The following is a 134792-nucleotide window of genomic DNA, read 5'->3' as shown; positions in this document are numbered from 1 at the left end:
GGGGTTCCACCACCCACAGAGACAAACCAACAGGTTTTTCCTGATATGGTTCTGGTTATAACCATCGACCTGGGATGCCCTACTCATTTTTTTAAGGCAATACAAGGGAATCAATGTCAGTATTTGATAAAGGCGGCTTAAAAATAACAGGCATCACTTTGGCGCTACAAAATTTGTTATTCTAATACTAAATTTGAGGAACTGAAAACCCTTCAGTGGTCAGATGGACCACAGGTATTATATACGAAGCAAGAGAAACATTGTACTTCTGTAACCTCTGGTCATACAGGGTTTTCCTGTCATTTGCAGAAAAACAGACCGGGGCAGTTGCTAGAAGGAACGAAACACGCACGTTGTTAAAGACTGGCTTCTCGGGATCTACCGGAACAAGTCGCTCCGTTTGGGGCTCAAGCATTGTCATCCGTAAAATCAGGGAAAGGTATGGAGGAGGGCCCGGCATTCCTCCAGGTGTCTCCCCTTTCTCCCTGCTACTTCTCCGGGAGAAATGGCTGGGCGTTCCCACGGTATGAAAATAAACAAAAAAAGTTAACCTTGCCCACAAGATAAAGCTTAGGGAGCAGGGGCTCTGAAGGGCTCAGGAACTCAAACGCTAAGCACCTGCACGGCCAGCCCCACGCCCCCAACCCCTCCCTGCTCCGCCGCGGAGTCACAGCACAGAGGCCAAGATGGCGGCAGCACGCCGGGTCTCGCCCGCGGCCCGCAGTGGAGCGCTGCGGCCGCCCAGGCGAGGCTGCACGTCATTGGTCGACTGCGATGAGATCATCGTGGGGGCGGGCCCCGGCGGCGCCGCGGGGGCGGGCCCCTGGTGACGCACGCACGTCGAGGCGCTTCTGCCCGGAGCCGCTGAGGCTGCGGGTTTGGCTGCGGCGGCTTCTGTGGCGGCGTCAGGGCCGGCTGCTGGAGGTGAGTGGGGGATGTAGATACGGCTCGGCAGGGAGCGGGCTTCGAGGGACTCAGGAAATCCTGGTAGCCCCGTTGCTTGTTAAAGGAATTAGCAGGGGTCTTATAATCTTCGGGAAAAAATAGGGGTTCGCCTCCTCTTGGGCACCCGGACTATGGGCAGAAGAACCAGAGACTCACTGCTCTGTGGAGGCCCTAGGTCGTTTCCCCGTTTAAGGGGAAAGCGGAAGGTTATTGGGTGGGCAGAAGAATTCTGGGGGCTTTTGAGAGGGCCTCCGATTTGGGGCTATCCCTTCCCTTTTTTTCCGCCCCCTCTCCCCGTCCCCGGTCCAAAGAGGGAGGGGTGCCTGGGTCCCGAGAATTCCTGCTGGCTCACTGGGTGGACAGGAAGTAAGCAGGTGAATAATTCCCAGGTGGGAGGCCAGGGCTGGATGGCGGATTCCTGGAGGCTGGGCGCCGAGGTGGGGGCGCTGCGTTCCGCCCCATCTTTTGTGGACGTGCTGTTTCTTCAGGTTTCGCGTTGTGACCCCTCCAGCACCGCTGTGGCTTGGTTGTCTGTCTGGCTCCAGTGGGCTAGAGATGTTCTGGGGAGACCTGGTTATTAAAGCCTGGGGGCGGGGAGCGCGCTTGTAGCAGGCTGTCATCGTCCGCCCTGGTGGTGCTGCCACGGCTTGCTGTCGGGTGTGTTTTGAGGTGTGGAGTCTACACTTGGTGAAGGTGGTGGTGAGGCTGCTAACAGCTGGTTCGGATGAATCAGGTGCACACAGGCTTAGAGACCAAGCCACCAATCTCTGGAGAAATTCTTGCTTCCCTCTGAGCTTGTTGTTTTGCAGCCTTGAACATCATTTGCACAAAGGTTTTGTCGTAGGGATGTCTCAAGATGTCTCCCAACCTTCCAGAGTAGCAAATCTCCCTTCGATGTCAGTCTGCCCTGCGAATATTGAATGCAGGCAGCCTTGTGATGCTCGAAGTGGTGTGCGTTTCGCTGAGTCTAGATCCTGTGCAGGCTGCGCCTTGCAGCAGGTGATTGAGAATAAATAATTGCGTTTCAGGACCACTGATAGCGCCAGTCGCCTTTCCTACGGCAACAGTAAGACGCAGATGAAATGTGTGTGGGCTCGCGCTTGAGAAGACTGGACAGATGGAAGAATGCAGTTGATCCAGAAGATGGGGTTGACAAACAAAGCAGAAAGCTGCGCGGGTGGAAGGCTCATTCTCTCTGCCTTCATAAAACTGCTTTGTCATTATCAATGTGTTCCTGGCAGGCTTGCCTTGAAATTGAGTCTCATTCAGGGCTGGTTCCTTTTTTAAGATAATGGTTATTTATTGGATTCCACAGCTGTGGGTGAGGGTGGTGGTGTTTTCTGAGCAGTCAGGAGACTGAAGCCCTTTAATGTGGTGATAGCTGTAGGGAGTGCTGGGACTTTGATGGAAGGAGAAAACCGGTTCCTGGCCAGATTTTATGGGAGAGTGATCAAGGTCTCTTCTGTTTGTTTCCTGTACAAGCAAATAAGACTGGGCAGTGATATTCACACTGTGTCCAGGGGTGTTGAAGGAGCTGTTTGGGTTCCCGGTCCCTGTCTTTAATCTCTGTACATTGTTATTGAGTTGTCCAAAAACATTGTCAGTTGATCTTGATGTTGACTGCAAAGGAAATGACTTTTATCTGCACTCAGCAGGACAAGATTCAGTAACTGCCTTTGCCAAAACAGAAGCACACGATTTCTCTTCTCCGTTTTCCTGAGCAGGTTGTCAAAACAGTTGCTAAAGATCTGTCAGCGTGGGGTGGAAGAGCTGAAATGCCGAAGGAGAGCCCCTTGCTGGAGTGCTGTTTGCTCAGCCCTCTCGGTCATTTCCAAACCGTGTCGTTTTCTCGTTTGCTTCAGGTTGGAGAGACACCCTGAGCCTCCGGAGCGGTGCCGTCTGCCACCATGGGGGAGCTCTTCCGGAGCGAGGAGATGACGCTGGCCCAGCTCTTTCTGCAGTCGGAAGCTGCCTACTGCTGCGTCAGTGAGCTGGGGGAGCTCGGCAAGGTCCAGTTCCGTGACGTAAGTGCTTGTGGCTGCTTCGCGATTCCCGCTGCGCTCTGACTTTGCTCGTCCTGGGTGACGGCCTTGTGACGAGTGTCACGGTCTTTATTTGCAGAGATAATAACAGCAGTGGCTGCTGCACTCCAGGGTGAGCGTGTCTGTGCCGGTCCTGCGTGCGTTTTCCCGCTCTGCCCCTGAGAACCTTCCTGGCACTCGGGCCCAAGGAGGCTGCCGGGCTGACCTGCTCCGGGCTTTCTCTTCCTCCTTGACACCCAGCACTGCCCGTTGGGTATTTGCAAAGGTTGTTGTACTTTAGGACTTTTTTTTTTCATAATCTGAAGCATCCAGCTACAGATATCTATTATATAAGCAGATACCAAATAGCCATTATTTTGGAGCATTTTGCTGGATGGTGGAAGAAGATATTGAAAGAAAACAGACAGTCTACGAGTAAAACAGTGTGCCCCATGGAGCTTACGGTCTGATAAGTAAGTCCCAGTATGTGGTGCTGAAAGGAGGAGGCAGCTCACAGCCCTGCAGCGTCCCTGACTGGCAGCCCCCTGTTGTGCAGGCTCAAAGCTCCGTGCACTTCTCCTGCATAGCATTTCTCATGGTTGCAACTTCACGTTAATTGAAGTCCCTCTTCCCCTGTGATCTAAGCACCCGGAAGACGGGACAGTCTCTGATTTTGCTGGCTATTGTATCTTTGGTGCTCACGTACAGGGCCGTCAGTCAGGATTTGTTGGGATGAATGGATGGATGGAAGGGCAGTGATGCTGAGGGAGGGGGTCATCAGCCTAGGCGTCTAGGAATTGCAGGCTTTCAGGAACTCCGTGGTCAGAGCCACAATTGCATAAATGCAGTCCCATGACTGGTCTTGCTCCTCATTCTCATCAGCCATTTTGTAACTTCCCTCTTCAGATGTTCTTCCCCCAGAATACTTTGCTTATCTTTGGGAAAATTCACTGTGTTGGGGCTGGCGTTGTGGCGAAGCTAGTAAAACCGCTGTCTGCAGTGCCAGCATCCCATACGGATGCCAGTTCAAGTCCCGGCTGCTCCACTTCCAATCCAGCTCTCTGCTATGGCCTGGGAAAGCAGTAGAAGATGGCCCAAGTCCTTGGGTCCCAGGACCCGCATGGGAGACCTGGAAGAAGCTTCTGGCTCCTGGCTTCGGATCTACACAGCTCCAGCTGTTTCGGCCAACTGGGGAGTGAACCAGCAGATGGAAGACCTCTCTCTCTTTCTGCCTCTGGCTCTCTGTAATTCTGCCTTTCAAATAAATAAGTAAATCCTTTCTTTAAAAAAAGCAAATCGATTACAAGAAAGCATAATAACAGCTACATAAGCTGACAGCAAAAGACAAGCAGAAGAAATTATTTAAATCAAACAATGAGGAAACAATTAGACAATCCAAACTGAAGAACCTTCTGCAAAATAAGCAGTCCAGATTCTTCAACAGCACCAATGACAGAAGAGAGAACCAGCAAGCTGTCCTCCTGCAGGTGTGAGAAGGGGACGGACTTCTTCCTGGCCTCCTGTGTTTCGCTCACTTGCTCGCTCGCTCTCTTCTTTAAGGATGTATTTATTTACTTGGAGGAGTTACAGAGAGAGAAGGAGAGGCAGAGAGAAGCTTTCCCAGGCCATAGCAGAGAGCTGGATTGGAAGTAGAGCAGCCGGGACTTGAACCAGCGCCCATGTGGGATGCCAGCACTGAGACAGCAGCTTTACCTGCCATGCCACAGCACTGGCCCCCAATTTGATTTAGCTTAAACACTTTTGGCAAGGACACATGATGTTGTATCCTCAGTGTATCACATTAGAAGTCCTATGACACCATTTGTCCTATTTTTGCTAAAGTTAATTATTTTTACTGAAAGATTTATTTATTTATTTATTTATTTGAAAGGCAGAGTTACAGAGAGAGAGGGAGAGACAGAGAGAAAGATCTTCCATCCACTGGTTCACTCCCCAGATGGCTGCAATGGCTAGGACAGGGCCAGGCCAAACCTAGGAGTCAGGAGCTTCATCCAGGTTTCCCACATGGGTGGCAGGGGCCCAAGTACTTGGGTCATCTTCCACTGCTTTCCTACTCACATTAGCAAGGAGCTGGATTGGAAGTGGAGCAGCTGGGGCTTGAACCTGTGCCCATGTGGGATGCCAGTGACATAGGCAATAGCATCACCCACTACACAACAATGCTGGCCCCAAAGTTAAATTTGGTCACTTGATTTAGGTACAGTTTGCTAAGTGTTGCTGTTGTAAAGGTATCTTTCCTTTTTTAATTTTTTTTTTTTTTTTTTTTGACAGGCAGAGTGGACAGTGAGAGAGAGAGACAGAGAGAAAGGTCTTCCTTTGCCGTTGGTTCACCCTCCAATGGCCGCCGCGGCCGGCGCGCTGCGGCCGGCGCACCGCGCTGATCCGATGGCAGGAGCCAGGAGCCAGGTGCTTATCCTGGTCTCCCATGGGGTGCAGGGCCCAAGCACCTGGGCCATCCTCCACTGCACTCCCTGGCCACAGCAGAGGGCTGGCCTGGAAGAGGGGCAACCGGGACAGAATCCGGCGCCCCGACCGGGACTAGAACCCGGTGTGCCGGCGCCGCTAGGCGGAGGATTAGCCTAGTGAGCCGCGGCGCCGGCCTAATTTTTTTTTTTTTTTTTTGACAGGCAGAGTGGACAGTGAGAGAGAGAGAGAGAGAGAGAGAAAGGTCTTCCTTTTGCCGTTGGTTCACCCTCCAATGGCCGCCGCGGCTGGCGCGCTGCGGCCGGCGCACCGCGCTGATCCGATGGCAGGAGCCAGGTGCTTTTCCTGGTCTCCCATGGGGTGCAGGGCCCAAGCACCTGGGCCATCCTCCACTGCACTCCCTGGCCACAGCAGAGGGATAGCCTGGAAGAGGGGCAACCGGGACAGAATCCGGCACCCCGACCGGGACTAGAACCTGGTGTGCCGGCGCCGCTAGGCGGAGGATTAGCCTAGTGAGCTGCGGCGCCGGCCTCCTTTTTTAATTTTTTTAAAAAAGATTTATTTATTTATTTATTTGAAAGGCAGAGGTACAGAGAAGGAAAGAGAGAGATCTTCCATCTACTGGTTCACTCTCCAAATGGCCACAAGGAGCAGGACTGGGCCAGGCCGAAGCCAGGAGTTTCTTCTCTGTCTCCCATGTAGGTGCAGGGGCCCAAGCACTTGGACCATCATCCACTGCTTTCCTAGGCCATCAACAGGGGACTGGGTCAGGGATGGAGCAGCTAGGACTCCAACTGGCCTGTCTCGGGCAGTGGCTTAACCCACTTCACCACAACTCTGCCCCCCGCTAGTTTCCTTTAATAAAGAGTTTTTCCTGAAGCTAGCTTTGTCACATGTGGGCTAAGCTGCTGGTTGCGACACAGGTATCCCATATTGGAATGCTGGGTCCAGTCCTGGCTGCTCAGCTTCTGATTCAGCTTCCTGCAGTTGCACCTGGGAATGCAGGGGATGATGGCTCAAGTGCCTGGGCCATGCCACCCTCAGGGGAGACCAAGATAGAGGTTCTGTTTCCCGACTTTGACGTGACCCAGACCTGGCTCTTAGCGCCATTTGGGGTGTGGATGGAAGATTTTTGTGTCTCTTTCTCCCTCTCTGTTGCTGTGTCTTTCAAACAAATACATAAATGAATCTTTATCTCCTCCTCCTAACCTTTTTTTCTTTTCCACCAGGAGCTCATCAATTTCATTGTTATTGTTTATTAAAAGCATTGTAACCCATTACTATCATTTTTTCTATTTGATGCTCAGATTGTTCCAAACTTGGCCAGTGTTAAGTTTTAGTGTAGTGAAATGTATCCGTTTTCTCCTTTATGTCTTATGTTTTTGGTTCCTAATTAGATTGTTACCTAGTCCAAGCTTATAAATACATTTTTCTATATGTTCTTGTAAAATAAACATTTAAATAAGCATTACTTGCATTTAGGTTCTGATCTACCTGGCCTGTATTTTGGTATAGAGTGAGGTAGGGTTCTACTTTATTCCCATTGAACAACCAGTTGTCTCAGAACAACTTAAATTTTTTTTAACATTTATTTTCATTTTATTTGAAGGAGAGAGAGACAGAAAGGCAGAACTCCTCTGCTGGTTGACTCCCCAGATGTCTGCAATAGCCAGGACTGGGTCAGTTCAAAGCCAGGTGCTGGAAACTCAATCCAGGAATCCCATGAGTGGCTAAGGCCCAACTACTTGAGCCGTCACCTGCTGCCTCCCAGGGTGCACAGTAGCAGGAAGCTGGAATTGAGTGGGGCCAGGACTTGAACCCAGGCCCACTGACAGGGGATATGGGTGTTCCAAGCAATGTCTTAATTGCCCAAACAAAGCAACTTTTTGAATGAAGTGTTCTTTTTTCCTTAAAGCTTATTTATGTTTGAAAGAGAGAGAGGGAATTACCTCGCATCTGTTGTTCATTCCCAGTGCCCATGATAACTGGAGCTGGGCCAGGCTGAAGCCAGGGAGCAGGAACTCAGTCTGGGCCTCCATTGGGCGGCAAGGACTGCAGTACTGAAGCCGACGCCTGCTGCCTGCCAGGGCACACGGTAGCAGGAAGCCGATCCGCAGCGGAGGCAGGACTTGATCCCAGTGCTCCAGTATGGGATGTGGGCATCCCAAGCAGAGGTTTAATCTGCTCCGTCGGGGCCGGCACTTTGGCAAAGAGGGTAAAGCCGCTGCCTACAGTGCCGGCATCCAATATGGGCAGGTGCCACTTTGAGTCCTGGCTGCTCTGCTTCGGATCCAGCTCTCTGCTGGTGGCCTGGGAAAGTAGTGGCAGATGGCCCAAGTCCTTGGGCCCCTGCACCTGCATGGGAGACTTGAAGAAAGCTCCTGGCTTTGGATTGCTCAGCTCTGGCCGTTGCAGCCATTTCGGGAAGTGGACCGCAGGTGGAAGAGCTTTCTGTCTTCTCTCTGCCTCTGCCTCTCTGTAACTTTGCCTTTCAAACAAACAAATAAATAAATCTTTTTAAAAAAATGCTCTGCCACATTGCTTACCCTATGGGTAATATGTTCTTATTTCATGATTTACAATCTCATATCTGTAAAATGCCAAGTGTTCATATTTATTTGAATCTGTTTCTGGGTTCCCTTCTGGTCCATTGGCCTATTTGTTTATCCTGTGCTTGTAGAACAATAATTTAATTACCACAAATTAATACTAAGGTTTGATGTCTTACAGAATATGAATTTCCCCACCTTTTTTATTATAATCATCTTGGCTATTCTTGCCTACTGTAGCATATTAGTTTTAGAATTTAGAATCAGCTTACTAAAGTCCATAAAATTCCCTGTTGATAGTTTTATGTCCTCCTTAAGGTCTTTATACAGTTTTTAAAATAGATTTATTTATTTATTTAAAAGTCAGAATTATAGAGATAGAGGGAGATCTTCCATCCCTTGGTTCACTCCCCAAATGGCCACAATGGCCAGGGCTGGGCCAGGCTGAAACTAGGAGCCAGGAGCTTCATCCAGTCTCCCATGTGGGTGTAGAGGCCCAAGCACTTGGGCCATCTTCTGTTGTATTCCCAGGCACAATAGCAGGAAGCTGAGTGGAAGTGGAGCAGCTGCCCATATGGGGCACTGGCACTGTAGATGACAGCTTAACTTGCTACACTGCAGCACCAACCCCAGTCCTTGTACGTCTTTATTCAGACTTATTCTGAGTTACTTTTTTTTATTGTTGTTATTGGCATCATTTTGTAATTTAAATTTTCTGTTTGTGACTGTGGTAAGAGAGTTGTCTTCTTTGTATTATATCTAACAACCTTGATGACATATCTTTTAAAGCTCTAATGCAGAGCTGGTGCTGTGGTGTAGTAGGCTAAATCTCTGCCCATAGTGCTGGTATCCCACATGGGTGCCAGTTCGTGTCCCAGCTACTCCTCTTCTGATCCAGCTCTCTGCTTATGACCTGGGAAAGCAGTAGAAGATGGCCCCAGTGCTTAGGCTGCTGCACCCACGTGGGAGACCCTGAAGAAGTTCCTGGCTCCTGGGTCAGCTCTGGCCACTGCGGGCATTTGGGGTGTGAGCCAGCAGATGGAAGACCTTTCTTTCTGTTTCTCCCTCTCTCTCTAACTCTGCATCTCAAATAAATAAGATTTTTTTTTTTTTTTTTGGACAGGCAGAGTGGACAGAGAGAGAGACAGAGAGAAAGGTCTTCCTTTTGCCGTTGGTTCACCCTCCAATGGCCGCCGCGGCCGGCGCACTGCGCTGATCTGATGGCAGGAGCCAGGAGCCAGGTGCTTTTCCTGGTCTCCCATGGGGTGCAGGGCCCAAGCACCTGGGCCATCCTCCACTACACTCCCGGGCCACAGCAGAGGGCTGGCCTGGAAGAGGGGCAACTGGGACAGAATCCGGCGCCCTGACCGGGACTAGAACCCGGTGTGCCGGCGCCGCTAGGCGGAGGATTAGCCTAGTGAGCCGCGGCACCGGCTAAATAAGATTTTTTAAAAAGCTCTAATAACTTATAGAGATCTTGGATTTTCTGAAAAATCAACCTACTGTCTGCAGTCTTGTTTCATCCTTTCAAATCCTTATCTTTTTCTTTCTTCTGCTTGTTTCATCATATGCTTTAAAACTTCCAGTGATGTGGGGCCAGCATTGTAGCATGGCAGGTTAAGCTGCTGCCTGCAATGCTATCCCATATAGGTGCCAATTGGAGTCCTGGCTGCTGTACTTACTTTTTTTTTTTTTTTTTTTTTTTTTGGTTGTTGTTGACAGGCAGAGTGGACAGTGAGGGAGAGAGACAGAGACAGAAAGGTCTTCCTTTTGCCGTTGGTTCACCCCCCAATGGCCGCTGCGGCTGACGCGCTGCGGCCGGCGCACCGCACTGATCCGAAGCCAGGAGCCAGGTACCTCTCCTGGTCTCCCGTGCAGGTGCAGGGCCCAAGGACTTGGGCCATCCTCTACTGCACTCACGGGTCACATCAGGGAGCTGGACTGGAAGAGGAGCAGCTGGGACAGAATCCAGCGCCCTGACCAGGACTAGAACCTGGAGTGCCGGCACCACAGGCAGAGGATTAGCCTAGTGAGCTGCGGCGCCAGCCATGGCTGCTGTACTTACTACCCAGCTCCTTGCTGATGCACCTGGGAAGACGATGGAAGATGGCCCAAGTACTTGAGCCCTTGCCACCCACATGGGAGACTCAGGTGGAGTTCCTTGCTCCCAGCTGCAGCCTGGCCTAGCCCTGTCTGTTGCAGCCATCTGGGGAGTGAACCAGTGGATGGAAGATCCTTCTCTCTCTCCTCCCCCTCCCCAATCCCTCCCTTACTCTCCCTATCAAATAAATCTTAAACAAACAAAAAAAGACTTTCAATGACATGTTGAAGAGAGTGACATCAAGTGAGTATCACCTAGGGTTGTATTTAGCTGTGTATAAATGAAAACCCCAATGGCCGGCGCCGTGGCTCACTAGGCTAATCCTCCGCCTAGCGGCGCCGGCACACCGGGTTCTAGTCCCGGTCGGGGCGCCGGATTCTGTCCCAGTTGCCCCTCTTCCAGGCCAGCCCTCTGCTGTGGCCAGGGAGTGCAGTGGAGGATGGCCCAGGTGCTCGGGCCCTGCACCCCATGGGAGACCAGGAAAAGCACCTGGCTCCTGGCTCCTGCCATCGGATCAGCGCGGTGCGCCGGCCGCAGCGCGCCGGCCGCGGCGGCCATTGGAGGGTGAACCAACGGCAAAAAGGAAGACCTTTCTCTCTGTCTCTCTCTCTCTCTCACTATCCACTCTGCCTGTCAAAAAATAAAAATAAAAATAAAAAAAAAAAAAATAAATGAAAACCCCAATGGCAGGGGTTTGCTTTTTGCATGTAGCATGAAGCTCAGCTTCGCACAGCCTTTATCCTAAGGCATCTTGTGTTTCTGCTTGAGCATCCTTGAACTTTTGTGCTTAAAGAAAACCACCATAGCTCTCGCCGTTTCACCACGTTTTAGGCGAGAAGAACGGAGTACAAGGAAGAAAAGGAAGTATCTATATTGGGAAAGAAAAAATTTCCCAGAAATCCCCACAAACTTTTGTTAGTCTGTTGTTGGCAAGAGTTGTGACATACTCTAGCTACGAGAGAGTAAGAAGTGTAGTTTCTCAGCTGAGCAGCTGTTGCTCGGAAGAAATTGGGATTTTTGGTATAAGGAAGTAGGGCAGAATGCTGTGTATCTGCCACATGCTGTTCTTGTGTTTTCCTGACTCTACGATAGTGTTTTTCATACTTTATAACTTAAGTAAGATGTATACTCTTTAAGTTGGAAAATTCTTCTTACTAGATTTTGCAGGTTCTTTTCAGTTTCTTTTTCTAAACATTTATTTTTATTCTTTTTTTTTAAAGATTTATTTATCTTTTTTGAAAGAGTTAGAGACAGGTAGAGACAGAGAGAGCTTTCATCCACTGGTTCACTCCCCATTGGCTGGCTGCAATTGCCAGCACTGGGCCAGGCTGAAGCCAGGAGCTTCATCCAGGTCTCCCACCTGGGTAGCACGGGCCCAAGTTTGGGCCATCTTCTGCTGCTTTCCCAGGCCGTTAGCAAGCAGCTGGATAGGAAGTGGAGCAGCCAAGGCTCAAACCAGTGCCCACAAGGGATGCCTGTGTCAAAGGCGGAGACTTCACCTCTACGCCACATCATGGGCCCCACTTCAGTATATTTTAGCTACTCACAGATGCAGCCATCACCACAACCAATTTCAGAACTTTTTGAAACTTTGTGCCCATTACCAGTCATTTCCTCCCACGGCCTCATTCCCTGTGTACCCCCACCTCCTAGGAAGCACTGTGCTGTGTGTCTGGCGTTACCTCTTCTGGACAGTTCCTGTGCATGGAATCATGGTCTCTGTAGTCTTTGCTGACTGCCTTCTTTCAGGCAGCCTGGCGCCTTCAAGCTTCATTCATGTTGTAACATGTATCAGTGTCTTTTTAAAGCAGGAAAACTTGTAACAAATTAACTTCCTTGATTTTAGTTTAGTGTAGTTAGCCCTCCTCTCTGCAAGAAGCACCACCCTGAGTTCTGGAGTGACAATTAGGAGAGTTGTGTTTCTGCCTTCAGCTTGGGTGGCTGACGTGCCCCGTATCCATTCTTGTCTTTCATGTACTCTCTTCCCTTGTCACCCAGCACTGAAAATTATGACAGCCTGCGTTTCTTCCCTAGAGGCTGTGCTGGGTATTTCCCATTGTAATTGTTACAGGCTTTCCTCACATCCACCCTGACGAGGAGAACCTGCTTTTCAGTAGTGGAAGCTGCCGTGTCCATCATATGGATCAGGAAGCTGGGATATGCATGACAACAACTGTCCCAAGGACACACAGCTTTCTATTTGGGGCTGTTTGATTCCACTGCTGTGCCCCACCCCATTGAGATATAATTCATATACCAAAAGTCCACATTCAGCAATTTTTAGTATATTCACAAGGTTGTACAACTGTTTCTGCTCTCTGATTCTAGAACGTTTCATCACCCCAATGTGAGGCCTTGCACCCATTAGCAGTCACTCCCTTCTCCCTTTCCTGTAGGCTCTGGCAATCACTAGTCTCCCGTCGCCTCTACAGATCTGCCTGTTCTGGACACCCCATGTAAATAGGATACAGTATGTGGCCTTTGTATCTGCCTTCTTTCATTCAGCAGATTATTTTCAAGGTTCTTCCATGTTGTAACCTGTGTTGGTGCTTCAGCCCTCTGTGGGGGGAGACTGTTCTGTTGTGTGGACAGTCTTCTGTTGACTGACATTCGGGTGGTTTCTGCCATTTGGGTGACTGTGTTCAGTTCTTTGGGGAACATCCCCAGGGGTGGAATTGCTGAGTCACATGACTTTCTGAGGGACCACCGGACCATGTTGCATTCCTGCCAGCATGTAGTGGAGTTCTGATTTCTTTACATCTTTCCCAATACTTGTGATTTTTCTTGTTTGTTAGAAAGTATTATTTTAATTGACAAATCATAATTGTATAGGTTTATGGAGTCTAGTGTGATATTTTGAAACATAAACATAATATATAATGATTGAACCAATTAACAGATCCACCTCCTTGTATCATTTTGTGTGATAAGACATTTGAAATGTATTCTTGTAGTTGTTGGGAAATAATAGGATATATTATTGACTGCAGTCACTCTGCTAGGCAGTAAAACTCAACACTTATTCCTGTCTGCAACTTTGTACCCTTTGGCCAGCAACTTCAAATCCCTCAGCATCTCCCCGCTGCCCTAGCCTGGTCTCTGGTAACCATCATTCTGATCTCTACTTGTGTGAGTTCAACTTCTTAAATTATTTATTTACTGTTTTATTTGAATAGAGAGAGAGATCTCTTATCTGCTGGCTCATTGCCCAAAGGCCACTCTGTTCGTCTTTCTTCTCTGTCACAGTGCAAGCTTCTTAAGAAGTAGAAACTTGCTCTATTTTTGTTTGTATATCCCAGGTTGTCTGTCACAGTGCTCTGAAAGGCACCTGTGGGATATGAGTGAAAACCCAGCCTGGCACTGACAGAGTAAAGCCCCTGCTGGGGCAGAAGGACGAGGGAAGTTTGCCTTCTGTCTGTCTGCCCAGGAAGAACAAGAGGTTCTTGTGAACACACAGAGCTGCTGTGACGCCCATTTCCCACGTTCTGGGTGTTCCGCCTGGCGGGGCTCTGTGCCGGGCCCCGCAGCCTTCTTTCCAGTCCTGTGTTGTAGTGTTGAGGGAGGAGGCGCGCGTCCTTGCTGGCGTGACTGGCCACAAGGCACTTGATCTGGCTCAGGAGATGGTTTTCACTAGTGTTGCACCTTCCATTGACTCAAAATTAAATTTCACTCTGCAGGACGTGCGTAGCAAATAGAGGAATCAGAGTCAGCATTTGGATGTTTGGTATTGTGTTTTTTGTTTTTCAGTTAAACCCAGATGTGAATGTTTTCCAGCGGAAATTTGTGAATGAAGTGAGAAGATGTGAAGAAATGGACCGGAAGCTTCGTACGTGCATTTTATTATCGTGTGGTGTTCCCGTAGTGAATGACTTGTCTTAGAGAGATCAGACCTCTTAGTAAAGGAAGAGAAGACGAAAAAGAAGATGAAAAGAGGGACCATCTTGTGATTGTGATATTAAGAAGAAATTCTTGTAAGCAGATATGCGCTGTGGTGTTTGGGCCGGGCAGTGCACTTGATAGAAACTTTGTTTGAAACAACAGGCTGAAGACACTGTGATGTGTTTCCATGGGATTTAACTGTACTGCAGAATTCTAAGAGGTCGGACCAGAGCACTGTCAGCTGTAGTTGTCAGCAGTGATTCTATTTGAAAGGCAGAGTTACAGAGAGGGGGAGAAGTAGGTGGAGAAGGAGAGGAAGGGGGACGGGGGGGCTAGGTAGGTATCTTCTATCCACTGGTTCATTCCTCACATGGCTGCAATGGCCAGGGCTGGGCCAGGCTGAAGCCAGGAGCCAGGAGCTTCTTCCATGTCTCCCACATGAGTGCAGGGGCTCAAGGACTTGGGCCATCCTCTGCTGCTTTCCTAGGTGCATTAGCAGGGAGCTGGATCAAAAGTGGAGCAGCTGGGACTGGAACCAGCACCAGTTTGGGATGCTGGCACTGCAGGTGGTGGCCCAACCTATTATGCCACAGTGCTGGCCCAATTGTTTCTTTCTTCTCTTTTTTTTTTTTTTTTTAATTTTTTTTTAAGATTTATTTTATTTATTTTGAAAGCTGCAGAGAGAGGGGTGGATACAGAGAGAGCTTCCATCCACTGGTTCACTCCCCAAATGGCTGCAGTGGCCAGCATTGGGTCAGGCAGAAGCCAGGAGCTTCATCCAGGTCTTGCACATGGGTGGCAGAGCCCCAAACACCTGAGCTATCTTCTGCTGCTTTTCCAAGGCCATTAGCAGGGAACTGGATCAGAAGTGGAGCAGCCAGGACATGAATTGCTGCCCATATAGGATGCTGGCATTGCAGGGAGCAACTTTACCTGCTACCCTGCAGTGCTGGCCCTGAGAGCTATCTGGTTTGTTTTTTATTTTTATTTTTTTTGTTAACATCATGTATTTATTTTGGAAGTCAAAGTTGCAGAGGGAGGGAGAAACAAAGAGGTCTTCCATCTTCTAGTTTATCCCCCAGATGGCTGCAACAGCCAAGGCTGGGCCAGGCTGAAGCCAGGAGCCAGGAGCTTCTTCCAGGTCTCCCATGTGGGTAGCAGGGACCCAACACTTGGGCCATCCTCTACTGTTTTTCCCAAGCTACCAACAGGGAGTTGAATCAGAAATTGAACAGGGCTGGTGCTGTGACGTAGTGGGTAAGGCCGCCTCCTGCGATGCTGGCATTCCATGTGGGTGCCGGCTCGAGTCCTGGCTGCTTTTTCCACATCTGATCCAGCTCTATGCTTTGGCCTGGGAAAGCAGTAGAAGATGACCCAAATCCTTGGGCCCCTTCACTTGTGTTGGAGACCCAGAAGAGGCTCCTGGTTCCTGGCTCCTGGCTTCGGATCAGCGCAGCTCTGACCACTGCGGCCATCTGGGGAGTGAACCAGCAGATGAAAGACCTCTCTTTCTCTCTGCCTCTGCCTCTCTGTAGCTCTGCCTTTCAAGCAAGTGAATAAATCTTTTAAAAAAAGAAGAAGAAGAAGAAGTGGAGTGGCCAGGACTTGAACTGGCACCCTAATGCGATGCTGGCATCATAGGTGGCAACCTAATTTAGTGCACCAGGACACTGGCTCCCCCAGAGCTATCTTTTACTTGAGCTTTTATGAGGGAGGAAACTGCCGTTCATTAAGGCCGGGTCAGTTGCTTGTAGACCTGAGCATTCCCTGAAGAATGCGGGTGCTATCATTTATTAATTGTGGAAACTGAATATCCCAGAGGTTCAGTGATGCCCAGGAGGTTGAACAGTCGTGATGGAATCAGAGTTTGAAGCTGGCTATTTTGTCTGGCTCCCACACTCCTGACCTTGCCACTCTGCTAAGCCAGCTTCCAGTTAGCTCATAGTGAATTTGGCCCCCACCTGAAACACATTTCTCTTTGGCATTCTCAGTGTGAGTGTGTTCAAGATTTGTTTGTTTTTACTTGAAAGAGTTATAGAGACACAGGGAGAGATAGAGATCTTTCCATCCACTGGCTCACTCTCCAAATGGTCACAATAGTCAGGACTGGGCCACATTGAAGCCAGGAGGCTGGAACTCCATCCAGGTCTCTCACTTGGGTGGCAGGGGCCCAGGCCCTTGTACCCTTTTTTGCTGCCTTCCCAAGCACATTAGCAGGGAGCTAGATTGGAAGCAGAGCAGCCAGCAGCCAAGACTCAAGCTGGCGCTCATATGGAATCCAGGTATCACAGGTGGTGGCTTAACCTGCTGTGCCACAACCCTGCTCCCTGCTCCCTGATGTTTTGTTATATTTTTAAAATAGAACGAGCTACCTCCCATCTGTTGGTCCCTCTTCAAATGCCTGCAATGGCCAAAACGGGAAGCCAGGAACTTAATGTGGCTCTCGCACATGGGCAGCAGGGACCCAGCCACCTGAGCCAGCAGCCTCTGAGAATGCACAGTAACAGGAATGTGGAATCGGGAGTACAGCTGAGACTCAAACCCAGGCACCATGATACGGACGCTGGTGTTCCAACTAGAGTCTTAACTGCTAGGCCACGTGCTTTTCCCTTTTCTGGTATTTGGAATCCTTGTTCCATGAGTCTCTCTTTCATTTTAAATATCCTGTTGAACTGCACTCTTTGGTAGCTCTGCTTCGCCGACGGTATCCGGAACTAGCGCCGTCGTGGTTTGGGGTGGCAGCTGCAGAGGGTGGAGAGCTGGAGCAGAAGAGGGAAGGAAGGCAGCTGAGGTGGCCACTGTGGCTTTAGAAAGTGTGAGGCAGGAGAAGGGGCAGTGTGGGGGAGGGGCGGCGTGGGGGAGGGGCAAGGTGCTGCTTTTATCTGAAAGTTCTGTCCTAGACTCGCACTGTGAGGCACAGAGAACTGCCATGAATGCTCTGCTTCTGTCCTTTCAGGATTTGTTGAGAAAGAAATAAGGAAAGCTAACATCCCGATCCTGGACACTGGAGAGAACCCTGAGGTGCCCTTCCCCAGGGACATGATTGACCTGGAGGTAATGGGGCTTCTGGGAAGGCAGACGTTCCTTAGCTGAGTGGGTGGAAGGTAGAGGGATTCTCGCTGCACTGCCAGCTTTGTCAGTTAATTCCAGGTTTTCATAGGGGGATTGAAGTGAGTTCTCTTTTTTATGTCAAACAGTATCTCAGAGAGTATCATATTGATTTATTGAAACTTACTGGATAAATGTCTATCTAGTAGTGACTAATCTCACAGACAAATGAATAGCCAGTGGGTTTTTTGGTCATTATTTTACCCATTTGAAATCTCCTTAGAAGTTTACCACATTCACAGAAGAATCTACAGATGAAGCAATACTGTTTTTTTTTTTTTTCAAAGATTTTATTTATTTATTTGAGAGGTAGAGCTGTAGACAGAGGGAGAGACAGAGGGGTCTTGTCTCTGCTGGTTCACTCCCCAAATGGCTCCAACAGCTGGAACTGGGCCAATCCGAAGCCAGGAGCCAAGAGCTTCCTCTAGGTCTCCCATGCGGGTACAGGGGCAAAAGGACTTGATCCGTCTTCCACTGCTTTCCCAGGCCATGGGCAAAGACCTGGATCAGAGAAGGAGCAGCTGGGACTTGAACTGGTGCCCTTATGGGATGCAGCACTGCTGGCAGAGGCTTAGCCTACTATGCCACAGCTCCAGCCCCGAAGCAAGACTCTTTTAGTAAGAAGTTTTCATGCAAAAAATTACTGTCAGAAGCACAGCCTTTGCTGGGTAGTGTAGCATCTTTGAACTGTCAGTAAGGTAACAGTGCAGTGGGAGGGGTTCAGTTTACATCTCTTGGAGCAGGCATATTGTGCTTAGTTTGAACTCATCGATTTCCTTTCTTCCTCTAGGCCAATTTTGAGAAGATTGAAAATGAACTGAAAGAAATCAACACAAACCAGGAAGCTCTGAAGAGAAACTTCCTGGAATTGACTGAATTAAAATTTATACTTCGAAAAACCCAGCAGTTTTTTGATGAGGTCAGACTATTGTTTCTTTTGGTATTTGAGTAGTTGATAGATATTGCTCCCGCACAAGTGGGCCATATTTTTATTCCAGTAATTAATTTTAATTTGCTACTTTGGAAGCAGTACCATTTTTGCACCCTGTTTTAGTTGAAGAATTTTCAGATTATGTTCCATTTTTCATGCAGTACATAGCCAGCCCATGGTTTTGTACATTTTCATGTTTTCTGCAAGTTTTCATCTCAAGATGGGGAAAGAAACCCTAAAGTTCTTGTATAAATATAGCGAAAATATTTCCATTATACTCACCCTTCTGTGTTATAAGGTAAGTATATGCTTATGGTTAAAGCTGAAGTAACAAACGTTTGGTTATTCACAAAATCCTAACAAAAGTTTAATCTCCAGACCTTTTGTCATCAAATTTTTATTTTTATGTTATTCTCTGTGTTTATCAACCCTTGGGCACATTTTCCAGAACTTTGGATAGCACATGTCACACAGAGTTTTCCAGAAGTTCTCATTGTCATATGGAACTATTGATAGGATTTTTGGATTTTTTTTTTTTATTTGAAAGAGTTACAGAGAGAGGTAGAGGCAGAGAGAGAGGTCTTCCATCTGCTGGTTCACTCCCCAGATGGCCGCAACAGCCGGAGCTGCGCCGAAGCCAGGAGCCAGGAGGTTCTTCCAGGTCTCCCACGCAGGTGCAATGGCCCAAGGACTTGCGCTGTCTTCTACTGCTATTCCAGGCCACAGCAGAGAGCTGGATCAAAAGAGGAGCAGCTAGGACTAGAACCAGCCCCCATATGGGATGCTGGTGCTTCAGACCAGGGCTTTAACCTGCTGTACCACAGCGCCGGCCCTGGACTTTTGGATTTTCACATAAAAACAACTGCACTACCTTTTAAGGATAAATGTTACTAAGCTCCTGAGTCAAAAATGCAGGTGGCTTAAATTGCCCAGTGACAGCTTGCTGGGGTGACCCCTTGGAAAGGGTTTGACAGCAAGCTTGCAGAAGGCTTCCTTCTAGTTAAACCCCAGAAGGAGTCTTAGCTTGTACCCTGGGTATTGCTTTTCCATTGGCCTAAAAGCAATATTTTTAGGCCACTCTGTTTTTGTCAGATGTCTGCCCACAGATTAGTGATTTTTACATGTGAGAGATTGTTCTAGTCACTGTCTAGTCTTCTCAGAAAGTTCTTTATTTCCTTTACTCAGCAACAAACTTGGCAGAACTTTTAAATACAGAAGGCCCATTTACTTAGCATCTGATGTGTTCTCAGTTTTAATTTCTGTCTTGAGAAGAGCCCAGTTCTCCATGGTTCTCTAGGCTGGAGGAAGGCTTCTCCACCCAGCAGCTGAAGCCTCACTCAGGCCCTTGCTAGAAATGCACCTGCCGAATCAGACACCCTTGGTGTCTCACCCAGCAGTCTGAACAAGGGGATTCTGAGGAGTGCTAGTGAGAAAAGCAGTAGGTGAGGGAGAGTCTGCTGGCGCTGTGACACATTCCGCAGGAGGTAGGGATTTGGCTTGGAAATGCCATGCTAATTAAACCGATCAGCTGGTGCTCCTGTGAACTTAATCACCGGGTCAACCCAAGGATCAGAATTTTGTCATACGTCAGAGATTTGCTGTGCACACTCAGCTTGCTCATTGCGGGGGGAACTTTGAGACTGGTGCTAACTTCCTTCACCAGTCCCGGAGGCTCCCCGCACTGGGGTCGTGGGACAGTGTGATCGACTCTTCAAGTGTTTCAGGTCTTTTGCCACAGGCATGGCTGTGTATGCCGTGTGTTTTAATGAACAGATAACTTGCAGTTCCAGTGTGCTCACTGCCTGAATGTCACTGTATTTTTGCTCATTGAGTCCCTCGTAGAATGACACTTGCTCTCTGTGAGGCACAGGCTGGCTGAGATGTGATCTGTGCATCCAGGACTGTGTCGTTCAGTCACATGGCACACGTCCCTGAGCACGGTGCCTCTGCACGCTCACAGATGTGCATTTGTGCATTTTCTTTCTTTCTTTCTTCTTGTTCTTTTTTTTTTTTTTTGAAAGATTTATTTATTTATTTGAAAAGCAGAGTTACAGGAAGAGAGAGAGGCGAGATCTTTCATCCACTGGTTCACTCCATGGATGGCTGCAATGGTCAGGGCTGGGCCAGGCCGGAGCCAGGAGCCCAGAGTTTCATTTTAGTCTCCCACATGGGTGTCAGGGGCTGAAACACTTGGGCCATCTTCTGCCGCTTTCCCAGGCCGAAAGAGGAGAGCTGGATTGGAAGTGGAGCAGCCAAGACACAAACCAGCGCCCATATGGGATGCCAGGGCCACAGGTGGCAGTTTTACCCACAGTCCCGTACCACTGGCCCCAGATGTTGGTTTTCTAAATGTGCCCAAGCTGCTGCCTGCAGATCTAATGTAAACCCAGCCTCTTGCTCAAAGTTCAGCTACTTTTGGCATCATTTGAAGCTTCTTTCAACATATATATATATATATACACACACACACATATATATGCATACATACATATATATTTTATGTGTATATATATATATTACAGAGATGCAGAGGCAGAGAAAGAGAGAGAGAGGGAGAGAGAGGGGTCCTCCATCCACCGGCCCATTCTGCAGATGGCCACAACGGCCAAAGCTATGCTGATCCAAAGCCAGGAGCCAGGAGTTTCTTCTGGGTCTCCCTCGTGGGTTCAGAGGCCCAACGACGTGGACCATCCTCTGCTGCTTTCCCAGGCCACAGCAGAGAGCTGGATCAGAAGTGGAGCAGCAGGGAGTTGAACTGGTACCCATATGTGGTGCACTGCAAGTGCCAACTCTATCCACTATGCCATAGTGCCAGTTCCCCATATCTGTATTTTAAAAGCCCTTTAGGGGCCGGCGCTGTGCTATAGTGGGTAAAGCTGCCACCTGCAGTGCCGGCATCCCATATGGGCACTGGTTCAAGTCCCTGCTGCTCCACTTTCAGTCCAGCTCTGCTATGGCCTGGGAAAGCAGTACAAGATGGCCCAGGTCCTTGGACCCCTGCATCCGTGTGGGAGACCCAGAAGAAGCTCCTGGCTCCTGGCTTCAGATTGGCTCAGCTTTGACCATTGTGACCATCTGGGGAGTGAACCAGCAGATGGAATCTCTCTATACCTCTGCCTCTGCCTCTGCCTCTCTGTAGCTCCTCCTTTCAACTAAATAAATATATCTTAAAAAAGAAAAAACCCTTTGGTTCCCTGTGGAGATCTTACTGTGAAAATATGAATGAATCTTTTGTGACCTCCCAGTTGGAGGATTTGGGTGAGCCTCGTACTCTTGTTCATTTTTGGAGAAATTCTAAATGAAGACTGACAAGTGGACTCTCTTCAGTGAAAGAGCTCTTTAAACTATGATTTTTAAATTAAATAAAGTAAAAATAAAATAAGAGGAACCACTTGGAAAGATGATACACAATTTTAAAGTTGTAGGTTATGGGTGTAGGCATTTTATTTTGAGATGAATGGGTCTTCAGAGGCAGAGTCTGAGTCTCTGAGTTTTATGCCCCATCCGTGGTGGACTGTTTTTCTCCTCATTTTTTTGTGAAGCAATTTTTTTTTTTCTGATCTCTGGAAGTGTGGGTGCTCTGAGCACAGACCCTGGGCTGTGAGAGCTGCCTTTGTCTTCCTGGCACGGTCAGAGCCCTGCGGGAAGCGCGCTGGTGAGAGCCACTCCGCTTTTTCTCTCCACGTGCCCTGGCAGCCCCTTGCCCGCCCTTGTACTGACCCGGGACTCAGCCAGGGAGCCATGCATGCACCTGGCCCTGCTGCTGCAGAACAGCTGTCTCTGGTGTCGCTGCCATGACTGGAGGTGATTGCACCTGCCTGTGTGTGTGCACGGAATATGGGGAAACCGGAGATGCTCAAATATCTGAAACTCGGGGGTTTTCATGTAATTTTTTTTCCATGTCTGAAGTTGTAATGTTTGCAAATGGCCTAAAACACTACCAATTTTAAACTTATCTTCTTTCTTCTAGTTTGGTGAATATAATCAATAATTCAGAATAACGAATCAGCAGGAAATGGCTAATTCTGAAAATGATTCTTTCCATGTGTAGGCATAGGGGTTGTGATTGGCAGGGTGTATGGAAGGGGAAAAGTAAACAGATATTGAATACTCTTGTGATGTCAGATGATTGCAGAGTCCTGCGTAGCCAATTATGCAGAGCATTTAAATTGACATGTTAATGATTATCCTTTTCTCAGTCTTCTTGCTTATGAAGAGCTGTAAGAGCTGGAGAGATTTCTCTGCATCTTTTACCATAAGCACCATAACATATGAGAGCGTAAAGAAGACTGGAAAAGTAATGGTTAATGGCATGCAGCTCCCCGCCTTCCTTTCCTTCTGAGTTTTCCATCCATCTGCTTTCTTTGTTTTTCTTTCCCATCTGCCATCTTCGTTGGGGCTTGGGTGAGCAATTTCTTTCTCGCAGTAGATGGAAGGTGAAAGCGTTTGCTCTTGGTAAGGGGTCCAGCTTGACTGGGTGTGCTGCCTGGACTCAGAGGCGGTGAGGCAGGACTCGGTGAGGCTGCTTCCTTTCCGCAGGGCCTGGGGGCAGTGTCTGAACAAGGCAGGGGCCGGAGGCGCAGCAGGTGATTCGGAGGAGTGCGGCCAGTGCTGGGTTGCCGTTAGAGAATTCAGTCTCTGAGAGGAGATACCGAGACTCAGCAACCGGGCAGCAGGCGCTGCCTTCAACCCCTCCATTAGTGGCTCTGCCATCCTAGCTTCCTGTTGGACACAAGTCCTTAAAAACTCGTAACTTCTCTAAGACTCGAGATTCTCAAGTCTGAAGTAGGGAAATTGGCAGTTAGAATGTTATGGAAGCTTCTGTTCCATTTCATTTCTGTTTTTTCTTCTCAGAGAGCCCTCGATCCATTTTTGGAGTGGTGTGCTTGCTGAGCGCTGTTTGCTGTTCCCCCAGTTGTCCCCATTAGAGCACCTGTGTTTGCACTGAGTCAGATGTTTAGGGTGTGAAGTAGGTGTTGTGCCCGAGGCAGGCGGTGGGGTGGGGGTGGGGGGGCAGCCCGTTTAGCTGGTTTTTGTCGAAGTGCAAACATGTTGAAATGCTGTAGCCATCTGGATCCTCAGAAAAACTGCTCGGTCAGCTGATGGGATTTCCAGTAGGAACAGAAAGAAGCCCCTAAACTTTTGTGTGGCGCAGGCAGGAACCAGCCTCCCCACTATGCCACCCCTAAGTTTTTCACATCTCGTACAGTATTTCTCTGCCCTTGGGGTGTCCATCGCTGCCACCCCTGCCCCCTTTTCCTTTTGTCAGTGTTCATCCTCACTTCCCAAGACGATCGCTTTCACTTCTTTAGCACTTCGGACTGAGTGATTTGCACTCTTACATGTGGGTCCTGCAGCTTTATCCAGTGAGTTCCCAAGTGACTTTTATGATAGTGTGATTGATAGGAATAGAATTAAATTGAAATTTGGCATGAAAATGGTAGAGAACAATTCTGTCGACTTTTTTTTTGCTTTTGAAAGAGAAGGTTGTTGTGGCTTCTAGCTCTCGGTCAGACAGGCAGCCCGTGGATGTCCAAGGCGGGAGCTCAGGTGGTGGAGTTGACTGGACTCCGTCCTCAGAGCAGCATCTGCTTTCTCGTGGGAGGAGAGGAGCGAGGCAGAGAGTGGTCAGGGTGGAGGCCTCTCCTCCGCAATGGCCCTGTATAAACTGTCACGGTGGAAGTCATTCTAAGCCCAGCCAATCAGACCAGCCGCCGGGCTCCAGCTTGGCTTCCGCTCCATTGCCTTTTCTTCACTGGACTCCAGGCATGTCCTAGGGAACCCGCCAGCTGCAAAGCCCGTGCGCCCTTCCTCTCCCTGGACCCAGTCAGGCGCTCTTCTCTGCCTCCAGGATGCGGCGCAGGCCCAGGCCCGCCCAGCTGTCGTTGCTTCCTGTGCTTTAAGTCCCGCTGTTGGGGGCATTTTGTGTGTGGCCGTGCTGCGGATTCTCATATTCTGAACCTTTAAAGGCCTGGCAGACCTAGGCCCTGGAGGTGCCCCTGTGTGTTTCTCAGATCATGCTGAGTCCTGGGGATTGTGCCTTGCTTTTTGCCCAGAAAGGGGCTTTGTCTCTACTTCTCACACAGGAAAAAGTCTAATTTGCAGCTGCCTGGGAATTAAACTCTAGAGCATTTGCAGAGCTGCTTCCGTTGTGCTGAGAAGGGAGCTTCCCATCCCAGGCGAAGGTGTGTCCTGGTTCCCGTGGGTGGTTCAGGAGAGAGGATGGCTTCCACAGGCGACAGGTTTATACATGTCACCGTCACTTACTGTTTTTGCTTTTGTTCCTTATTTCTAAAACCATTTCCCCAGATGCTTTCCTGGGGCAGTTATGCTTTCTTTACCTCATATGTATCTCTTGGTTTTCTTCCACTTCTTGTCTTCTTTTTGTGGGTGTGTCTTATCTTTTGGTGGTTTGGTTTTCCTTTCCATCTTTATTTTCTGAACCTGTCTCCTGGTTCCTCGTTCCCTGCATGCCACTAACTATTTTCATTAGATATTAATTGATTTGTGAATTCAGGCTGAATTGCATCATCAGCAGATGGCGGATCCAGACCTGTTGGAAGAATCCTCATCCCTCTTGGAGCCAAGCGAGATGGGACGAGGCACACCTCTGAGACTCGGGTAAGGATGGCATCCCTCTGCCCACTTTTGGGGGTCATGTCCACCTTTGCTATTTCAAAGAGCAGTGGGGCTGGGGGCTCACTCTCTCCTGAACCTGTTGAGAGCTGTTGCTCAGGCTGTGTACTCTGCTCCTAAACTGTCTGTCAGTCTTCTGATGGGTCCAGGAGAGAGGTCAGGAATAAGGCTTTGGCAGCTCTTTTGACATAACAACCCATCACCTCATCTGTGTAGTCTTCGCCCCTTTCTGCTCGCCTTCTGTTTGTCTTAAAATCAACCCTCCATCAACATGGGGCAGAGTTCCCAACCTGGCTCTCCTCCCCGCAGCTTCGTGGCTGGTGTGATTAACCGGGAGCGCATCCCGACTTTCGAGCGCATGCTGTGGCGGGTGTGCCGGGGCAACGTGTTCCTGCGCCAGGCCGAGATCGAGAGCCCCCTGGAGGACCCTGTGACTGTAAGACGAGGAGGTTGCCCCCTGTGGAGTGGGCCTCGCAGAGGGAGCCCTGAGCAGGAGCACGGCCGAGTGCCTCCCGAGTCAGACCCTTCCGCAGAGGGGCCCTTGCCTTTATCCCCGCTTTGAGCTTGGGACTTGGCCTTGCCTTTCCTCTAACTCAGTGCCCATCATGTTTACCGACACCGGATACGTGTTTACCCACATCATATATGTGGCAAACACTCCCCAGGCTCATCCCATGTGGTTATTCTTTTCCTTGGAAATGTGTTTCTCCCACTTATTTTATACTATTACTTTGTGCATTTTCTACTACTGATCTGGGACTAAAAGAAGATATGCCTTTTATGAAAATTAAAATAAGATACGTGGTTTCAAAGTTGGTAATATCCAGTTCTCAAAACTGATTTTTTTATAAGCTAGTAAAATCCTGATACTTGTTAAGGGTTTGTTTCTGGTCTTCATTGGGAGAATCAAAACTGAGTTTAAGAATAGATATTGTGTGAGATAGGACAATCCTCCCAACCAGTGCTTTGGCAAGTGGGAGCAGCTTAGCATGCTGTTTTTGCATGCATTTGAGTTTATAACCTGAATGCTTCTACACGAGTGTGGTGAGTCCTGATTTCAGGGGTTACAAAGCAAAGATTGTGTACTGCAAACACTTTACTTGTCTTTGTTTTTTCCATCTTTAGAAACCTGGAGTTGGTTTTTCTGTTCTAGTTCATGTTGTAGATTTCTTACATTTGTAGTCTTTGCTCTACCTAAGAAGAGAGATTGAGCTGTGAGACATCTCAGGGTGGGTCCTGCAGCTCTGGCTTTTACCTTCTGCAGGCCAAGGGGTGCGTGGCTGTCAGGGAGGTGAGCTCCCTTCCTAGGGGCGTGGTTACACAGTCTGACCGAGGCTATCAGGTTATGGAAAACACTGTCATCTGCTGTCACACCTGATGTCAAGTTGTTCTTGGGAACGTGCAGGCAGACTTCCTCTTGGCAACAGAAAGATTCTTATCAACAAATGCAGGAAAGGGGCCTTGATGCCTGTCGCAGAGCAGCTGCACAGAGAATGGGCCCTCGCTTAGCCCCGGCAGTGGAGGGATGTCAGATTCCGCTAGCTTAACTTCCTTCCCTCCCCGTCTTTTATCCTTCTGAAGTTTTGTTTGTATTCTTATTATAAAAATCAGCCAGTGCCCTGTACAGATAGGAGAAAATACAGGCACCAGAGACAGCCCTGGTTAACATCCCACGGGCCTTATTTTTCCTGACCCCACCTTCTAGTGCTTGCATCATGCCTCTGAGTCCTGGGTCCCCAGTAGGAATGGCTTCCTTCTTTTCCCTCTCTGCTATGGTTTTGTCGTTTGGGAATGTAAGGTTTAAAGCTGAATTCATACCTAAGACTCAGTAATGGTAAGAAGAACATCATCTTAGCTTATCTGCCAAGCCCCCGCACAGGTCTAAAACAAATACAGAAAGATTTGTGTAAATTAGAGATTATCAGGTAGAGATTCTTCCAGTGATGCTTAAGGAGTGGCGAAGGGCAGTTGTTGAAGTACAGGATTGCTGAATCCTTGAAGGAGTCCCCTTGTTCCTGTATCACCCAGAAAGTAACTTGAGTTTTCTTCTGGATTTAAAAGCCTGAACTCTTCTTGGTTTTTGATTCTGGGGCCTAGGGCGACTACGTGCACAAGTCTGTGTTTATCATTTTCTTCCAAGGCGATCAGCTGAAAAACAGAGTCAAGAAAATCTGCGAAGGGTAAGAGACACATGTGCCTCCACTCGAGAGCAGCCTGGCTGCCTGCTGCTGAGCCTTAGGATTCAGGCCAGCGAAACAGAATTCTGTCCGTTTGTCTCACTGTAGAGAGTATACCCTGTAATCACGTTAGGGTTTGTAAAAACAACTAGAAGTAGCCTAAGTTCATTTTGTAAAAGTACTGTTGAAACCATAGTTCTCTTTCCCTGGGAAAAGTAACCAGGACTCTTGGCTTCCACCCACTGTGTTATTCTGGGACAGCGGTGTGCACACCCAGTCTCCGGTACCATCGGCACCAAGGCCTTCCAGTTTTTGAATTTTTGCCTTATGGAAGGACTTTTCCCATACCATTTTTCTGTGATAATTTACAGTGTATTTTGACTTTCATTTTTTCTAATCTCAAGGGAATTTCATAGCCACAGAGAATGTCAAGATAGTTTAAATGTTACTGATCCGTCCGCAGACTGCTGCATATAAATAGTGTTGGTTAATACCCAAGCCTGATCTGATCCCATCTTGGTCCTTCTAGGGTACTGGGATTACTGTCAGACTGTTTGAAGTAGGTTTGCCGTTCCTAAGGCCGGGTCTGTGCATTCCAGGTTTCGAGCCTCGCTCTATCCCTGTCCGGAGACCCCGCAGGAGAGGAAGGAAATGGCTTCCGGAGTGAACACCAGGATCGATGATCTCCAAATGGTACACAGAGGGCTGGGGGGAAGTTGCTTTTGTGACATACTGCAGTGTAAGCCGGTTCTCCTTTCTTCACACCCAGACAGCTTATCAGGCACCTGGAGCAGCCCAGGATACCAAAAAAAGAAACGCCTGTGGGTAGCGTGTCCCTCTGGGAGCTGTAGAACCTCTCAGGGAGCGGCTGCTAAAAATAGCATTGTTCATCCTCCAGCAAGCAGGAAGCTGTGCATCTGGAATCAGTGTCATTTGGAGCAGCCAGTCCCCGCATTCCCGTGTGCCTCCAAAGTCCTGAGTGTTGTGGTGGTGTTCTTCTCTTTTCTTAAGATTTACTTACTTTGGGGCTGGTGCTGTGGCATAGCAAGTTAAGCTACCACCTGCAATGCCAACATGCCATATGGGCACTCCACTTCCGATCCATCTCCCTGCTAATGGCCTGGGAAAGCAGTGGAGGATGGCCCAAGGGCTTGGGTCTCTGCACCCATGTGGGAGACCTGGAAGAAGCTTGTGGCTCCTGGCTTTAGCCTGGCACAGCCCTGATCACTGTGGCCAGTTAGGGAGTAAACGAGCAGATGGACGCTTCCCCTTTTTGTCTCTCCCTCTCTCTATAACTCTGCCTTTCAAATAAAATAAATCTTTGGGGCCGGCGCTGTGGCCCAGTGGGTTTAAATCCCTGGCGTGAAGCAGTGGCATCTCATATGGGTGCTGGTTCTGGTCCTGGCTCTTCCGATCCAGCTCTCTGCTATGGCCTGGGATAGCAGTGGAAGATGGCCCAAGTTCTTGGGCCCCTGCACCCACGTGGGAGACCTGGAGGAAGCTCCTGGCTCCTGGCTTCGGATTGGTGCAGCTCCGACCATTGCGGCCATCTGGGGAGTGAACCAACAGATGGAAGACCTCTTTATCTCTCTCTCTCTCTCCCTCTCTCTCTGCCTCTCTTCTCTCAATGTAATTCTGACTTTCAAATAAAAAAAATAAATCTTTAAAAAAAATCTTTAAAACAAGATTTATTATTTATTTGAAAAGCTGTTACACACACACAACACACACACACACATACACGTATGTATGAACACTATGTGGCGAGAAAGAAAGATCTTCCACCCACTGGTTCAGTCCCCCATGGCCGCAACTAACTGGGCTGGCCCAAGCCAAAGCAGGGAGCCAGAACTCCATCCGGATCTCCCACGTGGGTGCAGGGGCCCAAGCACTTGGGCCATATGGCACATTAGCAGAGAACTGGATCAGAAGTGCAGCAGTCAGGACTTGAAATGGAGCTCATACGGGATGCCAGCATTGCCAGTGTCAGTTTAACCTGCTGTACCAAAATGCCAGCCCCTGAAATGTTTTTTATAATTAAATAATACAAATGATTAGATAAGGGGAAAAAATCAAATAATAAAGGAGTACATGTAAAGTTTCTTAGTATAGTTATGACATGTATACTATATATGTAAACCATAGTATATATATTGTGCATATAAACTTTATTTAAAAATATATAACTACACACCCTGGTTGTCATACAGTTCCAAGGGAGGAGTCATGATTGATGTATAGAGGGTGGCCAGCAGACTTTGTTCCTACTTATTTACTTATTAAAATATTTATTTATTTATTTGAAAGGCACAGCTAGAGACAGAGAGTTCTCTGGCTAGGACTGGGCTAGGTCAAAACCAGGAACTTGTAACTCCATCTGGGCCTTCCACATGGGTGACCTACATGGGGCTCAAGCTCTTGGGCCATAATCTGCTGCTTTCCCAGGTGTATTAGCAGGGAGCTGGATCAGAAGTAGAGTAGCTGGAACTCAAACTGTTGCTCATTTGGGATGTGGTGTCACAGGCAGCAGCTTAGCCAACTATGCTACTATCCAGCCCCCTGTTCCCTTTTTGAGAATGAATGTAGGGGGTCGGGGAGGGGGTGGCGCCAACACTGTGGCGCAGTGGGTTAAGCCACCGTATAGCAGTGCCAGCATCCCATCTGCCTCTGATACAGCTGGAAAGGCAGCAGAGGATGTCCCAAATGTTTGGGCCCCTGCACCCACATGTGAGACTTGGAAGAAGCTCCTGGCTTCGGCATGGCTCAGCTCCAGCCATTTGGCCATTTTGGAAGTGAACCAGTGGATAGAAAAATCTGTCTCTCCTCTCTCTTGTCTCTCTGACTCGGCTTTCAAATAAATTAAAAAAAAATTTTTTTTTAAAAAAGAATGAAAGTGGAGATCAGCACTGTGGCACAGTGGGTTAAACTGCTACCTGCAGTACCAGCTTCCCATATGGCTACTGGTTCGAGTCTCAGCTAAACTGCTTACAGTCTAGCTTCGTGCTAATACATCTGGGAAAGCAGTGGAAGATGGCCCAAGTCTTTGGGCCCCTGCACCCATGTGAAAGACCTGAATAAGGCTCCTGGCTTTAGGCTGACCCATCTGGGGAGTGAACCAGTAGATGGAAGATGTCTCTATATCTCTGCCTCCCTGTCTCTGTCTGTCTGTCTGTCTCTCTCTGTTTCTGTAACTCTGCCTTTCAAGTAACTGAATAAATCTTTAAAAAAAAAAAAAAAAAGAATGTGATGACTGTCCCTGGAAACATTTGTAAATAGATTTCATCCCAAAGAGTTCCTTCCAGCAGTGGCTGGAGGTTGTCTAGAGATTTCGTCTCCCTTTCTCATCTTTCCCTTCTACCCCCCACTCAGCTCAGCTCGTTTCAGGTACGCTTACCTGCTCAGAGGGGAGAGAGGGTTCTGGAGCTGCTGGTGGCTGGCAGACAGGCTGTTAGCACGTTGTGCATTCCAGGGCTGTCTTACCTCTGTCCAGGCTTTCGGGCAGATGTTTTTAAGTGTGTGCAGAAGTCAACATAAATGACTAAATTGTGACTTTTCACAAATCTGGCTGGGGTGGGCATTTGGCCTAGTAGTTAAGATGCCAGTTTGGATGCCTGCATCCTACGTGGGCGTATGTGAGCTCAGCTCTTGGCACTGGCTGCTGACTCCAGCTGCCTGCTGATGCAGACCCTGGGAGGCAGCAGTGAGGGCTCAAGTAGTTGGGTTCCTGCTGCCCTTGCAGAAGGGCTGGGTCGGGTTCCTGGCTCCCAGCGCGGCCCCTCTGGCTGCTGCGGGCATTTGGTGTGGGCCAGCGGCCAGCAGTGCACGCACTCGCTCTTGCCCTTGCGGTGCTTGCTCATTTCTCTCTCTCTCCTCTCGCTCTCTCCACTTCTCAAATAATAAAAAATAAATTAAAAAATCCAGCTGTAGGAACTGAAACTTTAAGAAGAGATAGAGTACCAAGGAGTAGGGTAGGGAAGTAGAAAAGCAAAGAGAATATTTTTTTAAAAGATTTTATTTGTTTACTTGAAAATCAGAGTTACAGAGAGGCAGAGGCAAAGAGAGAGAGAGGTCTTCCACCTGCTGGTTCACTCCCCAGATGCCCTTAATGGCCAGAGCTGTGCCGATCCTAAGCCAGGAGCTTCTTCCTGGTTTCCCACATGAGAACAGGGGCCCAAGGATTTGGGCCATCTTCTACTGCTTTCCCAGGCCATAGCAGAGAGCTGGGTCGGAAGTGGAGCAGCTGGGACTCAAACCAGCGCCCATATGGGATGCCAGCACTGCAGGCCGCGGCTTTACCCGCTAGACCACAGCGCAGGCCCCCAGAATATTATTGTGAGCTTATTTAGCATCCCTTCCAGAAGTTGTAGTGGTGATTGTGGAATGGTCGACAGCCAGGATGGGAAGGAGCCGGCCTCGAGTGACGTAAGAGCTTCCCAGCAGGTCACGAGTGGGTTTTCTTGAAACCTTATTCCACCCAACAGTTTCTCAGAGGAAGGTGCTGCTTTGTTCTGAACTAACTTGAAGAACCTCTCATGATGGGACTTGGGCTAATTAACATGGTTGGTGTGTAGCTTACCCCTCTTCAGAGAAATAGATTTTCTGTAGGAATGTGAGTGGTGAGTTATTTGCCTGATCCTTTCCCACTGGGAGCAGTGATCTAGCCTCTCTAGCTGTTAAACTAAACACCTGGTTCTGAGCAAGGCAGTACAAATGTGAAATACGCCTGCTTCTTCCTCTCATCCTGGTCCTGGCAGTGGCTCCTCAGGGCAGCCTGCACCAGTTTCCCGAGATCCACACTGGAGCTTTCTCCTGCAAGAAGCCAGGCAGGAGGGGGGAGGCTCACCTGCCTCTGACAGGGCCGCGCCAGGTGGAGTGCAGAGTCCTGCTGGATCCTGAGCGCCCTGCTCCCGCAGCGTCTCGTCTTGCGGCTCGTGGTCCCGGCACAGCACCCCCGCGCCCTGAGGCTGGCCTCGCGCAGCTTCTCTGACGTGTGCATTTGCTCACTCCTCAGCTCCTGGGCCTGAGCGCTTAGTGACTCAAGTTACAGCCAGGGACCTACATGTGATTGCCTTGGGTTGGTGTTAAGGTTGAATATAAGGAAAAAAGTTAAAACCATTTTCTCATACTTCTGCTCAATGTGAAGCTAAATGGAAATGAATGTTAATAACTAGAACTCATATTTTTTATAATTTTGTAACTTAAAAATATAGATGTATAATCTCCAGAGTAGGAAAAGCCAGTTCCATAGCAACCCTTTCTGGAAAGAACGGCCCTTCCCCCGTTCGCATCTGTAAGAGTGGTGTTGGAAGGACCCTTCCCTTGTTCCTTCCCTCTGAAAGGTGCTGAATCAGACGGAGGATCACCGCCAGAGGGTCCTGCAGGCCGCGGCTAAGAACATCCGGGTCTGGTTCATCAAGGTGCGGAAGATGAAGGCCATCTACCACACCCTGAACCTGTGCAACATAGACGTGACCCAGAAGTGCCTGATTGCAGAGGTGTGGTGCCCCGTCACCGACCTCGACTCCATCCAGTTCGCACTCAGAAGGGGCACGGTGAGTCCCCAAAGCCAGCAGCGCGGCTGTGGCCAGGAAGAGAGGTTCTCATGTCGGTGTCACTTGGATGGCGGTGTTTTTGCTTGCAGAGCTCTTTAGTGTGTTCACCTCGGAGCCCGGCTTGTACGTAGCCTGGGGTCTGAGCTTTATTCTGCACATGTGAAAGCTGCCCTTCAGACAGAGCAAATGATTTGGTCACAGGCCGTGAGCCTTCTGGGTAGCTCATGACCTGAGCGTCAGTTTCCTGGCTCACCCTTTATTTGCTTGTATGTAGTAGTTGGTTAGAGCCACTGCTCTGGCCAAGACCCTGCTCTATGGGCCTGGAGGGGCACAGAGTGTCAGAAAACACGCCACGAGCCTCCTATGGATTCCGGGAAAGGACGACGTGCAGACGCCCACGAGGGGCTTTGCTCAGAGTGACACCTACGTGGAGAGTGGAGGTAGAGCTTTCCAACTGGGGTGACTGGGCAAAGCTTCAAGAGACGGGGGCATTTGATGAGGACTTTGAAGAATGGGTAAGATGTTGCTTCTCAATGATGAGAAGAAAACAGCGTGGACAAAGGCAGGAAGTACAGTGCAACAGCGTATGATTGAGCAAGAACAGGAACTAGAGCAGGTTAGCTAAAAGAACAAGCGATGGACCCGCATCAGATAAATTGGAACCTGATTGTGAAGGTCACCAAGCAGGTTAGAGGGTTTGGATTTTATCCCGGAGGGAACAGAGAAAGGACATGATTAAAGTGGTTTTAAAAGAATAATCTGCCACTAGCATCTAGGAGAGATGGGTAGGTGGGGGCCCATCAGAAGGTTATCAGAGACAGAACCGTGAGTGATATGGACCTCAGGATAGGACTTGACTCTGGGGAAAGAAAATAATTAATGTGTGTATGGGACATTCTTCAGGGAAGATCAGTAGGTAGACTTTGTTCCTAGCCAGATACAGGAAAAGCACGAAGAAAACAGATTAGGAAAGTTAATGAGCAGCAGCGTGACCAGGAGAGAGAGGGTTCAGCAAGAGAGCCTGACTTCTAGGGAAGGGCCGGAGGTCAGCTGCAGTCATAATGAGGTGCTGGGCAGAAACCGCCACGGGACAGAACTGAAGGAATGAGAACTGGGAGAGGAGAAGGGAGTGAGACGGCCAAGAGCAAGGGCGTAGAAAATAAGGAAGTTTCTTGGGGGCCCGTGGTACTGCAGGAGGGCAGGGGAGACGGCAGGAGTGGTTGCTGGGCAGAGGGGTGCCTGAGGAGTGCAGATACTGTCACTGCAGAAAGAACTGCAGTGCCGCGACTCGCTCTTGGGAGAGCAGACCTCACAGGGTGGTGAGCCGGCTCTCAGCCACACTACGCGGATCTGGGGGTGATGAGCGGGGCCTGCTTCCTCTGGGAGGGGGAGAGAAGGATAGTATTCACCAAGCAGATGTGGAGGAGGGTTCATGGCTCTGGCTACACATTTTGGAGTTAGATTTTTTTCTTGGTAAGCATTTAATTGAAGTCTTCCATTGTAAATTTTATATCTCACCCCAGTTTCTCCAAAGAATGGAGAAAATAACCTATAATTCTGGTTTTTTCCCACTAGCTTAAGATATAAATATGTGTATTTTGTGTATACAGTTTGATGAATTTTGATAAGTAGACTCACCTGGGTGGCCAGCACCAGAAGTGGGACAGCCTGATTCTGATATCTGTGCTGATGTCCCCAGGAACACAGTGGCTCCACCGTGCCCTCCATTCTGAACCGGATGCAGACAAACCAGACTCCCCCAACCTATAACAAAACCAACAAGTTCACTTACGGCTTTCAGAACTTGGTCGATGCTTATGGAATTGGAACTTACCGAGAGATAAATCCAGGTAAAACAGCTCGAATCCTTTCCCCCTAGAGATTCTTATTTGTATCTTTGTTGTAATTCCTCAGTTTAAATACTTTTGAACAACTGGCCTAAAACTGAAGGTCTTGTCCGGCCTCAGCTCTGTAGAATCCCTGGGAAGTGTGCTTGCACAGGAAGCAGGTGTATCAGCAGGTGTAGCGTGCTCTCGAGGAGGTCGCTGGGAGGCAGCCTTGCACGAGCAGCCACAAACCTTGGCCTTCTCTAGAAGCAGTTTGTAGCAGCTGCTTGTGTTAGCGGAGATGGGTGGTAGGTTCTTGTCTTCACATAAGAAAGAATTCAGGCCGGCGCCGCGGCTCACTAGGCTAATTCTCCACCTTGCGGCTCCAGCAAACTGGGTTCTAGTCCCGGTCAGGGTGCTGGATTCTGTCCCGGTTGCCCCTCTTCCAGGCCAGCTCTCTGCTATGGCCCGGGAGTGCAGTGGAGGATGGCCCAGGTGCTTGGGCCCTGCACCCATGGGAGACCAGGAGAAGCACCTGGCTCCTGGCTTCGGATCAGCGCAGTGCGCTGGCTGTAGCGCGCCGGCCGTGGCAGCCATTGGAGGGTGAACCAACGGCAAAGGAAGACCTTTCTCTCTGTCTCTCTCTCACTGTCCACTCTGCCTGTCAAAAAAAAAAAAAAAAGAAAGAAAGAAAGAAAGAAAGAAAGAAAGAAAGAAAGAAAGAAAGAAAGAAAGAAAGAAAGAAAGAAAGAAAGAATTCAGATGTGACAGAGAACAGTGGTAAGCAAGGTTTATTGGAGTAGGACATCCATCAGAACGATGAGACAGAATCCAAGAGAGAGAGTCCCAGTGAGACTGGGGAAGGCAAGGCTGCTGGCTAAACGGAGTGAAAACACCTGTCAGGCCAGGCAGGCGCCTCAGCAGAGAGCTGAGTGCTGAGCGTGCAATCTGTATTCAGACTGGGGCTTATAAGTGAAAGGGATCCAGTTCTTCCCACCATTTCTCCTTCCCCTCCACCTCTTCCTCCTGGACAAAGGGTTTGCTGAGTGTGAATTAGGTGAAACTCCTCCCAAGAGTTCACTACTCAGTGCTATAGACTGGGGAGCCCACCTGCGCAGGGCAGAGGAGCCTCCCCTGGGGCGCCTGCTTGGGAAGGATGTGATGGCTGCATTGCTCAGTGTTACCAGGCCAGGTAACCCACGTGGTGCTAAGGAGGGAGGATTCTCCTAGGGAGCCTTGCTTAGGGGAGGCTGAGACCACCTGTAAAGTTCCTGGGGTGTGGGCATGACTTTGGAGCGTAAAATCCTGGGCTGCTTCCGAGGTGAGCTTCTGCACGTGCTGTGTTTTCCTCAGGCCCCTCTCTCACACACAGGCCAGTTTCTAACTTCCTACCTAACATTTTAAGAAAAATGTTTTTTTTTTCCAAGGGACCTGGTATTTAAAAATGACTTCTTTTGGCTTCCCTGTTCCAAGGTGAAAAGACGGAGAAAAGACAATTATTGACTGTTTTAGGACCAAGGCATATCCGTCCTCTGTTTGGAGAGTTGATTATTAAATCACAAGTCAGGCTTCGATTCCAGCTGGCAGCTTGTGCACAGCCTGCCTTAGTCCAGTTGTAGGCTTCCCCTTCTACTTGCTGATCAGCCCAGAAGTGGTTACTGTGGCTGGTGTTGTAGCACAGTGAGTGAAACTGCCACCTTCAATGCCTGCATCCCATATCAGAGCTCCGGTTCCAGTCCAGGCTGCTCTGCTTCCAATCTGCTCCCTGCTAATGCACCTGGGAAAGCAGTGAATGATGGCCCAAGTACTTGGGCCCCTGCCACCCATGTGGGAGACCTGGATGGAATTCCAAGCTCCTGGCTTCAGCCTGGACCAGTCCTGGCCATTACAGCCACTTGGGGAGTGAACCACTGAATGGAAGATCTCTCTGTCTCCCTCTCCCCTTCTCTTTTCTCTCTCTCCCTCTCCCCTTCTCTTTTCTCTCTCCCTCTCCCCCTCTTCTCTCCCTGTCACTTTACCTTTCAAATAAATAAGTAAATCTTAAATAAACAAATAAGTAATTGCTGCACAAAGGGAGGACATCTGGCCTGCCCCAGGAGCAGCCTCCCAGGGGTTGGAAGAAGGGAACTGAAGGATAAAACAGGGCTTCACCGGGACCGCACCTTCATTTCCTGTGCTTTTCTGTGTTTAAAATGTTAGCGGGAGCTCAAAACCCACAGCCGCTGGGTGAGGGGCGCAGATCCTGCCATGGAAGAGCTGCCCTGGAAGTCCTCTGTGTGGTGGCTGCGGACTGCGTGACCTCAGGAGTGCGGCCCGGGGAGTTGTGGTTTCACGCACTTTGTGATGTTCTTCCTCTGGTGTGCTTACAGCTCCATATACCATCATCACTTTCCCCTTTCTGTTTGCGGTGATGTTCGGAGACTTCGGCCATGGCATTTTGATGACCCTTTTTGCAGTGTGGATGGTGTTGAGGGAGAGCCGGCTCCTCTCCCAGAAGAATGAGAATGAGGTGATGTTTTATGTGTTAAGTTTCTCCTGCTTTCAGTCTTAACATCGTGACCTGGAAGTCCTTGATGCATATACTTTTATCAAAGGAGAATAGAGACGTTAAGTTCAATGCCGTGTGCTGTGTGAGTGAATTTCTCATTGGCATTGCATTCTGGCGTCTGCCTCAAGCTCTTTGAACCAGGGTGGGGCGTGGTAGTGTGGGAGGCAGAGGCCAGTGTGCTCTAAGTAATGTTCTTTCGCATGAGCTACAAGGGTCCATTCTCACTCCTTTTTTCTTCTGGTTCCCAGATGTTTAGCACTGTGTTCAGTGGTCGCTACATTATCTTGTTGATGGGCGTGTTCTCCATCTACACTGGCCTCATCTACAATGATTGCTTTTCCAAGTCTCTCAACATCTTTGGGTCATCCTGGAGTGTGCGACCGATGTTCACTTTATCTAACTGGACGTAAGTTGTGGACCAGGTTAATAGTGGTGAGCTCGTTGCTTTCGTGTTTCCCTCTGGTGGTGAGCTAACACCCCTTTCTTCCGGAGTCTTCACACATTTCAGGAGAATGCAGGGTCTCCTCTGATTTGTGCTCCAGCTTGTGCAATGCCTTGGGGATTTGTCCAGCAAGTATCAAGGAACCAAGAATTTAAATTAGATGCATTTGTTCTTTTTGCAAATAGAAGGTGTGTTGTCTGAATTACCCACTTGGTTGTATGTGTTTAATTTTTCCTTCCGTCATCTCTGTTCCCTTGTGATTCTCAGCTACTGTAGCCCCGTCTGTTGTTGAAGAGACACGATAACTGTAGTCATTTCTTTTGGGGCCAGTTTCCAAACCCCAGTGGTTTCCCTCCTTTGACTAAAACTAAACGAGACTTTCCTCTTTGCGTGAAGGGAGGACACCCTTCGGGGGAACCCCGTGCTGCAGCTGAACCCGTCTGTCCCTGGAGTTTTCGGTGGACCGTACCCTTTTGGCATCGATCCGGTAAGAGAAAGAACTCCTTTTCTGTATGTTAACCCCAAATATGTCCACTGTAACCCTGAAGTGAGACAACTTAAGTGAAATTAAAGATTTCTTTGGACTTTAGTTGGCAGAAAAGCTTGATGTATCTGCTCAGAGTGCTTCAAAGCCCTGGGAGACCTAAGAGCCTGGTGGGGGCGGGGGCAGCGAGGGTCACGTGTCTTCCTGAACTGCTTGTTTCTGAGGTGGCTGACAGTGTCAGCTCAGGGAAGGCTGATGTTCCAGACTGCTCCAAGTTCTTAAGTTATTTGTGCTTGATTTTTTTTTTTTAAAGATTTATTTATTTGGAAGGCAGCATGACAGAGAGGAGGAGAGATAGTGAAAGAGATTTTGTACCTGCCGGTTCACTCTCCAAATTCCCACAATAGCCAGGGTTGATCCAGGCTGAAGCCAGGAGCCAGGAACTCGATCCAGGTCTCACATGTGGGTGGCAGGAATCCAAATCCAAATCACAGGCAAACACTGGAATGTGAGTCCTGATTTAGGAACCGTGAGCTGACGGCTAAGTGGAGGCAGAGCAGAGCAAACCACGAGGAAGGTGTCCCGGGCCTCGGGTGAGGGCAGCTAAGACACTGCACTCAAATAGATGACACAGCGGCACCACAGGGACGTGACCAGCAAAGCACCGACAGTGAGGCACCTGCGAGATAAACGCGCCAGTTCTTCGACAGATATCTCGTAAGGAGGCTGTAGATTAGAGGCTGAGAACTGTGTCAGCACAGTGCCTGGACCTCATCTGCTTTGCTACATCAGTGTCTTTACAAACCTGGGGGATGGGCATCGTGGCACAGCAGGTTACGCCGCCTCTTAGGACACCTGCATTTCATATGGTAGTTCCTGGGGTCAAGTCCCACCTCCACTTCCAATCCAGCTCTCTACTAATGCTCTGGGGACAGAGCAGGTGATGGCCAACTACCCGGGCCCTGTCGCCTGGGTCAGAGACTAGGATAGAGTTCCAGGCTCCTGGCTTGGCTTTGCCCAGCTGTGGCTGTTGTGGCCATTTGGTGAGTGAACCAGTGAATGGTAGATCGATCAGTCAATTGATTGATTGATTGATCTAGCTATCTAACTCTCAGGTTCTGCTTTCTTTGTTGCTCTTTCAAATAAATAAATCTTTAATAAAAGAATAATTGTTAATGCTTTTGAATATGATGTTAGTAATAATGGTCATTTTTTTTTAAATCAGTGCTTACCTTTTATAGATCCATGCTGAAATATTTGCAGGTAAAATGACATGGTATCTGAATTTTGGTTCAAAATAATATGGAGGTAGGGGTGGGTATGATGAAACGCGATGGCAGGAGTCGGTAAGTTGAGAATGATTGTTGAAGCTGGGTGATTGATACATGGGAGTTTGTTAAACGGTTCTGTCTATTGAAGTACAGGTTTAGAATTTTCCATAACATAAAACAACTTTTAAACCAATGTATCTTTCCCTTTGAGAATTCTTTGTAATGCCTCTGTATTCTTGGGTTGTGACAGATTTGGAACATTGCTACCAACAAACTGACCTTCCTCAACTCCTTTAAGATGAAGATGTCTGTTATCCTTGGTATCATCCATATGCTGTTTGGAGTCAGCCTGAGCCTTTTCAACCACATGTGAGTTGCTGTTTCCACCCTGAGCACATGCAGAGCTTAGTGAGTGCTTTTGCCTGAAGAAAAGTAACAGCATCTCCGGGGAGGGGTTGCCGGCTCAGGACGCATTCTGTGTCGTGGAAGTGCAGCCTTGGGCCAGCAGTTGGCCAGGTAGCAAGGTGCCGAGGAGGATACCCATGTCCCATTTTGGAATGTGTGAGTGTTTGATACCCAGCTCCACTCCTGACTCGACTGGGGCATGTTCCCATGTGGTCTGGCCCAGCCCCAGGCCATTGAAGACATTCAGGGAGTGAGCCAGTGAATGCAGTGAATGGGGGAGTTCTCTCGCTCTCCGCTCTCGCTCTCTTGCTCTCTCCTTCTCTTCCTCCCTTTCTCCCTCACTCAATTTTTTTTTTTTTTTTTTTTTTGACAGGCAGAGTGGACAGTGAGAGAGAGAGAGAGACAGAGAGAAAGGTCTTCCTTTTGCCGTTGGTTCACCCTCCAATGGCTGCCACAGTCAGCGCGCTGCGGCCTGCGCACCGCGCTGATCCGAAGGCAGGAGCCAGGTGCTTCTCCTGGTCTCCCATGCAGGTGCAGGGCCCAAGCACCTGGGCCATACTCCACTGCACTCCCTGGCCACAGCAGAGAGCTGGCCTGGAAGGGGGGCAACCGGGACAGAATCCGGCACCCAGACTGGGACTAGAACCCGGTGTGCTGGCGCCGTTATGTGGAGGATTAGCCTATTGAGCTGCGGTGCCGGCCACTCAATTTTTTTTTTTTTTTTTTTAATTAATAACACCTTTTCTGTGTTTGATTTCCAAATACAAACTTGCGTCAACATTCTGAAATTTTACAGAAAAGTTAACTCTTAAAAAAAGCAAAACTCTTGGGGCCAGTGCTGTGATATAGCAGTTAAAACTGCTGCCTGCAGTGCTGGCATCCCATATGGACACTGGTTCAAGTCCCAGCTGCTCTACTTCTCATCCAGCTCTTGGCTATGGCCTAGGAAAGCAGCAGAAGATGACCCAAGTCCTTGGGTCCTGCACCCATGTGAGAGACCCAGAAGAAGCTCCTGGCTCCTGGCATCAGATTGGCCCAGCTCTGGCCGTTGCGGCCATTTGGGGAGTGAACCAGCAGATGGAAGACCTCTCTCTCTCTCCCTCTCTCTGTCTATAACTCTGCCTCTCAAATAAATAAATAAATCTTAAAAAAAAAAAAAAAAGGGCAGAAACTCAGGGTTTGAATGAACTTGAATATTAGTTCCTTAACAGTTTATAGATGCAGTAAAGATTTTTGAAACAAAAATGGAATAATTTTCATCAAAATGAGTGAGTTACTTTTTTCCTTCCTTGAAGTGTAGCTGACAGAATTGTGGTCTCAGAGTGACCTGGATTTTCTAGTCTGTCTCATGGAGAGAATGGTGGGGGTGGTACCAGGCCATTCAAGGTCCAAAGGTTTGGAAACGGCCATAATCCTGCGCTGTCTGTGTTGCTTCCAGTGCTTCTGGCTGCTGTTTCCGAGAGTGGTGAAGGCCGACTGAGCATTAGGCAGAAAAGTCTAGGGCGTCCTCAGCCGTGTGCAAGAGCAGGCACGGGTCTGTTCACCCCTAATGTTTTCTTTTATCCCTCTTCCTTGTTAGCTATTTCAAGAAGCCCCTGAACATCTACTTCGGATTTATCCCTGAGATAATCTTCATGACCTCTCTGTTTGGCTACTTGGTCATCCTTATCTTCTACAAGTGGACAGCCTACGATGCACACACTTCGGAGCATGCGCCAAGCCTTCTGATCCATTTCATAAATATGTTCCTCTTTTCCTACCCGGACTCTGGCAGCTCGATGCTGTATTCTGGACAGGTGCGTCGACAGAGAGGCACACTGGGTCAAGAAACCAGCAGTTTCTCTGACCCTAAAAAAAAGCCTAAAAATACCGTTGTGTAGCATTTGGTTCCCAGCCCATACATCCGGATCTAAATTCCAACCATCCTCCTTAGCTTGGAAGGCTCCACTATCCCTGCTGTATCCAGAGAGGGTAGAATTCTCTGAGATGATCCCTGGACCCCGCCACGGCAGCTGCTAATAATTTTGAGAAACTAGATAGTGGTATTCATAGACCCGTGAGACACTACTGTTTGGGGGACATTTGTGCTGCAGTTGGAAACTGCATATTTAAGCCATGAACTTTAAAAAATATTAACATCTATTTTGATCCACTTGAAATACAGAGACTCAGAGGAGAGAGAGAGATCTTTCATCCACTGGTTTACTCCCCAAATGCCCCCAGCAGCCAGGGCTGAGACAGGCCGAAGCCAGGAGCTTGGAACGCCATCTGGATTCCTCACCCGGGCAACAGGGACCCAACTGCTTGTGCCATCATCTGCTGCCTTCCCAGGCACATTAGCTGGGGGCTGGGTCCCAGAGCAGCCAGGCCTCTTGAACTGGCACTACAGTGTGGGATGTGGGTGTCCCGTGCGGTGGCTTAACCCACTGGGCCGCGTTTCTGCGCTGCAGTGTGCATTTCTGTGATGTGCATTTTCCTCCTTCTTACTCTGCAGAAAGGAATCCAGTGCTTCCTGGTGGTGGTTGCGCTGCTGTGCGTGCCATGGATGCTGCTGTTTAAGCCCCTGGTCCTTCGCCGTCAGTACTTGAGGAGGAAGCACTTGGTGGGTGCATTTCTACTGCGGAAAGCTACCAGACTTTTTTTTTTTTTTAAGATCAAAGCAATTCCCAGGTAGATCTGATTAATTGTGCACAAACCTGTAGCCTCTTAGAGTACGTTGGTACAACCCAGCAGGAACACTGGGCCCGCTCAGGGAGAGAAACGTCTGTTTGCTGCTCACACATCCGGATTCAGTTTTGAGTGGCTGGGATAAAGAAACGAGTCATAAGGTTTTGCTTTGCTTTGCTCCTGCTGTGCTCAGCAGAATCCAGAACCCAGGCCTGGGCCTGTCGGCCAAAGCCAGGCAGCAAGAGCTGCGGACAGGGGAACTCACTCGTGTGGTTGCCTGGCGACAGCAAGGCTGATGCTGAGACATTTTCTTTGAAAATGAGACCGTGATACTTTTCCCAACCAAAACATCTAGGGGAAAAGTTTGGTGTAAAACACTTTTTTTTTTTTTTTTTTTTTTAGGCAGTATATGTCCATGTGCCTACTTAGTGTGTGTAGGCACACACACACACACACACAGTGTTAAGCATGCCTTATGTTCAGTATTGTGCATAATTTCTGGCAATCCAATAATGCTTACTTGTTACACTGCCTGGGAAAGCCCGAAGGCCGCGTTGCATGCAGACTCTGGTACGCCTGTTAGGTGCTCCCTGCTGTTGGAGAGCAGCTGAGTTACGAGCCCCTCCTTCTCCTTTCTCTGCCCATCTTCATCCTTCCATGTGCCCTCCATTCGTCGCCCCGTCACCCCTCCCCCTTTTGTTTTCTTCTCCCTTCCTCTTTTCTTCCCTTCACTATCAGGAAGGGCAACCTGTGGAGGCCCCAGTCAGTCCAACCCCGAGCCAGCAGGGACTAGAGGCAGCAGCGGCTGCAACAGTGAGTGAATTAAATCCAACGAAGCATCACGTTTGGTTCACAGAGGGGCACACAGTGCAGCAGCATTCTTTCTGACCACACTGAGGTCAGGGGGCGCGTGCTCACGGGACTTACATCCTTGTTACTCACTGAAACGATGACAGAAGACATGGCCACCTCTTAAGAGTAAATGCTTCTCTCTCTTTTTTTTTTTTTAAGATTTATTTATTTTTTTTATTTAAAAGGCAGAGTTAGAGGGAGAGGGGGAGAGAGAGAGACAGACCTTCCATCCGCTGGTTCACTCCCCGAATGGCCACAATGGCCAGGGCTGGGCCAGGCCAAAGCCAGGAGCCTGGAACTTCATCCAGGTCTCCCACATGGGTGCAAGGGCCTAACTACTTTCACTTCATTCCCAGGCGTGTTAGCAGGGAGCTGGGTGAGAAGTAGAACAGCTTGGACTTGAACTGGTGCTCATAAGAGATGCCAGTATTGCAGGCAGAAGCTTAACCCACTGTTCCACAATGCTGACCCCAAGAGTGGATTCTGGTTTCATGTTTGCTGTTGTCTCCTAAGATCCTATCCAGATATGTGAGTCCAGTCACATCCATGGGAGCGAAGCGGCTATCGCCTCATCCTCTAATTCAGCATGGTGGCTCTTGAACCCATTTCCTCCACGTCTGTAGCTTGTGTCCAGGCATTGGATGATTTCTTCTCCTGTGGTGCTTAGATGGGGTTCGCAGACATTAGAGTTCTTCCTCACAGTGATGTTGGTCCCTGGGCCCTTGGCAGCAGTGACTTACCCTCTTCAACATAAAAAGCATTCTCTCTCCCTCTTCTCGAAGACTTGGAAGCCCTCATGTCCTCCGCTGTCTGGGTGAGGCCTCCACTCTGCTGTGGGCCTCATGTGGTCTGAGAATCCCTGTGTAACCACAGTCACCTGTCCCGATCTTTTCTCTTCCGAGCTAACTCGTGATTCAGTAACAGCACTTGAGTGTTGAGTGTTCAAATAGTTCTCCTTAAAAACATCTTTCAGCCATGACCTTAGAATGCGTTAATCCCAGACCAGCCCACCATTTTCTAGGTTACGAATGTGTGAGCTCTTTAAACCTCCCCAGTCCCGATTGCTCGTGCACTTGCATCTGTAAGCAGCTACCCTCGTTTAATGAAAGTGGACGCTTTAGATGGCAACCACTTGCTTCACTAATTGTCCTGATGGTTTTAAACTTAGAAAATGGCTTTGTTGTCTTTCCAGAACCCTGATATTTTGGGTCAGAAGAAATTACAGTCTTGCTGCTTGAAGTGATTTCCAAGCAGGGACTTAGTCTGTCGTTCCTCACGAGAAGGAAAGAATCCTCAAAGCGCATACCACCATGATCAGCATTTTTCCTGCATACTCTGCTACTCTTAACCTCTGTAAGGTGTGCTTCTGAGCAGTCCTTGATACTGTGAACCCCAGCCACCTCTTCTCTGGTCAGCTGCAAGTTCAAAGCTAGCCCCCAGCCCCACCTCCCCACCCCAGCCTGGAAAGCTGCACCTTGATAGGGTCTTATCCCACATGGTGTTCAGCCCAATGGGTTGCCAGAGAGCAGCCTGAAGGCATGGGGCTGGTGGTTCCGTCTGAAGAGCCCTGCATTCCAGACCCCGTGGGGCTGAGGGTGTGCACACTGCTCGGGTTCTGTTCCTCGTCCCCTGGGTGTCTGTGAATGGCATTTCGCTGTCTTGTTTTTCTCTTTTCTGCTGACGTGTGTCTCATCCCCCTTCCTGTTACTCTCATTCCCTGTGTTCTGACGAGATCCACGTAAGCGTCTGGTGTGGAGACCTAACCTGGCTCCCCTCACTCTATCTGCTGTGTATGTGACGTGTGAGAGCCACACTAGGAAGTGTGTTTTAAACCGCAGCATTCTTCTGCCCCTGGCTGTACTAGGCCTTTAGAAATTGAGTGTGTCTTGGTGGTTGTCTAGTAGCAATAACCACTTTTTCGTGGTGGCCTAGCAATCTATGGAATATTGTGTTGGATATGCCAAAATTATGTAATCATTCTGTTGCTGTTGTTGACGTGTTGTTTGTTCCCGAGTCTGTGATTACAAACAGTATGGCAGGGAACGTCCTCGTCGTGTATCTTGGTCAAGTTTCACATAGATGTCCCAGCACCCAGCAGTGGGATGGCCAGCTCTCAGAAGGCGCACACATTATAAACCCTTACTGACTGTTCACACTGATTAGTGTTGATACTTGGGGAGATCTTTTTGGAATACGGATTTCCTGGGCCCCACGCTGGCCTCACAGTTTCTGGGGGCAGGATTAGAGGCTGTTCATTTAAATACAGCTTTCGAAGTGCAGTGGTTCTCTGGCCAGCGCATGAGGACCTCTGCTAGAAGAGGCAGCATTTGGGCAAACCCTGAGGTCTGAGCTGGTCCGTGGCCCGGGGTGGAAGCCATGGTAGGAGGTGTACCCCAAAATGTGAAGCTGAGGCTGGGGATGCCATACAGGCAACCAAGCCTGCCTGCATGACGTGCTGCTGTCCCAAAGGCCGTCGTGCAGGGGAGCGATCCGCCAGCTCCTGGTCTGCTCTCTGGAGAGAAAGGGGTGCTGGGGCAGCTGCTCTTGTCCCTTTGCTCTGTGGTAGGTCGGCAGCTGTCAGGACCTGTCAGGCCTTGTCCAGTTCTGCCTAGTTTTTGTCCCCAAAGAGTCCTTTTGCCTCCATAAACTTATGATTTTTGCATCAAATTGACTTTAAAATCCTGCTTATGAAGACTGCACCTGTGAGGCTGGAGAGCCACCCAGCAGTCAGCACCACGCCCCTTTTGAGGGGCTCCTTCACCCCAATCTGCCTCAGGGAGGGAAAGGGCCTCCTTTTGTTTGCTTTTTCACTCAGTGTCCTCAAGCCACAAACACGTATCTACTAAGCTTTTTCTTTTCCTTGACCTAGAAGGTCCCTTGTTCCTGGACTGAGACGCTGTGCATTTCCTCGGCTCCTGCTGCAAGTTTATCAGACCAAGGTCCCTCTTAGACAGTCTGATCTTTTGTTCCCAAAAGCTTAGGCTTCACAGGTAGAGCTGCACTTGTTACCGGAGTCTGTTCATATTAAGCTTTTCATTCAAGCAGGATTTCCAGTTAGCAGTGACCAAGGCCACATTGGTGCCACTCTTGGTGCACACGATGAAGTGGTAAATGTAGGTTTGGGGTGTGGGGGGCTGGGCCTGGGACTGGGGAGGTGGTGGCTGGGGCAGGAGCAGTTGTGGGTTCTGTGTGGTTGTTGGAATCTATGCCTCTCTGAGGTTTGTATGTACTAACCATCGCCCTTCTCCACCTCACAGAATAGCACACTAAAGCCCAGGCAAATTCTACTCTTTCTGTTCATCTGTGTAGGGAACTCTCAACTTTGGTGGGATCAGGGTGGGCAATGGACCCACAGAGGAGGATGCTGAGATTATTCAGCATGACCAGCTCTCCACCCACTCAGAGGACGCGGAAGAGGTAAGATCCTGTGCTGTGGGCTTCCTCTCCCTCCACCTCGGGTTGGCCCTCGTCTCGTGCAGCTGAGGGACTTGCTTCAGCCCTGCCTTCTGGGCCTCTTAGGGCACCACAGTGTTTTCCAGGCTCAGAGCCCACGGTGCTGCAGCACCCAGCAGGCCTGCCTCTTCGGTCCCATGCAGAGCAGGCCCCCACATTCCAGCTCTTGCTCCAGAAACCCGGCCACTCCGCATGGCTTCTCTCTTCACCCCTGGATCCTTCCGGGGGTCGCTCCAGTGGCACTGCTTCCCAGCCACAGCCACTGGCACTTCTCAGGCCCCACCCTGTGTGTGGGCCTTTACCTACTCTTTACAGGAGCAATAAAAAGGAATCAGGCCAGGCTAGGCACCTCCAAGCCCAGCTTTTTAAAATCCACTCTTCCTGGCCTGACCACTGGTAGCACACAACCTCAGAGCAGAACTAATGCACCATGGAGTCTCACCTGTTCATTAGAGCCTTTTTTTGGACAGGTCGAGGGGGAGGAGTTGAGGACACAGGTTAGACTTTTAAGTCGGTCTGCCGTTTTCACTATGTGTGATTTTTTACAAAAGAAATGGCAAGGATTGGGTGCGTTTTGAAAACATGCGTCTTACCGCTCTAAGTGCCGGCTGCTCTCCCTGTGCGTGTGACCTGCGGAGATGGCCCTCCTACCCAGGAGCCCTGGTCAGCACCGACAGGCCTCCCCCAGAAACAGTCGGTCACCTTGTGCGCCTAGCTTGTGACCTCTGTGTGCCGTGGCTCCCCACTAAGTGTGCATTTGTGTTTTCAAGCCTGCCGAGGACGAGGTGGTAAGACAACAGCCAGCTTTGCCTTCCTGTGTATCTGGGGCTTCTCTCTTCCTGTCCTTGTGATCACTCTGCTGACCCTGCTGCACCCCGGGGCCACACGTGACACCGCGCATCCTTCATCCCAGTGGCCATTTCTAACCAGTCCATGAGCCTGTGTTCCGAGAAAGCTCACCTCCATTAACTGCGTCTTGTGTCGGTCACCTCTGTCTCTGTGTCATTGACTTTGCTGATCTGATACCTCTGAGAATGGCTTTGACAGAGGTGCAAGTAATGTCCGCAGTGGCATTCTTGACGTGCTCCCTGGGGCTTACATTCCGTTGGCCTGTGCCTTCCTCTCCATGGTGTTGTGGTTGCTCGGCCACGGGGGTACCTGTTTCCTCCCCGCTCCTGAGTGCTTCTGAGCGGAGCTTGCCCTTCCTCCCTGAGATGCGGCTGCCTCTTCCCGCTGCCCTCAGCAGCTTGACCATGCTTCCAGTGAGGAGCCCTGGCCCTGGCCTGGGGTCAGCCCTGCCACCCTGTGGCCTAGCTGAGAACTGGGAGGCCTTCACAAGGCACCTTTGCCTCTGGGGTGTCCCAGAAGAACCAAGCCATCTGCAAAAGGAGCTCATTGTGTCAGCCACGCGTGGGAGTGACAGAGGATGGAAAGGAGGTTGCCTCAGCACTCAGCCACACCCAGAGCAGAAGGCCTCTCCCAGCAGTGACTCCTTGAGCAACACACACATTTTGAATTAGTTTCTTTTTTTTTTTTTTTGTCTTTTTTTGTTGTTGTTGTTAAGACCTTGCTGCACTGTTTGCATCTTCCCCCAAAATGTCTCTCTAAGATACCTGCACCTGTGAGCAATAATGCCCCTCCCTTTCCTGCCTCCCATGGTCCTCTCTGAGGGGGTGTGGGGATGGGACCGGGAAAAGCTTTGCTGTTGGGGTAACAGCAGGCAGTGCCTGGTCTTCCTGTGGTTTGGAGAGGCTCCGTGGCTGGCATACATGTTCCCGGCCTGCTCACGGGTGCAGTCGCTGGCTGAGCTGCCTGGCACGCTTCGGGGAGCTCTGGCATCTCCCAGCATCACCACCTCCAGCAATGCTGCTTTCTAAATGCCTTCCAGACCATGCACCCAAAGCCCTAGTCACTGTTGAGCGATCCAGCCACCTGACCTGTCCAGTGTCCTCTTTGGCACCCAGGCCCGGGGGGTTGCACATCCAAGGAAGATGGCCTCTAATTTGGCCTCCCCGGTCTCCAGCCACCCACCTCACTCAGGGACGCAGTCTCCCTTGGCTTCCTCAGTAATCAACATTTTTATCAGACGAGTTCTCTACAGCCAAACTGAAATAACCAAAGCAGTTATCTGGTGTTTTCAAACAAAACACATTCTTTTTAAAAGTCCAGCCTACTTCTAAAATTTACCCGCCTGACTTGGCTATGAAAATTGTCCCACGCAGGCCATCGTTTGAGCCTGGTGGAGGTGTTTGTCCCTCTTCCAGGGTGGGGACATTCAGTCCAGCTGCAAACCAGGGCCAGGCCAGTTGTTACCTGGGAAATCCTCAAAGGTTCTAACCATGCGGCAAGGGTCAGCGGCACCTGTGTCTCCCACTGTGTCTTCCCACCAGGCCTTCACCCCTGTCCCTGCATCCTTCACCCTGTGTGTGTCAAGCACTGTGTTTAGAAACTGAAAGATGAAAAATATAGCTCTTGCCTTCGAGGACCTCCCAGACGGTGGGGAGAGAGTCTTGGGTGACAGGTACCATGGTAGATGTGTGCCCAGGGTACTGTGGGAGCACAGAGGGGGACCTGCAAACACTGGGTGGGGCTGGGGCAGGGGAGATAGGGAAAGGATTCCCACTCCCTGGGGGAGTTACCCTAAGCTCGGTGTGTAGAGGGCGGGGTGACCTCGCCAGCCAGTGTGGGAAGCTTCTGCAGCCAAGGACCTGTGGGGTGGGCAGAGGTAAACAGGAGTTCAGCTTAGCCGGAGCACAGAGCCAGGGCTCTGGAGACTGGGGAGGGGTGAGGCTGGAGTCTGGCCGAGACAGCCGTCATAGGTGTGGCCTCATCTGGGTGACGTCCAAGGCCTTGCCAGAGTCTTAAACTGGTGAGCAGGAGGCCGTGGTGTGAGGGCCTGGCCGACTGCGGATTCTGAGCAGGGCTCTGGATGAGCCCTAGGACAGAGTTCACCCCCTGGTCTTTAGTGGGCTGTTGAGAGCAAGAGGCCAGGAAAAGCATCTGAGGCTTCTAGAACGTTCCCCATGCACCCCAGCTATGCTTGGACAGCTCGTTCCCTTGCTCCACTTTAGTCTGGAAATCGTTGTTGGTATGAGAGGAAAACAGCAAAAGGCAGAGGAGACACCATCTGGCCGCCTCCGCTGTGACATGGGAGCGTGGACTCTGTCTGGATTTCCCTGTGCCATCTCAGAGGTCGCAGAAGGGAGAGGAGGCCCCCTGGCTCCGGAGGCTGTAATGCAGGAAGTGAAGGGCTCTGGAGGGCGGCTTCTGGCTGAGGCTGGGGGACTTGTTCCCAGCAGGGCTGCTCTCCTCCCCAGCCCCAAACCAGGTCCACGGCGGTCCTTGCTGTCCCGGGGGCTGACTCGCCCTCCCAGCTGTGTGCTCTTGACTCAAGCCCGAGCCCAGCAGGGAGGAACTCCGAATGCGTTGAGAAGAATCTCCTTCAGGTGGGGGGTGTCGGGATCTCCAGGGAGGCAGCGCTGGCATTGGCCCAGGCATGGAGAGGCAGCGGTGAGAGGGCAGGCCCTGCCTGGGCCAGGCTCTCCGTGAAGCGGCCACAGCTCTGCACTCCTGCACCCTCCCCTCCATCTGATGTCTTCCGTCTGGTTTCTTCCGCGACAGTTTGACTTTGGGGACACCATGGTCCACCAGGCTATCCACACCATCGAGTACTGCCTGGGCTGCATCTCCAACACCGCCTCCTACCTGCGGCTCTGGGCCCTCAGCCTTGCTCATGCACGTGAGTGTCCTCCTCTCCACGCGTGCCCGCGGTCTCCCGCGGCGGGGATGACCCGGAGGTTCTGGTTCTGGACTCCAGAGAGAAGGAGTGCAGGCGGGAAGGTCCGCACTGTGTGCGGTGGTCCCACCAGGGCGACAGGGAGCGCCCCGGGGGAGGCATGGCGGGGCAGCCCCAAGTGACCAGGGTGCTGTGTCTTCCTGTCCCAGAGCTGTCTGAGGTGCTTTGGACCATGGTGATCCACATGGGCCTGAGGGTGAAGAGCCTGGCAGGAGGTTTAGCGCTCTTCTTCATCTTCACCGCCTTTGCCACCCTGACCGTGGCCATCCTGCTGATCATGGAGGGCCTCTCGGCCTTCCTCCACGCCCTGCGGCTGCACTGGTGAGAGACAGCGGGGCCCAGGGTGGCGGCGGGGGGGGACCCCTAGTGCTGCGCGGCAGCCCGAGTGCCTCCCGGGGAGTGTGAGCTGCTTCCTCAGCGCTCACGGCAGCGCCTGGCACCTGCCGTGCGGCCAGAGGATCTCCGCTTTTGGCTCGAAGCTTCCCGGGAGAGGCCCCTGGTGAGTGTCCTCAGGTCCCCTCCTGTCTGCAGCATTCTTCGGTGCCCTGTACTGTGGCTTGCAAGAGCTGCCGAGGTTTTGTGGTTTTTGTTTGAGGCTTCTTGTTTTTGTTCTGTTCTGGCGTGTCAGTGCCCTGTCTGGAGAGTAGTGAAAGTGGTCTCGCACAGACTCCGAAGCCCAGGAAGGCGCCCGCTCTGTTCCGCCCCATTCTCTTTGGTCAGGCCCCTGGCTGTGCCCTGGCAGGGAGGCAATTCCTGGTCCCTCAGCACACAGCTGGGCGCACTGACACAGCTCCTCCGGCAGGGCAGGCTGGGGGCTGTCCTGTTTGCTCCCTAATGCTGTGTGTGCCTCTCGAACGCTCTGCTTGGAGAGAGCCGGGTGGGAGAGCTGCATCTCACCGCGCTGTGACCGTGATCTTAAACTTGGGTTGTCAGATTTAGCAAATAAAAGTACAGGGCACTCAGTGAAGTTTGAGTTTCAGACCCACAGTGAACATTCTTGTAGTACGCGCCCTGAGCCCGGGCTGCCTGCTGGGTGCCGCTTCCCCCTTTATGTTGGGACTCTCCCTCTTGCGGGGGTCTCAAACCCCAGTGTCCAGACGCTCTGGGCCCTGTACCCGGAGGAGGAGGACTCCCTCACCCCTAGTGTTGCACGAGTCTGTGGGACCCCGCGTGGGTGGCCTGTGGTCTTGGTGACCTCTGAGAGTCTCACTGAGCTCACCAGGGCTGAGGAAAACCCAGCGGCCCTTCCCCCGCCCTGGATTGTCGTCCTGGCTGGGTCGCAGCTGAGCCTCCTCAGAGATTCCACTGTTGGTGGTAAATTCCCGGGGGAGAAGCGAGGCGCATGCGGGCCAAGACACAGCTCCCATCCAAGCAGCTTCCTCGGGCCGGCTCTCCTGCTCGCAGCCTCCACCTGCCTGCCCCCTGCCCCCTGCCCCCGGCCCGGCTCTGTTGACAGTGGAACCAGGAGGTCGGGGGGTCAGGAGAGCTGTGTGCTCAGAGCGCTGCCCAGACCCTGTTCCCAGCTCATCAGCCCGCTGACCCCAGCACACTCCCTTCGTGCTTGGGCGAGGGGCTGCTGGGGAGCCAGTGCTGGTGACTTCCTTGCCCAGTTGGCCCCCTGACACGCCGTCCACTTTGCCTGCTGAGCCCTGGATGGAGGGGGCAGTGAGCACCCCACCTTCGCTGCAGCCCGTGGGAGGTGTGGGGAGCTGTCGGACGTGAGGCGGGCACGGCCTCCCCTCCATGGTGAGTGCAGGCAGCGTGGGAGCAGTGTGTATTGAGAACTCCCCTCAGCTCACCCGTGCCCTCTGGTGGTGGTGTCCCACAGCCTGCTGGAGGGGCGCGGGAGGTGCTGAGTGACGGCAGGGTAAGCCTCCAGACCGGCTCGCCTGGGCTGGAGCTCCCAGCTCCACCAAACTGGGCAAGTAGTTCTGAGCAGGAGAGGGTGGCGTCACGGACAAGGGGTCTGATAGTAAATAGGAAATTGTCACACACCTGGTGTCCGGGCCAGCGCCCTGGCCGCTGTCAGCAGGTGTACAAGGATGGCTCGTACCTGCAGAGGGGTGACCCCAAGGGAGGCCTGTAGGGCATCAGAATGCCCCTTGGGTTTGGTTGTGGAAACAGGCTCACCCCACGGGAATTGCTTAAATTGTATTTGGTCGTAGGGAACTGGGTGGAAGAGGAGAATCTGTGGCCCTTTTGTGTGCCATTCGAGATCCCATGGGGAGGGGCGGTCACCTGTGGCATGTTGGGGGCATCTTGCCCACCATCCAAAAAGGAGCGGATAAAATCGGCCTCTGTACTGCTCTGTCTCCCGCCTCGTCCGGCTGCAGAACAGCCGCAGGGAAGCCACTGCCAGCTTTCCTGGCGTCCCCTGACCCGAGGCTGCCCCGCTGACACCTGTCCTGGGTCTCTGGTCGGGTAAGAAGAGCTTTGGGTTTGAGAACAGGCCACACCAGTCTGGCGTCCGTGGGAGATCCTACAAGGTGGGTGGCGTTCAACAGCGTCTGCCTCCTCCTGAGCTTCATCTCCTCTCCCGCGTGCCTCGTAGGATGTGCTTGGGCTTCTTGCCTTTCCCAGTCAGCCGTCCTCTCTTCCTCAGAAGGCGGGGGTGGGTGTGATCGTGGTTACGACTGCCAGCCCCAGAGCCACGCAGATGCAGGACCTGCCCCGAGGCTTCCCTTCCAAGGCGCATGGCCCCTTCTTAGCTGGCAGATTCTGCACAATTGTACGCTCACTGACTGGTCGGTGGTTCAGGGGGCTGGGTGATGGGAAGGACCACAGAGCTGCCACACGTGGCAGCATGTAGCAAGAGGGATGAGAAGCACTCTGAGTGGAGGTCAGGGCCAGCGGCGGTGCCTGCCGTTCGCACCTTCAGGCAGGTGTGTGTCCTGGGCCCTGAACTGCCCAGAGTGGGGGTCGGGGAGCCAGAGAAGCACCTCCATGCAGAGCTGCAGCCACATCCCAGCAGGAGCTGGAAGAGGCCCCAGGGTGCCCCCCCACACCCACCCGGAGAAGTGGGGGCTGTGCTGTGTAACTCAAGTGCTCTCTGCGGTCTCCCTGTCAGTCCCTCCAGGTCCCAGTGCTGGGGCTGCCATGGGTGACACAGGAGCCCACCCTCCCTGCTGGGGCTCTCACAGCAGGTGTCTCAGTGACTTGGTGCACGCAGGGGCCTGGAGGGGTCGGAGCAGAGGAGCCTGCTGGGTGGTGGAGCTCCCTGTTTGTCCTCTCTCAGGAAGCAGTGTTTCCCCGGTTCAGAGGAAGAGGGCGGGGCATCTGCCAGGGCAGTCGCTTTCCAGCATTGTGCTGGGGACGGCCATGGGGGGAAGGTGGAGTTAGGCTGACCCCAGGATGGACCCGTGATGTCTCTGGCTGTGGCCACCCTAGGCCACAATTTCAGCAGCAGCTGGGGGGGAGGTGGCATCGGCGGCCCACAGGGCAGAGCCTCTGGCCTGTCGGTGCGGGAGGCCCACACGGGGGTGCCAGGAGGACAGCGGTGTCCCCAGGGCCTCTGAGAAGCACGGCTTCTGCCCCACTCACCCGGCCTAGAAATGAGAGCTGTCTGTGATCAGCCGGCCAGGGGCTCGGTGCTCAGGCCCTATTGGCGTAAGCCCCGGTCACGGCTGGGGCCTGCACTGACCTGTCCACTTCTGGCTGTCTGCCGTGTAGTGGAAAGGAGGTGTCGGAATCTCTTTTAAGTTGTTCAAATGTGACCACAGCCTCCCCAGCGTGAAGAACCCACCTAACGGGGCGGGGGGTGGGGGGGCAGAGAGCCGGAGCCTAGCTCAGCTCCTGCACCCCGCAGCGCTGGGAGAGAGCAGCCGGCTCCTACTCCCACCCCCAGCAGCTCGGGGGACCCCTGCCACCGGCTGCCCCCCCCACCAGGTGCTGCCTTTTTGGCTGGGAGGGTGGCGAGGGAATAAGGTGGGTCTCGATGCCTTGGGACTCTCGTGTGCCTCTCCTGCCACAGCCCCTCTGCCCCCGCCCATTCTTGCGGGGGTTGTGGGGCCCGGGGGTCACCGAGTGGAAACTATTCCTCAGAACAGCTCCCGGGCTCTCGTGTCCTCTGACCAGGCACTTTTCAGCCCATATTTGGTGGTGATCTGGCTGTGGGCAGCCGTCCAGGGTGAGCCGGCGGGAGGAAGCACAGCCCTCTCTGCTGTGGGAGGGGCCGCCTTCCTGCCCCCACCCAGTCTGAAAGGCCCTGAGGAGCGTGGCGGGGGTGGCTGCCCGATGCCTGGGAAGGGACTTTGGGCCCGGTTTTTCCTTTTCATCCCAAGACAGCATTTCTCAGATGGTTGTGTGGACAGGGGAGGCTTCTACTGTTGTTTTGGGAAGACTCCCCGCCGAGGGGCCCTTGGAGGGGGGCACCTGGGACTCAGCTAAGGGCTCAGTGCTGCAAAGAAGCCGCCTAAACACAGGCTCTGCCCTCAGCGAGGATGGGCGAGGGCAGACCAGTCCCTGGAGGCCGCACTCTTGCCCAGGTGGCCCTGGGCTTGGAGACCAGAACTGTGTTCTGTGCACAGCAGCCTGAGAGCTGGGCGCCCGAGGGCTCATCCAGGAAAGGGCGTTTTCGGGGAGGGTGGGCCCGGGTAGGCCCCGGACATCTTCCTGGCCCAACTGTAGCGTCCTCCTGTCCTCAGAAGGCTTCTGTCCATTGACACCCTTCCTCTCTCCTCTCTCCAGGGTCGAGTTCCAGAATAAGTTCTACAGTGGGACTGGGTTCAAGTTCCTACCCTTCTCCTTCGAGCACATTCGGGAGGGGAAGTTTGAAGAATGAGCTGCTGGTGGGGCCCTGGGCCCCCCACCATGGTGATTGGTTGTGTTCCTTTTGCCTGTTGGTAGTGATCCCAAGCACCAGGTGTTTATGTCACCCCTGCCCCCAGCCCCCCAGCTGTCGTGAGCCATTTAGATAGAGCCAGATCCCCTGGCGCCCTGCCTTGCTTTGTCTGTGGTGTGACCTCCTGCAGAGAAGCTGGGCCCAGGACTTGCCCTCCCAGCCTCCCACAAGCCTTCAGGGCCGGCCTCCTCCTCCCTTCTCGCCCTAGATAAGAGGAGCGCCCATGCCCTCCTCATGGGGACCTTGAACCCTTGCTGCTGACACTGCAGGGTTGGAGGGGAGCATGGCACGTTCTCTACCAGAAGGGGGCGCTCTTTGTTTAGCATGCCCTACTCCAGTTAGCGGTGGTAGATCCGAGAAGCGGGTATTGTCCTTTGCCAGCCCTCTGCAGTACTTGTTAATCAGAACTTCAACTGGAGCCACCTGGGCCGTTGCCAGTGGCTTCTCCCCACCTTCCTACCCGCCCCCAGGAATGCACAGACAGCCCCTGGCGGGCTCAGCAGATGTCCTGGACGCTGCCCACAAGCACGCCCCTGGCAGAGGGTTCTTCAGGTGGAGACTTCTTCCTGGGGGAGACCCTGAGCCCTTCCCCACCCCTGATCATGTAGTCGAGGCTGGTTCTGCCTGCCGGCCTGCCTTGCCCAGTCCGCCAAGGCCCCCTCCGCTCTTCCCCGTGGACCTCAAGTCTTAGGGGTGGTGCCGGGGGTGGGGAATGTCAACCCCATTTCCTGTTTGCTGGTGGGAGCCCTGGCAGGCCCAGCAAGGCGCCACCCCGTGAGTCCCGTCCTGGGCTGCAGACCCCCAGGCCTTCTAATCATATGCTGGCCTGGCAGCCCTGGCCGCACCCGCTGAATTCCTCCCCACCACCCTCAGTGGTCAAGGCAAGCGTTTCTGTGGGGCCACTTGGAGCTGCTCCCTCAACTCATGGCCGCTCTGCCCCAGCTTCGCGACTTGACCGAGACCTTGTGCGCAGCCGCCCCTCCCCTGCCCCCATTCCCATGACCTTTGCTCTGTTTACAGTGGGGTTGGGAGCTCTCAGTCAGGGAGCCCTGCCCAAGGCCCTTCTGTTCAGACATCCACGTGCTGAATAAAGTGTGTTTGACCCTCCCACGCAGGCCGCCTATCTCTGCCCACAGCCCACTTCACTCAGCCTGGCCCTCCTGAGCCCATGTGGGGCCGGGTCTCCTCGCCACCTCCTCCAGCACTGCTGCTAATCTCTGATCAAAGACCTAGGTGGCCATGGCCCTGGCTGGCAGTCAGTTTGTAAAATTCTTACCTTATCTCAGCTTTCCCAGAAGCCTTCCCACTCCCAGGCAGCAAGCAGCTTTGCAGACCCTACCCGTGGTGGTGAGTGGGGGTCGGGCCTTGTTCCCCTCCCCTCCCTCACTGCACGTCCCCACCGCCTGGGGGAGAGGGGCTCTGAGCATCTGCCCTCCCCCCTCCCTCTGCTCCAAGTATGCTCTCCTGGGCTCAGAGGCCTGGATATTTTGGGCCCTGCAGCCTTTGGCCTTGGTCTACAGGAGGCTGGGTGTGTGTTGTGTTCCTCAGAGCAGCAGGGGAACGTGAGGTGCTGAGGTGGACAGGCAGCAGGCCAGAGAGCCACCCGCCATCCCGGCAGGCGGGCAGGGCGAGGCATTCGTCTCCTTCCCTCATTCCTCCCTGCAGGGCCTCCAGGCAGGGGCTGCACAGGAATGCGCGGCTGGGCCGGCAGCTGGCGCCTTGCGAGGGCATGCGGGGAGCAGAACACCCTGTGCCTTTCACCCTCCCTGGCTCAGATCCCACCTCCTCCCCACAGCGCACCTGCCCCTGGAGCAGGCCCTGCGGGCTCCCCTGCCAGGCTCCTCAGAGGAGAGGTCTGGAGTGGAAAATCTGGTCCGTGAGCTCATTTAATGTCTCTGAATCAAAATAGGAGGCCTAATAAGAACATTTGGAATCGGTGAAATGACATTGAGAATCCAGGAATAGAGCCTAACATTATGGTCAGTTTCCTTGTCCACAAGGGGTCAAGGTGACTCGACGAAGAACTGCTTTTTCAACAGATGCGACAGCTGGGCATCCATCACAAAGGAAAAGTTGTACCCCTGCCCCACACCGCCCCACGTGCACACCAGCTCCAGGTGGATTGCAGACCTAACGTGAGAGCAAAAATCCTGACGCTCCCGGGGCGAGTCGCAGGAGCACGTCTTCGTGACCTTAAGTTAGGCGATGATGTTTTGAAAGGCAATCAACAGAAAGAGGGCTCTGTCCACCGGTTCATGCCGCATGTCGCCAAGCCAGGGCTGGGCCAGGGTGGAGCCAGGAGCCAGGCAGGACTCCAGCCTGATCTCCCGCGGGGATGGCAGGGATGTAACACCCAAAGCACAGGTGACGAGAGAGCTTCTAAGTAAGATACGTTAGCATTTAACAAAATGAAAGTTTTGTGTTTCAACAGAGTGCAGAAGCTGACAAGAGCCCTTACACAGGGGAGGAGACGAGGGTGCTTTAAAAAGTTCACGGGAACTGGAATTAAATGTTCCTGTGCATATTCTGTGATCTCCAGAAAGCCCCTTTGTATTTGCAGATTATACATCTGAAAGTGGCCTTGTATGTAGCCTTTGTTAATGACTCTCACAATCCAATAAGAGAGGTCATTTTTAAAAGTCAGTGTTTCTCGGCCGGCGCCGTGGCTCACTTGGCTAATCCTCCGCCTGTGGCACCAGCACCCCTGGGTTCTAGTCCTGGTTGGGACGCCAGGTAGTAGTCCCGGTTGTTCTTCTTCCAGTCCAGCTCTCTGCTGTGGCCAGGGAGTGCAGTGGAGGATGGCCCAAGTGCTTGGGCCCTGCACCCGCATGGGAGACCAGGAGGAAGCACCTGGCTCCTGGCTTCGGATCAGTGCAGCACCAGCCATAGCGGCCATTGTGGGAGTGAACCAACAGAAGGAAGACCTTTCTCTGTCTCTCACTGTCTATAATTCTCTCTCTCTCACTGTCTAAATCTGCCTGGCCAAAAAAAAAAAAAAGTTAGCGTTTCTCCAAATAAGTTGTATAAACCTGTGATAATATGCTCAACCTCATTGATCACTATTGAGATGCAAATCAAAACCTAACATCCCACATCCCAATCCACTAAGAGGCTACAATGAGAAAATTCCAAGTGTTGGCAGAGAGAAATTAGAACCCCAAACCCTGCTGCTGAAAATATAAAATGGGGCAGCTGCTTTCGAAAACAGCCTTGGATCTGATGTTGTGCATGTGAGTGCCTTTCGGAGTCCCGGCTGCTCCATTTCCATTCCAGCTCCCTGCTAGTGCACCTGGGAGAGCAGCAGAACATGGCCCAAGTGCTTGGGCCCCTGCACCCAGAGGAAGCTCCTGGCTTCAGATCAGCCCAGCTCCAGCCATTGCTGCCGTGTGGGGAGTGAACCAGCAAATGGAAGACCTCCCTCACTCTCCTCTCCGTGTATCTCTGCCTTTCAAATAAATAGTCTTTAAAAGGGGGGGGGGGGGGCATGCTACAACACAGTGAACCTCGAGCATTTTTATAAGTCAAAGAAGTGAGACACAAGATGACATAGTGCATGATTCCATTCATGTGAAATGGCCGAAACAGACAAGCCCAGAGAGGCAGAGGGTAGATGGGTGTGACCAGAGGCTGGGGCTGAATGGGGCTGGGGAGAGGGTTAAGGTGGGTGAGGCTGCCAACAGACATGGCATTTCCTTGGGAGATGAAAATGTGAAGTTGGACCGGTGACAGTTGAACAAGCTTGTGAATATGGGAAAAGCTGCTGGGCGTAAGCCTGCGGTAGGCATTTAGCCTGGCAGTTCAAGGCCAGTTAAGACGCCTGTGCCCTTATCAGAGTTCCCCAGGTCAGTGGCCAGGGCTTCACTCCCAGCTCCGGCTCCTGATGCTGGCTTCCCGCTGACGCAGACCCTGCGAGGCGCTGGCGATGGCCCCAGCCGCTGGGTCCTGCCATCCATGTGGAAGACCTGGACTAAACCTCCAGCTTCAGCTTTGCTCTGGTTGTAGAGGGCATCTCAACAGTGCGCCAGTGGACGGGAGCTCACACTCTCTTCTCGCAAATGAAACAAAATAAATAGGCCAACCTTATGCTATGCAATCGGGATAAAGTGGGGAGGAGGCGGCCTAGGGCTTCCTTAGGGAGAACTCTCTCCTTGGTGGCCGGAGCTGGGAAAGAAGCAGGGCTGGCTGAGCACTGATGGCCTTGGGCCGCGGCCAGTTGGAGAGCCAAGGGTGTGTGGGAAGCCCTTGAGTCCTAGAGCGAGGAGCGGGAACAGGGCGGAGCTGCTGTGCCCCAGACATCTGTCCAGTGAGCGAGTCTGGGCTCCCGTCCAGGAATGCTTTCATCCTCAAGCCCAGAACCAGCGTGGGAGACAGTGGCCTAGAGTCCGCCATCCCTGGCAAGTCGCAGTCTCCCCAGTGACCTGGGGCTGGGGCACCTTCGCTGTGGGGTACTGCACTTCTCTCGGCCCCAGAGGAGAGAGGCGTGGAAGTGCAGAGCCTGCTGGCAGCCTGGGCCCCTCAGTTCAGGGAGTGACCTGCCGGCTTCCCCAGAGCATGTCCTTGGTGCGGGCTGCTCCCTGGTGGCCACACCGGGAAGGACTCCTCCTTCCTCAGGCAACGTGGGCTGGAAACTGGGTTGGGCTGGGGGATGCCCGGGGAGTGAGCCTGGGGCTGTTGTGTGTGTGTGGACAGAAGGACAGGCAGGACAGGAGCAGAGAGGTGAGAGATGGAGAGCAGGCAGAGCCCAGTCAACTTGGGTCACACACGTAATTGAAAAAATAGCAAAACGTGTCACTACCAGTTACCTATTATGAAGTCACGCCTTCCACCCCAGTGTCCCGGGACCCCTCCCAGGGCACCCACTGTTTACACAGTCTCCTTTTTATAACATAAACAGTAATGAACTATACTGCTTTGGCCTTTTTCTCTTATTAAAGATTTACTCATTTGAGAGCTTCGGGAGTAGAGAGAGGGAGTGACTGAGCGCGATCTATCTGCTGGTTCACTCCCCCAAAGGACCTTAACAACCCAGTCTGGGCCTGGCCAAAGCCAGGAGCCGGGAGCCCCGAGCACTCAGGCCGTGGTCCGCTGCTGTCCCCAGCTCATCACTGGGGAGCTGGATCAGAAGCAGCGTGCTCATCTGGGGTGCCAGCGTCGTGGGCGGTCGCTTAACCCACCGCACCGCCACACTGGCCCCTTTAACCTTTTTCTTCATGGTTTTCGGAACATCCGAATCAGCGGTCACATCGCAGACGTAGAAAGGTGGGGCACACTTCCTCACAGCCAGCACCTCCGTCAAGAAGACGTTAGCGGGAGGAAAGCGTCGCAGAAATCCAGTCGCTGTTCTGCTTCATTTGGGAGCTTCGGAAATGAGGACCCAGAGACACAAGCCTTTCTGCCGGCGAGACTGGATGATGCCGGGAAGAAGTGAGATTAGGGTCATTAGGGTCGGGCCCAGCAGGCCCGTGTGGTCAGGTCCTCCCTACTCTCTGTGCCCTGGGGCTGGGGCTGGGGGCCCTTCTGGAATGAGGTCTTATCTACCACCCAGCAGGTCAGCCAGCTCTCCTGCTGAAAGGCCAGGAAAGATTACAACAACATCCCTAGGTTTGATGGCTGCCTCTAGGGAACATTGACTCTAGTTTTTATGAGGAAAATGAGAATTCTCCTTGATGCCCTACTTGGAGGAGAAAGAGAAGCCGGTTCAGCTCCAGCCGTCAGCAAGCGAAGCAGCAGCCTCACCGGCACCTCCCCCGCTGCTACCATAACCTTAGCAAAGCCTTTGGGTTTCAACCCATCGATGTTCTTAAGTTATTCAGCCAGCCTCGGACCAACCTCAGAGAGCTGCCAGCCTGGTGGGGAAGAAGAGAGACATTGATGCTCTGGGGGTTAGTGGTGGCGCTCCTGCCCCAGCCTCCTTGGGCCACATTTGGAAAGAGTGGGTTAAGCCACTGTCTGCAGTGCCGGCGTCGCATATGGGTGCCGGTTCATGTCCTGGCTGCTCCTCTTCCAATCCAGCTCTCTGCTAATGGCCTGGGAAAGCAGTGGAGGATGGCTCAAGTGCTTGGGCCCCTGAACCCATGTGGGAGACCTGGAAGAAGCTCTTGGCTCCTGGCTTCAGCTCAGCCTGGTTCCAGCCATTGCAGCCATCTGGGGAGTGAACCAGCAGATGGAAGACCTCTCTGTCTCTCCTTCTCTCCTGTAACTTTCAAATACACAAATAAATCTTTAAAAAAAAAATTTAAAAGAAGTTCCATTGGCCAGCGTTGTGATGCAGTGGGTTAAGCCGCCACTTGTATCGCTGGCATCCCATAGGAGCGCTGGGGGTGCTTCCCTCCAGGCCAGTCGTGGAGCTGCTTCCTAGGAAAAGCTGAGAACCTCCTGGCCCTTGGACCTGAGTGTGGGGAGCACACCCTGCAGCAGCTGCCTGGTGCACCTGGTGTCTGAGCTGGGGCAGGGGAGTGGACAAGCTGGCTGACTCCCTGGATCCCCAGTTCTTGTTAAACTGAAACTCCTAAGACCGACTGGGGGAGCCCTGAAATAAAAGAGCTTACTAAGCTGCCGTAGGTGCTAGCCAGAGAGGGAGCAGGTCTGGGACGCTTCCACAAAGCACCGGCAGCAGGGCTAGGGAGCAGCTGAGGAGCAGAGTTACAGAGAGACAGGTCTTCCATCTGCTGGTTCACTCCTCAAATGGCCGCAACAGCCGGGCCTGGGCCAGGCTGAAGAGGAGCCCCAGATTCCATCCGGGTCTCCCACAAGCACTCGGGCCATCTTGCGCTTCTTTCCCCGGCACATTACCAGGAAACTGGTTCGGAAGCACAGCAGCCAGGAGTGGATCCAGCAATCTGATACGGGCTGCCGGCATCCAGCGGAGTAACCATGTGCCACAGCGCCGGCCCTGGCAGGTAGCTCTTTAACGACGAGCCTGGTCTCCCTTTCAGCCTCCAGAGCTTGTCATTAAATCTAGGACATCATCTTGGAATTCTCTGATCGTTCTTGTTCTGGATTCTCTAACGGACACAGCCCCTTTCTGACCCCTTCCCTACTCCAAGCTCCTTCACTGAGTCCTGACCATCTGCAAATCCCACACCTGCCTCCAAAGGACTCCAAAGCCTTTAGAAAGAATGGAAATTGCCTCTCTTTTTCTTTTAAGACAGTCAAGAGCTCCAACCCCAACTCAGGCATCCCACATGGATCGCAGGAACCCAACGACTTGAGCCATCACTAACAGGGAACTGGAATCTGAACCCAGGCACTGAAACCAGGGGCTTTGCTGCTCCGCCAGACACCTGCCCCAAGAGCACTCCTTCTAAAGAGGTCGCCGGTGCCAACGTTTCTGGCCCAGCTGGTTAGGCCGCCATCTGCATCCCCCTAACAGCACCTGTTCAAGTCCTGGCTGCCCCGCTTCCAACCCAGCTCCCCGCCAAAGTGTCTGGGAAAGCAACAGAGGATAGCCCTAGTGCTTGGGGCCCTGCCACCTGTAGGCAGGGGCCTGCTGGGTACTGGTGGACTGACCCCTTCTCATTTTGAGCACTTCTCATTTTGCACACCTGCCGGGACTCCACCAGCCATGCCTGCTTCCTCATAGAGTGTGGACCCCTCCCTCCCTGCTCCCTCCCGGTCCCCTCTCCATGTCTTAGGGCAGAGGGCTCTGCTGTTGCTTTCTCCCCTTTTCCTTTGGTCTCTCTCTCCCCTAATAAAATACTCTCACTTCTATTTGGACCCTTTCCTTATTTCTGTGTTGAAAGAAGTCAAGGACCAGGATGCACCCCTCCACTGGCACACCCGTGTGGGACACACGCTTGGAGTTCCTGGCTCCTGGTTTCAGTCTGCCCAGTCCTGGCCATGGCAGCACTTGGGGAGTGAATCAGCAGGTGGAAGGTCAAGATTCTCTCTCACACACATACCCTGCCTTTAAATGAATACTTTTTTAAAATATTGATTCATTTCTTTGAAAGGCAGAGTTACAAAAAGGCAGAGGCAGAGAGAGAGAGAGAGAGGTCTTCCATCCTCTGATTCACTCCCTGAATGGCTGCAATGGCCAGAGCTGTGACGATCAGCAGAGACCTGGATCAGAAGTGGAGCAGCAGGGACTTGAACCAGTGCCCATATGAGATGTGGGCACTGCAGGTGACGGCTTTACTGCTATGCCACAGCACCAGCCCCGATAAATCTTTATAAATAAGGAGTCTTGGGCGGCGCCGCGGCTCACTAGGCTAATCCTCCGCCTTGCGGCGCCGGCACACCGGGTTCTAGTCCTGGTCGGGGCGCTGGATTCTGTCCCGGTTGCCCCTCTTCCAGGCCAGCTCTCTGCTGTGGCCAGGGAGTGCAGTGGAGGATGGCCCAAGTGCTTGGGCCCTGCACCTGCATGGGAGACCAGAAGCACCTGGCTCCTGGCTTCAGATCAGCGCGGTGCGCTGGCCTCAGCGGCCACTGGGGGGTGAACCAACGGAAAAAGGAAGAGGTTTCGCGCTCTCTCTCTCACTGTCCACTCTGCCTGTCAAAAATAAATAAATAAATAAATAAATAAATAAATAAATAAATAAATAAATAAGGAGTCTATCACTCCCTTCCCCACACAGCCAGCCTGAGCAGTCCCAGCACTTGGAGTGGCCCGAACCCTGCTCGGGGGTGTGCGGGGTTCCAGCCGCAGAGCCGCCGGCCCACGTGGACCTAGCACACGGCACTCCTCCGGCGCTTAGTCTGCCAGGCTGCCCCTGACAGATGGGACCGCGCGCTCACCATGCCCACCAGGCCCTGCCAGGCCCACCAGCCCAGCCTGGGCTCCCACAGCAACCTCCTAAATCGCACAAGCGCTTGGCCTGGGGGCCTTGTCTATGCATTCCTCTCCCACTTCTCCCCGCCAGTTCCTGTTCACCCAGGCAGTTAGATTGAAAGGTCACTTCCTTATGGAAGCCTGGGGCTGGGGACCCTTGTACGTGTTCACAGCATCACAACCTGAGGATTCGGTTTCTAGGTCTCCGCAGCAGGACGGCGTGCAGATCCCAATAAGTTTGTATTCCATGGTGGGGGGGGGGGGGAGTGGACGGAAAGGGGAAAGGTTTGCACGGGGGAGAGCGCTGTACCCAAAGGCGCCTGCGGAGCGCCCGGCCCTGGACCTTTGACGTTGGCAGGGTCACGCGCTCCGCCACCCGGTGCCGTCGGGAGACACCGGTCAGAGCGGCTGGACCCGGAAGTCGCGACTCTGCGGTCAGGACCACGTGGCCTGAGACTCGCAGCTGATTGGGCGCAGGCCGTCCCGCCCCCCTCCGCCGGGATCCCAGAGTGGCGGGCGGTGGACGCGGCCGCCCCCGGGCTGAGATCATGCAGGCGGCGGCGGTGGCCACGGCCCTGGGAATCCTGCTCTGGGCAGAGGCTGGGCGCTCGGCCGGCGATGAGGCCCGGGAGGCGGCGGCCGTGCGGGCGCTCGCGGAGCGGCTGCTGGGGCCCAGGAGGGCGGCCGACTTCGCGGTGTCGGTGGAGCGCGCCCTGGCGGCCGAGTCGGGCTTGGACACCTACAGCCTGAGCGGCGGCGGCGCGGCCCGCGTGCGGGTGCGTGGCTCGAGCGGCGTGGCGGCGGCTGCTGGGCTACACCGCTACCTGCGCGACTTTTGCGGCTGCCACGTGGCCTGGTCCGGCTCGCAGCTGCACCTGCCGCACCCGCTGCCCGCAGTGCCGGAGGAGCTGACCGAGGCCACGCCCCACAGGTATCGATCCCGCGCAGCCCTCGCCGCTGCGGGGCCGCTGCCTCTCGCTTCCAGCCCTGCGGCGCCCACCTGTAGGCGGGGTCCCGCCCCATTCCTGCCCCAGCCACGCTACAGAGGAAGCCTGAGAAGCCGATGCAGCAACCCTGCCTGTGACGCGTGTCTTTGAGCAAGTCCCTAGCCGCCCAGGGCCTCGTTGGCCCATCTGAGAATGTGCACGGGTGATGCAAAAGCCGTCAGTCGATTTTATGTCCTTTCTTCCCCACCCCCTCTCTGGAGATGCCGCGAAGTGACGCCCGCCCCCCGCAGCCCGCGGCTGTGTGTGTCACACACCCCAGCTCCCGTAAGACCGAGGGGCGGCGACATCCCGCAGCACCCCGGCCGCCTTTGCCGTCCAGCCCTGGGACGCTCCGCGGGGCTGGGGTCCGACACGGCGGCAGAGGCAAACAGAACATGCGCGGGTCTCAGCCGCACCTGGGGCGGATCCTGCGCGCTTCCTGGGTGGCGGACCCTCAGGGGTGGCGGTGCTCCCATCTGCGCCCGCAGGCACCTGCCCCAGCTCCCACCCCTGCTCGCAGGTACCGCTACTACCAGAATGTGTGCACACAAAGCTACTCCTTCGTGTGGTGGGACTGGGCCCGCTGGGAGCAGGAGATTGACTGGATGGCCCTGAATGGCATCAACCTGGCGCTGGCCTGGAGCGGCCAGGAGGCCATCTGGCAACGGGTGCGTGCCCACCCGGCCCTCTACGCTCTCCCGGCCCCCCCCCCCCCAGCATCAGCGGGAGAATAAGGGCTCGGGAGTGTGTGGGGGGTGCATGCTGGCTGCAGCCTCCAGCGGAAGTCTCCACTCCTCAACACCACCACGTGCTTACCAGGGGGCCGGCCCCAAGGGGCCTCTCCCCGCCCACCCCACATGAGCCCAGGCACCTGACCCTGCAGATTCCAAGGCAGTCCCCGCTGTCTCCCTCTGCTCCCCAGGGGCCAGCCTGTGCTCTGGCTGCTCCTGGAGGAGGCATTTCCCCCCACCCCACACACACACAGCAGCCCTCGCCCTTCCTTCTGAGACCCCTCCCCAGTGTGAGGAAAGCCCTCCCCATGCCCCCACTTGGGGGTGGTTCCCCAGGGCGGTGGGCTCCTTGCAGCGGGTGGGGGGGTTTGCATGTTGTCTTGGCACCAAGCACGGGGAAGCCGGGCATGAGTCCATGAGGGAGATGAATGGATTTGTATGTGTGGGGTCCCCTTCCCCTCAGGTGTACCTAGCCTTGGGCCTGACCCAATCAGAGGTTGATGAGTACTTCACTGGGCCAGCCTTCCTGGCCTGGGGGCGCATGGGCAACCTGCACACGTGGGCCGGCCCCCTGCCTCGCTCCTGGCACCTCAAGCAGCTTTACCTGCAGGTAAAACGGCGTGGGAGGGGAGGGAGGAGGACACGGGGCCAGCCTTGGGGCGCCTACCAGGATTGTGGGGACGCTCTGTGCCCCAAGTAACGGCCTCCCCCGTGGAGGCCACAGCGGGCCTGCTCACCGGCTCCCCTCCTGTCCCTTGCAGCACCGGATCCTGGACCGCATGCGCTCATTCGGCATGACCCCGGTGCTGCCTGCCTTCGCAGGGCATGTCCCCAAGGCTGTCACCAGGTGAGGGTCTCCCCCAGGAGCCACTCAGCTCGGCCAGGGACTCTCCCCCCTCCCTCCCCTTCCCTCCACCTCTCCCCCTCCCTCCTTGCCTGACTTGGCACATGTCAGGACCCAACAGCTGTCCTCGTGTCCCTGCGGTGAGACGGCCCTCTCACTCCTCTGTGCTGCCCTCCCCCATCCTTGGGGCTGAGCAAGGTCTTCAGGGCCCAGGGGAGACCTCCCCTCACTCAAAAGGCCTTGCCAATGCCCGCCCACTGCTGCTCCTGCCCGGCTGCCCCTTGACCTCCCCCGCCGGGCAGCTGGAACCTCAATCATTCAGTCTGTGTCACCAGCCGCCTGGGGCGGGCTCGGTGCCGGCCCTGGGGAGTCTGCCTGAGTCTGTCCCCAATGGGAGCTATGTTGGCAGAGGCTCGCAGCACAGGGACCAGGGCGGGAATATTCTGGGGTGTGCTTCTCTATGGGGAAGACGGGGCAGAGGCGGTGCCGAGGTGGGATGAGGGGGGAGGGGCAGAGTTGCCAGGATGCTGAGAAGGGCCAGGTGGGTCAGCGAGGAGGGGGCAGGAAAGGCTCAAGCCGAGGGCACAGCATGTGCGAAGGCCAGGGGCATGAGCGCTGGAGGTGGGCGAGACCTTCTCGGGCCCTGCTGTCCTGGTGGGGGATGCGTTAGCGAGGCTGGGGGGGCTATGGGGCAGACGAATGCCACGCCATGTCAGTGTCTTGGAGTCGGGAGTCCGGCGAGGAGGGCAGCCGGTTTCCAGCCAATGTCTGAGCTGTGGCTCCCCGCCAGGGTGTTCCCTCACATCAATGTCACCCAGCTGGGCAGCTGGGGACACTTCAACTGCTCCTACTCCTGCTCCTTCCTCCTGGCGCCGGAAGACCCCATGTTCCCCCTCATCGGGAGCCTCTTCCTGCGGGAGCTGACGCGAGAGTTCGGCACAGACCACGTGTACGGGGCGGACACGTTCAATGAGATGCAGCCCCCCTCGTCGGAGCCTTCCTACCTGGCCGCAGCCACCGCTGCTGTCTTTGAGGCCATGATCGCAGGTGCGGGGCCTGGGGGAGGGGAGGAGGGGCGCCCCCCACCCCGGGCAGCTTTAGGGTCTGGGAATGGTAACCCCTCATTGTCACCAGCAGCGGCTGACAGTTTGCCGAACACTTGCAGGCACTCGCATCTCATTTTATCCTACTGCGGTTGAGAGGTGGGGTCTGGACGTGACCGGGACAACCTAGCGGCAGCCCTGGCCGGCTGGGTGACTTGGGACAAGTGGCCCTCCTCCCTTCCGGTATTCAAGTGGGCTGCCTCCTAGGAGGCATGGCGCCTGCAGAGCAGAGTGCAGGAGCCGTGCCCCCAGCGCTCGGGTGCCCAGCCTGCCGGGCCACCATGGAAGCATGTCTCCTGCCTGCCACTGACAGCGGGACAGAGAGGCCCAAGGCAGCAATGGCTTCTGGGTTAGGAAGCTGACAGCCAGGTTCATGGGGCCTCCAGCAAGAAAAGGAAGCGCAGGTTTATTTGAGAGAAAACCATGCTCCTGAGAATTTAGAAGCAGGCCACGGGCAGGGCAGGCGCGGGGCTGAGACTTCAGCCAGCAGTGGTCTGGGTTATGGGCAGGGCGGTTGTCATGGAAACTTGCCAGGAGGGGCAGTGGAGGAATCCAGCAGCTTCTCTTGATCTCACTCGGGGCTGTTTTTGCCCCATGTGTGGCCTTTCCGGTTTTGTCCTTTGTGAGATAAACATGTATTTCCCAGGATCTCACTTAGGTTAGTCGCTTGCTAAGGAATTTTATCTCAGGTTAGCTATCCCTGTGGAGTGTCCTGAACCTGGGGGGGATGCCTGTGTCCAGATAGTCTTCCCAGATCACAGCTGTGTTAGAAAAACAAGTCATGGGGGCCGGCGCTGTGGCAGAGCAGGTGAAGCTGCCGCCTGCAATGCCGGCATCACACATGGGCAGCAGTTCGAGTCCCAGCTGCACCACTTCCAACTCGGCTCCCTGCTAATGCACCTGGAAAAGCAGTGGAAGGTGGCCCAAGTCCCAGGGCCCCTGCACCCATGTGGGAGACCCAGATGAAGCTGCTGGCTCCTGGCTTTGGCCTGGCCCAGCCTAAGCTGTTGTGGCCATTTGGGGAGTGAACCAGCAGATGGGAGATTTTTTCTCTCTCTGTAACTCTGCCTTTCAAAGAAAATAAATAAATCCTTAAAAAAAAAAAAAAAAAGAAAAACAGGTCATTTTTAACTTTTGTGACAGGAGTTTCTTCCAGTATGACCTATTGTGGGTTTTTTTTTTGGGGGGGGGTATAATCATAAGTAAGCAGGTTCTCAAGCAGGCAGGAGACAGATTTTTAATTTTCTAACTCTGGAAGTGCCTTTTTCTTTCCCAATGAACTCCTTAGCTGTCCCTGCCAGACTGCTGAGCATGGCCCAGAACGAGCGGCATCAGTGCCACCCCCTGCCCTGCCCTGCCCCCATTTATTATTTTTTTACTTGAAAAGCAGAGAGAAAGAGAGAGAAAAACAATGTCTTCCATCCTCTGGCTCACTCCCCAGCTGGCCTCAGCATTCGGGGCTGGGCCAGGCCGAAGCCAGGAGTTTTTCTGGGTCTCCCACCTGCCACCCACCCTCTTAATAGCTGACAGTGGATCCAAGCCCAGCGCCAGTTCAGGAGGGGACGGCGCATCCTCAGAGCGGAGCATCTGGCCGCTGGCTCCCTGACATTCAAGTTGTTCTGACACACGGCACACACTCACTCCATCCAAGCCATCCTAAGGCATTCACCCAAAAGTCCAACCCCAGAGATGTGTACGATTTTTATGTGTTTTTATTTAAAAAAAAAGTTGTAAATGCCCAAGTCTCATCATCTGAGACTCAAGGCGATCTTTCTGCTGTGGGTCTGTGAAACATAAAACAGCAAGCAAGATACACGGTGGGGCAGGTGCCACGCAGACACTCCCGTTCCACGAGGAAGGAGGAGGGGAGCAGGCAGGAATAATTGATCCCAAACAAGAGCGAAAGCCAGCAGGGCAGACACTGGATCCCACGGCGCCCGTCTGGCATCCTGTGCTCCCAGGGCCCCGCTGACCTGGGTTACACAGGTGGGTTCTGCGTGCTGCCTGCGTGCTGGTGGAAGCGGTACAGTTCAGAGCCCCCTGCTGCATTCCCAGAGCTCCACGGGGCACCGCCCGCCAGGGACCACGACCTTGCCGAACAAGCACCGCACAGATGCCCCGTGGTGCTGGGCAGGGCTGACTGGAGGCCACTGTAGGCGGTGGAGCACTTTGCCTCAAATTCAGAATCGGCAGCCCGGGCGGGCGTGTGAGGGTGCCTGGGCCCCGCCCTGACACATCTTCAGGCAGGCCTGGGATGGGAGGGGTTGCCTTGCAGATTTCTGCGATGCTCCTGCGGTCTTGGGTTTGTGTGTTTGATGGCTGCTATTCCTGTTTATCTCTGTAGCAATCTGTGAGTGGACACATTCCTGTCCATCAGGCTACGAACTTTCCCAAGCTTTCTGCTCCTCTTTCTTCTTTTTAAAAATATTTTATTTATTTATTTGAAAGCCAGAGTTAGAGAGAACTCTTTCAGCCTCTGATTCCCTCCCCAAATGGCTACAAAAACCAGGGCTGGGCCAAGCTGAAACCAGGGGTCAGGAGCTTCTTCTGGGTCTCCCACATGGGTGGCAGGGTCCCAAGCACTCGGGCCATCTTCCGCTGCTTTCCCAGGTGCATTAGCAGGGAGCTGGATTGGAAGTGGAGCAGCCGGGGCTCAAACCAGTGCCCATATGGGTTGCGGGTGTGGCAGGCGGGGGGCCTGCTGCTTTTGCTGGGAGTCTCACCTTGAGTGTGGCTTCTCATGGACACAATGCAGGGTGCTTTGCACCAATGTAACAAGGGTGACCATTCCCTAGGTTTCTAGTCGAGTCCCGGTGTCCATCTGAGGCTGGCTGCCTAGTCTCCTGCTCTGAGCCCTCAGTGCTCTGCACACAGCATTCTAGATTTTGCCCAGCCTGCTCCTCCCAGCTCTTCCAGGCTTGGCCTGAGCCGGCCCCACCTGTTCAAGTGTGCTTACAGTAATGGCTGCACTCCCTAGTGCCAATTTTCTGTATTGGCCTGTGTTGTTACCATAACGAAGTAACCGATGCCCGTGGGCTGTATGAAGAAAAGAGGTTTATTGTGGCTGAGGGTCCGGTCCGAGGGCAGGGCGCACCTGGCGCTGGCCTTGGTGCTGAGGGAGCCCTGCAGCGGTGCAGCGCAGCCCCGAGCCGAGGGACCGGGGGTGAGCACAGCAGCTTCCTCTGGGCTCTGCTTATGAAGCCACCAGGATTCGGTGCTGTGGCTTCCCCCAACGGCCGTGTCTAATCCCAGCCACCGTCTGAAGGTCTCCCCTCTAGACCGCAGGGTCAGATTCGGTTTCTACCCTCCTGAGGCCTCGCAGTGGGGATCAACTTTCGACATATAAACGCTTGGGCAGCACACTCCAGCCGCAGCAGTCACACAGGCAGACCCTTGGGCCTTGCCCCAGACCTCCTCACGCAGAAGATCCAGACGCTGGGGCCCTGGAACCCGTGCTACAACAAGCCCTGTGGGTGGCCCTGAGGCCCGTGTGTTGCGGAAACCTGGGGTGGGAAAACTCCATTCAGACAGGCACCAGAGACAGTGGAGGATCCAGAGCAGTTTATTAACACCAGCGAGCTCGGCTGGAATCACTTCCCAAGAACCGAGCAACAAGCCCAAGTTCCTTACAACGTCTGTAGGCTCGGCAGCACCATACCTCAGCCATTACAGCATGGGCGAGTGACGTCCAGCAGGTCGTTTCACTTGAACCTACGTGACTTAGGACCACACTTCCAATGGTCAGTGTGTCCTGTGTGTCTATAAGAGAGGCCAAGGGCAGATTCCCAGGACAGATTTATGACTGGAGTTACAGAAAGCAGAACTTAGGTCATCTTGCCTCCCTAGACAGGATCACGGCGGGCAGCTGCCTTACTGGTCAACTGCCAACAGCCACTTTTCAAGGTCAGTGTTGGGGGAGGGGTCCGCTTTCCTCCCTTTGTCTCTGGGTCTGTTTTCCTCATCAGTAGAATGGGCAAATCCTCTCCCGGCCCCGCTCCTCTCATCTCCTCTTCTGTGTCCCCCCCCCCCCCCCACTGCAGTGGACCCCGATGCTGTGTGGCTGCTCCAGGGCTGGCTCTTCCAGCACCAGCCCCAGTTCTGGGGGCCCAGCCAGGTCAAGGCTGTGCTGAACGCTGTGCCGCGTGGCCGCCTCCTGGTCCTGGATCTGTTCGCTGAGAACCAGCCCGTGTACACCCGCACCGCCTCCTTCCAGGGCCAGCCCTTCATCTGGTGCATGCTACATAACTTCGGGGGCAACCACGGCCTGTTTGGAGCCCTGGAGGCCGTGAACCGGGGCCCCGCGGCTGCCCGCCTCTTCCCCAACTCCACCATGGTGGGCACGGGCATAGCCCCTGAGGGCATCAGCCAGAACGAAGTGGTCTATGCCCTGATGGCTGAGCTGGGCTGGCGGAAGGAGCCGGTGCCCGATTTGGAGGCCTGGGTGACCAGCTTCGCGGGCCGGCGGTACGGGGTCGCACATCCGGACGCAGGGGCGGCGTGGAGGCTGCTGCTTCGGAGTGTCTACAACTGCTCCGGTGACGCCTGCAGGGGGCACAACCGCAGCCCACTGGTCAGGCGGCCGTCCCTACAGCTGAACACCACTGTCTGGTACAACCGCTCAGATGTGTTTGAGGCCTGGCGGCTGCTGCTCAAAGCCACCCCAACCCTGGCCTCCAGCCCAGCCTTTCGCTATGACCTGCTGGACGTCACTCGCCAGGCGGTGCAGGAGCTGGTCAGCCTGTACTACGAGGAGGCGAGGACCGCCTACCTGCACAAGGAGCTGGCGACCTTGCTCAGGGCCGGAGGCGTCCTGGCCTATGAGCTGCTACCTGCGCTGGACCGGGTGCTGGCCACCGACAGCCGCTTCCTGCTGGGCAGCTGGCTGGAGCAGGCCCGGGCCGCGGCGGCCAGTGAGGCCGAGGCCCAGCTCTATGAGCAGAACAGCCGCTTCCAGCTGACACTGTGGGGGCCGGAGGGGAACATCCTAGACTATGCCAACAAGCAGCTGGCCGGCCTGGTGGCCCAGTACTACAGCCCTCGCTGGCAGCTCTTTCTGGAGGCCCTGGCGGACAGCCTGGCCCGGGGCGTCCCCTTCCAGCAGCGCCTGTTTGACAAGCTGGTCTTCCGGCTGGAGCAAGCCTTCGTCCTCAGCTCCCGGAGGTACCCCACCCAGCCCCAGGGCGACACCGTGGACCTGGCCCAGAAGATCTTCCTCAAGTATTTTCCCCGGAAGGTGGCTGGCTCTCTGTGACGGATGAACCAGCCCTGAGCCGTGGCCGACCTCAGACTGCAGGCAGGAGCAGGTCTCCGGAACCTGGGGCTGTGGGTGGGCTCAGAGGGCTTTGGCGGGACACGAACCTCGCTCCCTCACCAGCCCAGAGCTGGGGGCGAGCGGCTGTTTCTACCTGCTGAATAAACTGATGAGCAGTCCATCAGAACGGGATCACGTGGAGGACTCGGGGCTATAGAGGGGCCCTGCCTTGGGGGCCAGTCCTCCCAGCCCTTGCCTCCGCTTCACCATTTTTTTTTTTTAAAGATTTTATTTATTTCTTTGAGAGGCAGAGTTACAGATAAAGAGAGGGAGAAACAGAGAGAAAAGTCTTCCATCCGCTGGGTCACTCCCCAAATGGCCACCGTGGCCAGAGCTGAGCCCATCCAAAGCCAGGGGCCAGAATCTTCTTCCAGGTCTCCCACGTGGGTGCAGGGGCCCAAGGACCTGGGCCATCTTCTGTAGCTTTCCCAGGCCATAGCAGAGAGCTGGATAGGAAGTAGAGCAGTCGGGACACAAACTGGCACCCATATGGGATGTCGGGGCTGCAGGCAGAAGCTTAGCCTATTAAAGCCACAGTCTTGGACCCTTCACCATTTTCAATACTAACCTCTGACCTTTGATCTCCTGACCCTGAAGAATGCCTTTCCAAAGCATTTACATATACAGGCTTGGCGGTGACTACTATAGCTGTCATTGTCCCTGTGGGACAGCGCGGTGACTACTATAGCTGTCATTGTCCCTGTGGGACAGCGGCATGCCCAGGAGATCTGCCTGGCGGGGAGGGTGCTCACAGGGGGACCCACACCCATTTGCAAAGCCCCCCTCCCCTCCGCCCACAGCTGGGACAGTGGTGCCCCCAACAGCGGCCTCATCTCTGACCCAGAGCAGACCAAGGCAGGGAGGGGGCCTCTGCTCAGCCTTGAGACCGCCCTGCAGACACAACAAGGGGTGGGGTCCCCACCCGCAGAGGGCGGGGCAAAGCCCTAGATATCCTGGGAGTGCTCCTGGCCCTCGGGGACTCTGTCCACCGGCCGCCCATGGACCGCACTGTGGTGCTCATCACGGGCTGCTCCTCAGGCATCGGCCTGCACCTGGCCGTCCGCCTGGCCTCGGACCCATCCCAGAGCTTCAAAGGTATATGAGGAGCAGGGCTGAGAGGGGGAGAGTCCGGAGGGAGGCAGGGTGTTCGGGTCTGCAGCTTCTCCCTGAACCTGCAGTGTACGCCACCCTGCGGGACCTGGGGGCGCAGGGCCCACTGCTGGAGGCAGCCCGAGCCCGGGGGTGCCAGCCCGGCTCCCTGGAGACCTTGCAGCTGGACGTAAGGGACTCGGATTCTGTGGCCGCCGCCCGGACACGTGTGACTGAGGGCCGCGTGGATGTGCTGGGTGAGCCTCCCCTAGCCTGTGTCCCAGCCAGGATGTCCCGAGTGAGCCCACGGAGCACTAGGGGACAGACTTGGACCCCTCTCCCTGCAGTGTGCAACGCGGGTCGGGGATTGCTCGGGCCGCTGGAGGCGCACTCGGCGGACACCGTCGCCTCCGTGCTGGATGTGAACGTGGTCGGCTTGGTGCGGACGCTGCAAGCCTTCCTGCCGGACATGAAGCGGCGCGGCTCTGGTCGCGTGCTGGTGACCGGCAGCGTGGGCGGCTTGATGGGTGAGCGGGTGGCCGGGGCCCTGGGATGGCGGGCGGGACCTGGAGCTGGGGTTCGCTGGGGCGGGGCTGCCGCGGGCGCCTCCAGCTAGCGAGCGGTCCCCTCTCGCAATCGCCCTCTCCCCTCCAAGGGCTGCCCTTCAACGACGTCTACTGCGCCAGCAAGTTCGCGATCGAAGGTTTATGCGAGAGCCTGGCCATTCTGCTGCCGCCCTTCGGGGTCCAGTGAGTCGCTACCACCCGCCCCCCGCGCCCCGCGCCCCCTGAGCCCCCGGAGCCCCCGGAGCACCAGTCCTACGGGGACCGGGCTGGGAGGGGGGAATCCCTGCCCCGGCTCTCACTTGGTGCCAGGCGCCGTGCTGGGCACTGAGCGCGCTTCGTCTTGCGCCCACGTGCGGGTCTAGCAAGCTAGCACGTCTGTCAGTCGTGCTGCGGGGAAGCGCGGGTCCAGAGCGGCTGGGTCACGCGGCTGTCAGTGCCCGGCCAGGTTCGAACGGCCGTGGGAGCGCCGACCCAGCGGTTTCGAGCGCCCGCCGCCTGCGCGCACGCATCCCGGAGGCGCGCTCGGAGCCGGGCGCGGGCTCGCGTGCGCAGCCCGCGTGCACTCGCCCCCCTCGCCTCCTGACCCACAGCTTAAGCATCATCGAGTGTGGTCCGGTGCACACGGCCTTCCTGGAGAAGCTGGAGGGCGGCCCCGGAGGGGCCCTGGACCGCGCGGACGCCCAGACGCGTCAGCTCTACTCCCGCTACGAGCGCCACTACGAGCAGGTCTTCCGCGAGACGGGGCAGGACCCCGAGGAGGTGACGGAGGTGGGTACCGGCGTGCCGGGGCGCGGGCGGCCCGCGGGGCCCTGCGCGCCGCCCGGGCCAGCGCTGCTCCTACCGCCGCCGCAGGTCTTCCTCACCGCGCTGCGCGCCCCGGAGCCCTCCCTGCGCTACTTCAGCACCGAGCGCTTCCTGCCCCTGACGCGGCTGCGCCTGGACGACCCCAGCGGCTGCAACTACGTCGCCGCCATGCACCAAGCGGTGTTCGCCGCCGAGAGCGCCGAGGCCGGCCCCGAAGGCCCTGGGGACCCCGAGCCCGGCGCGCCTCCCGCCGCCCCGTAATAAAGGCTTGGTCTGCGGTGCGCTCCCGCGCCCTGCTTGGCTCCCAATCGTGCGGTCCCGTGGGCGGGGCGAGGTGGCGGCTGCCTGGATCACGTTAGCCCCAGCTACACCTGCGCGGAAACCGAGGCCTGGGAAGGGGAAGGAGCCCGCCCGGGGTCCCGCCTCGAGTCCACGGCAGACCCGGGAGACCCCAGGCAGCCCACAGCGCAGGAAGGAGTTCGGAGGACTTGAGTGGCGAGTGGGGGTGGGCAGGAATCGCGCCGTGACCTGGCCCTCAGGAACCCTGGGATCCTAGGCCGTCTGGACTCTCTGAATCCACTTTCTTATCTGCACAATGCGTTTAATACCTCTCGGAAGCTGTAGCGAGATACAGCCTGAAAGAGCTCGGTAGACAGGCCTGACCTGGTCATCGAGAGGCACAGAGAGCCGCCCTCCGGCTGGTTCACTCCCGAAATGCCGGCAGCAGCCAGGACTGAACTGGCAGGAGCTGGGAGCTGCAAGCGCATTCCAAGTCTCCCCAATCGCTGGAGTCATCACCACCGCCCCCAGGGCCTGCATTAAGAGGAACCTGGGGTGAGAGCGAAAATCAGATCCAGGTATTCCATGATGTGTGGACCCCGGAGTGCTAACGGGCACCCTGCCCCCAGAATAGAGGACGGCGTGGACTCGGTGGTTACTACTCCCGGTATAGTGTTCCTGCTGTGTTCCCACCGCGACCAGTCTCTCCTGGGAGGTGCAGCTGGGGCCCAGGCCTGGCTGGCCTGCCCCATCCGTTTATCTTCCTCCCTGAGCCTGTGGGGGGGAGGAGTCATTGGTACAGGCTGTGCCCACCCTGGCCGCCCGCCCGAGGTCAGAGGGGAGGAGGAGGTTGCGGGGCCACGGAAGCGGCAGGAGTGCCCCAGGTTGGGGGTGGGGAGTCTATCTAACAGGATGAGTGGGGACGGCCTTCTGCCCTGCAAAGGCTTGGCCACAGAGCTCGGGATGGGGAATGCAGAGGAACCTAATGGGGTTCCGGGAGGCAGGCACGGCCCTCAGGCCTGCAGTGCAGAGGAGGGTCCCTTCTGGACCTCTGCTTTGGAGAACGCGGCCTCCCAGCCACCCTACCCCGTTAGCATCCCTGTCCTACTGGCTCGGATGTACCCGCGGTCCACCCGGAAGGCCAGGGGCCAGAGAGAGGACCAAGGTGGTGTGAATTTCTGAGCCATGAGGTCTGCTCTCAGAGCCTACCCTACCCCCCTTGGCTCCCTGTGCTGTGTGTGTGACCCCTGGGGGCCAGAGTAGCAAGGCAAAGTGTGATCCCATTTTTTTTTTTTTTAAGATTTATTTATTTGAAAGTCAGAGTTACACAGAGAGAGGAGAGGCAGAGAGGGAGAGAGAGAGAGAGAGGGAGAGAGGTCTTCCATCCGATGGCTCACTCCCCAATTGGCCACAATGGCCAGAGCTGCGCTGATCTGCAGCCAGGAGCCAGGAGCTTCTTCTGGGTCTCCCACGTGGGTGCAGAGGCCCAAGGACTTGGGCCATCTTCTACTGCTTTCCCAGGCCACAGCAGAGAGTTGGATCGGAAGTGGAGCAGCCGGGTCTAGAACCGGCACCCATATGGGATGCCGGCACTTCAGGCCAGGGCATTAACCCGCTGCACCACAGCCCCGAGTGACCCCACTCTTGATACAGTCATACTTTATTTTATTTGAAGGCTAGAGCAATACAGAAAGAGGGAGAGACACACAGAGGTCTTTCACCTGCTGGTTCACTCCCCAGACAGCCACAATAGCCAGATCTGAGCCAGGCTGAAGCCAGGAGCCAGGAACTCCAACCAGGTCTTCCACGTGGGTGCAGAGGCCCAAGCACTTGGACCATCTTCCACTGCCTTGGCAGGCACATTAGCAAGGAACTGTATCAGAAGCCGAGTAGCTGGGACTCAATCCAGGCACTCTGATTTGAATGCTGGCATTGCAGATGGTGGCTTCACCCACTGGGCCACAATGGCAGCCCACATGACTGAGGACCACTTAGCTGCTGACGACTTCAACATTACCAAAAAACCCTCCACATGTGAGAGGTCATCAAAAAGTTCACGGAAAATGCATACTATGGGGCTGACACTGGTAAAGTGAGCTAAGCCTCCACGTGCGGCACCAGCATCATATATGGGTGCCAGTTTGTGTCCTGGCTGCTCCTTTTCTGGTCCAGCTCTCTGCTTATGGCCTGGGAAAGCAGTAGAAGATGGCCCAAGTCCTTGGCCCCCTGCACCCACATGGGAGACCTGGAGGAAGCTCCTGGCTCCTGGCTTCAGATAGACCAAGTTTCGGCCATTGCAGCCTTTTGGGAATGTAACAGCAGATGGAAGACCTCTCTCTCTGTCTCTGTCTCTTTCTCTTTGTAACTCTGCCTCTCAATTTTTTTTTTTTTTTTTTTTTTGACAGGCAGAGTGGACAGTGAGAGAGAGAGAGACAGAGAGAAAGGTCTTCCTTTGCCGTTGGTTCACCCTTCAATGGCCGCCGCGGCTGGCGCGCTGCGGCTGGCGCACAGCGCTGATCCGATGGCAGGAGCCAGGAGCCAGGTGCTTTTCCTGGTCTCCCATGGGGTGCAGGGCCCAAGCACTTGGGCCATCCTCCACTGCACTCCCTGGCCACAGCAGAGAGCTGGCCTGGAAGAGGGGCAACCGGGACAGAATCCGGCGCCCTGACCGGGACTAGAACCCGGTGTGCCGGCGCCGCAAGGCGGAGGATTAGCCTAGTGAGCCGCGGCGCCGGCCTTTTTTTTTTTTTTGCCTCTCAAATTTTTAAAAAGGTCTTTAAGAAAATGCATACTATGAAAAAAAAATACATGGATTTCTTTTTTTTTTTTTTGCACCAAATAAACTTACCTTTTAATTTTGTTTTTCCCATAAGCTTCTGCGGTACCTTCATAGTTCCAAGCCATTGTTTCCACACCAGCTGCCTGCTCCACTTGATGCTTAATCAACTCCACGCGTCCAGATCCCACTTCCTGGCCCGGGAGTTTGGCCTGGCCATTGGATGCCAATTGTGAGCCCTGCATTCCGTATGGCAGTTCCTGGACGCAGGTCCCAGCTGTGTGCCCCATTTGAGCTTCCCGCTGATGGTCACCCGAGGAGGCAGCAGGTGATGGCTTAAGTAGTTGGGTCCCTGCCGCCCAGAGAGGAGACCTGGATTGATTTCCTGGCTCCGGGCTCCCAGCTTTGGCGTGGCCCAGTCCTGGCTGTTGCCAGTATCCAGGAAGTGAGTGAGAGGATGGGAGCTCTCTCAGATTCAAAACAAAACAAAACCAAAAAACCCAGTCCCTGACCTCCAACCCTATCTGCACCCCTGCCAGTCTTCCCACCTCTGAGAACCCCTCTCCTGCAGCAAACCCTGGGGTGACGCTTTGCGTCTCGGCGCGCACTGACAGCTCTTCAGTGCCGACTACGAAGTCACCAATTTCCAGCACTGTCAGCTCACTCGCTCGCTCGCTCTTGGATTTTGCCATCGCCTCTTGTTTGTCTGGGTCCATCCTGATCGCAGTGCAGTCAGAATGACCTTTTAAAGATCCAAGTCTGGAGGCCAGAGTGAGGCCTCTAGCCCATGCTGGATGCCAGTCCAAGTTCTGGCTGCTCAGCTTCCAAAAACAGTGAAAGATGGTCCAAGTGCTTGGGCCCCTGTCACTGACCTGGGAGACACAGATGGAGCTCCTGGCTCCTGGCTTTCGCTGTTGGAAGCATATTGGGAGTAAACCAGCATATGGGAGGTCTCTCTTGCCTTTCAAATAATACATACATACATATATATATATATGTATATATACATATTTTAAATCAAAGTCTGGGGGCTGGCTTGTGGCCTGGTGGGTAAAGCTGCCATCTGCGATGCTGGCACCCAATGTGGGCACCAGTTCGTGTCCCAGCAGCTCCACTTCTGAACCAGCTCTCTGCTGTGGCCTGGGAAAGCAGTGGAAGATGGCCCAAGTCCTTGGGCCCCCACACCCACATGTGAGACCTGGATGAGGCTCCTGCACCTGGCTTCGGATCAGTCCAGCTCTGGCTGTTGGGGCCATTTGGGGAGTGAACCAGCAGATGGAAGATTCTCTCTCTCTCCCCCTCTCTAAAACTCTGCCTTTCAAATAAACAACAGAGCCGGCGCCGCAGCTCACTAGGCTAATCCTCCGCCTTGCAGCGCTGGCACACTGGGTTCTAGTCCCGGTCAGGGCGCTGGATTCTGTCCTGGTTGCCCCTCTCCCAGGCCAGCTCTCTGCTGTGGCCCGGGAAGGCAGTGGAGAATGGCCCAGGTGCTTGGGCCCTGCACCCCATGGGAGACCAGGATAAGTACCTGGCTCCTGCCATCGGATCAGCGTGGTGCGCTGGCCGCAGCGCGCTGGCCACGGCGGCCATTGGAGGGTGAACCAACGGCAAAGGAAGACCTTTTTCTCTGTCTCTCTCTCACTGTCCACTCTGCCTGTCAAAAACAAAACAAAACAAAAACAAATAAACAACAATCTTGGTTAAAAATCAAAGTCTGATCATGACTCTGCTCAAGACACTTTCTGCAGCTTCCCATCTCAGCTTCCCATTTCTCCCCAAGGTCTCCTTCCTGACCTCATCTCCCACCCTCCACCCCGGACATGAGATGCTTACGAATCATTCTTTCCTCTTCTTTGTTGCTGTAAGAGAAGAAATGGCTAAGATCTTGGCGCCCCATAGAAGAGTCACAGATCTCCAACTCCTGCACACACAGTGCTGCACACAGAGCCACACGGTCCACACCCACCGTGGGACACACAGCCCCAGCCAGGCAGTCACGGCTGTTCTGTATCCCCAGGCACAATCTGCTTGGTGTGGCAGACCTAACGGTCACAGGCACCCCTCTCTGTCACCCAGAGAGTCATCGTCTCGCTCCACGAGCACGCTGTGTTACAACTACAATCACACACACGCTGTGTGTGTGCTCCAGACACAAAAGGACCGGAGCTGGACTCCTCCTAGTTCCGGTCAGCTCAAACCAGCCAAGGAGCACCAGATTGCAAAGCCCCCCAGGGCCGCCTCCACTGTGGTCCGGCCTCCTGCTTTCAGCCTGGGCCAGCCATGGCCGTTGTGGCCATTTGGGGAATGAACCAGTGGGTGGAAAATCCGTATCTCTCTGCCTTCCAAACAAATAAACCTTAAAAATAAACAAACACAAAATTAAATCTAAAAATGGGCATTTATGTAGTTCAAGAAAATAAGCCACGGAAGGCTAATGAAACCTGGGCGATCAGTTTCGTCCACCTGAAAGGCTTCTGACGGCAACCTGGCTCCCCGCTCTGGCCCCAGACCACCAGCCTTTTAAGCACGCAGTACTTAGCGGGAAACCCTCGCCAATCATCCCCTATGAGACCGTGGCACCTGCCTCCCTCCGTCCCCCGCCATCCAGCGCCTCGCGGGAGCTGGGTGGTGCGGAGCATCCGACAGGGGCCGCGGGACCTGGCCTCTATACGCCCCCGCAGCATAGGGGGCTTCAGGTTCCCCTCCGTGAAATGGGGAGCCCCCACGTGAGGTTCCTCGGCCTGAGCGGGCCCCGGAATTCGGAGGAGCCGCGTGTGGGCTCTGCCTCGCCTGCGCCTCCCTGTGACCTGAATGCATCTGGGTGCTCCGCTTCGGTAAACAGCGAATTGAACGTCCCAGGCCGCCTCGCCCCGCGGGAGTCGCGCCCCCAACCCCGGGTTCGCCCATCCCACGAGCCTCCACGTCCAGCCCCGCCCCATCAGCAGAGCGCAGCCTCCGCGCACGAGCAATCTCGCGAGATCCGCGCTCCGCCCCCGACGCTGAGTTGTTTGGCCTTTTTCCTCCTCCGTAGTGCGGAGCCGCTGTTCCTGAGCTAGTGCTTCCGGGCCGCAGTCGGGGAAGCCTCTGTGGCGGTGCAAACAGAACCGGACCCCGGAGGGTTCAGTGAGTAGGGGACCGACCTGAGCCCGAGCGTCCCTGCCTGGGCCCCCTCGTTCTAGTCCTTGAAGACCCTGGTGCAGCTTAGCAAGAGGGCCCAGGAATTCGGGGTCCCCAGCCCTGTGACTCAGGGGGCTCCTGGTCGGTTCCCCGTCCCAGGATTTCGATTCACTTAAGCGAAGCCACCGCGCCGTCTGCCAGGACCCGGCCCTGCCCCGGGCCCCTGAGTCACTCTCCCCTGCCTCCCTGCCTGTCCGCAGGCCTGGGCAGCATGGCCGTATTCCGGTCGGGCCTCCTGGTACTGACGACGCCGCTGGCCTCGCTGGCCCCTCGCCTGGCTCCCATCCTGACCTCGGCCTCCCGCCTGGTGAATCACACACTCTATGTGCACCTGCAGCCCGGCATGAGCCTGGAGGGCCCGGCCCAGCCCCAGTCCACCCCCGTGCAGGCCACGTTCGAGGTTCTCGATTTCATCACGCACTTCTACTGTGGCGCCGACGTCCACAGGCACCTGGACGTGAGAATCCTGCTGACCAACATCCAAACCAAGAGCACCCTCCTCCCGCCCCAGCCCAGCTCGGTCCAGAATCTGGCCCACCCCCCGGAAGTGGTGCTGACTGATTTCCAGACCCTGGACGGAAGCCAGTACAACCCGGTTAAGCAGCAGCTGGAGCGTTACGCCACCAGCTGTTACAGCTGTTGTCCGCAGCTCGCCTCCGTGCTGCTGAGCCCCGACTACGGGACTGGAGAGCTGCCCGTGGAGCCCCTGGATGTGCCCCTCCCCTCCACCATCAGACCAGCTTCCCCCGTGGCTCGGTCTCCAAAGCAGCCGGTGCGCGGCTACCACCGAGGGGCCGTGGGCGGCACGTTTGACCGCCTGCACAATGCCCACAAGGTGCTGCTCAGTGTCGCGTGCGTCCTGGCCCAGGAGCAGCTTGTGGTGGGAGTAGCAGACAAAGATCTGCTGAAAAGTGAGTGAGAGGGACCCGGCTTAAGGCGGTGGAGCACACCCTCTCCCCCCCGCCCGTCCCTTCTCACACCAGCGTCAGGGCAGGGCCGGGCCGTCCATGCCTTCCCAGCGGGCCTGCCTCCGTCACCATTCAGAATGCCCCGGTGTGGAATGGAGGACTCTGCCCTTTACCCGCTTCCAGGAGGTGACCCGTGATGAGCGGGCCGTAGGCAGCGCTGTCCCAGACAGAAAGGGCTGGAGGAGGGCCTGGCCCTTGGAGGTCTCCATCCCGTGGATGCCCACTGGCCCTCCGAGCGCCCCCTAGTGGCTTCCCGGTAGCCTGTGCTCTGCACAGTTGCCAGCCCTGGCTCGCCCCGCTGCGCTTGCCTGTTTGTCCATCACCAGCGCCAAAGACCCTCGCAGTTCAGCCCTCTCTTCCCACCACCGTCCTGTGGGGAGAACAGTGCTCCGAGACAGCCCCCCAAAACTGCCCCTCCCATTAAAGGATCTGTTCTGGGTTCCTCCCCCAGGCAAGCTGCTCCCTGAGCTGCTCCAACCTTACGCAGAACGCGTGGGACACCTGAGTGAGTTCCTGGTGGACATCAAGCCCTCCTTGACTTTTGATGTCATCCCCCTGCTGGACCCCTATGGGCCCGCTGGCTCTGACCCTTCCCTGGAGTTCCTGGTGGTCAGCGAGGAGACCTATCGCGGGGGGATGGCCGTCAACCGCTTCCGCCTCGAGAACGTAACCCCTGGGGGAGCCTGGCAGAGGGCGTGGAGGGGGTGGAGGAAGGCCGCTGGGGCTGTCGGCCGTGCCCTGGCGCCAGAGGAGGGAAGAGGGGGCTCAGGGTGGTGGGAAGCAGCGAGGAGGACCTGGTCCGTTGCCCACAGAGCTGGAGGCGGCGCCCGGGGTAGGTAGGGGGCGACGCTGGGGTGGGTCGGGTGTCGGGCTCCGGCCTTCCTCTCAGCGCCTTCCCTGCGCCTCAGGACTTGGAGGAACTCGCGCTGTACCAGATCCAGCTGCTGAAAGACCTGAGCCACGCGGAACACGAGGAGGAGAAGGTCAGCTCCTCCAGCTTGCGCCAGCGCATGCTGGGAAATCTGCTTCGGCCTCCGAATGTAAGAGTCCCGTCCCCCGGCTTGAGTTCGCTGGAAAGGCTGGAGGGTGAAATCGAGGGGTCCAGCTCCCAAACCGAGGACCCTAGTGACGGCCGGGCCACTCTGCTCCACTCCAGAAGAGGCCAGAGCTCCCCCCAGGTCTCTATGTGCTCGGGCTGACCGGCATCAGCGGCTCCGGGAAGAGCTCCGTAGCCAAACGCCTGAAGGGCCTTGGGGCCTTTATCATCGACAGCGACCAGCTGGGCCATCGGGCCTACGCCCCAGGCGGCCCGGCCTACCAGCCTGTGGTGGAAGCCTTTGGCACAGGTACTGGCTCAGGAGGCTGCGGGGGCTGGCCCGGAGGGCCGGCCAGGCCCCCAGCTCAGGGCTCCATCTCCGCTGTCCAGACATCCTCCATAAAGATGGCACTATCAACAGGAAGGTGCTGGGCAGCCGCGTGTTTGGGAACAAGGTGAGCGCACACCTGGCCAGGGCCCCTCGGCTGCCCCCGGACCCAGCGATGGGCTCCGACTGTGATCCGGCCAGGACGCCACGCTCCACTCGGGCGCTCCCACCCCTGCCCATCTCCCCACGCCCGCCTCCACACGGGGGCTCCCACGCCCGCCCACTCTCCCACGCCCACCTCCACACGGGCACTCCCACCCCTGCCCATCTCCCCACGCCCGCCTCCACACGGGGGCTCCCACCCCTGCCCACTCTCCCGCGCCCACCCACTCTCCCACGCCCACCTCCACTTGGGCGCTCCCACCCCTGCCCATCTCCCCACGCCTGCCTCCACACGGGCGCTCCCACGCCCGCCCACTCTCCCCATGCCCGCCTCCACACGGGCACTCCCACGCCCGCCCACTCTCCCCACGCCCACCCACTCTCCCACGTCCACCTCCAGAAACAGCTGAAGACCCTCACGGACATCATGTGGCCGCTGATCGCCAAGCTGGCCCGGGAGGAGATGGCGCTGGCTGTGGCTCAGGGTGAGTGGAGCGTGGTGGAGACAGCCCAGGGGGGTGGCTAGACAGATGCCGCCGTCCCCCCACCCCGGGATGTCCCAGCCGCAGCCAAGCCGTCTCCTTTCCCTGGGACTGTGTGGGGGTGGTCAGGTGGCGAGGGCTACTGGCAGCGCCGGGTGTCCCCGCAGGAAAGCGTGTGTGCGTGATCGATGCCGCCGTGCTGCTTGAGGCCGGCTGGCAGGACATGGTGCACGAGGTGTGGACTGTGATCATCCCCGAGACGGAGGTATCTCGCCCTCCCCCCCTCATGCAGCATGGGCGGGACCCTGCTGGGCCGCCGGGCTGAGCCACGATGCCTTTGGCACAGGCCGTGCGGCGCATCGTGGAGAGGGATGGGCTGAGTGAAGCCGCGGCGCAGAGCCGGCTGCAGAGCCAGATGAGCGGGCAGCAGCTCGTGGCCCAGAGCCACGTGGTGCTGAGCACGCTGTGGGAGCCCCATGTCACGCAGCGCCAGGTTGGTGCCCAGGGAAGGCGGGGGCCGGGAGGGGGGCCTGCGGGTGCCCGTCTGACCCTGTGCTCTCTTCCTCTCCGTGTGCGAAGGTGGAGAAGGCCTGGGAGCTCCTGCAGAAGCGCATGCCCCAGGCCCATCAGGCCTGAGTCGGCAGGCCAGACCACACACTGCACGTGATCCGGCGGGGAGGGGGATGCGCCCCGGGCTTCGTGCTGAGCTGCGCGGGACGCAGCCGGCCTGACGGTCCAGGGAAGCCTACTCAGGCTGCTGTTTGGCCAGCAGTGAGGCTGCGGCTCCACCCCTCAGCGTTGCCCGCAGGTGTCTGATACCAGGCGAATGGGTCGAGAACACTAGAACTTGTAGCGGCATTAAAGGTTAATATTGCCAGGCGCTGCCTGCGTGGTGTCTGCTTCCTGCTCCAATGCCTGTAGGCTCACCGGGGGCTCACCAAGTGCGGCGCCCAGTCCCGAGCCGGAAGCTGGGCAGTGCGGTGGGCAGGAGCCTGACCCCCATTCTCAAGTCAACCTTGGCCGTACCACTGACTAGCCAGCTGTGTGCCTTTGCGTGAGTTACAGGGATTCTCGGCACCGCAGAGGAACCAACAGGCCGGGCCAACTCCGCAGATGCCCTCCAGGCACCGCGGGGCGGGGGGGGGGGGGGCTCTGCACTCTCACAGCTCTGCAGCCCGGTGCCCGCGTCAGATGGGCCGGGAGGGAGCTCCGCGGGGTTGGGGGGGGGGGTGCGGTCAGCGCGCGCGCACGTCGTCGCCACAGCATTCCCACGAGCCTGCGGGACGGGCCCTTTGTAGAGAATGCGCTTCACGGCGCCCTCACCCCGCGGCTTAACGCGGGGAGCGCAGGACCAGCGGACAGCACGTCCCGGGCCCCGCCAGCGCCCACCTGACCGCCCGGCTCCGCCAGCTGCACCTAGGGTTACAGCCTTGGTGCCGCGCACGCGCAGTGCTCTGGCCCCGCCCTCTGCAGCCGAGTGCGGATTGGTGGGGTCGCGCCACGTGGGCACACCGCCCTCTTCCTCGCAGCAGGGGGCTCGCCCGCTGGCTTGTTTCCGGTTCGGTGGGTCCACGATGACAGAGCCGGGCGCCTCTCCCGAGGACCCCTGGGTCAAGGCAAGCCCCGTGGGCGCGCACGCCGGCGAGGGGAGGGCGGGTCGGGCTCGCGCACGTAGGGGGCCCGGAAGACGAGGGGCTTCCCTCCTGTCCCCAAAGTTCCCCCCGCTCTCCGGGCCCCGGGGCTGCAGAGAAGACAGCTCTCACCCCGAGTGTGCCAAGGTGGGGAGACAAACGAGGCGTGTGTGCTCGCGCGCGAGCGGACGGGGGTGCTGGGTTCCGGGAGGAGGAGGAGTGGGGGTGGCGTTCGGGCGAATCCTGCGGCTGCCCGCGGCCCCGGCGTGTGGGGGTCGGGGTCGCGGAGTGAGAGGCGCCTCCCCCGTGGCGGGGGTCTGACGGCTCTCGCTCGCCCCGTGCCGCAGGTGGAGTACGCCTACAGCGACAACAGCCTGGATCCCGGTGAGTGCCGCCCCAGCCTCCTCAGCCTTGACAGCCACACCTGAGCACAGTCCACTGTCCCTGGGCCGAGCTCCGGGTTGGGAAGCAAGGGAGGAGCCGCGGGATGGGCAGGAAGCAACCACGGGTTGCTAATTCCCAGGAGCAGGAGACGATGGAAACAGTGGCAGCTGGTCGCTCTCCCCGCGGTCAGCTGCCTCTCTCTGGGCCGCACGCTGCGACTGCAGACCTGTGGAGCCGTGTAGACTCTGCGGCGTGGCGTGGCAGGGAGTCGGAGCCCAGTGTGGCTGGAGTTTGGGTGAAAGGGGAGAGCCCACCGGGGTCTGAGGGCCGGCTGTGTTCCCCACCCCACCGCTCAGTGACTGGGGCCTCTCTTCCAGGGCTGTTCGTGGACAGCTCCAGCAAGGGGAGCGTGGTGTCCAGAGCTAACAGCATCGGGTCCACCAGTGCCTCCTCCGTCCCCAACACAGGTAGGCAGCAGCACCCCCTCCCCGGCCTGGGGGGACACAGGAATGCTACCATCTTGGTGTCCGTCCTAGTGGACAGGGATGCCCGGGCCCAAGTGCCAGACCCAGGGTTGCACCGCCCTTCGCTCCATCTTCCCAGCCGGGCAAAGCAGCGATGGCAGGGCCCCAGGACGACCTGTCACTATCCCCACCTCTGTGCACAGATGACGAGGACAGTGACTATCACCAGGAGTCGTACAAGGAGTCCTACAAAGACCGGCGGCGGCGAGCACACACGCAGGCTGAACAGAAGAGGAGGGACGCCATCAAGGTGACTGGGCAGGCCCATGCCTCGGCCAGTGAGGGCGGGCTCTGGCCCTCGGGCCTTGCAGGCAGCCAGGCCGGCCCGGGCATGAGCACCTCCCTCCTCCCTGCTCCCCACTGCTCTGAGCCTGGAACTAGGGTGCCTGGAAGAAGTCTGGTGCATCTCTCCGAGTCCCTTGGGGTTGAGGAATCCATGTCCCCTGCTGTCTCTCTGCAGAGAGGCTATGACGACCTTCAGACCATTGTCCCCACCTGCCAGCAGCAGGACTTCTCCATCGGCTCCCAGAAGCTCAGCAAAGCCATCGTTCTGCAGAAGAGTATGGCCCGGGAGCACCCTGGGGAGGGGGCCGCGGTGGCGGTGCAGGGGAAGGGACACCCGCTCTATCCTGGCTGACGCGCTCCCTGCGCCCGCCCCTTCTCACCCTGCCCTAGCCATCGACTACATCCAGTTTTTGCACAAAGAGAAGAAAAAGCAGGAGGAGGAGGTGTCCACACTCCGCAAGGATGTCACAGCCCTGAAGATCATGAAAGTGTAAGAGGGGTGCCGAACTGGGGCAGCCAGAGCTCCCGAGGGGACCTGGAGGCCAGCGTCTGTGTCCTGGTGTTCAAAGGCCACATCAGATAATGCAGTGTGGAGAATGCTCACTCCCAGAGGTGGGCGCTCAGGCAGGGCGCTAACCGCCCGTCACAGCACTGAGCGATGCCTGTTGGAGTAACCCAGGGAGGCTGGAAGTCACCATCTCTGACCTAGAAGCAGTGCCTAGCTGGTCCCGGGGGCCCAGCAGGTGAGCCCATCGCGCTCGCTACCGGGGCCGGCAGAGCCGCTGCGGCCTCTCAGCCCTGCCTGCCTGCTTTCAGGAACTACGAGCAGATTGTGAAGGCACACCAGGACAACCCCAGCGAGGGGAAGGACCAGGTCTCGGACCAGGTCAAGTTCAACGTGTTTCAAGGCATCATGGACTCCCTGTTCCAGTCCTTCAATGCCTCCATCTCTGTGGCCAGCTTCCAGGAGCTGTCAGCCTGCGTCTTCAACTGGATCGAGGAGCACTGCAAGCCTCAGGTACGGGCGCCTCCGGTCAGGGGCCGGCTCTTCTCCCTCGCCTCAGGCAAAGCGGCCTAAGACGTTTGCTCAGGAAAGCAAGGTAACTGCTTTTAGACTTCTTTTTTTAATGATTTATTTGAAAGGGTGTCAGAGAGCTTTCCACTGGTTCACTCCTCAAATGGCCACAACAGCTAGGCCTGGCCACGCTAAAGCCAGGAGCCAAAACTCCAGCTTGGTCTCCCACAGGAGTGGCAGGGCCCAAGTACTTAGCAGAAGGGTGCACCAGAAGTGGAATAGCTGCGACTTGAACCCCCTCCAGTGTGGGACGGGGGATGGCAGCTGGTGGCTCACCCGCTGGGCCACGATGCTCGCTGCGTTTCTAGGCTTCTTGAGGGCGTTCTTGCAGCGCTCGCCCCCGGCGCCCTTGTTTCCACGAAGGCTCCCTGGGTGCCAGGCCCGGCTCCCGGCCTCTGTGCCGCACAGGCTGCGGCTGTGCCATCACCAGTCCTTGGCTGCCCCGCCACGTGGAAGCCCCACGTCTGTCAGTTACTTGGGGTTTTCGGAAACCTGAAGGCTCCGTGACCCCACGCCCAGGCCGACTAGAGGAGCTGCCAGGGCTCCTCTCCGCACCCGTGATGGAGGGCGACCGGCACGGCAGCCCGGCTTTTGAAGCCCAGCTGCTGCATCTGAGGCTGGAGCTGTGTCTCGAGATTCTCTCGTTTCCCAGCATTTTTATTGTGAAACACTTGGAGCAGAATGCAACATTAGAATTTTCACAGTGAACACACACTTAAAATTCTGCTCTTTGTCTGCGCGCACTCTCCCAGAGAGCACATCTGCGCCCGCAGGCGTGGGGCAGCCGCGTCCTCACCCGGGCACCGTCCCGCCCTCTGCCTTGCCAGACCCTGCGGGAGATCGTGGTCGGCGTCCTGCACCAACTGAAGAACCAGCTCTACTGACCGCCCCAGGAACCCGCGGAGCTGCCGGCGGACAGCCCTCGCGCCCCCGCCGCCCGGCTGCGGAGCCGGCAGGCCCGGGACTGGACTGATGCCTCGCACTGGTCAGCTGGCTCCTACTGGGTGTTTGGTGTTCCTAGTCCCGTTCCGTCTGCGGTGGAGCTGGGCTGTGTGTTTTCTTTTTTGTGAAAGCTTCTGATTAATTTATTATATTGACCATAAAGCTCAAACTTGCCCAGTCTTCCCCAGCCCCACAGAAGTCCCTGGGGGCGGGGGTCTGCTCTGAGATCCGAGAACCCCCGGCCTCAGACTGCTGCTCACGATCCCCTCTGTTTGGAAACTGCTTTGTCTCCTGGGTAACGGCGGCCCAAGTGTGACCATCGGACAGCCGGGCGGGAGACAGAGGAAATACTCCCCTAGCCGCGTAGCGCCTGGGCCAGGGCCGCCTCGTCCGTCCGAGGGTTTCCCCGCACCCCGCTCCGGGAGAGAGGGGCAGCTCCCTCCATCTGCTTCTGCCTGCTCTGTTCCCACGGGCAGCAGCACCTCATGAGACCGCAGGTGTGACACAGCACTACATACTTGAAACTTTTTATTTTTCTAAACACCAAAACCACAATTTTGTTAAAGCTACAATTCTGGAAAGTTAACTGGGCCTCAAAACTAGCCCCAACCCCTTTTCTTAAGGCGGAGGGAGGCTTTTGCTGAGAGATTTCTTTTTTAAAGGTCTGTTTTCACCTACTTATGTTAAGCACAGCAACAGAGACAGCCGTTTTGTCTGCGGGCTCACTCGCCAGATGCCCACAGTTGCTAGGACTGGGCTTGGCGGAAGCCAGGGGCCCAGGTCTCCATCCAGGTGTCCCATGTGGGTGCTGGAGCCAGCCTCTGCTGCCTCCCAGGGGCATTAACAGGAAGCGATGGACGTGCAGTGGCTGGGACTTGACCCCGCGGTGCCACCCTGCCACCCCATCCCCGCAGCCTTTCTGTCACACTTGTCCGGGTCTGTGTCTCCCAGGCGCCCCAGACGCTGGTGGGTAACAGCCTCTCTCCGCCCCTGTCCTCCAAGTTCCCCTCCAAGCCTTCCTCAGGTTTGATATCTGGGAGGTTTGACTATCCAGAGGAAATGGAATATTTTTATATCAAATTATATTACAATAAATATTGCCAAATGCTTTCCTTGAGCACTGTTGGGTCTTAAATGTCAAGCTCAAGTCACTGCTGTGTGGACAATGAAATGGGCGTGGCCGTCCACGCCCTCCACCCAGTACACTGGTGCCTTCCTCCGGACTGCTTTGCTCACGGGTGGGGAACAACAAAGGCCAAGCTGAAGAAGGCAGCCAGTCCAGCCCAGCTTTCACTCCCGGTCCTCAGGCCTGGGAGAGGCCCTCAGGGGTCTGGGAGCTTGACGTCATGGTCTTCGTCTGTCTCTATCCCAACTTCCTCCTGTGGGGTGGGGAGACAAGTGACTGTGGTGTCCCTGGGGAGAACCCAGTGGAGCGAGGGAAGCAGGAAGCGTCACTTACAAAGAACTGCTTCTTGCTCTTGGGGTATCCTTCCAGGATGGCATCGGACAGCTCTGTCGCCTGAGAAACAGAACCACCTCCTTTCAGAGCCTGTGGCCGGGCCCACGGTAGTGGCCACGTTTCCAAGGAGCTCCCGCACACTCACCATCCGCTTCCGCCTCCTCCACTCCTTGCAGTACTTCTGTCTCTCCTTGTAGACCTGCAGGAACAGGGTCCCCTGAGCCCCGGGCCCACAGCAGCCCGCTGGGCCGTCCTCCCTCCTCCCTGGCCCTCCCAGCACCTCCTCTTTCTCCTCCGGAGTCACGTGGTTGGCGGCTGCTTTGATGTTCTGCAGCCTCTCTCTGTAGCCCGCACACTCCTCCTGCAACTCCCGGATCTCCTTCTGCATCTCCGGCGTGGTCAGGGCACTCGTTAAGTCCTTCAGCTCTGAAACCACACCGCCCTGGGGTCACGACCCGGAGGGGGCTGCTCCCAGAGCTGGAGAACAGGCTCCCATCCTGCTCCCCGCTCTGGGCTCCACCCAGAACAGAGCCGCGCTCTGGAAATAAGGCGCACAGGGCGGGCCGCTTTTTCTACTTTGCCTTCCTCCTCCAGCCTCAGGCAGCGGTGGGCTCAGGTGGAGCCGGTTAGAGACGCAGGTGTCAGGGGCTCGTCTGTTGCCTGTCTGTAGGTGACGTCAGGTGTGCCCAAGGTTCCCGGCAGAGGGTTCTGTCTGCAGCAAGGGCCCCTTCACTCCTCACCCCTACACTGCCCCTGACCGCGCGGGCTCCAGGGCGGCCCAGTCCTACCAGCCTCCATGTGGCGGCAGCTCTGTTGCAAGCTCTGCACCTTCGCCGTCAGGGCCACGATTTTGGCGTCCAGGCCTTGGAGGTCAGCATCACTCACCGTGTCAAACTGGGCCTGCCAGAGGAGGGAAGCGTCGAGTGAGCTGATGTGAGGAAGGGAGATGGGAACACGCAGCTGCGAGCGCCCCCTGCAGACACTGGGAGGACAGTGGACGGGTACCTCTGAGACACCACTGAGTCTTGGGCCCAGAGAAAAGTGACAAAGGACAGATGAACCTTAACGCCTGTCCTTGGGGCGCTTCCAAGCTGGCAGGGCGCTGAACAGGACAGAAAGATCTTTCCAGGTGGGGATAAAGCCACTCAGTGGGCTGAGGGAGTAAAGGAACTCGGAGGACCCAGGCCACAGTCTCGCAGCAGGAGGCCTTGGGGAGCTGCTGGCGTAAGGGCTCCAGAAGAGTGAGGCACTCCGCTCAGGGGACCGTGGTGGGATCAGCGAGGGTCCTGTCAGCTGGCAGGGGTGGGGGAGTGTGTGTGGGGGGAGACAGACAGACTGGAGCGCCAGCCTGGGCACTCGGGCCTTGCCTAAGGTGAACCTTTAGTGCAGGGGCCATCGAACCACCAGCTCGCTCTGGCCAGATCTCATTTCCGACAGAACTGCCTGGGATCAGCCACACCCACTCCTGCTTCTGTCCTGCAAGAGCAGGGCTGAGTATGGGGACAGAAGTGACAGACCACGCGGCCCCGAAGGCGGAAAGATGCAGTGCTGCACCCCACAGTCTGCCCACCCCCTCTAGATTCCCGGGAGGTCATGGGGAAGGAGCCTCGGAGGAGTCTGGTCCAGTTCCACAGGCGATGCTGGAGACCACAGTGAGCGCTGGGGTCTGCCCTGGAGGACGCCCACGGTAGCGCAGCCCCCGCAGAGGCAGGGCCGGAAGAGGCAGCTGGAAACCCCATGGGGGCTGAGGGGCTGGGCGCCTCGGGGCCGTCTGGTTGTCACCGACCGTGACCCGGGGTCGGCAGTGGACAGAGCCCCCTGGCTGTGAAGTCTGTGCGGAGAGGTTCGGGAGGGCACCGCGGGGCGACAGCGGGCGCAGCGCCGGCCCGAGGGGCCTGGGGGCGGAGTGGGGACTCAGGCCCGAGTCTGCCCGGGTGCAGAGCGAGCTCCCCCGGGGGCGAGGCGAGTGCGACGCGGGGGGAGGGCACCCGTCCCGGCGGTGCTGGGGCCTCCGGGTGGGGCTCCCCTCGTCACCCAGCGCGTTAAACGTCTGGCAACCCCACGACGTGTGGCTCCGGCAAGGGCACGGGGCCCGTGACAGGAGGTGGGGGCCAGCCGCGCTCCCGCTGGAGCGGCGGCCCGTGACGGTGCCCGCCGCGCCCTCACCTGGTCCGCGAAGTAGATCTTCTGCTTGCCGTACGCCTTCTCTCGGATCTTGCCCTGCTGCGCCAGCTGCTCCAGCGCCTTCACCACCGCCTGGCGGGCACAGGGGCGGGGAGCCGGTGGCGGACTTCAGCCAGGCCCGAGGGGTCCCGGGGGCGGGGGTCCCGAGGGAGGGGCTCACCGCCTTGCCCAGCCCGTGCTCCCGCTGCAGGTTCCCGAACACGTCCTGGGCGCTGTAGGGCCGGTTCTGCTCCTGCAGGTACCTCAGGAGGATCGCGGGGGCTGAGGGCAGAGACGAGGCAGAGGAAGGCGTCCGCCGAGCCCCGCTGGCCCCCCGCCCGCCCGCCCCGGTCTCCGCCGGGCCCGCGCACCGTTACCTCCCGCCGCCGCTTCTGCCCGGCCTTTACTCATGGTTTCCCGCCGCCACACTCGAAAGCCGGACGTCGCAGTTGCTCCGGGCGACGGCTCCTTCCGGCGACGGGCGCAGAGGGCGGGGCCTCGAGCGCGATTGGCTGAGACGGGAACCGTGGCGAGGCGCGCCGCGGCCCCAGCCGGCCGCCGTAGCTCGTCCCCACGCGGGGCCGGTTATCGGAACCCGACCCTGCGGACCCCCCACCTCCGGCCCCTCCGCGCGAAGGCTGCAGTTCAGAGCGCTTCCAGCCGCAGCTGAGCACTCGTGCCCTTGCGCTAGGCCCAGAGCGAACGGGAAGAAGCTTCGAGGACAAAGTCCCGTGCTGGGCTGGACGTGTCCCGGTCCCGCGGGGTAGTGCTCTTCCGCCAGTTGGTTTCATCGTTTGTCAAACAAGAACAATTGGTATTTGTGGCAGGGTGGTTGGGAAAACTCCATTGAAAGCGTCAGCGCCGTAACCCCGCTCCGCCCACAGGGGGCGCGCGACACCTGCCGTGGTTTGAGCGCCCAGGAAAGGCAGGGTGGAAAGGGCCTGGCTAAGCCGCAAAGCTTGCAGAAGTTTCTCGTCGGCCCAATCCCACGGCAGCACCTGGCAGGTGCTTTCCACTCCTGACCACAGTGGCCAGTAGGACAGAGCCCGAAATAAGCATTTCTAGTTTCTGAGGTCATCGGAACGCCAAAGAGCAGCTGCCCTTGACGCTCACAGAATCCGGAGGAGGGGCATGGCGCCTGTGAAACCCGCGCTGGTCTCCCCCCAAAGGGGGGATGGCGCTGCAGGCTGAATGCCAGCCACTCTCAGGTCTGCGCTCTCCAAGGAGGGCGTGGCCTCATACTTGTGACTGCCCTGGCCTGGCCACCACAAGGGAAAAGGGGGATGAGCAGGTGGGTCCCTCATACCTGAGCTTCCGCTTAGGCTGTCACAGGGGGACATCATTCAGCATCAGTCTCTTAGAAGATTGTTCTCATATAAGATTTATTCCCCAGCACCCACCCACCCCCAGTTCACAGTGGAGGACTAAGGAGATTCAGAGCAGGATCCCCAGGTACAAGAAACACCTTCCAAAGGTTTTGCTCTCTTTCCTTCCCTCCCTCTTGCTAACTCCCAAGGCCTGAAGCTACACACACTCATGCAAACACACAACACCCCACTTCCCGTTTTTTGCACACCAGCACTCACCTATAAGACATCCAGGCCCTGGGAAGAGCGAAGGTGTCCAAAGCCTGTCTGAGGACCCCGGAGTGGGGAGATGCCACTCCCCTTAATCTTCACACGAAGGTAAGTGACCAGAAGCAGGCACCTAGCTCTTCCCTTCTCACCGTTAACTACTTGCACGCCCTGGCCTCTACCTCATCCACTAACCAAGGGCAAACGTTTGCACACCCCCACCTGCAGCACGTGGAAATGAGCTCTGTCCAAGATCCTTCACTCAAGGATGGGAGTGCGGGGGGCGGGGTGGTCCCTGAGGATCAGCAGAGGGTTGATGCAGAGGGGAAGAGGATGGAAGAGTTTGGCTTGAGCTCTGACCGAGGAGGCAGAGGCTGTAGACTGGCACAGGTTTACAACCGATGATCGTTTTTGGGTTTTGTTTCACATGATTTCACTAGGGGCTGCGGAACGGATGCCCCTCAGAGGGGTCTCTGCTGATTACAGACACAGACTTGCTAACGGCCATCCTTAAAGGAGGCCCTGCCAAGTGAGGAAGCAGCAACAAATAAAGGAAAAGAGCAGAATAAAGAGTACGGACAGCTGGTGCCGAAGAGCTGGTAGCTCCCGGGCGAACCCACGGAGCCGTGTGTAAAGTGCTACTCCGCCGTCCCCCGGGGAATTATTGCTTCTCCAGAGGAGGACCCTAAGAAATGGGTGTGGTATTGCTTTGCTCACTGCTCAGGCTGATGGTCAAACAGAGCCAGGGGTCAGCAGCACCAAGACAACCATGTAGCTCCAGAAGATTCAGCGAGCCCTCGGGATACAGAGGCACTCCCGAACCCTCCTGGCCAGCTGACCGCCGTGGCCCTACGTGGTGTAGGGGAGGCCCAGCCCCACATCCTATTCACATTTCTTAAATTTCACAAGTGAATTAGGCCCTGGGACTGAGGCATCCAGAAATGGGGACGGCTGGGGGAAGTGGGGGCAGGTCTGCACAGCAGAACCAAAGGACAAGCTGGCTTGAAAAAACAAGCTGTGTTTCAACGAAAGATGACAACAACTCTGCCTCTTCTCTGGCTGCTGCCTGACTCTGGGGAGCAATGAGGGGAGGAAGGAAGGGATGCGATCTTCTGTCACGAGGGTCCCAGAGGACCCACTCCTGAAAGCAAACAGCAGCACCACCTCAGAGGGGAACCAATGTCCCTGACTACCTTGTTCCCCAAAGTACCATCGTGATGGACAGACGCCTGCCTGGGGGGAGCACACTCTTCAGTGACTGAGCACACAAACAGGCGTCCAGCTGCTAACAGGGGAGTGAGTGTCTGCTCTGAGAAGGCCTCTGAGCATCAGCCAGGCCACCCAGCATACAAATATAATTCAGGGGATGGGACCTGGGTTATTCCTTTGCCCCGTCACCTTATGCGGGATGGGGAGAAGAAAACTAAACCATATGACCTCCAAAGGGAGTCCTGTCTCAGTGGCTCCTGGAACTCGCAGGGTCCATCTGATTCAGCTCCGACTGGTCCAGAAGTTCAAAGTCATCTCCCTCAGCATCAGTGTCCAGGTCTGAAGTGGGGGCCTGGAGGAAGCCTCTTGGCCTCCGGGGAGGAGGGCCAGACGGACCTGGCTGGGAGGCCCCTGACAAGGCCAGCTGGATCATGCCCTGGGAGACCAGACTGGCAAGGCTGCTCGTGAGGTTGGATCCTACAGGCAGGGCACCAAGCAGGAGCTCTGGCAGTGCAGCCTCATCCCGGCTGGCGGGGGGCGCCTGGGGCTCCTCGGCCCCTGGCGGGGACCGGTACATCAAGCTGGGCATCCCAATGCTCGTGTCATCCTCGTCATCCAGGCCAGCAGGGTCCACATTAATGGAAGGGAAGTCGGGAAGGTCTCTGGCAAAGGATTCCTCTGGATCACTGTGACCATCCAGCTCTGGGAGAATACAGGGGAGTTTGAGACATGGCAGCCACCTGGCCCTCTCCGTGCCCCAGCGCTACAAAAACAAAACAAAAAACCCCACACGACTGCTTTTCCCACTGTGGATTTCAGAGTAAAGCAAAATCCACGGGGCTGCTTGGCTTCCCCCTCCACTTAGGGACTGGGGGCTACAGAAGCAGGGGTGATGCCATGCTGGCTGCACCTGCAGCCCTCCGGCTGCTCGGCCACGCGATCAGAACACGGGAGAAGCAGCAGCACTGGGCTCCTCTGTCCAGGGAAGCTTCGAGGCAGCAGTCAGAGCCTTTATCAGCCCAAGGCAAAGGTTCCCCTCACCTTCAGAGCCTTCTGTTAGAGGTGTTTGGCCCCTTGAAAGATTGAACGTGCCATTGTCTGTACAGGAGACCTCGGCATCCGAGTGCTCAGAGTCTGTGATGGCCAATTCCCTGGCAACAGCAGAATCATCGAGCTTAGGAAAAGAAGAGACCAACAAGCCTGAGGAGAGGATGCCGTTAGGACCGGGAGCAGCCCGCAGGGACAGCTGAACGAGTGCGCTGTTCCCAAGTGCTACCCTAGGACACAGACCAACCAGGGACAGATGGATGCTTTAGTATAAATCTTGACCTCTTTTAGGCTGCTTCCTCAAAGGAAACCCTCTTACTCATCAGCCTCTTACACACAGAAGAAAAGCAGACTTGGCGGTCAATGCACTGCTTACTGTTAAGCAGGTGGCTGCTTTTCGCAGGTGACCAGTAGGACACACATGCTGCCCAGACCTCAGGGTGGATTAGGCTGTTTAAAACATGATCACTTCAGGGGTGGCACTGTGGTGCAGTGGGCTAAGCTGCCACCTGCTAAGCCAGCAACCCATATGAGCGCCAGTGAGTCCTGGCTGCTCCACTTTTGATCAGCTCCCTGCTAATGCACCTGGGAAAGCAGCAGATGGTGGCCCAAGTACTTGAGCCCCTGCCATCCACCTAGGAGACCAGGATGGAGTTTTTGGCCTGGCCTGGCCCAGTCTTGGCCATTGCAGCCATTTGGGGAATGAAACAGCAGACAGAAGAACTCTCTCTCCCCGGGTTCTTTCTGTAATTCTGCATTTCAAATAAACAAATCAATCTTCAAACTTCAGTAGTTCTTCCACGAAAGTGAGTGAAAGGAGACACAGACCCGGTGTTTTGGTCACCAGGCTCCAACTGCGATGTAGGATACCGAGCCCCAGTGTCACTCCAGCTGCTTTCCTGGTCAGTGCTCTGGGGAACCAGGGAAGTCTAGGGCCTTGGAAAGCCCAGGAGCAGCCTGAAACCTGGCTCCTGCCTACGTGAGCTGCCAGAAGGGTGGAGGGGAGTACAGAAAACCGGCCGGTGGAGCAGCTCCCAGAGTACCTGAGGACAGAAGGCAGCCAGCTCCTCTTCACTGTCACTGTGGCTGTCCATGGCCCGTTCCGGATGCAGAGCTCTGCGGCGCACTGTGTGGAAACAGCAGATGGCTTTGATGCCTTCCCACCAGGGCACGAACCCCTCTGGACCTCCAAGGCATGAAATCAGCAATACAAGGAAGAGCCCGTCTGCGTATGGCCCTGAGCCTAAGGACAAGGCTGGTGAGCGGGACACAGCAGGGTCCGCTCCTCCAACATCCCTTCCTCCAGCCCTGGCACATTTCCATTCTGGTCAGAGGACCAACTACTAGGCTTGCCAACAATTCTCAGAATGGGCCGGGACAGGGCAAAGGCAGTGAGTGGACACCATCACAGAGAGGGTGAATTGAGGTGCCACCCGGGTTAAGTGAGGCTTTTGTGGGGTAGGTGTGTGGTGCAGTGGCTAAGCAGCCACTAGGCACACGGGCACCCCAGGCTGCAGTGCCAGTACACATCCTGGCTGTCCTTCCAGTCCAACTTCTAATGCTCACCCTGGGAGGCAGCAGGTGATGACACAAGTACGTAGGTGCCTGCCACCCACATGGGGGACCCAGGTTGAGTTTCTGGCTCCTGACTTCAGCCTAGCCCAACCTTGCCTGTTGCGGACACATACGGAGTGAACCAGCAGATGGCAGCAGATGGAAGCGCTCTCTCTCTTTCAAATAAAATGGAAATTGAAAAAATAAATTCTTCTAAAATCTGGCTTTTAGGGGCTGGCACTGTGGCATGGCTGGTAAGGCCACCGCCTTTAGTGCTGGCATCCCATATGGATGCTGATTTGAGTCCTGGCTGCTCCACTTCCCATCCAGCTCTCTACTATGGCCTTGGAAAGCAGTAGAAGTGGCCCAAGTCCTTGGCCCCTGCATCCACGTGGGAAACCCGGAAGAAGCTCCTGGCTCCTGGCTTCAGACCAGCCTAGCTGCTGCAGCCATCTGGGGTGTGAACCTGCAGATGGAAAATCTTTCTCTGTCTCTCTCCTCTCTCTCTCTATAACTCTTTCAAATAAACAAACACATCTTTAAAAAAAAAAAATTAAATACCTCACCCGATAAGGCCACAGAGGGAAAGGTTCCCACTGCTTGGTTCGTGTGCTGGCTACGACACAGCTGTCCTCAGAGCAGCAATTTTAATTAGCTTTGGAAGGCAGCTCTCAGTAGTGAAAAGAGACCAGGTTCAGGAGCTGAGAAGACCCACCCTGGCTTTCTATGAGCCTCTGCTTCCTCAGCTGGACAAGGAGGCCACCTCCCACCTCTCGAGATGGTTGCAAAGCTTTAATGAAGTGACAGGCGCAGCCGCCGCACAGTGACCGAGTCCATGGAAAGCGCTCTATAAGGAGCAGCCAACACGAGGGACAGCTTCGCTGTCTGCCCTTTGGTCAAGCCGGGAGAGCTTTCCTCCGCCTTGTTTAAAACGGCCAGCCAGCAGAGGACTCCCTGGGACAGAAGACGGCTTTTTCTTAACACTTCTGCTTTCAGGACTAGGATGTCAACCTGGTGGCTTCCTTCTCTGCCCCGAACTGCCCAAGGGAAAAGAAGCCTCCCCACGTGCCACTTACATTGTCTTTCTCTCTGCTTGGACATCATGTAGCCACGGACACTGAAGTCCAGCCGCTGCAAGGCCGGCCTCAGCCGCACGTACGCTCGATCCCACAGTCGGTGGTATACAGCAAGGGGCCATGTCATGACGGTTACAACTGAGAGCAAGACAGGGAAACAGGTAGCAAAATGGAGAAGGGGCTACAAAAACCAATCCCAACTGTCCCTGTGCCCTGTGTCCTTAGGGCTTCAACACTTAGTGTGAACTAGGTCTCTCTAATTCTTGTGGTCAGTGAAGGCAGGGATTTGCACAGCCACCCACAGGGCCCAGCACAGGGCCGTACCCAGCAGAGCACACTGCTGACAGGCCAAGGGCAGAGCCAGGCAGTGTGGCCATTTGCATACGGGTGTCACGAGCCATGAGCAAAGCTAAATGACAGCAATGCCTCAGCAGCTACACAACAAACCACACGGGATTCTGATATATAAGGGGCACAGCCCCAACAAGCAGAGCGATTTACAAACATGCAGTGGGTGGGGGCAGTGTTCCAGGGTGAACAGAACCCAGCAGAGGAACCCGGGAGTTATGTTCTGCTGACCCGAATAATTCCCTACTTAAACGGGGACATGCAGTTCGAGTACAGCTGGTAATACAATACATGTGACTGGACCCTCATCAGCTTCTAAAATCAAGTTTTAAGAAATGGACCTTAAGGGTCCATTTCATTGTGGCACAGGGGGTTAAAGCTGCTGCCTGTGCTAACTGCACCCCCTATCAGAGCACCAGTTTGAGCCCTGGCTACTCTGCTTCTGATCCAGCTTCCTGCTACTGCATCCTGGGAGGCAGCAGATGATGGCCCAAGTGCTTGGCCCCTGCACCCATGTGGGAGACCCGGATGGAGCAGGCTCCTAGCTTCAGCCTGGCCCAGCCCTGGCTGTTGTGGGTGGTTTCTCCCCCAGCTCTGCCTTTCAAGTAGATGAAAATAAATATATTTTTTTAAACTTAAAACAGACTCTATATGTGGGAATCCAGTTCTAGGTGAGAGGAAAGATATTTTTAAGATACTAACCAGTTCATAAAAATATGAAAAGGTCATTTTTGGGGCCAATGCTGTGGTGCAGCAGGTTAAAACCCCAGCATCCCATATGGGTGCTGGTTCAAGTCCTGACTGCTCCACTTCCAATCCAGCTCCCTGTTAATGTGCCTGGGAAGGTGGTGGAAGATGACCTAAGTGCTTGGGCCCCTGCATTCACGTGGGAGACCTGGAAAAGCTCCTGGCTCCTGGCTTCAGCTCAGCTCAGCTCCTGCCGTGGTGGCCATGTGGGGAGTGAACCGGCGGATGGAAGAGCTCTCTCTCTCCCTCAGTCTCTACCTCTCTAACTCTTTCAAATAAATAAATCTTTTTTAAAAAGAAAACGTCATTTCCTCAAGAACCAAAATATTATTCTCCCTAGAGCCAGAGCTGGCTGACACCGGAAGCGCCCGTGGAAGAGGTGTGTGCCATACTCACGCATCAGATAGGAGAGCAGGAGCCCAGGGACGTAGCGGCCCAAGACGGCCAGAAAGGTCAGAATCCCACAGCTCAGCAAGCAGAACTGGAGGAAGGAAAGACACAGTATTAAGTTTCTGCCATGTGGCAGGGGCCTGGGTGGGGACAGGGCAGGGGGTGAGGTGGGTGGAGATGTGACTCCAGATGGACATGTCAGAAGGACAGACACAGCCACTCCTGCACCCAGTGCTGATTCGGTTTGGGAGGAAAAGGAGGACACCCCTTCTACTCAAACTCCTTTTATGTAGCTAACCCCATAGGGCTGCACCTTCCATGCCGCAAACCTGGTTCGTACAGGACTTAGCCAAAAATTCTCTCTGAAAGCAAGCGTTGGTGTTGGGTTTTTTTTTTTTTAAGTCAAAGTGAGAAACAAACCAAAAACAAAACAAAAAAAAAACAACAATCAAAAAAACCCAACAACCTACCACATGTTTAAAATGACACAGGATGCACACGAGCAAGCTTTCTTTCCCATCTCGGGGCAGAAACATGGCCTAATCCAAGCGGTCAGCACACCTACCGAGGGCTCACCGTGGCCTAGTGCTGAACGGGCTGATCAGAAGCCCCGCCTACCACTTCCCTTGGGCTCTGTGACATGTCACAGCCTCTTCTTTCTTGCATACACAGTAAAGGAGCTGTTTCAGTTTAGCATGGACTGGACTGAGACGCTAGAGAGGAAAGTGAGAAAGGGAAGAGTCTTACCTTGCCTGGGTTTTGCTTTTTGAAAAGCAAAAGATTCCTTATGAAAATGGTCCCACTAACCCAGACTTCAGCTACGTGGTGGCAGAGCTCGGGCACGCTGAGCAACCGAGGATGCACAAAGCCCCAGCTACGGGAGAGAGAAGGGGGAGCTGTGAAAGGAGGGTGCTGAGGGCCCCCCCATCTGGCTGTGCAGGCAGCCAGGGCTTCCGGTTTGAAGAGGGGCTGGGGAGACTGGTCCCAGGTGCTCTGGAGGTGAAGCGTGACTTTCCTCTTGGTTTACCAAGTTGAAACTTGAATTTGGGGACTAGGAAGTCAAACTTGTTCTGACAACCCCACCCTATGAGAAAACAGCCCAATCCACGTGTGTAAACCTGCCACCCGATCCAAGGCCCTGGAAATACATGTCTCCCTGCACTCAGACCATTGCAATTCACTGTGATTGCAATCCAGGGAGCAAAGGAAAGCGCAGCCTGACGGACAGCACTGCTGCTGGGGTGTGGGGGGAGCAGTGGTGTACGTGCCCCTCAGAGAGAAATAAATAAAGCAAAACCAAAACAAACCACAGCAGAGAAAATTCCTCGGATCAAACTTCAGGGGTGGATGAACCGAGGCATGCAAGCAGGAGCTCCAAGACACAGGCGGAATCTTTGGCGTTGGCTGATGCCAGGAACCAGTGTGTTTTCTGACCGGGGACTTTAAATAGCCAGAGGTCACAGAAAACACTGCCCGGCCTGGCAGAAAAGCCAAGAGGCAGACGGACTGAGCCGCCTCTCGGTTTTCACACTGGGGCTGGACAATGGCGTGAGTTCCCTGGCGCGTCAGGTTATGGGGCACTGGACCTCCTCCTGTAAGGGTCACAGCACGTCGGCCCTCTCAACAGGCTGCCGCCTCAACATGAGGCTTTGTTAAAACGATTATTTGGAACAGATCCGGTTCTCAGCTTACACTGTGTCTAGAACACAGGTTAACAACATGTAACCAGCATAGTACGAGGATCAATCAGAGCAACGACAAAGGGATTTAGTTAGTGTTCCATACCTCTCAGTGTCTAATGCGTCGGGTCTTGGCACTACAATATTAAAACAAACACCAGCATTAGTTGGTAGGGAAAACTAAACACGAGGATGTTATGCTGTTGGTCTGACAGCTCAAGTTTTAATAGGTTTGGGGGAAGAGAAAACAGTAATAGTCAATAAAAAGGAGACACCATGTTACACTATCAGTGTTAGGGAGTGGCAAACAAGGGAACAATGGCTTATGCCTGTTCCTTTCTTGCTGTTGGGCCGGGGGTGGAGGGAAGAGGGAGGGGGTCCCCTTCTAGTTACCTCAGCTGACAGCCGAGGTGCACGAGAAAACACTCTATCCCCGAGCGTGTCTGGGTCATCTATGTACTTTAGGTGCCAGGCCACCTGGCATGTTGTAACAACTCCCGTCCTAGAAATCTGCTGCTCCTTCTTGTTGGTATTTTTTTGTTTGTTTCCTCTTTTTTTCCTGTTCTAATTTAAGGGACCCATTATCTACCCCCAAACAATACAGTCTTTTGACATTCACCAGTCATCAACCAAGCATGTAAACTACATGATTTCTTGAGGTCTCCATAAAATAGGATGGGAGTGTATTTAAAAGTTGTAGGCACTCTGGTCTGAATATGCTGCCAGTACCTCAAAATTAACATCTTCCTCATCCTCCCAAGCAAGCAAAGTCCCCTGCCTGCCCCGCCTCTCTGCTGTGTGCCCTTCTTCTCCGACCTTTAAGACCTTAACAAACTCTTCTGACCCCATCCAACTGTTCACCGGTCTGGATGTACCTTCCTTCTTCGTGCCCTTCGACCATCCAACATTGGCATTCAGACACTCCTCTCACAAGGACACTGCCACAAGGCCCTGACAGGCACCCCCTTCCCTTCTTCTCTTTCCACGTGGTCCTAAAAAAATGCTAGCAAACTAATCATTTTTGTCACCTCAGCAGACGACTCCAATTTTAAGACTCTCCAATACCACCCACTACCTATAAGATAAAGTCTAAATTTTCAAGTTCCAATTCAAGGCTTTATAAGATCTAACCCTAATATAGTTCTATTTCCTAGCTCTCCATTGTTTCTTATTTTTTAAAAAAAGATTCATTTATTTGAAAGTCATCTAGCTTTCTCTTTACTGAACTCTTGATTCTAACCAAAATGATCAATTCTCTGCTCTCAGGATAGGTTTTGCAACTTTGTGCTTATTAGGTTAATGGAGGTATGGCCCTGCCTGGAAACACTTTTCTCTCCACCTGTCCAAATCTTTTGACTTCATTCAAGGCTTGAGCAAGGGCCAACATACACGACAAATATTTTGATCACACACTGCAATGAGACACCTCTGGTACTGCTCTGTAACTGTCACTTAACTTTTCATATGTTTATGTGTATAAAATCTTTTAAAAAGAAACTTTATCTCAGGGCATTTCTGTAACTTACAATGTCTAGCTTAGTGCTATACAAATTTTAAAAAATAAAAATTAGATTAAAACAACTTCAAAGAAATCCCTGAGAGGTAAATTGATATTGCTTCAGGGATAAAGATGTGGTATCCAAAAACAAGAATTGTTAAAAAATGAAATAAAAACTTAAGGATTACTTATTCCTCAGGGCAACTGTGTTGGCAAGAATACCGCATATGGTGACTACAAATTTCCTGAGCTTAATGACAATGGGGAAGGCTGAACCAGCTCTCAGGAACCGCAGTGCAGCACAAGCCTCTAGGTGTCTCCTGAAGCAAATAGTTCAGATTTCAAATGACAGCCCCAGCTCAACACCACCACAGGCACCCCCAACACTAAAGGTGGAGGCAGGACGAGGCCATGTCCACTCTGACTGCTCTAAGTGCTCCACCTCACCTTTTATCTCAGGCCAGATCTTGTTCTTCCATTGATCAATACACACAATGATCATCAGACCAAACGCGAGCAAAAACACGAGACGAAGGGACGTCAGTGCAAAGAACCTGTAGAAAAGGAAAAACAGGAGACACATCTGGTTACTTCCAGAAAGATCACGTGGGCACAGTACAGGCTGTATAATGAACAGACTTCAGTTCCAGAGGGGGTTTTTGTTGGTGTAGTTCTGACACTGACGAGACACTTTGGGTAAATCACGTCAACATTCTGGACCTCAGCAATCTTACCGGGGGGGCAGAGGACATAACCTGCTGCTGCGAAGGCAGAGGACTAAGTCAAATATCCTCTGAAAACTCCCTGTCGGGGCCAGCACTGTGGAGCAGTGGGTTAAGCCTGCCTGCAGTGCCAGCATCCCGTGAGTCCTGGCTGCTCCACTTCTGATCCAGCTCCCTAATGCACCTGGGAAAGCAGGGGAGGATGGCCCAGGTGCTTGGGCCACTGAACCCACGTGAGAGACCCAAAGGAAGCTCCTGGCTTCTACATGACCCAGTCCCGGCTGATGCGGCTATCTGGGGAATGAACCAGCAGACCAGCTGATAGAATTTCTCTCTCTCTCTCTCTCTAGCTCTGCCTTCAAACAAATGAATAAATCTTAAAAACAAATAAAACCGCCCTTTCAATTTTCTAGTCTGAGATTCTCTTATTTTGGGAGTGAAATCCATCCTTGGTAACAAGTTGTTGTGACAGTGACACCTTTCAAATCTCTCTCTACCACATTAGACCTAGTACAGGACAGCAAGTGGACAGATGCATTAAATAGCATCTCAGCGGGGGCAGGCATTCGGTCTGCGGTTAAGACGCTACTGCTTTTTTTTTTTTTCTTTTTTTGATCCGCCATCTGCGGTGGGCCTGCCACCAGGATACAGATCTTCGTAAAAACCTTTATGGGGAACACCATCGCACTCAAGGTTGAACCCTCGATACAATAGAAAATGCAAAGGCCAAAATCCAGGATAAGGAAGGAATTCCTCCTGATCAGCAAAGACTGATCTTTGCTGGCAAGCAACTGGAAGATGGACAGACTTTATCTGACTACAACATTCAAAAGGAGTTACTCTTCACCTTGTGTTGAGACCTCGTGGTGGTGCCAAGGAAAGGAAGAAGTCTTATACCACTCCCAAGAAGAATAGACATAAGAGAAAGAAGGTTAAGTTGAGGGCCAGCGCTGTGGCATAGTGGGTTAAAGCCCTGGCCTGCAGCACTGGCATCCCATATGGGCGCCGGTTCTAGTCCAGGCTGCTCCTCTTCCGATCCAGCTCTTTGCTATGGCCTGGGAAGGCAGTAGAAGATGGCCCAAGTCCTAGGGCCCCTGCACCTGTGTGGGAGACTCGAAGACGCTCCTGGCTCCTGGCTTTGGATTGGCGCAGCTCTGGCCGTTGCGGCCAACTGGGGAGTAAACCAGCGGATGGAAGACCTCTCTCTTTTTCTCTCTCTCTCTCTGCCTCTCCTTCTCTCTCTGTATAACTCTGATTTGCAAATAAATAAATCTTTAAAAAAAAAAAAGGTCAAGTTTGTTGTCCTGAAGTACTCTAAGGTGGACGAGAATCAGTCGCCTGTGTGGCGAGTGCCCTTCAGAAGAACGTGGTGCTGGCGTGTTTGTGGCCAGCCACTTCGACAGACATTACTGTGGCAGATGTTGTCTGACTTACTGCTTCAACAAACCAGAAGACAAGTAACTGTATAGGAGAAGTTAATAAAATACATTAACATACCAAAAAAAAAAAAAAAAAAAGACGTTACTTAGGATGCCTGCATCCCGCGTCTAAGTGCCTGAGTTTAAGTCTGGCCCCACCTCCAACTCCAGTCTCCTGCCAATGTGCTTCTGGAAAGGCGGCACGTGCTGGCTAAGGCAGTTAAGACCTTGCCACCCAGGTGGGAGACCCAGCTTGAATTTTCAGCTCCTGGCTCTGGCCTGGCCCAGCCTTTGTGGTTGTGGGTGTTTGGGGAGTGACCTGGTAGATGGGAGACTGAGTTTTGTATCTCTCTGCCTTTCAAATAAATAAAAATAGATTCAAAAACTTATAACTGTTTCATTCAATTAAATATCTTTTTACAGATGAAGAAATTGAAGTCCCCAAAAGTAAAATAACTTAAATCCACATAGAACGTTCCAAAGCTTGTCAGGCACTTCATTGAAGAACCCAAGTGTCTAAGGTTGGCTAAATCCCCACTCCTGTTTTATTGAAAATAAAACATACAAAAAAAAAAAAAGCATCTTTAAAATATCAATGCTTGGGGCCGGTGCTGTGGCATAGAGGGTAAAGCTGTTGCCTGCAGTGCCGGTTCAAGATCCGGCTGCTCCACTTCTGGTGGAGCTGGAGGTCCAGCTCTCTGCTATGACCTGGGAAAGCAGCAGAAGATGGCCCAAGTGCTTGGGCTCCTGTACTCGGGTGGCAGACCCAGAAAGAGCTCCTGGCACCTGGCTTCAGATCAGCCCAGCTCCAGCCATTGCACCATTTGGGGAGTGAACTAGTGGATGGAAGATCTCTCTCTCTGCCTCTGCATCTCCGTTACTCTGCCTTTAAATACATAAATAAATCTTTTTTTTAAGATTTTTTTTAAATTTATTTGACAGGTAGAGTTACAGACAGTGAGAGAGAGAGAGACAGAAAGGTCTTCCTTCCGTTGGTTCACCCCCCAATGGCCACCACAGCCGGCACACTGCACCAATCCGAAGCCAGGAGCCAGGTGCTTCCTCCTGGTCTCCCATGCAGGTGCGGGGCCCAAGCACTTGGGCCATCCTCCACTGCCCTCTCGGGCCACAGCAGAGAGCTGGACTGGAAGAGGAGCAACTGGGACTAGAACCCAGGGGCCATATGGGATTCCGGCGCCGCAGGTGGAGGATTAGCCAAGTGAGCCACGGCGCCGGCCCCAATAAATAAATCTTTAAAAAAAAATAAAATATCAATGCTTTTCAAACTTGCAAAAACTTGAAAAGGAGAGAACATTTTGCGAGGCCAGAATTATCCTGATACTGAAATCAAGGATATGAGAAAATTTCAGTCTAATATCCCTTATGAATCCAGATGGGAAAAATTTTCAATAAAACAGGAGTGGGGATGTAGCCAACCTTAGACACTGGGGTTCTTCAATGAAGTGCCTGAGTGCAATCCCCACTCCAGCTCCTGAATCCAGCTTCCAGCCAGTGCAGACCCTGGGAGGCAGCAGTGGTGATAGCCCAAATGCTTGGGTTCCTAGTTCCTATACTGGAGACTTCGCTTGAGTTCCCAGCTCTCAGCTCCCAGCTCTGGCCCTAGCCCAGCTCTGGCCACTGTGGACATCTGGGAACAGTCCCAGCAGATGGGAGCACTCTCTCTGCCCATCTGTCTAGCCCATCTCTCTACCTCTCAAAAAAAATTTTTTTAAATCTTCAATAAAATACCAGCAAACTAAAGTCAGCAGCGTATTGGAAGTAGTGCACACTCTGACCAAGAGGTCTATATCCAAGACTGCAAGGGCAACTCTAGAGATAGAAATCAATATATGTAATGTGCCCCATCAATAAAATGAAAGAAGAGCTAGTTCCTACTCGAAGGAACCAACCACAAAGATATTTATGAACTACTGGGAAATCTGAATGCTGGTAGTACAGTGACGATATTAAGGAATCAGTGTAACTTTTTTTTAAGATTTATTTTATTTATTCAAAAGACAGAGTTACAGAGAGAGGTAGAGCCAGAGCCAGAGACAGGTCTTCCATTCCGCTGGTTTACTCCCCAAATGACTGCAACAGTGAGAGCTGAGCTGATCTGAAGCCAGGAGCTCCCTCCAGGTCTCCAACACAGGTGCAGGAGCCCAAGGACTTGGGCCATCTTCTACTGCTTTCCCAGGCCACAGCAGAGAGCTAGATCAGAAGAGGAGCAGCCGGGACTAGAATCGGTGCCCATATGGGTGCTGGCACTACAGGCTGGGGCTTTAACCCATTGCACCACAGTGCCGGCCCCAGAATCAGTGTAACTTTAAGTTTGATGTTAGAGTAATTGTATATTTAAAGAATCATGATCTTTTAGAGACACATACTAAAATATTTACAAATGAAATATTATGAAGTCTGGGAGTTGCTTCAAAATAAAGGTTTGACAAGGGGCAGGGTATGAAAGTAATTGAGAAAGACTGCTGCGAGTAGAAAATCCCTGAAGCTGGATGATGGGCACATAGGACTCTTTATGTAAACTATTCTCTCTACCTCTGTACATGTTTGAAATCTTTCACAGTAAAATTCTTAAACCAACCAACCAAAAACCAATTCTTGAGGCTAGTGTTGTGCTGCGGCATGTTAAGATGCCAGCTTGCAATGCTAGCATCCCATATCGGAGCGCTGGTTCGAGTCCTGGCTACTCCACTTCCAGTGTAGCTTTCTGCTAATGCACCTGGGAAAGCAGTCGAAGATGGCCCAAGTGCTTGGGCCCCTGCACCCATGTGGGAGACCCGGATGGAGTTTCTGGCTCCAGGCTTCAGCCTGGCCCCACCCTGGCTGCTGCAGTCATTTGGGGAGTGAACCAGCAGATGGAGGTGCTAGCTCACTCTCTCACTCGCTCTCTCCTCTCTCCGATGCTCTGCCTTTCAAATCAGTCAATCAATCTTGAAACAAGCGCGTTTTTCTGACTCCATTATTCCACCCACATGCCTCTCCGGCAGTGCCCTGTGGGGCGTCCGCAGTCCAGGGCTGGCCGGGAGCTCACTGTGCCAGTCCAGGGGTAAGCAAACATTTGGGAACTTGCACAGCAACCTCACCAGGGAATTTTCAATCTAATACTGGATCTGGGCTTATATTTTCTATATCTTTTTTTTTTCATTTTTCTGCAACTCATTTATTTTGTATCTGATTTGTAACAGCCTGAAGGGAAAACACATCACTAGTTTTTCACATGTATCATGTGACCCTGAATAAATTAGTTTATTTAATAAATTAATTATGTTAATAACAAATCTTACTGGGTTGTTTGTGGGTATGAAAAACAACATATCTAATCACTTATAAAGTATTACACTAGATCTTGGCCAAAAAGCAAAGATACAAGGTACCTCATAAATGCTTAGCATGTCCATTCAATTTTATAAAGTAACAGTATTACTATTATTACAGCAACTGATCAAGCAAGGGTAAGCACCACCGAGGCTGGGGCTGGCCTTGCGGTACAGCAGGCTAAGCTGCTGCCTGTCATGCCGGCGTCCCACACGAGTCCCAGCTGCTGTTTCTCAGCCAGCTCCCTGTCCGTGCACCTGAGGATGGCCCAGGTGCTTGGGCCCCTGCATCCACGAGGGAGAACCAAAAGAAGCTCCTGGCTCCTGGCTTCCGCCTGGCCCAGCCCTGACCATTGTGGCCGCTGGGGAGTGAACAGGCAGATGGAAGACCTCTGTCTCTCCCTTCCCACCCTTCTCTCTGTAACTCTGCCTTTCAAATAAATAGAATATTTTTAAAAATTGGAGTTCTTCCTTTCACCGCCGCGGCCGCAGCCATGAGCATGCTCAGGCTTCAGAAGAGGCTCGCCTCCAGCTTCCTCCGCTGTGGCAAGAAGGTCTGGTTAGACCCCAGTGAGACCAACGAAATCACCAATGCCAACTCCCGTCAGCAGATCTGGAAGCTGATCAAAGATGGGCTGATCATCCGCAAACCTGTAACTGTCCATTCCCGGGCTCGGTGCCGGAAAAACACCTTGGCACGTGGGAAGGGCAGGCATATGGGCACAGGTAAGCCCACAGGCAATGCCCGGATGCTGGAGAAGGTGACCTGGATGAGAGGACGCGGATTTTGCGCCGGCTGCTCAGATGTTGTGAATCTAAGACTGACCACCACATGTACCACAGCCTGACCTGAAGGTGAAGGGAAACGTGTTCAAGGACAAGCGGATCCTCATGGGACACATCCACGAGCTGAAGGCGGACAAGGCCCACAAGAAGCTGCTGGCTGACCAGGCTGAGGCCCGCAGGTCGAAGACCAAGGAGGCCCGCAAGCGCAGAGAGGAGCGCCTTCAGGCCAAGAAGGAGGAGATCGAGACTGTCCAAGGAGGAGGAGACCAAGAAATGAAGAGAAACGACGCCCCACCCCCCACCCCCGTCTGTACATAGTGGCCTCGGGGATTGTCGCGGGTCGGTCATCAAAATAAAACACGTCTTTATCCGAAAAAAAAAAATTTAACCAAGGTTCGATTATAAATAGATCAGTCTGTAATGACCTCTTGAAACCATGACCTAGGCCAGCGCTACAGCTCACTTGGCTAATCCTCCACCTGCGGCACCGGCATACCGGGTTCTAGTCCTGGTTGCTCCTCTTCCAATTAAGCTCTCTGCTGTGACCCAGGAAGGCAGTGGAGGATGGCCCAAGTGCTTGGGCCCTGCACCCGCATGGGAGACCAGGAGGAAACACCTGGCTCCTGGCTTCGGATCGGCGCAGCACCGGCCACAGCGGCCATTGGGGGGTGAACCAACGGAAAGGAAGACCTTTGTCTCTGTCTCTGTCTACTCTGCCTGTCAAAACAAACAAACAAACCATGACCTAAGAAGAATACGAAGAGAATAACTCCCATATTATAAAAAAAAAAAACCTTTATCTGTGCATTATATGAATATACACATACACAGGGAGTGGCAAATTTTTAGTCCCCAGACATTTTTGTTGATAATAATAAATTATTAATTTTGTATGTTACTCAATTAAGCTATACAATTTTAATTAATTAATTTATTTCAGAGACAGAGAGCTCCCATCCACTGGTTCATTCTCCAAATGCCCACAATAGCCAGGGTAAGGCCAGGCTGATGTCAGGAGCCAGAAACTCCATCTGGGTCTCCCTGTAAGCAGCCAGAACCCAACTATTTTATCATCATTTGCTGCCTCTCAGGTGCGTTAGCAGGAAGCTGAACAGAAGTGGAGAAGCCAGGACTTGAACAGACACTCTGATGTGAGACACAGGTGTCCCAAGCCAGGGCTTAACCTGCTGTGCCACAAGACCCACCCCAATGCAGGCACGTTAAATGCCAGGACAAATGCCCACCCCAGTATTTTTTAATTAAAAAAAAAATGTATTTGAAAAGCAGCATTACAGAGAGGAAGAGTGAGAGAGACCTTTCATTCACTGGTTCACTCTCTAAATGGCTGCAACAGCTGGGGCTGGGCCAAGCCGAAGCTAGGAGCCTGGAGCTGCTCTGGGTCTCCCAAGTGGGTGCAGGAGCCCAAGCACTTGGGCCATCTTTCCCAGGTGCATTAGCAGTGAGCTAGATTGGAAGTTGAGCAGACGGGTCTCAAACTGGCACCGATATGAAATGCCAGTGTCATGGGCGGAGGCTTACCCTGCTATGACACAACACTGGCCCCAGTATAATTTTTTAAAATAACAATTTTTAAAATCATACAAAGACTAAGGGATGGAAGGAAAACAGAATTTGGAAATGCAGTCACCAATGACAACCCCATTGCAATTTTTCCATCCCACTGTAATTACATATGAGATTAAAGATTGAAAGCAGCTTAACAGAAATAAGCCTCTGGAGCTGCCCCCAGGACATTAATTTTCCCCACAAAGCCCTCAGTGCATCATCCCAACAAACAAGTAAATTTAACATGGCCGAGGATGAGGGCTGCGGAGTTCTGTACTCCCCGGGGCCACTGCCTCCCCACTCCGGCAGCAACATGTGGTGTGCCTGCCGCTCTCAACAGAGTGCTCAGAGAGCTCTCTAGGGAGGTGATCCAGACTAGCTGCACTTTGCTCTTCCCACAGCGTGGTTACGAACACAAACAGAAACTGGGGCAGGGAAAGGATATGGAGCTCATCTAGGAAGCTTGGTTTTCCAAAGATGAGGGCAATAAAAACACTTCCTCCAAGTCCTGGATGATTCCTGTAGCCTATTGCGGCCCCCACCCTCCAATCTCATAAATTACGTTTCAACCCAACATTTACTGAGTGCTATTGTACACGGAGGCCCTGGGTAAGTAGCTCTGTTACTGTAAAGAGTAAGGTATGAGCCTTGCTCTCAAGTGTATGAGGGTATGTGTGTGTTTACAACATACAACTAATATGGTAATAACAGAGAGGACATATAAACTTGGGTTTGAAACACAAATGACAAGAAAATGGAGCAAAAGAATGTGGGGAAGTAAAGAACCTCCAGATAGAAAGGATGCCGAGCTGGCAAGATCCAGCTAAGGAGTCATAAGCAGTCTGAGACTGAAAAATGAAGAACAGAGAGGGATCCACCTGGAGGGAGGAGTTAGACCAAGGGCCCCTTACGACTTAGGGCTTGGGGGCTCTACCTGCAGAAGAAGGCAAGCTGGTGGAGTGTTTTATGAACTGTGTATTTATAAAAAGGTTTATTTGTTGGAAAGGCACAGTGGAAGTGGAGCAGCTAGGACCGGAACCAGTGCTCAATAGGATGCTGGCATCACAGGCAGTGGCTTAACCTGCTGCGCCACAAGGCCGACCCCGTAAAGTGTGTATTTTTAAAAAAAAGATTTATTTATTTATTTACTTGACAGGCAGAGTGACAGAGAGAGGGAAAGACAGAAAGAGAGAGATTGATCTTCCATCCATTGGTTCACTCCCCAAATGGCTATAACAGCCAGTGCTGGGCCAGGCCAAAGCCAGGAGTCAGGAACTCCACCCTGGTCTCCCATAGGTGGCAGGGACCCAAGTACTTGGGCCGTCATTCACTAGGAAGCTGGACGGGAAGCAGAGCAGCAAGGACTTGAACGAGCGCTCTGACATAGGACACAGCTATTGCCACGCCACAATGATGACCACTGCATTGTCTGGGTTATGAAGGCTAAAATCGCATTTTCCTGAACAAGATTAGTCTTGGTCCATCGATCTGTTTTGTGCTCAGTTATATGCTTGTATTGAACAAGCCGCCCTCAGAACCTGAGAGGAAGATTTCCTGTGTGGTATAAAATAACATTTCTATGGAAAATAGCTTCTCCCAAATAGATAAAAAATTAATGGAAAGATCATCTCCAAGAGCTAGAGTTGGCCCCTCCAAGGTACTCAGACCATTACCCGCAGGGGTCTGTCAAACACCAAGTAACGTGGGAAGTGTGTGCTCCATTCCTACCCCTAAATGTAGGATTCCTAAACAGAATGGGGATATCAACCTCAGAATGAGGTTTTGGATACAATGTCATATCATGCTTGTCACTTTACAGAAGTAAGCTGAGCGTGCACCAGTTGGGGAAAAAAAAAACACCTCTGCAACTGTGCACCAGGACAAGATGTAAGGAAGGATGGCAGCCCTGCAACTGCTATTCCCGCAGGCAAAAGCTCAAGGGCAGTGCAGAACTCTGATGGGACAACAGGCAGGGCCATGATGCCGCCCGGGGGGTCAGCCGCGGCCTGTGATGCTGGCATCCCATATGGGAGCCCCAGCTCCCTCCTGATGCATCTGGGAAGGTGGCAGAAGATGGCCTAAGTATTTGGGCCCCTGCCACCCATATGGGAGACGCTGATGGAGTTCCTGGCTCCTGGGTTTGACCTGGCCCAACCTTGGCTGTTGTGGCCATCTGAGGAGGAAACCAATAAATCCACCTCTTCTTTGAATTTCAAATCAATCAATCTTAAAAAAAAGACAACAAGTAAAACATTTTCCAGCAACTGTTATCAGCATGAGAACTCTCCAAGTGAAGACAACCGTAAATACGTCAACTCTGGAATTCATATGTGACCCATTTAACTGGAGGCTGCCACAGCCCAGTAGGCCTTCTATCCATGGTAGGCTCATCTCCTTTTATTTGTCATTAAGGTTTATTTTTTCTTATTTCTAAAGGAAACAAGAAAAAATAAAAATGAAATTAGTACATCTCTATTTATGAAATAGTCCTCTGCCAAAAAAATATTTTTGTGAACCTGCATCTGATCAAGCCTTCAGCTCCAACTGCCATTTACAGGGAATTACAGAGCAGAAGGGAGCGTGGCTAAGCCACAGGGCAAAGTCAGCACATCCAGTCGGTGCTACGCGTCACAGGACCGAGGGCTTCGTCAGCATGACAGCCGCCAGCACAGCGCAGGGGCCGCATCTGATTCCCAACTCAAGCTGGTTTTTAAAAAACCAAAGTATCAGTTACATTAATGAGAAAACAGGACAGCTGAACTGTGACCAGAAATTGCTAGTATTTTCACTTGTGGTGATGGTAGTAGTTTCTTTTAAAAAGCCTATTTTTCAGACATATTTACAGATTAAATGATATTATACCCAGGATTTGCCTCAAAATGATACAGAGGGCGTGGGAAAAGAATCAGAAGACACAAAATTGGCCATAAATCAGAAAAACTTTAAGTAGGGTACATGTTAGCCCATCCCTAAAAGTTAGAGACCGTCACCCACATACTCTAAAATGTGGGCAGAGATTATTCCCGTCATTAAAAAAAATCCATATATAAGGTCACTGTGGAAGTAAATGACATACCTGGTTTTAAAACCTTTTCACTTCATAATACACAGACATGTTTTTCCACGTTGCCAGAAAAGCATGAAGAACTTTTAAAATGACTACACTATGTATATAACATTAAAGTCCCTAATTAAACTCAGATGTTTCCAGTTTCTGATATAATGAAGAAAAGCTGGACTTCATCTTGTTGAGCAGGAATCTCTGTCCCTGTGATTAACTACCTTAAGAGGAATTACTGACTCAAAAGGCATTAACTTTTCAAAATAACAGCTTTATTGGCAGAGACTGCATTCGGTAAACCTCACCATATTACATGAATTCAACAGTTTGTAGTATAGTCACAGAGCTGTGTAACTATCACCATTATCTAACGTTAGAACATTTTCATCACCCCAAAAGAAACCCTTATGCACCGACGACTCGTGTCCCTAGCCCTGGAAAAGCTATGAACTTTCAAAGTATCCCCGCACAAGCTGCCAGACTACTGAGGAAGGCTGCAACTGAAGTTCCTGCCAGCCAGGGCCCACTTTACCGTATTTGCCGAATTAAATATTATCACATTTCAAACTGGATACGCAGAAATTAGAAACTCATTGCCACTCAAATTTTTTAATTGCTCCCAAGAGTGAAATCTTAGATAATCACTGATTTCCCCCCTTTTGTAAACTGCACCTCCACTTTGAAAGGGGATAAAAACCCAATTAAACTATCATTCTAAGGAAGCAGAGCAACCTGGTATCCAGAAAGATTGTGAGACATTCTAGGACCAAATGCACTATTTTCTAGTTAATATACCGCAGTTCCAGACCGTTAGTGCAGGTACGTTAGGGTTCATTAAAATCAGAAGAGATGGCCAAATGCCTGTTTTCAAGCAAAGCAAAGAAGATGGCATTTCTTGGTCCCTTTGTTAGGGCAGAGCGAGTGTCTCAGTGGCACTTCAGAACAAAGCTTCCCAGCCTACAGGGACAGTCGGCCCATTATTGTACTGCACTTGTCACTGCCTGCTTAATGAACCAGTCACTGGTGATTTAGCAGCAAAGAATTAACCCAGCCTACATCACGTAATGATAGTTGCTGCTCGCACAAAACCAGAAATGAAACCACCTCGCTGCTCCTGCCCCGCGGGATGCTAATGAAGAGAAAGCAGCACCCTTGCAACGAGGACAGCCGACCTGCGCAAACTAAACCGAGGCCGCCTAGGGAGGCCCCCGCTGCCCAGGGCAACAGAAGCCCTCCAAACCCACCATCAGGGACACCTGCTCAGCTGTGTCCATCCACAATTCCACGAGTAACTGTTTCTTCCCACAGAAATCACACTTAAGTGGCCCTAATCGTCCATTTCCTCTTCCCCACTTCTGTTTTTCATCCAAATTCTAACCTTTTAAAACACAATTTTTGTATACCCTTAATCATTCAAGTCAGTTTTTTAGAGGGAAGAGGGCCCCCCTTTTTTTTCATTTGTGGAAACAACAGATTGCCCGCCAGTCCCCAGAAGCACAGCACAGCACAGCACAGCAGGGCCCAGCCTGCAGACTGCTGTCAGGATCCCCAGTTCACAGCCCACCCAGGATCACAGGAAGGAAAGGAGCTGGTGGTCGCCCAGCCCTGCCGGAGCGGAAGGGGAGCAGGGGGCCTGGAACTCATGCTCCTGTCCAGCGCTCGTCTGCCCTCCCCTGACAGCCAGGAGTATGACCCAACACCCAAGACTTAGTTGAACCTGTTCTTTCCTGATCCTGCCAGGACGCACGCTGGCTGTGGAGTTCTTCCCCCAGGTCTCTCAGTTACAGCTGGGGTGGAGGCTAATGAAAATGCAAGCGATCAGTCCAGAGCCAAGAACAGAGGCTGAGTGACCAGAAGTAACCCAGGCGGGAAGATTTCTGATAATTTACCATACCGTACTTGCTCTGCAACCAGAGAGATAGAAAGAACGAAACGAAAGCACTGAAACACTCCAGCTGCTGGGACCTGAGCCGATCTCTAGCTCTGACGGTTTTGTTTTTAAGATGGAAGGGGGCACAGACACAGGTACAGGAAGCCATGACAGGGAACACGGAGCACTGAGAGGTAAGAGATACCCACCTGAATCTGACTCCTATCCAATCTTCTAATGTTTCAAAAATGCCTAAAACACCCCAGTAAATGATGTGCCATTACTCACAACAGATAATGAAAGAACCGTGAAGCATTTCAGATTTGATTTTTCTAGTCCAAGTTGATGCTCCTCCCTTTCCTAAACATTTAAAATGCCTGAGAGGGGCCAGCGTTGAGGAGTTCCAGGTAATGCTGCTGCCTGCTGTGCTGGCATCCCATATGGGCACCAGTTCGAGTCCTGGCTACTCCACTTCCGATCCAGCTCTCTGCTCTGGCCTGGGAAAGCAGTGGAAGATGGCCCAAGTGCTTGGGCCCTGCACCCACACAGGAGACCCTGAAGAAGCTCCTGGCTCCTGGTTTCGGATCAGCGCAGCTCCGGCCGTTGTGGCCATTTGGGGAGTAAACCAGCAAATGGAAGACCTCTCTCTCTCTCTCTCTCTCTCTCTCCCTCCCTCCCTCCCTCCCTCCCTCTCGGCCTCTGCCTCTGCCTCTGTAACTGCCTTTCAAATAAATAAATCAAACTAAAAACCAAAACAAACAAACAAAAAACCCACAACTCTTGTTTCTCCCTCAAGTCACGCCCTCACTTCGCCATATCTCCCCACCTTCCTGGGGTGTGATGGGAATGTAGCCAGTATGGTGTTCGGGATACCCAGCTGCAAGGCCAATGATAAAGACCGATGCCAGCAATGCTTTAAGAGTCAGGAGGACAAAAAGGGGCTCTGGGTGAGAGTCTAAACAGCACTGTAAGCTTGAGGACATCCTACCCACGGCCAGCAAACTAAAGGTCAAGGGGTGGCCCAGGCAGAGCAGTTACCTGCAGGCAAACCTCCACCTCACGTCTGCTTCAGAAACCTCTCAGGAAAGGCATGTGTGAAGCCCCCACCTCAGAAACAACATCTATGCCAACAACTGCTTATTTGCATTAATCAAGTTTTGGTTTAAAATTCATTTAAATCAGAGGCAAGCATTAGGCCCAGAGGTTAAGACGCTGCTTGGGACGCCTGATCCCATATCAGACAACCTGGGTTTGCATCCCAGCTCAGCTCCCAATTCCACCTTCCTGCTAATGCACACTCTGGACTCAAGTCCCCTGACATCCATGTGGAAGGCCTGGGTTAAGTTCTGGGTTCCTGGCTTTGGTCTGGCCCAGTTCCTGGCCCACTGCAGGCAATTGGGGAGTGAACCAGAGGTTGGAAGATCCCTCTGCCTTTCAAATAAAAATAAATAAAAATTTAAAACTCAGGGCCCGCATTGTGGTGTAGCAGGTAACACTGCTGCCTGCAATGCTGGCATCCCATGTGGCTGCTAGTTGGAGTCCCAGCTGCTCCACTTCCAATCCAGCTGCCTGCTTGTGTTCCTGGGAAAGCAGTGGAAGATGGCCCAAGTGCTTAGGCCCCTGCAACCACACAGAAGACTCAAAAGAAGCTCCTGGCTCCTTGCTTCGGACCAGCCCAGCTCCAGCCATTGCAGCCACTTGGGAAGTGAACCAGCAGATGCAAGATCTCTGTCTCTCCCTCTCTATAACTCTGCCTGTCAAGTAAACAAATAAATACATTTTTTTTGACAGAGTTATAGACAGTGAGAGAAAGAGACAGACAAAAAGGTCTTCCTTCCATTGGTTCACCCCCAAATGGCCGCTACAGCTGGCGCTGCGCCTATCCAAAGCCAGGAGCCAGGTGCTCCCTCCCGGTCTCCCACGAGGGTGTAGGCACCCAAGCACCTGGGCTATCCTCCACTGCCTTCCCGGGCCACAGCAGAGAGCTGGACTGGAAGAGGAGCAGCTGGGACTAGAACCCGGTGCCCATATGGGATGCCGATGCTGCAGACGGAGGATTAACCAACTGAGCCACGGTGCCGGCCCCCAAATAAATACATTTTTTAAAAAAGATTTAAAACTTATTTAAGGGGCTGCCGTGTGCTGTAGCAGGTTAAGCCACCACCTGCCACACAGCACCCCATATGCGCACTGGTTCAACTCCCAGCTGCTGGGCTTCTGATCTAGCCCCCTTGCTAACGCACCTGGGGAAAACAGCAGATAATGGCCCAAGTGCTTGGGCCCCTGCGTCCATGTAGGAGACCCAGATAGAGTTCCTGGCTCCTGGTTTTAGCCTAGCCCAGCCTGGCCCAGCCTGGCCATTGCCGTCATTTGAGTGAACCACCGAATGGAAGATCTCTGTTTCTGTCTCTCTCTCTCCTTCCCTGTAATCCTGCCTTTCAAATAAATAAATCTTAAAAAAAAAAAAAAAAAAAAAAAACTCATTTAAATCCTCATGAAGATTTTTTTTTCCCATCAGCCAGTCATACTGACACAAATTCGTTTTATGAGAACTAACGTTCTCCCGAGAGGTATCAAACGCCCGGAATGAGGAGCTAGACATCGAGGGGAAGGAAGTGGGTCCCTCGTGTGGGGGAGGGGAGGTCAAAGAAGCATCACCAAAACACAGTGACTACCGTAGAAGAAAGTTTGTCATCCAGCTTGCTAAGGGCCCTGGAGGCAACAAATCTGCGAGAGACAGCTCTGACACCTTTAACTTGGGGCTCTTGCAGACTGGGAGAGGATTCGCTTCGAAGCTGAACACTGCCTTCCCCGCCAACGAACGTGGAATTATTTGCTCTCCAGCTCACACGCTTTAACTCGAAAATCGAGAATTCCACTGGAAAGCTAGCTTTAAAAACACACACTTTGTTTCAGGCTTGTCCCAAATGGTTTTCATTCAGTTGTCCATGCCAGTTCCCCTGGAGTTGGATCCGTAATACCTCCTTAGTTATTATTAAGTTCAAATTATGCTCGGTACAGCCTATGAACACACAAGTCCCCTGCAGGTGACCAGAGAGGAGTTGTTCGGAGAGCAGGACGCAGCGGTGCCAGTGTCGGCTCTGGTAACGCGCACACACCATCAGCTACCCTCCACCTGCTCGCTTACAAATGCTGGCTGAGGACGCCTCCCTCCCGCGTCCCCCCCACAATCACCAGCTCATCGGTGTCTCTGTTTTGTTTAAAGCTCTGGAGGTTCACACCGAGACGCGGGTTTCACCAACTTCCAGAAGTGGGCGAGCAAACCTCGAACATGCTAATTCACGCGAAGCGCTCCAGCCTGTTTGCTCCCCACACCTCCATCCGGCGCCCGTGCAAGACCTGCCTCCACTCCCGACAGGAACGACTGTGTCCGGGGCCGGTCTGCGCGGCGCCCCTGAGCAGACGGGGAAGGGGAGGCGATGGTCTCAGAGGACCACAGCGCTCCCGAGCTAGGAAGGCGCCCTCGCACAGAGCGAGCGGCTCGAGAGCGTCCCCGCAGCTGCTGCCGGGTGTGCGGGCCGAGGGCGCGGGTGCGGGTCAAGCAGGGGAGACAGCTGGAAGGGCCCCCGGGGGGAACCGGGGCGCCCAAGCCTGGAGGCGGGATGCAGTGGAAGGGGGCGAGGTAGAGAGGCAAGTGCAGAAGGGGCCAGTGCAGCGAGGACAACAGGGCAGGCAAGAGGCAGCGCCCTACGGAAACCTGACGGATTCGCGCCTCGGGGAGTTCCCGAGGGTCCAGTTCTCTCACCAGAAAGCCGCGTTCAGCCCCAGGCACCACAGGGCGCTCCTGGCCGGCCGCTCCCACACCAGGGCTGCCTGCACTCGGCTCAGGAGAGGCTCGTAGGGCCCCAGCACCTCCACCAGGGCCCGTTGCACCGCCTCCACCTGCTGGTCCCGCTCCCAGGAGCCTGACATAGCGCGGCGGCCCCGGAGAGCCGGCCCAGAAGATGGGCCCGGGGCCGCGGCCACCCCCTCTGGCTCCGCCATCTCCCCCCCGGCAGCCACAGCATCCGGGGCCGCGGCCCGACAGTCACAATAACACCGACTGCGCAGACGCGCGCCTTGGCGGCGGAGGCAGGCCTCCGGACCCGCGCGCTTGCGCACAGGCGCCAGCCCGCGCCCGCCGGGAGGCGGGGAGGACGCAGCGTCAGAGCGCGCCGAGCCCGGGCCGGAGCGGCGCACGCGCAGTCTGCTCGGCTGAAGCCAAACGAATAAGGAAGTTCTCATTGGAGCGCAGAAAGTTCGCGGGTGGAGCGGGTGTGCAGCGCCTGCGTCCTGCGGCGAGCGGGCGGACTAGCGGCGGCGTTGCTGGCGGGAGCGGCTGCAACGCCGGTGCCTGAGGAGCGATGCCGAGGGAGATCATCACCTTACAGTTGGGCCAGTGCGGCAATCAGAGTGAGCGACCCTCCGGCCCGTCCGCTCGCCGGGTTGCTGAGGTTCCGTGGGATCCGCCGCCCTTCCCAGAATCGTAATTCTGCGAAAGGCGGGACGTCCCTGACCCAGGGTCCGGTTGCCCTACCCCGAGGGGCCCTCCTTGCCCGGTCGCGAACGTGCAGCCCTTTTCCCCACACACGGGCGAGTCCTCACGCTGACCCCTGTTCCCAGGCGCTCGGTCCCCCAGCTGGCAATCGGAACCTGCCCAGACCCACATATCCTGTTTCTTCCCCCAGTTGGGTTCGAGTTCTGGAAACAGCTGTGCGCCGAGCATGGTATCAGCCCCGAGGGCATCGTGGAGGAGTTCGCCACCGAGGGCACGGACCGCAAGGACGTCTTTTTCTACCAGGTGCCCCCGGCGGCTGGGCCAGGACCCCGGGGGCCTGAAGGGACGGGGCAGGGGCTGGTGCTGGGGAGCCCGCTGGGCACAGGGCCCCGCGGCTGGCTCGGGGAGGGAGGCCCGGCAGGAGCCCGAGTGGGACTGGACTGGGGCCTGGGCCGGCGGTGGCGCCGGCTGACGGGGCCGCCCCTTCCCGGCCTCTCGCTGGCAGGCCGATGATGAGCACTACATCCCGCGGGCCGTGCTGCTGGACCTGGAGCCCCGGGTGATCCACTCCATCCTCAACTCTCCCTACGCCAAGCTCTACAACCCGGAGAACATCTACCTGGCTGAGCACGGAGGAGGAGCTGGCAACAACTGGGCCAGTGGATTCTCCCAGGTCATTTGCTATTCCCTGGCACCACCTACAGCTCCCTACGTGGGGAGAAGCCCTGTGACTTCCCAGAGAGATGGAGAAAGACCAGGGATGTGTGAGCGCTGGAGGGAGAGAGACACAGGCTATGGGGTTAAACGTGTGACACAGGTATCATGAGGAGCAGCCGTAGTCCTACCTGCCAGGCTCTTCCAAGCGCTTTCCATGTGCTTGGTTATGTAAAGCTCCCAGCACCTCCAGAGATGGGCACTACAGGCCCACAGCATGTGATCTGCCTTTCCGGAATCCAGAAAACTCAGAAAGTGCAGGTTTATAACTCACTTAGCAGCAAAAAACATACCTCAGTGGAAACAGGCTATTTTATAGGGTTTTTAAAAAATGTATTTGGGCCGGCGCCACAGCTCAATAGGCTAATCCTTCCCCTGCGGTGCCGGCACCCCATCCGGGTCCCAGTCGGGGCACCGGATTCTGTCCCGGTTGCCCGTCTTCCAGGCCAGCTCTCTGCTGTGGCCCGAGAAGGCAGTGGAGGATGGCCCAGGTCCTTGGGCCCTGCACCCGCATGGGAGACCAGGAGAGGCACCTGGCTCCTGGCTTCGGATCAGTGCGGTGCACCAGCTGCAGCGTGCCAGCCACAGCGGCCATTGGAGGGTGAACCAACGGTAAAGGAAGACCTTTCTCTCTCTCTCCCTCTCTCTCTCACTGTCCACTCTGCCTGTCAAAAAAAAAAAAAAATGTATTTGAAAAGCAGAGTATCATTGAGAGATGGGTAGAGAGAGATCTTCCATCCACTGATTCATTCCCCAAATTGCCCCAACAGCCATAGCTGGGCCAGACGGAAGCTAGGAGCCAGTAGTGGGAGGGAGATACCAAGATCTTTCCTGTGGTTCACTCCCCAGATGGTCACAAACAGCCAGGGCTGGTCCAGGCTGAAGCTAAGAGCCAGGAACTCCACCCTGGTCTCCCGCGTGGTGTCAAGGGCCCAACTGCTTGGGCCCTCATCTGCTTTCCCAGGCACATTAGGAGGAAGCTGGATGGGAAGCAGAGCAGCTGAGACTGCGGGATGCTGGGTCGCAGGCAGAGGCTTGGCCCACAGCACCACAACGCTGGCCCCAGTTCCAAAGACTGTAGATAAGGGCCTGTGGGCCTGTGTTACTCCTTCCATTGTATAGGTCCAGAAAAGGGCAGAGTAACCTGCCCGGAGTCACTTAGCTGCATGGGACAAGAGGTAACGTGTGAACCCAGGTAATCAGAGTGGAGGACTTGTGACCTCCGTGCTGTGTAGCCTCTCGAGGCAGGTAAAAAGGCAGCTGCGCTCCCGAAACAGACTCGGTGGTACCGGAGGGGAACTGAGGATGGCTGCTGTGTGAGCGGTGTTGTCCCTCAGTCCTGTGCACGCTGACCCTCCCCGTGTCTGCACAGGGAGAGAAGATCCACGAGGACATCTTTGACATCATAGACCGGGAGGCGGATGGCAGTGACAGTCTGGAGGTGAGTGTCGCAGGAGAGCCGGTGGGAAGGCTCGGTAGCACCCTGACGAGCCCCTGTTGGGCACAAGACCCACGTGTGTGCCCTCTGCACTGGACAGAAGCCACGGGCCTTCCCGAAGACAAGGCAGAGTCCCCCAAGCTGTAAGGGCACTGGAAGGAAAGGGAGGGCTTGAGAAGATAGGAATCCAAGAAATGATGGGATGGATCAAGTTTGAAATCCTGGACTCCGCCCCTTCTTCACGCAGGGCTTCGTGCTGTGTCACTCCATCGCTGGGGGGACAGGCTCTGGCCTGGGCTCCTACCTCTTGGAACGGCTGAATGACAGGTAGGAGCCCGAGAGGCCCTGCGGGGAAGCCTCCCCGTCCGCTGCAGCGGGCAGAGCCTTGCTGTGTTTAGTGAGGAGAGTGGAGCCACTGTTGAGAACCCAACTGCACTCCCAGCAGTGGGTAGAATCTGGGCCCTGGCCGAAGGTCCAGAGGGTGTGGCCAGGTTGGGAGTTGGAACCCTAGGCACCAGGGTGTCTCTCTGCCCTTCCTCCTTTCGGGCTGCAGGGTTTCAATGTCAAGTCTCCCTTCTCTGTGTCTCGGGACCCCATCTGCTTCCCTGTGGACCAGTAGCGGCGTCGATCTGTTGCGTGGATACTCTGTTCCTGCCCCCCTCAGGTACCCCAAGAAGCTGGTGCAGACCTACTCGGTGTTTCCCAACCAGGACGAGATGAGCGACGTGGTGGTCCAGCCCTACAACTCGCTCCTCACACTTAAGCGGCTGACTCAGAATGCGGACTGCGTGGTGAGTCCTGGTGTCTACTTGTCCCCACTCCCAACCCCTGTCCATTTAATCACTTTCGTGTATTTAAAATGTCTGTTATGTCTCATCAAAGTGGCATGTACCAATGCCATCTCACTAGTCAAAGTGATCAGTTTCAGTTCATAATTGATCATAATGATAGGATTAAGTGTCTAGGGGTCACATAAATAAGACTAGTGTCTGCTAATACTAACTGATAGAATTAAAAAGGAGAGAATGATCCAACATGGGAAGCGGGATACACAGCAGACTCATAGAATGGCAGATGTCCTCAACAGCACTCTGACCTCAGAATCAGCCCTTAAGGCATTCAGATCTGGCTAAAAAGCCCATGAGAGTGTTTCAGGCATAGAAAGCCAAGACACTCTGGCAAAAAAAAAAAAACCTAAATGAAAGATCTCTGTGAGTGAGATCCCAGCAGAAAGAACAGGCCATCAAAGAAGGAGGTACCTTTCTCTGAAGGGAGGAGAGAACGTCCACTTTGACTATGGCCTTGTCTAAATAAGATAGGAGTTGGCGAACTCAAGAGGCTTCCATAGCCTTGGCAACTCATGACAAGAGCCTCGGGTGATTACTGATGCCATAAACAAGAGTGTCAATTGTTAATTCAATAACAGGAGTCACTGTGCACTTACTCCCCATGTAGGATCTCTGTCCTTAATGTGTTGTACTATGTGAGTTAACTGTATAACTAGTACTCAAACAGTACTTTATACTTTCTGTTTCTATGTGGGGGCAAACTGTTGAAATCTTTACTTAATATATATAAATTGATCGTCTGTATATAAAGATAATTGAAAATGAATCTTGATGAAGAATGGGATGAGAGAGGGAGTGGGAGATGGGATGGTTGTGGGTGGGAGGGTGGTTATGAGGGGGAAAGCTGCTATAACCCAAACATTGTACTTTGGAAATTTATATTTATTAAATAAAAGTTAAAAAAAAGTCTGTTTTGAGGTGGTTGGGCATTCAGCCTGCTGGTTAGATGCTTGTGTCCCACACCGGAGCTCCTAGGGTCAGTGCCCGGCTCCAGCTCCAGCTCCTGCTGATGCAGACCCTGAGAGGCAGCCGTGACGGCTCAGGTAGTTTAGGTTCTTGCCCCCACGCAGCGTTGGCCTCAGCAGTTGCAGACGGAAGCTCTCTGCTCTCTGCCTCTCAAGTAAATACTTTATTAGAATGCCCGCTTTGAGCCTTTCTGTGCCTTTTTAGTGTGCATTTCTGACCATGTGTGCAAGATCCTTTTTGATGGGCCTTTCTGGAAATGAAACGCAAGGTCTCAGGGCCCAGGCTCAGGCAGGGCTCCTGATTCTCCCATCCCCATACATCTGCCACCCTCGTCTGTCCCCTCCAGGTGGTGCTGGACAACACAGCCCTGAACCTGATAGCCACGGACCGCCTGCACATCCAGAACCCATCCTTCTCCCAGATCAACCAGCTGGTGAGCCCACCTCTGCACTCCTTCCCACTGGAAGCCCTCCTTGAGGGAGGACTGTCGGGGGAGGGGGGAGGGGTCCTACCCAGGCCAGGCCCATGACACAGCACCCCTGTCCCCAGGTGTCCACCATCATGTCAGCCAGCACCACCACCCTGCGCTACCCCGGCTACATGAACAACGACCTCATCGGCCTCATCGCCTCGCTCATCCCCACGCCCCGGCTCCACTTCCTCATGACCGGCTACACCCCCCTCACCACGGACCAGTCAGTAAGAGCAGCCCTCAGTGTCCCGGGCCAGCTGGCCCTGACCTGGCCTCTCCTCTCCTCGCTGCCCTGGCAGCTGCCCATTGCAGCCCCCAGAGGCCTTGCACTCAGGCACTGGCAGAGCGTGGGACTGTCTCGCTGCCTCGTCTCCACCTTCCCTCTGCCCTGGGCTCCTGCAGGCCCCGTGGCGTGAGGTGCGCTGTTGGCTCCTGCACGAGGACATGTCTGTGAGCTGACGCTGGTCCTGCCTGAGAGGCCACACTGCTCCAAGTCTGCCGGGGTGTGCTGGCTCCTCTGCATCCCTGCCCGGTGCCCCGAGTGCTGGCCTGGCCCCTGTGACCACTGTCCCATCCCTCAGGTGGCCAGCGTGAGGAAGACCACGGTCCTGGACGTCATGCGGCGGCTGCTGCAGCCCAAGAACGTGATGGTGTCCACAGGCCGGGACCGCCAGACCAACCACTGCTACATCGCCATCCTCAACATCATCCAGGGGGAGGTGGACCCCACCCAGGTAGGGGAGGCCCCTTCCTCCTAGCCTGAAGCCTCAGGGGCACAGAGAGGCTGCCACCTCGCACTGTGCCCACCCAGGTCCACAAGAGCCTGCAGAGGATCCGGGAACGGAAGTTGGCCAACTTCATCCCCTGGGGCCCAGCCAGCATCCAGGTGGCCCTGTCGAGGAAGTCTCCCTACCTGCCCTCAGCCCACCGGGTCAGCGGGCTCATGATGGCCAACCACACCAGCATCTCCTCCGTGAGTCCCCTGATGGGCTCCCTGACTGGGCCTCCCCTCGCCGTGTCCCTGCTGGCCCTGCCTCTGGCCTTTGCCACGGGATAGCCAGCCTCGGTGTCCTGGCTCTCCGGGCCGTATTGTTCCTCAGCGTTGTTGTGACCCCTGCTGTCTGCACTCCCCCAGCTTTTCGAGCGGACCTGCCGCCAGTTCGACAAGCTGCGGAAGCGGGAGGCCTTCATGGAGCAGTTCCGCAAGGAGGACATCTTCAAGGACAACTTCGACGAGATGGACACGTCCAGGGAGATCGTGCAGCAGCTCATCGACGAGTACCACGCAGCCACCCGGCCGGACTACATCTCCTGGGGCACCCAGGAGCAGTGAGCCCCCGGGCCACGGACCCTCATCTGCCTTACTGGTTGGCCCAGGCCCCGCCTTCCCACAGATCAGGGACCTCACACACACACCTCCTCCTCTTGCACACGTACACGTATCCTCTGTTGGCCTGGGGACGCATTTACTGCTCTTTGAGACTGTTTATCTTTAATAAAGCACTGGCTGTCAATCAAGTCGCTCGTCTCCCTGAAGCCTTCAGAACTGCGGAAGGTGGGAGCACCTGTTCTTCCTCCTTTGTTCTGACAGCATCCTCTCCCACTTCTGGTACCTTCAGCTCTCACACCGCCCCCGCCCCCTTTTCCTGCCTAGTTTTGGAGAACACAGGTGGGGTGTGACACCCCTGACATTCCTTCCCAGGGCAAAAAGGCCCAGAGCAATGATCATGTGCTCTGTCCAGTGCACTCTGGGGCCCAGTTCCCGGCCCCCCCTCACCGTGGCCAGTGAACTACCCTGTGGCCAGGGAACATGCCACCAGTTTCACGGTCCCACATCACAATCGCACCGCCACCAGTAGGCCAGGACAAGCAGTGAATTCAGACCAATTGCCTGTCAGCTTCTTGCCAGCAGGGCGGTGCTGGTGAGCCCGTCCCACAGAGCCCCCCTTCTGGCAGCTGCAGGTACAACATCAAGTTAGAGACCAAGTCCAAAGCCTGTGCTGCAAGCATGGGTTCCATAGCTAAGGCACCATGATTCTGTTCTCAGGTCTCCGGTTATTTAAAGGGCCAGTTCCTCCCATTTCTGGTGGAAGACGGCAGAGAAACAGTCAGAGGCTTAAATCTTTAGGCTCGTCGAGTGAAGCAGGTTCTCTGTGGACTAGTGGCTCGTCAGAGGCCCATTAGGCTCTTGGGGACCCCAAAGGTGAATGTTGTAGTGACAGCTAACAAGCATACATACACTGTGCTGCGTGCATTATTGTGCTTAATCCTCTTGACATCCCTATGAAGCAGCAAATACTAAATCTTTATAATAGACAAAGTGGGTGGGTGCTGTGTCACAGTGAGTTAAGCCTCTGCATGGAATGCCCACAGCCTGTATCCGAGTGACTGGGTCCAGTTCAGCTACTCTGCTCATGATCCAGCTTCCTGCTAACGTGCGTCCTAGGAGCCAGCAGGCGATGGCTCAAGTACTTGAGTCCCTGCCACCTACCTGGGAGACGCAGGAGTTCAAGCTCCTTTAGCCTGGGTCAGCCCAAGCTGTTGATGGCCTTTGAAGAATAAGCCAGTGGATGAGAGAGCTCTCTCCCTGCCACTCTACCTTTCAAATAAATAAAAAACACTGAAACAGAGTGGGCTGGGGCTGGGCTGGCGCTCTGAGTTAGCAGGTGAAGCCGCTGCCTTGCAGCACTGGCATCACATGGGTGCCAGTTTGAGTCCCAGCTGCCCCACTTCTAATCCAGCTCTCTGCTAATGCACCCGGGGAAGCAGCAGAAATTTGCCCCAACTGTTTGGGCCCCTGCCACCAGGGAGACCTGGATGAAGCTCCTGGTTCCTAGTTTCAGCCTGGCCCAGCCCTAGCTGTTCTGGCCATTGGGGAGCGAACCGGCAGATGGAAAATCCTCCCTCCCTCCCTCTCCCTCTCCCTCTCCCTCTCCCTCTCCCTCTCCCTCTCCCTCTCCCTCTCCCTCTCCCTCTCCCTCTCCCTCTCTTTCTCTTTCTCTCTCTCTCTGCCTCTCCTCTATAACCCTTTCAAATAATAAATAGAATCTTATAAAACTAAGCAGGGAAACAGGCTGGGAATGGTCAGATTACTAAGTGACCTAACTAGTCAACGGCAGAGCTGGATTTAAACCCTGGTTTGATTGAGTGGTGTCTGTGTCTCTAACCATTGCACTTTCCTGCCTTTTGTGATGCAGGCTGCTGTAGAATTGTCCCATTTTTGAGGATTCTTGGAGCCACTGCAGAGTTCAGGGACTGTAGGAACCTTGAACCCCTGTGCAGAGAGTTCAGCACCTGGAGCGGCGGTGGGGAGTGTCCCCATCACCCAGGTCAGGGCAACTGGCATCCTGTACCCACACTCCAGATGTCGGGGCACCAGGCCCCAGTGGGGTCAGGAGGAGCCGGCCTGTCGGGGTTTAGTGTGAAGGTGAAGCAGGGTCCAGGGACATTTCTGCTATTCTTCCTACAGCTGAGGAGCACTGAGCACCTGGGCAAGTGGTGATTTTTCCCCTTTTACATCAGAAAGCGCCCTTGGTCATACTGGCCTGGACGTACTCTGCCTCCCATGAGCCCATTTATCTTTTTAAAATTAACTGACTCATTTTATTAAGTTTACTTACTTAAAAGCAGAGTGACACAGACACAGACACAGAGATCTTCCACCCAGTGGTTCACCACCCAATGACCACTACATCCTGGCTGGGCCAGGCCTAAGCCAGGAGTCGGAAATTCCACCTGGGTCTCCCTGTGGGTGGCAGGCACCCAAGGATTTGGGCCATTATCCGTTGCTCTCCCTGGGCACATTAGCAGGGAGCTGGATCAGAAGTAGAGCAGCAGGGATCTGGACCAGCACTCAGAGGGCTTGCCAGCACTGTGGGCAGCAGCTTAATGCACTGCACCACAACGCCGGCCCCGAGGGCATGTATTTCTAAGAAAGCTGTGCATCCAGGCCAGCCCCCAGTGAACAGGGGGCTCTTGCAGGACTGCTGAGCCAAGAACAGGCAGCCAGAGCGAGGCCCCCAGCCCCGTGAGAAGTGATAGGGAGGCCACAAGCCTGTCACTGTCAGTGCCAGGGCGGCAGGGGCTGACTTGGGGAGAGCCAGGTGGGTCAGAGTTAACCAGCTGCCGGTCCTCCCAGGAGGGCATCTGTGACAGCCAGTGTGCACCTGGTACCCTCTCAGGGCCGCCCTGCCTCACAGCTCTCCCGTCACTGCCCCGCTCTGATGACCAGCTTTTCATCACTTGGGACATCCGCTCGCGTGGCTGGTGTTGAGCGGGGCGTCCTGGCCAGCCAGTGGAGCAGAGCTGCTGCGTGTGAGCAGCCAGCTGGACCACCTCCAGGCCACAGCAATCCCAGGGCCCGCCTCGGCAGGATCCAGTTCAACAGAGCGCAGAGCCCCAGGCAGGCACCCCAGGTGGTCCCGAGTAGAACAGTGAGACCTGGACGGTACCGCAGTCAAGACCCTGGGTCGGCAGGGCTGCCTCCTTTTCCTGCCTGAGTCCCAGCGACAGGCAGCCACTTCAGTGCCAGATTCGGGATCAGGCCCCTCCCCCAAGGCTATTTCCAGATCACCCATCCCCCAAGGCCAGAACAGCCCCTCCCTGTTCTTGGCCCGCTGTAAACCCCGGAGTGCGGGACCAGAGGGCAGCGCCAGGTCAGGTGGAAAGGGACGGAGGTCTCTGGGATTAGGGCAGGAGGTGGTGCTGGGAGCAACAGGCCCTGTAGTTTGAGACAGCACAGAAGTCACCATCCCCACGGAGACAGGGCTGCCACGGGGAAGCTGGAGAGAGGGCGAACGCCCAAGCCTGGGACAGGCACCTCTTCTGACTAAACCAGCAAGAGCAGGTTAGCATATAGAGGGGATGTTCCAGGGTGGGCAGTGGCCCAGCCACAGTTACCTGGGACACCTGCAGCCCATATCACAGAGCCTGGGTTTGAGTCCTGGCTCCGCTCCCAACCCCAGCTTCCTGCCTACGTGCACCCTGGGGGAGGCAGGGTTGATGGCTCCAGTTCCTGGGTCCCCGCCATCCAGGTGGGAGACCTGGAGATTGACTTCTGGGCTCCTGGCTTCAACCTGGCCTGGTTCTGGCTATTGCAGGCATGTAAGAGGTGAGCCAGCAGATGGCGCTCTACCTGTGTGTGTATGTCTCTGTTTCTCTGTCTCTCTGCCTTTCAAATGAACTCAATAATTTTCTAAAAAAATAATAAATGAAAAATAGGCCTTAAAAGTAAAAATAAAATAAAGGTAAAATTCCCAGAAAATTCCAATGGGTGTGACCTGGGATCCTGGAACATGCACAAGACAGGAGATCTACAGCAGGAGGCAAACTCCAAACATTGAGCTGTGTAAACAAATCTGAAACTTGTGGCCTGTAACTCGGGAAAGAGGAATGAGATGAGGCCAAGAGGTGACCAGCACACACCGGGGTCAGGAGCCATGGCGAGCAGGCACCGGCCAACGCGTGGGTTAGTCTGGTAAGCCTCGTCCGTGGTTTCCACCAGTCACAAACATTCTAGATCTTTCCAGAAATGAGTGCTCCCTACTCAGTGGAGTCAGTTACCAGCCAGCATAGAGTGCACCCCCCAGTAATGCCCCCTCCAATGCTCACTCCCTCCCAGTTACCGCACAGGTATTCTAAGCAGAAAGGGGGCTGGCCACACGACATTCTGATTACTAATCCGTCATTCAGAAGTTTTCAGTTAACTCCCTAGGGCCTGATCATCCCAGGCCCTGGTAGTTAGGTGAAGCCCCCAGGGGACCCAGTGGGAAACACCCTTCCGTTCTCTCACGCTAGCCTGGCCACAGAAGCTGGAGGAAGGCAGTTCTTCCCTCCTATCCCTCACCGAATTATTAATGGGGTAACCGCAATGGGGTAACCGCGGTTGCAACATGGAAAGTCCTGAGTCCCAAGGGCACTCCTAGATTTGGTTTTAAAACTGAAATTCTCTAATTCCCTCAGTTCTAGGTACACTGTGACAGTTGGTTTCCCAAGATTAAAGACCAACATAGATATTTTTATTAAAAAAAATTATTAATTTGTTTGTAATGCAGAGTTACAGAGAGAGAAAAGAGAAATATCTTCCATCTGCTGGTTCACTCCCCAGTTGGTTGCAATAGCCAGGGCTGGGCCAGGCTGAAGCCAGGAGCCAGGAGCTTCATCAGGGCCTCCCACATGGGTGCAGGCATACAAGTACTTGGGCCATCTTTTGTGCTTTCCCAGGTGCGTTAGCAGGGAGCTGGCTTAGAGATGGAGCAGCCAGAACACGAACTGGCACCCATATGGATGCTAGTATCACAAGTGGTGGCTTAGCCCACCATGCCATGCAATGGTATCAGCCCCAGTTAGGGAATCTTGAAATGGAGGCAGGCTTTAACCTCACAATTAAGACGCTAATTAATGGGGCCAGTGTTGTAGCATTGCAGGTAAACCGGCTGCCTGCAATGCTGGCTTCCTATATGGGCGCTGGTTCGTGTCCTGGCTGCTCCACTCACTTCTGATCCAGCTCCCTGCTAATGTACCTGGGAAAGCAGAAGATGGTGGCCCAACTGCTTGGGCCCCTGCTACCCATGTGGGAGACCTGGAAGAAGCACCAGGTCCAACCCTGGCTGTTGCGACCATCTGGGAAGTGAACCAGGGGATGGAAGATCTCTCTGTCTTTCTGTAATGCTTTCAAATAAATCAATAACTCTTTTAAAAATTTATTGATTTATTTGAAAGGCAGAGTTATAGAGAGGCAGAGGTAGAGAGAGAGAGGTCGTCCATCTGCAGGTTCACTCCCTAAATGGCTGCAATGGCCAGGACTGGGCCAATCCGAAGCCAGGAGCCTCCTCCAGGTCCTCCATGCAGACACAGTTCAGGAACAGAGTGGACAGGAAGAGAAAGAGGTATAGACGAAAGTAGAGAGACAGTGCCTCAGAACCCTGTCTAGAAAGAGAGGGAGAGGGAGAAGGAGAGGGAGAGGGAGAAGGAGAGGGAGAGGGGGAAGAGGGAGAGGAGGGAGAGGAGGGAGAGGAGGGAGGGGGGAGAGGGAGATGGAGAGGAGGGAGATGGAGAGGAGGGAGAGGGAGAGGAGGGAGAGAAGGGAGGGGGAGAGGGAGATGGAGATGGAGAGGAGGGAGAGGGAGAGGAGGGAGAGGAGGGAGAGGAGGGAGAGGGGGAGAGGGAGATGGAGAGGAGGGAGGGGGAGAGGGGGGAGAGGGAGATGGAGAGGAGGGAGAGGGAGAGGAGGGAGAGGGGGGAGAGGGAGATGGAGAGGAGGGAGGGGGAGAGGGGGGAGAGGAGGGAGAGGGAGAAGAGGGGGGAGAGGGAGAGGGGGAGAGGGGGTAGAGGAGGGAGAGGGGGAGAGGGGGGAGAGGAGGGAGAGGGGGGAGAAGGAGAGGAGGGAGAGGGGGAAGAGGGAGATGGAGAGGAGGGAGAGGAGGGAGAGGGAGAGGAGGGAGAGGGGGGAGAGGAGGGAGAGGAGGGAGAGGGGGGAGAGGAGGGAGAGGGAGAGGAGGGAGAGGGGGGAGAGGAGGGAGAGGAGGGAGAGGGAGACGAGGGAGAGGGAGAGGGGGGAGAGGGAGAGGGGGGAGAGGAGGGAGAGGGGGGAGAGGGAGATGGAGAGGAGGGAGAGGAGGGAGAGGAGGGAGAAGGGGGAGGGGAGAGAGGGAGAGGGGGGAGAGGGAGAGTGGGGAGAGGGAGAGGGGGGAGAGGAGGGAGAGGAGAGGAGGGAGAGGAGGGAGAGGAGGGAGAGGAGGGAGAGGGAGAGGGAGAGGGAGAGGGAGTCCCGCCCAGTTGCCAGGATAGTCCTGGGAAAGGGGTTATTTGACTGACAGGTAGGCAGACAGGATGACATGGCGGGGAGGTAAGGCTTGCAGCCCGGGGTCCTAATCTAGCCCCCTGCCTTATCCCATATCAGAACAGAAGAATAAGCCTAACTTAGAGGTGGAGACCACGACTTCCTTCTTTCTCACAGATACTTACTCTCTAGCAAAAAAAAAAAAAAAACAAAAAACAAAAAACAAAAACACATGGGAGACACGAGAGTTTAGCGTTATTTCAAAAATCAGCGCATAGGGAGTCGGTGCTGTGGCACAGTGGGTTAAGCTGCTGCCTGTGATGCCAGCGTACCATATGGTTCGAGTCCCAGCTGCTTACATTCACATCAAAATAACTCATTGGGGCAGGCGTTGCAGTGCTGTGGCTAGCATGAAGTGCCAGTTCACATCCGGGCTGCTCTGCTTCCAAGCCAGCTCCCTACTAACGTGCCTAGGAAGGCAGCAGATGATGGCCCAAGTACATGGGTAACTGCCACCCATATGGAAGACTGGAGTTCTGGGCTCCTGGCTTTGGCCTGGCTCAGCCCTGGCCTTTGCAGCCATTTGGGGAGTGAGCCAACAGATGTACGATCTCTGTCTCTCTCTCTCTCTCTCTCTCTGTAACTGCCTTTCAAATGGAAGGAAGGAAGGGAGGAAGGGAGGAGGAGAGGAAGGAAGGAGGGGAGGGAGGGAGGCAGGAGCGCAAGGAGGGATGGGAGGGAAGAAGGAAGGAAGGTGTGTGGGAAACCTGGATTGCGTTCTCAGCTATGGGCTTTGGCCCAGCCCACTCTTTGCCATTGCTGGCACTTAGGAATTGAACCAGAGAATGGAAGCCCTGTGTAGTTGTTGGAAAACGGAAATAAAAGATAAGTTTATTTTGGTGCAAAAACTGCTTTTGAAATCGACATTTTTTCATAACACATTTTATTTAAAAATTATTTATTTGAAAGGTTGAGTTACAGAGAGAGAGAGAGAGAGAGAGACTTCCACCCTCTGGTTCACTCCTCAAATGGCTGCAGTAGCCAGGGCAAAGCAAGGAGCTAGGAGCGTCATCTGGGTTTCCCATGTGGCACCAGGGGTCCAAGTACCTGGGCCATTCTCTGATGCTTTTTCCAGGCCATCAGGGAGCTGGATCAGAAGTGGGGCAGCCAGTGCCTATATGAGATGCCAGCATTGCAGGCAGTGGCTTAACCCGCTGCATCACAATGCCGACCCCCATAATATGCATTTCCCATGACCTTCCGGAGACCTTTGTGTGGATGGATTTCAGAAACAAGTTTTAGGGGCTGCTGTTGTGGCACAGTGGGTTAAGCCGCCACTTGCATCGCCAGCATCTCATATCAGAGCACTGGTTCAAGTCCCGACTGCTCTGTTTCC

At 54.4% G+C, this 134792-nt stretch overlaps 8 protein-coding genes, 1 long non-coding RNA gene and 1 pseudogene across 27 annotated transcripts in view; 7 read left to right on the top strand and 3 right to left on the bottom strand.

Moving 5' to 3' along the window:
• LOC103351575 (uncharacterized) overlaps positions 1 to 725 on the bottom strand; it is a 2253-nt gene extending 1528 nt beyond the window's left edge. The window contains exon 1 of one of the 2 annotated variants that reach the window (XR_011383467.2): positions 353 to 725. This is a non-coding gene — a long non-coding RNA (uncharacterized LOC103351575). The remainder of the gene's footprint in view (positions 1 to 352) is intronic. The other variant, XR_016224008.1, reaches the window with a different exon arrangement.
• A 64-nt stretch (positions 726 to 789) lies between these two features.
• On the top strand, positions 790 to 56038 carry ATP6V0A1 (ATPase H+ transporting V0 subunit a1). Of its 10 annotated transcripts, none has more exons than XM_002719397.6 (22): positions 790 to 924; positions 2808 to 2969; positions 13809 to 13887; positions 16897 to 16994; positions 17839 to 17967; positions 24518 to 24600; positions 24925 to 25051; positions 26713 to 26795; positions 27392 to 27485; positions 32132 to 32344; positions 34044 to 34194; positions 36540 to 36679; positions 36967 to 37124; positions 37557 to 37647; positions 39166 to 39284; positions 40900 to 41116; positions 41815 to 41922; positions 46149 to 46256; positions 47063 to 47080; positions 49914 to 50031; positions 50238 to 50409; positions 54775 to 56038. In XM_002719397.6, exons 2-22 carry the CDS (start codon positions 2853 to 2855, stop codon positions 54866 to 54868), a joined length of 2517 nt encoding a protein of 838 aa, XP_002719443.1. In that variant the 5' UTR covers positions 790 to 924; positions 2808 to 2852; the 3' UTR covers positions 54869 to 56038. The 10 variants fall into 10 exon arrangements, with proteins under 10 accessions (XP_002719443.1, XP_008269729.1, XP_002719444.1 ...); XM_008271507.5 differs by having other exon boundaries at positions 24497 to 24600; XM_002719398.6 differs by lacking the exon at positions 47063 to 47080.
• An 8129-nt stretch (positions 56039 to 64167) lies between these two features.
• Positions 64168 to 72800, top strand: NAGLU (N-acetyl-alpha-glucosaminidase). 2 transcript variants are annotated; one of them, XM_089317768.1, is made up of 6 exons: positions 64168 to 64629; positions 65205 to 65352; positions 65879 to 66025; positions 66177 to 66262; positions 67050 to 67306; positions 71209 to 71385. In XM_089317768.1, exons 1-6 carry the CDS (start codon positions 64247 to 64249, stop codon positions 71328 to 71330), a joined length of 1143 nt encoding a protein of 380 aa, XP_089173894.1. In that variant the 5' UTR covers positions 64168 to 64246; the 3' UTR covers positions 71331 to 71385. The 2 variants fall into 2 exon arrangements, with proteins under 2 accessions (XP_089173894.1, XP_002719212.3); XM_002719166.6 differs by lacking the exon at positions 71209 to 71385 and adding an exon at positions 71403 to 72800 and having other exon boundaries at positions 64170 to 64629.
• Positions 72801 to 73075: 275 nt separating this feature from the next.
• Positions 73076 to 75413, top strand: HSD17B1 (hydroxysteroid 17-beta dehydrogenase 1). Its single transcript, XM_002719167.6, has 6 exons — positions 73076 to 73768; positions 73852 to 74019; positions 74110 to 74289; positions 74418 to 74511; positions 74919 to 75096; positions 75181 to 75413. The coding sequence occupies exons 1-6, from the start codon at positions 73672 to 73674 to the stop codon at positions 75391 to 75393; spliced, it is 930 nt and encodes a 309-aa protein (XP_002719213.2). The 5' UTR covers positions 73076 to 73671; the 3' UTR covers positions 75394 to 75413.
• Positions 75414 to 81180: 5767 nt separating this feature from the next.
• COASY (Coenzyme A synthase) lies at positions 81181 to 85220 on the top strand. 6 transcript variants are annotated; one of them, XR_016224007.1, is made up of 10 exons: positions 81181 to 81310; positions 81565 to 82275; positions 82784 to 83164; positions 83241 to 83372; positions 83489 to 83678; positions 83759 to 83823; positions 84259 to 84343; positions 84508 to 84605; positions 84687 to 84833; positions 84920 to 85220. XR_016224007.1 is itself a non-coding variant. In XM_008271510.5 (10 exons), the coding sequence occupies exons 2-10, from the start codon at positions 81576 to 81578 to the stop codon at positions 84974 to 84976; spliced, it is 1689 nt and encodes a 562-aa protein (XP_008269732.1). In that variant the 5' UTR covers positions 81190 to 81310; positions 81565 to 81575; the 3' UTR covers positions 84977 to 85220. The 6 variants fall into 6 exon arrangements, 4 of the variants coding, with proteins under 4 accessions (XP_008269732.1, XP_089173897.1, XP_089173896.1 ...); XM_008271510.5 differs by having other exon boundaries at positions 81190 to 81310; positions 82784 to 82998; XR_007911338.3 differs by lacking the exon at positions 84508 to 84605 and having other exon boundaries at positions 82784 to 82998.
• A 446-nt stretch (positions 85221 to 85666) lies between these two features.
• Positions 85667 to 90298, top strand: MLX (MAX dimerization protein MLX). 2 transcript variants are annotated; one of them, XM_017349206.4, is made up of 8 exons: positions 85667 to 85956; positions 86319 to 86355; positions 86733 to 86822; positions 87023 to 87129; positions 87340 to 87439; positions 87555 to 87654; positions 87981 to 88182; positions 89067 to 90298. In XM_017349206.4, the coding sequence occupies exons 1-8, from the start codon at positions 85915 to 85917 to the stop codon at positions 89121 to 89123; spliced, it is 735 nt and encodes a 244-aa protein (XP_017204695.4). In that variant the 5' UTR covers positions 85667 to 85914; the 3' UTR covers positions 89124 to 90298. The 2 variants fall into 2 exon arrangements, with proteins under 2 accessions (XP_017204695.4, XP_017204694.3); XM_017349205.4 differs by having other exon boundaries at positions 85877 to 86118.
• On the bottom strand, positions 89610 to 93366 carry PSMC3IP (PSMC3 interacting protein). Its single transcript, XM_070060674.2, has 8 exons — positions 93181 to 93366; positions 92985 to 93085; positions 92807 to 92896; positions 91429 to 91540; positions 90921 to 91066; positions 90786 to 90839; positions 90641 to 90700; positions 89610 to 90560 (listed from the first exon to the last, which is right to left on the bottom strand). Exons 1-8 carry the CDS (start codon positions 93212 to 93214, stop codon positions 90504 to 90506), a joined length of 654 nt encoding a protein of 217 aa, XP_069916775.1. The 5' UTR covers positions 93215 to 93366; the 3' UTR covers positions 89610 to 90503.
• A 797-nt stretch (positions 93367 to 94163) lies between these two features.
• Positions 94164 to 120925, bottom strand: RETREG3 (reticulophagy regulator family member 3). 2 transcript variants are annotated; one of them, XM_002719403.6, is made up of 9 exons: positions 120447 to 120925; positions 104373 to 104479; positions 102534 to 102564; positions 101496 to 101622; positions 100755 to 100839; positions 99264 to 99401; positions 97677 to 97759; positions 96628 to 96760; positions 94164 to 96288 (listed from the first exon to the last, which is right to left on the bottom strand). In XM_002719403.6, exons 1-9 carry the CDS (start codon positions 120923 to 120925, stop codon positions 95834 to 95836), a joined length of 1638 nt encoding a protein of 545 aa, XP_002719449.4. In that variant the 3' UTR covers positions 94164 to 95833. The 2 variants fall into 2 exon arrangements, with proteins under 2 accessions (XP_002719449.4, XP_089173898.1); XM_089317772.1 differs by lacking the exon at positions 120447 to 120925 and adding an exon at positions 119876 to 119898.
• Positions 109773 to 110470, top strand: LOC100350351 (large ribosomal subunit protein eL19 pseudogene; annotated as a pseudogene).
• A 63-nt stretch (positions 120926 to 120988) lies between the features above and the next one.
• On the top strand, positions 120989 to 127134 carry LOC100350846 (tubulin gamma-1 chain). Its single transcript, XM_002719404.6, has 11 exons — positions 120989 to 121093; positions 121369 to 121481; positions 121684 to 121851; positions 123265 to 123333; positions 123578 to 123657; positions 123995 to 124121; positions 125491 to 125577; positions 125694 to 125843; positions 126198 to 126350; positions 126428 to 126589; positions 126752 to 127134. The coding sequence occupies exons 1-11, from the start codon at positions 121045 to 121047 to the stop codon at positions 126947 to 126949; spliced, it is 1356 nt and encodes a 451-aa protein (XP_002719450.1). The 5' UTR covers positions 120989 to 121044; the 3' UTR covers positions 126950 to 127134.
• Positions 127135 to 134792: the final 7658 nt, after the last annotated feature.

This window comes from Oryctolagus cuniculus, chromosome 17, assembly GCF_051225735.1.
Source record: "Oryctolagus cuniculus isolate XC-2025 breed Fujian yellow rabbit chromosome 17, ASM5122573v1, whole genome shotgun sequence".
Lineage (NCBI taxonomy): Eukaryota > Metazoa > Chordata > Mammalia > Lagomorpha > Leporidae > Oryctolagus > Oryctolagus cuniculus.
Note: the sequence above shows the minus strand (reverse complement) of the source record. Positions and strands in the feature narration are given on the sequence as shown.

Excerpts from the sequence above, each read along its gene's own strand:
- ATP6V0A1 (XM_008271507.5), top strand. The coding sequence starts at position 2,853 with ATGGGGGAGCTCTTCCGGAGCGAGGAGATGACGCTGGCCCAGCTCTTT. Across the intron at positions 16,995-17,838 it reads GGGACATGATTGACCTGGAG|GCCAATTTTGAGAAGATTGA; the intron begins GTAATGGGGCTT and ends TTCTTCCTCTAG. Across the intron at positions 37,125-37,556 it reads TTCACTTTATCTAACTGGAC|GGAGGACACCCTTCGGGGGA; the intron begins GTAAGTTGTGGA and ends CTTTGCGTGAAG.
- NAGLU (XM_002719166.6), top strand. The coding sequence starts at position 64,247 with ATGCAGGCGGCGGCGGTGGCCACGGCCCTGGGAATCCTGCTCTGGGCA. Across the intron at positions 65,353-65,878 it reads AGGAGGCCATCTGGCAACGG|GTGTACCTAGCCTTGGGCCT; the intron begins GTGCGTGCCCAC and ends CCTTCCCCTCAG. Across the intron at positions 66,026-66,176 it reads TCAAGCAGCTTTACCTGCAG|CACCGGATCCTGGACCGCAT; the intron begins GTAAAACGGCGT and ends TGTCCCTTGCAG.
- HSD17B1 (XM_002719167.6), top strand. The coding sequence starts at position 73,672 with ATGGACCGCACTGTGGTGCTCATCACGGGCTGCTCCTCAGGCATCGGC. Across the intron at positions 74,290-74,417 it reads CAGCGTGGGCGGCTTGATGG|GGCTGCCCTTCAACGACGTC; the intron begins GTGAGCGGGTGG and ends CTCCCCTCCAAG. Across the intron at positions 74,512-74,918 it reads CTGCCGCCCTTCGGGGTCCA|CTTAAGCATCATCGAGTGTG; the intron begins GTGAGTCGCTAC and ends CCTGACCCACAG.
- COASY (XM_008271510.5), top strand. The coding sequence starts at position 81,576 with ATGGCCGTATTCCGGTCGGGCCTCCTGGTACTGACGACGCCGCTGGCC. Across the intron at positions 84,344-84,507 it reads GGCGCTGGCTGTGGCTCAGG|GAAAGCGTGTGTGCGTGATC; the intron begins GTGAGTGGAGCG and ends GTGTCCCCGCAG. Across the intron at positions 84,834-84,919 it reads CCCATGTCACGCAGCGCCAG|GTGGAGAAGGCCTGGGAGCT; the intron begins GTTGGTGCCCAG and ends CCGTGTGCGAAG.
- MLX (XM_017349205.4), top strand. The coding sequence starts at position 85,915 with ATGACAGAGCCGGGCGCCTCTCCCGAGGACCCCTGGGTCAAGGCAAGC. Across the intron at positions 86,356-86,732 it reads CGACAACAGCCTGGATCCCG|GGCTGTTCGTGGACAGCTCC; the intron begins GTGAGTGCCGCC and ends CCTCTCTTCCAG. Across the intron at positions 88,183-89,066 it reads AGGAGCACTGCAAGCCTCAG|ACCCTGCGGGAGATCGTGGT; the intron begins GTACGGGCGCCT and ends CTGCCTTGCCAG.
- PSMC3IP (XM_070060674.2), bottom strand. The coding sequence starts at position 93,214 with ATGAGTAAAGGCCGGGCAGAAGCGGCGGCGGGAG. Across the intron at positions 90,840-90,920 it reads CTCCGGAGGAGAAAGAGGAG|GTCTACAAGGAGAGACAGAA; the intron begins GTGCTGGGAGGG and ends CTGTTCCTGCAG. Across the intron at positions 90,701-90,785 it reads GGAGGAGGCGGAAGCGGATG|GCGACAGAGCTGTCCGATGC; the intron begins GTGAGTGTGCGG and ends TCTGTTTCTCAG.
- RETREG3 (XM_002719403.6), bottom strand. The coding sequence starts at position 120,925 with ATGAGAACTTCCTTATTCGTTTGGCTTCAGCCGAGCAGACTGCGCGTG. Across the intron at positions 102,565-104,372 it reads GATCTGGCCTGAGATAAAAG|TGCCAAGACCCGACGCATTA; the intron begins GTGAGGTGGAGC and ends TTAATATTGTAG. Across the intron at positions 97,760-99,263 it reads CAAGCAGAGAGAAAGACAAT|TGCGCCGCAGAGCTCTGCAT; the intron begins GTAAGTGGCACG and ends GTTTCCACACAG.
- LOC100350846 (XM_002719404.6), top strand. The coding sequence starts at position 121,045 with ATGCCGAGGGAGATCATCACCTTACAGTTGGGCCAGTGCGGCAATCAG. Across the intron at positions 124,122-125,490 it reads CTCAGAATGCGGACTGCGTG|GTGGTGCTGGACAACACAGC; the intron begins GTGAGTCCTGGT and ends TGTCCCCTCCAG. Across the intron at positions 125,844-126,197 it reads CCCTCACCACGGACCAGTCA|GTGGCCAGCGTGAGGAAGAC; the intron begins GTAAGAGCAGCC and ends CCCATCCCTCAG.